Here is a 144,179-nt window from a genome sequence, read left to right on the forward strand (position 1 = left end):
AATGTAAAGAGTATATGAGGAATGTTAGCTGACGAATTGATTTCAGTAGAATCAAGTTACTAAATAACCACACAGCAAGCCCCCTGTATCATAAATAAGTCCAAGTAAAGATCTTCAGAAGATTTGTAGTGTAATCTAGCGACCATTCAATACCCTAATTGAAGGCTAATCTAAAGAACATGCAATGCAGTGATATTTAAACTTAATACTGACTATAACCAGAGTAAGACGTAGAAGTAGCAAAGCGTGCTGTAATGAAAGAGGTTGAAATTTATATATGTGCCTATGTTTATTACGATAATTTTATTTACATGCAGATTTTATTGCAAAAATGTCTCCTAAGACACTCCTCTTATGAAATCCATTTTCCTTGTGCCCGTTCCTTTTGATCCTGGTTCATTAACCCAGACCAAGGGTCGACTTGTAAAAGGCACGTGTGCTTCGAAGCAAAGCAGTGCTTATGAGAAATGAGACACGTAGCGTGATGAACTTCGCTAGCTTTGGTAATGTTTGTTATGGACCGGTTGCGTAAACCCAGTGAACTGTCGGTAATTCCATTCATGCAAAAAAAAAAAAAAAAAATAGTAGACACGCGTTACCCTATTTTTTTTTAACAGAGAACGATTGCTGAGTACATGAAGCGAAGAGGGAGACCTATTGTTATCCAGTCTGCCCTCAAATATAAAAACAAATTTGGCAAGCAAAAAAAAAAAAAAAAAGATTCAGCGTTAAATGCATACTCGTTAAGTAGTAGGGATTCTGCGTGGCAGTAGAAAATGATCTTGGGTGCACTAAAGAATAAATGCAACGAGTGTTGCGAAACCTGTAGTTTTCATAATGAGGAGATGAGCACTTAAAAGAAAGTTTGAAAGAATATTTTTAGGTTCACTAGTGAAAGTAAACCTTGAGATATAAAGAGTCCATTCATAAAGCAGTTGTTCACTGGACTTAACAAAAGGAGTGACCATTAATTGTAAATATTAGCTCGTAAGTGATCTTTTGTAAATAGTAGAATATAAGTCTTTCTGTACCAATGGAGGAAACCTGCAAAATTAATTGTTTTGTAAATGAACTCCATCGGCGAAGGAACTAAGCACGAATGCTGTGTGAAGATGCACACTAAAGTGCGACGTGCATAATAAAAATAACTGTTCACTGTATACTAGTGGTAGTGTTGTACTGCAAGTGTAAAAAAAGAAGTCAAGGCTACGACAACAGGTGCAACGCAAAGTTCAGTGTTGTTCTAAGTGCAGCGACAGCTAAAACATTCGTCGTCACTTACCTGTGAGCCTCATGGGAGGCAGTTGACAGAGAAGTATGGAGGCAGCTTCAGTGTCTGGCTCCTCCGATGGAAAACGCGCGCGAGGTGTTTGTATCGATGCACTCGTGTGATACGAAGTTCACAAAAAAAAGGAGCACTCGACGACCACCAGCTCTGTTACAGCCTGAGCGCGAACGGATACTAAGTATTGGAGCTCACGCAACACTGTGCAGCCGCTGTGAGTGGCTGACGTGTGGGTGACGAAACAATCCAAACTTTAAACTGCTAACCGCCATGACTTCCATCGTACATACTGGAGGAAAGACATTTGTAAACTTGTGTGACTACATTTTCATACGTAAATTAAGCAATTTTCTTGAGTTGAAGTTAAGATGAGTGAGAAGTAGATTGTTAGATTACTCAGGCCTTAAAGCCATTAATACCGACACTCCTGAACACTGCTAAAATGAATTATAATCCTGTCTCTTGATTGACAAAGAAAATGAATGTGCACTATAGGAAGACCCTAAACTCCAGACCAGTCCCGATCCTTAACAAATGTATCCAATAGGTTACAAGTTATACTAATAATTTTCCACTTCTTCTGTTTCATATTGTAAATAAAAACCCGGGAAGCCACTTGAATTCCTGGCACCACAGTGGAAAGGACAGATGTACTGCATGATGAACGCCGTAGACAGCTAACACAGAAAGTGAAAGCATCACGAAGTGTAGTGCTACGTTATTAAACTGTAATTGAACCACAAGGAGTCAACAGATGCTCGAACATTGTCCACTCTAGTTTAGTGAAAATAAGCACTCACTGTACTCATGTATTAGTTGTTAAGCTCAAGAGAAAGTAATTTCTGAATTCTATCCCCTGAAGAGCGAAATGAACGTTCACTTATTGTTCTAAGCAAATATGGACCAAACTTAAAAATGCACATAAATGTTAGTCTTGGTATTATGGAATGAAGTGACTGATGAACAAAGAATGAAAAACTTTATTTTGAAAAATGATAAATATCTGATATATGTTTATAAATGTGATTTCAATTTATGTACTTTGTACGCCAGTAACATTATGTAAATGTCACACCAAAAATCACGAATATCTCATGAGGGCATGAGGATCGAGGTAATCCTTCGGCATTCCCTCTCTCCTCATGGGAGGCAATGTGATATTCGCTATTTTTGACTTAATTAAAACAGCAAATACGAGTAGTTAATACTTTCAGCCAGAAGGCAAATACTTGTTTGTAAATAATGATTAATGTATAATGAGGCGTCGTATAGCGACGGTGGAATTTTCTAATGATGTAATTTGTCGTCTTTGGGCGGCAATAAAAACAGAAAAATACGGATAGATATACGATCCTTCACTATTTTGTTCGCTGGAGAACAAATGAAGCCTGGAGCGCTAAGAAGACTTTTACTGTTTTTCTCGAGTAAGACGGACGCAGATTTGTGGCGGTCTGATCTAATTATTTTTACTAAATAAATAAAAACGTGTTCCGTCTAAGTTTTGAGTGAAGTGTAGGAAGAAGAACTGTTGTAACTTACCGTGACGAAGCACGAGCGACTCAAGAGGACAATGGCTATATAAAAGAGCCCTCAATGGACATGATACGGACATAAAAAATCTACCGTCATTGTAGTATTAAGCTTAAGGTACGATATATGTTTTAGTTCTAATAAATATTTGTTCTGGGAATACTGAATCATTTAGCAGTCCTCATTTCGATTATCTCCTCAGTATTATTTTCATTTTAATTATGCATTTTGCTAATATTACAGACTCCAAGATCAGCAGTCCAATGTGCGTGTTACATTGATAAAAAGAAAACTGTTTTATCGTCTTCTTGCATCAGCTTTAATATTGAATTTCTCTTTTGTGTGATGTTACAGTTGTTTTTGTGCCCTTAAGAACTTTCTGGTCCCTTAGGAAATTGTTTTGTCATAACAATAACTTCACAACCGGATATGATCGTATCTACGATCATGAAGTAACTAGAAAGACGATAACGCAATTTCTTATTCAACAGCACGCTAGTTGTGACTGCGTCAAGCCACGCGAAACTGCAAGTAAAAACTATTCACATCTCATAATGCAATATTTTATGACAATGGTCAATCCATGATTCTTACGCCAATTGTGATTGATAAAACAGTTAGTTAAATCTCAATTTCCAACTTTCCATTGAATAGCCACATCACTTCTATTTTGTAGCATCACAGTATACAGGCGCTGGTTCCAAGATGGCGTAAGGCAATTGAAAGGGATGGAAATTAGGTGGAGAAATGAAAATATTGCTCCTAAAGAATGTATCTACACACTGTAAAACTTTCAAACATGCAGAATAAAAGATGGATTAAAAAAATAGAGTGAATTTCTTTTGGAGTGACCCTCGTATTATCTGTTGGACAGACACTTGTATTAAATTTATCAGTTTTTGTTTTCATGTCTTCATAGAAATATTGAGTCCATACATGGTAGTCTATCTCTGCATTTCTATAGGAAAGCATTGTATTTGCACCATATTTTGATTTCATAACTTCATGGTGAGAAATCATACATCAGTTCTCGAGATAAATCAAGTATACCCATACCGATTAAATTGGTTTATTAAACATAATTTACGTTTTATTCATATGAATTGCAGCAACATTTTAATTAAACATTATTCTTCCTTTGGAGTATAGAATTGCCAAAAATCGTTCACATTTATCTTCACCTGAACTAATTTTGTATCTACTCAGTTTCTATTACTTTCCATCGTTTTTCCAGATTCTGAATTATTCAACAATTTGTAGAAACCTTTGTCATCATTTCTCTAGTGGAATATTTTTTTGGACCAATCAGGTTGTTTACATTTTAAAACGACATGTATTTTTGTTGCCTTCAATTCTCTTTCTTCCATTTTTACTTATTACTTCTTGAGAATGATACGTTTCAGGAAATTTTCTCCACTTCAGGCACCAAATATAATAATTTATTAATAGATTAAAAACTTATTAATTGTTATTCATATGTATCATCATTTGATTCTACAAACAGTTCAACACACATCAGAAATTCACCTGAAACAGGTACATTGTTAATAGATTGTTTTAGGGATGCAAACATTTAGTTTTTAATTTTCGTTTCTAGTGATTTATTTTTTAGTTGAGTGGGATATGAAATGTTCAGTTATTGATACATCTTCTTATATCTACTTTAAAATCAGTGGGTAACAGGTCACCATTTGTATTAGCTCCAAAAATGAAAATCCTCTTGATTTTTACATTACATCATCAGTAACAAAATCAAATTTCTTATAATGCTTATCACATATTATGTTTTGAAGATAGCTTAATTGGTTTATGTATGGAGCGAAATCTGTCTTCGAGGAATAAGTTGTAAAAACTTTTTTGTAAAGTAATTATTTTCTAGCAGTGTCATAGCGGTATATCTACATTTTATTAGTAACTGAATCCTTACCTTTTCCAGGACCTTTTATATCTACTAATCTTCTACCTTTAAAACGAATAATCTGTTAATTAATTTAAAAATATTATGCAATTCTTTTTGAAATTATTTAATTATATTTTGTTGATAATTGTCAATCTCAGCATTGACTTTTTCCTAGTTCTCCATTGCAGCACTTCATTCATTTACCTTATTTTAAAAAGCACCTGTATATTGGATTTAAACAGCATTGAATTTATAATCATCTGACTACAGCTTTAACACAAAACAACCAAATGTGCACAAATTTTCTATTCTCTACAAACCGCAGTATAGTTCATTTTCTCCCAAACAACTGACTAGATGTAATGGTCTTTTGCCACTGGATGAATCAATAACAATTTTTGTATTATTTGTTTCATAGTAGTATACCCAGTATTTGCCAGTATGATCAGATGTTGTAAATTTACTATTCCACATTCGTTATGTTTTGGTTTGCCTGATTATTCATCAGACACAAAGATGGCACATAAGTGTTTAAGTTTTAATTGTTTAGGAAGTTTTTCTGTATCGAAATTCCTCAAAGTATTAGCATACAAGCAATTTTTTTTGGAATTTCGTTTTTACACCTCATCCCTTCTTTACAAGCTTGATTATGCAACCCTTGGTCTTCCAATTCTTTATCACTTTCCTTTTTATTTATAACTACATTTGCTAGTGCAGCTCCTGCATGAGCTAGTCAACCAGTTGTTGCCATATATGATAGTAATTTCTCAAGTAATGACAGAAATCCTCCTTCATGCTATGACAATCCTGACCCTTCTTTCCTTTTTGTTAGATACTCAGTAAGTTTTTTCACAATGGTTATGCCTATTGTTATGAGCAACTTTCTGCTAGTTTTCTTGTCTGTCTTTCTTTTTGTAGCATAAGTTAAATATTATCTATACTACACAGCTGTTCATTACTGACTTTAATTTTAATTGCTTTTGTTTAATTTTACCAATAGTTAGCAATTTGTGATCAATGCTGAAATTGTTCATTTAAGTAGAATAAAATTTTTTCAAGGATGAAGCGTTTGTAGTCCCTATCCAGTTTCATCCAAATCAATTTCAGATTTTCTTTTTCCATACGTTATCCCTCTTAAGTGCAGTTCCAGCTAACAAATAATCAGAAGCGTGCATTCTTTCTTTTGCAGCCAATTGAAGTTGTTTATATGATTTATGCCTTCTCTTCAAATTCTTATGATCTCTATAGGTAAAGTTAAGTTGTTTATGTGCTTCATCTAGAGGATTAATTTCTTGATTTTCTCTATCTACCTAATGTTTCGTTTAGCTTGGTTACTGCACCACAAAATCTATAGCCTGTTAGGTGCTTTTCGAATGGAAGTGTGTTGATTAGTGTGATTACAAACCCTCTTCCAAACTTTCACTCTTCCAAAGTGTGGTAAGTTATTCAAAAATCTAATGAAGTACAGAACTCCTTTTGGATTGTTGATGATGAAGTCGCTAAATTTATTTGATAGCACCTATGTTATACCAGCTTTTCATTTTGGTAGTTTTTAGGACCATTTTTCTTTATTAATTATTGCTAATCTGTCAATTAATTCATATACATCATTCATCCAAATACTTTCACCTAGTTTTTCAGTATATATATATATTAAGCCTTGTTCTGTTTTTGTATCTGAGTAATCCAAAGAATCTGAACTTGATTTTAATTTCCTAAATTATGGGAAGTGGATGTATACAATTTCTTATATAAAATATTTATATTTTTTCCTCTTCATGTTATTTCGTTTGTAGTAATATCAGAATGTCATATTCCTGAATGGTACAATATATCTGCATAATTTGATAAATCAATGGCATCAAATTTTGCACTCATATCATCCATACTATACTGTTTTTTTCCTTTGTCGAAAGATTCACCACTCCATCTGTAGCTTCATTTTCTTTTTCGCCAATAGTTAGTTTATCTCTATTGAATTGAACTCCGAAAGGACCAACAAATTTAAATGTACCAATAGGTTTTAATACAAAAACTTAATCTTTACTATGGTTATTGAGCTTTCACTTACCTTTAATTTTTAACATTACCCTGAGGGGCATTCTCTTCATCATCACTAACATTATTTGGTTTTCTACTGTTTTTATACAGTATTATAAACTCTTGAAATTTTGGTAGATCTACACTTTTATAGTGCACATACAAATGGCTGATTTTATTCCAGTTTAGCAATCCTAGAGTCAGAATATAATAGTTAGTCATTAATGATGTTTTGACTCATCTACTTGGGCTTGTTATTACACATAGAACAGAGTTAGACAAGATCTTGCCATGTTTATTGTTTGATTTCTTCCCAAACAGCTTTAAGTTAAATAATAATATTTTTATTAGTAGATAAGAGTTGCCAATTTCAACTGAGTGGGAAGTCACCTGTTATGGAAAAGATTGGTTGTAACTATACAAGACAACTATAGTAATATTGTAATAGAGTTATTATTGAAAGAGATGTTAAATTGTATATGGATACAAATGACAGTATTGAAATTTGAATTAATTGCCAAATTATTCTTTCGAATGAGAAGGCTGTTGCTAATGATGTTCCTAAAATTACTCCATTCAAATTAAGCAACATAAATTGTAATGTAGCTGATGGATGATTTGTTAAGCATGCTGATCACTTGCATTGAAAATTTAATATTGTTTCATCCAAGTTGAATGCTGAATTTTGTGGACTACTCATTCATAAAACACATTATCGTTTATACATGCCGGCTTTTGATACTATTCAGCATTTACAAATATCTAACGAAAATGATAGTTTAATTGACTTCAGTGGTGCTTGTGTGACAGTTTTTTTTTTTTTTTACAAATGGCTTAGTAAAATTTTATCCTTATTAAATGAAAAACATTGAAAGCTATCATTTTTACTCATTACCTGTGAATGAGAAAAGTAAATGTAACCTAAACGTATCTAACAAGGACAGTGGGGATTAAGATTCACATTGTTGATGGTTGGCTTCAACCTAACCAGCTTTAGGATTGTTTCAACTGATTGATCAGACTAGGCAGCATGTGACACAAATACAATAAAAAATCAAACGATAATTATGTGGCAAAGCTAGTTGATTTTATAGCCACTAAGCAAATAATATTTTTCTAGAATTCGAGATTCTTGTATTTCCAAATAATATTTTTCTAGGATTCGAGATTCTTGTATTTCATCACCAGTTTTGTTGTATTTGACTTATCTCTTGCTGTTAAAATAAGCATGGAAGGTCATATACTTAATAATGGAAAAATAAAGAGCAAGAAAAGTGAGGTGCTTTATCCACTTGCAATGCTTAGTGGATTTTCAAACATTGTAAAGACGCCATTTTGGAATGCGATTTTTCTGCAACTTTTTACATAGTCTTCAAATGCTGAATATGATGGAACTTCCTGGCACATTGAAACTGTGTGCCAGACCAAGAGTTTACCTCAGACTTTCATCTTTCATGGGCAAGTGCTCTATAGACTGAGCTATCTAGTCATGGCTCACAGCCCATTCTCACAGCTTTACTTCTGCCAGTACCTCATCTCACAAAATACCATCCAAACTTCACAGAAGCTCTCCTGTGAACCTTTCAAGACTAGCACTCCTGAAAGAAAGGATATCGTGGAGACATTCATTCCCAGAATGAAATTTTCATGCTGTAGTGGAGTGAAAACCATCCCCTAGGCTGTGGCTAACCCATGTCTCTGCAATATACTTTGTTCCAAGAATGCCGGTCTTGAAATGTTTGCAGGAAAGCTTCTGAATAGTTTGAAAGGTAGGAAACGAGGTTCTGGCGCAAGTAAAGCTGTGAGGATAGGTCGTGAGTAGTGTTTAGGTAGCTCAGTTGGTAGAGCACTTGCCGATGAAAGACAAAGGTGCCGAATTTGAGTCTAACTCCAGCACACAGTTTCAATCTGCCAGGAAGTTTCATGTCAACACACACACTGCTGTGGAGTGGAAGATTCATTCTAAAAACATCCCCTAGGCTGTGATTCAGTCATGCTTCCACAATATGCTTTCTTCCAGTAGTGCTGGTCTTGCATGTTCGCAGAAGGGCTTCTGTGAAATTTGGAAGGAAGGAAACGAGGTACTTGCGGAAGTAAAGTGTGAGGACGGGTCATAAGTCATGTATGGGTAGCTCAGTCGGTACAGTGCTTGCCTGCAAAAGGCAAATATCCTGAGTTCGAGTCTTGGTGTGGCACACAGTTATAATCTGCCAGGAAGTTTCATATCAGTGCACATTCCACTGCAGAGTGAATATTTCATTCTGGCTGAATGTGATTCTTAAATGGGCTGGTCGAAATGATACTGGAATTGAAGCAAAAGATACTCTTCCAAAAGATGACCGATTTGTTGTAGAATCTAAGGAAATTCGTGTACCTGCAGTTAAATAGTTATGACCTTGATCAACAAGAAGGTATTTTGAAAATCCAAAAATTCTGATAACCTTTTATGAACTGCAAACTGTAGACATTGCTGCATTGAGTGGGAAGAAGAATTTTTGAATTAAATATTACGAATTTCTGTAACTCAGCAGGATTACATATGCCTTACTTTGTATTTGTTACATTTCAGACAAACGGAAAAAAGTAATCAGTAGTTTGATTCATTAATATCTGATTATGTTAAGCAATGCACGATTTATCTGAAGAATGGAAGAAATGAAGTTTTTCCACAAGAAATGAGTAACTTAGATCCATCAAATAATTATTTAAAGGCTTATGGTTCTCTTCTAAATTTTAAACGAGTTAGACAATTGAAAGGCGATGTTGATATGAATCTATTGAATTTCATAACGAATTATCAAGTTTATGCCACAAATATAAATTTTAATAAGAATGTAACTGCAACACAAAAAATGATAAAGAAACTTTGTGCAGCTTTTAGTGATACGTTTCCTGCAAATACGCTAGCATATGTTATCATGTATGGAAAGAAAAATTCGGTATATGATGCACAGCACGTTATATTAACTGAAAATTTTTAATTATATAAATGAATAAAAATTAGAAAAAATACAGAATTGGTAACCACATTTTTACATTTCGTTTGCTAGCATTTTAAGAAAGATAAATGAAATAAAACTGAAACATTTGGTATGTCAATTAGAAGATTATGTCCGATTTTATTTATTATTTTTTCTCTGGATAGCCCTTTCCATTTAGATTATCGTAGATTTTTGAATTTTTAAATTGCACAATGTTTATCTGAGAAATAAACAAAAATCTGTCTAATCAGCTGCCACTGGGTGCTAGCAGGCAGCAGCTGTTGCATAACTTGTACCTCTAGCAGGTGGCACTGTTGATTGATGTAGCACTGCATACTGCCTCTAAATATCAGGATATCAATTTCGTATTTGCTCCTTCTTCCTTGCACACAGTGTCTGTGCTGTTTATAGAGCAGTTAATGACTTCATTCACAGATGACACTAAATTAGTCTCCATTCACAAGAACACAGGAATACACATCGTTATTCCCGTAAAATATTCTTTTTTATCTTTATCTGTGTGTTCATATTCACACTTATATATTGTTCAGAATTCCTCTCTTCTAAAAAGATGCAATAATTATTATAATCCATATAATATATGGAACCAAGAAATGTGTTGTTAAAATAAAGGAAACTTAGAAGATTATAAAGATTGTTTGTTTAATAATACTGAATAGTACAAAACTATGGATTTAATGCAAAGTTTTAGATTCGAAATTTATTCAGTTGAGGTAAATAAAAAAAGTGTTAAGTCCACACGATGGTAAAATATACACTACTGGCCATTAAAATTGCTACACCAGGAATAAATGAAGATGATAAGCGAGTATTCATTGGACAAATAGATTATACAAGAACCCACATGTGATTACATTTTCACACAATTTGGGTACATAGATCACAGACATCAGTACCCAGAACAACCACCTCTAGCCGTAATAACGGCCTTGATACGCCTGGGCATTGAGTCAAACAGAGCCTGGATGTCGTGTACAGGTGCAGCTGCCCATGCAGCTTCAATATGATACCACAGTTCATCAAGAGTAGTGACTGGCGTATTGTGACGAGCCAGTTGCTCAGCCACCATTGACCAGACGTTTTCAACTGGGGAGAGATCCCGAGAACGTCCAGGCCAGGGCAGCAGTCGAACATTTTCTGTATCCAGAAAGGCCTGTACATGACCTACAACATGCTGTCGTGCATTATCCTGCTGAAATGTAGGGTTTCGCAGGGATTGAATGAAGGGTAGAGCCACGGGTCGTAACACATCTGAAATGTAACGTCCACTGTTCAAAGTGCCGTCAATGCGAACAAGAGGTGACTGAGACGTGTAACCAATGCCACCCCATACCATCACGCCAGTATGGTGACGACGAATACATGCTACCAATGTGCGTTCACCGCGATGTCGCCAAACACGGATGCGACCGTCATCATGCTGTAAACAGCACCTGGATTCATCCGAAAAAATGACGGTTTGCCATTCGTGCACCCAGGTTCGTCGTTGAGTACCCCATCGCAGGCACTCCTGTCTGTGATTCAGTGTCAAGGGTAACCACAGTCATGGCTCCGAACGGATAGTCCATGTTGCTGAAAACGTCGTCGAACTGTTCGTGCAGATGGTTGTTGTCTTGCAAACGTCCCCATCTGTTGACTCAGGGATCGAGACGTGGCTACACGTGGCCACGCGGATAAGATGCCTGTCATCTCGACTGCTAGTGATACGAGGCCATTGGGATCCAGCACGGCGTTCCGCATTACCCTCCTGAACTCTCCGAATCCATATTCTGCTAACAGTCATTGGATCTTGACCAACGCGAGCAGCAATGTCGCGATACGATAAACCGCAATCGCGATAGGCTACAATCCGACCTTTATCAAAGTCGGAAACGTGATGGTACGTATTTCACCTCCTTACACGAGGCATCACAATAACGTTTCACCAGGCAACGCCGGTCAACTTCTGTTTGTGTATGAGAAATCGGTTGGAAACTTTCCTCATGTCAGCACGTTGCAAGTGTCGCCACAGGTGTCAACCTTTGCAGATAGGAAGGTTCAACTGGGATAAAATGGAATGTAGAAATCTAAAAATTATAGTAGTGACGTTTGTGAGCTGGAATTTTTAGTGAGAATTACATTAAAATTTTTGCCTTGCGGACCTTGTCTGAAGAGAAAAATTTGTATAGAATCTCACAAGGAGTGAGCGTCTTCCTGGAATTACTAAAAATATTATGAAATGAAATATAAAAAATATAAAAGTAAATAAATATAAAATAAAAATATGTTATCCCTAAAATTGATCATTTCCCCATTTATTTACTTATTTATTTTTCTTAGGATTAAGGCGACTGAGGTGGGTGACTGGAAAGGAAGTAGAATCCTTTTGTAGGTTCTAGGTTATATTTGTATAAAAAAGACATAAATCACGAAACTCTCACAGAATTCGAGGGATTTTGTGATTTATGGAGACTTTTTCCTTAGAGTAAAGTGAGCTAGTACCTACAAAAGGATATTAGTCTCCAAATCTATCTTCAAGCTGATGGCAGTCTTCAAATTAGAAAATGCAGTTTTGGCTTCTAGATTTCTTTGATTATTCTTTGATTGGGTTTGCCTTGTCTGAATTTGTTCAGTGGCGCAGCTAGGAGAGGGTGTGTTAAAGACTAAGTGGCGATAAAACTTCGTGACACCAAAGAACTGTTGTAGTTCCTTGATTGTTGTAGGTCATGGGAAATCAAGTATTATGTCTACCTCCTCATCTGATCACTGAATTCCTTGAGCATTAATAGTACAGCCAAGAAATTGACACTCTGCTGCCCCAAGACGCATTGGAATAGATTAATAATGAGGCGATACTCACACTGACGGGTAAAGAGTCGTTGTAGATGTAACAAGTGCACAGCTTCTGAACGGGAGATGACAAAAACACGTTCGATATATACACAGCAACAATCCAAGTCGTGTGTAGCCTCGTCCATAAATCTTTGGAAAGTCTGAGCAGCGTTACGTAGCCCGAAAGGCTTGTGAGTGAACTCAAACGACCAGTGCACACAGCTGTCGTTTAGTAATGATGATGATGTTTGGTTCTTGGGAAGCTCAACGGCGTTGTCGTCAGCTCCCATACAAAGTCCTAATTTTTTCACAGTCCAATTTTTTTCACAGTCCAATCTAGCTATTGTCACGAATTATGAGGATGATGATGAAATGATGAGTCTCGAAGCAGGGAATCGAACCTGGGACCCCGTGATCCAGAGGCAGCAATGCCAGCCACTAGACCACGAGCTGCAGACTGTCGTCTAATGATACAGATATTTGCTAAAAAGGTCTAACGAGGTCCAGCATAGAAAATATGCTCCTACCGTAGACATTGGACTTGAAATCTGTGGTTCTTTTTCAGTACCAAATGGAAGGGGGAGATCCCAGCTGCTACTTGACAGATGGTAGATCCCTTGCATGAGCGTGGGTGTGAATTCCTAATGAGCCACTTTCAGTTTCTGTAACATTAAACGACAAGTTCCAGTATAAAGGGGTGGCTCTGGTGTGATCAAAATGTAGAACACTGTGGAGTGGTGCATGAGAGATAATGTGTGGGCTTGACATGATCTCATGGAACCATTTCAAAAGTTCGATAAATGGAGAATCTCCAGTCATCTCCCAGATACCAACATCTTACACATAACATACTAGTCGTCTGCTAATGTCCAGCAGACACCAATGCCGAAGTTTGGGCACAATCTATAAAACGATAGCAGATCTGCTCCCAGTATATGATGTGTGATGTCTGCTACAACAAACTGCCACTGAAACCTGCATCGTGGCACTGGGTTTAACATCAATGTAGTAGAAACACATGTAGCTATTGTAGGGCTGCATTGAATGTGTAACCAGCACATTTAAAGGTGGCAAATGGGCGTACAGGTAGACTGATACGTCTGGACCCGGGTTTACTAAGAACTGCAATTTCATACCTTGATCTATGATAAACAATCGACGGATGTCGTTCGGAGCTCAGTGGCCGTCATCAAAAGCTCCTGTTTGTTTTCCTGCTCGCAATGTGGGCTTCACTTCCATGCCTCGGACCCAACATGATTTCGTAGGCATAGGTGAGAAGCTGCGTTTCCCGGGCGAGCGATAGCGACGACATCGGTGAATGTTGCTCTGAGTTCACAGTGCAAAGACTTGCGAGGTTGAGTTCAGTGATACGAGCTTGTAACGCAGCAATTTTGCTGTCTGCAGTTGTGGGCTAACTGCTGCAACACTCACAGATGGATACATTTCAAATATTCTACCGGCGATTTGCGCTAGTGCATCAAGTCCGCCGACACAGACATTTAAAATCTTTCGCCCGCCAGGTGGTAGGCGTGATAGCCAAATGTTTTGCAGAATGACATCGCTTATTGTGTTGCCAAAGTACGTAAACGGCCCAGCAGCTGTAATTGCATGCGGTCACCCAGATCTTCGACCCGAAGTCATTTTTCTAGTGTCATCGCCTCAGACAGCGAAAGTCGTGTGATTAGGGCGTACTTAACTGCCGGATATCGGTCCGAATTTGGCTTGACTGCGGAATATTCTACACCACCAGGGCCATTTCTTCACTGAGTGCTGCCACAACATAAATATATCCTGTATAGTCTCCAGTGACCTGGGGTAGGACAAACATAGCACAGAATTTTGCTCCCAGAACGGTGGTGGTTTTACTGCGACGCGGTTTATCAATGCACCTGCAGGTGCATCTGCAGCTAACACAGGAACTCGATCTGCCGTCGTAGTAGCACTGCAGAATCAATAGACTACAGACGCTCGGCGCAGCTGCCTTGGAGCGCGGAAGACGAGCGATGTTGTTGACACAACTGTACTCTGTGTGACGTGGGGCAGTAAGGAGTGCAGACGTGTGTTGAATTTAACGTCTGTGACCGTCGTGTATCACATCGGAGTCACCAACTGTTGCAGGTTAGCAAAACTCACTTTATTAGCTTTGAAACAACCTGTAACAGAAAATGACATTCAAGTGATAGAGTGAACAAAACAACAGCATAATATACCAGGAAGAAGAAAAGTAAATGTAGATCATAGGGGGTAACACTCATTTCACAACACTTTCTACAAAGGTGACGTCAATTTGACGTCACACGCCACATCGACGATTGCATGATTGACTATAGAGCTTCGACAATGAAGAATATGAATGTTGCTGCTCCTCAGTTCACTCACAGTAATTTAAGCTGTCCTCTTAGGTTCTTGCCTAACCGCACACTCAGATGTGACACATATTCGGAAATAAACAGCCCAGTATTTGTGAGAAGGATGAATAAGATTCTTATTGCAGCTCGTTTCAGTTGCAGCAATTTTAACTGGCCTCTTAGGTTCCTACCTAACCACACACTCGGAAATTGCTAAATATTTATTTCATCCTTCGTTCTCAAATCAGATAGAATGTCAATAACATCAAATATTGCAGAACATACATGTATTACATTCATAAGAGAATACCAGAATGCCTTACCAACGGTAACATGAAAAAAATCTGCATGGGAAGAGAGAGGCCACGACATAATCTCTTACGCTAGTCCTTTGTTGTATGATATCTGTCTCCTGCCTTGGTTATCAAGGTGACTCTTGAAGGTTTATATCGTTGATGTATTGTAAGTGACACTTAATGATAATAGTGACAAGTTTGTGATAAATTTTCAGTGCTCCTTTACCTTGAAATGGCATACTTCACATTATAATACAAACTATTTCATCCTCAATTTGTAAGTTATTGATTATAACAACTCACTCCTGAGAGAACAGTCTTCTATGATGGCATTAAATGTCGATGAATCATTATTTGAAATTTAATTAATGCAATAAATATAATAAATTATTCCAAGAATGATGTGCTTTTATAAATCTCTAATACATGTGCATGAAGTCTTGTGAGAAGCCTGTACTGAACGCTAACAAAAGCTGATAACCGATTATGAGGTCACTGATATTGTGTGTGATGCCAAAGTGATATCACATTTAAAGGAAGTGTTACAAAAGGAATGTTCCCTGATCGTAGGCTGAGCCAAAGATGATCTTGCACAGAACCTTCACTTGTACATAGCACTACACCATATACACACACTGTACACTAGCTTGTGTACACTTCAGTGGAATTCAATTCGTTTCAGCAAAAGTATTTCTTCCACAAGTCCATTGGATCACCTTTAGAAATCGGTATAGCTCATTTTGGCATGGTTTGGGTACACAACCTGTTATAGAAAAATTGAATATGACTAGCACAGATTTACTTAAGACCAATTTATTCATGATATCCAAATTACAAATTACTGAGGTCATTTATAAAAATCGAGGATATGTTTTAATATGAATAGTGTGTGGGTTACTTTCCATTTTGTGATGAAGGTCTTCAAGTGTATAAATCAAATAGATTAGAAAGTTAAAAAGAGTTCTTCAGTGTTGTGATAGGAATCTGATTTCAGTCTACACACTACTTTTAATCATTGACTAGTATTAAGGTAACACAGTATCATTTGCATTTTGCTGTAACACTGTGTATTCTCAAAGTATTGTAACTAAGACTATGATCTTGATGAGTTTCATCTTATAGCACAACTATCAATAGTAGTAAGGCATTTTGATTTTTGTATAATGATAACAATTTTTGCTGTGGTCATTTAATGTAAATGTTCCAATTAACTGGCAATAGAATATTTATTTTTCACTTCAAGGATTTAAGGCTCTACTTGACTCAAAATAAAGTCTCATGGAGACTTAATAGTGTTTTCAATGTATTGTACAATATTATATTTGTGACAGTAATGTGAGATATTTCTTTTGAATTATTTTTAATTATTTTTTCCATTTTCTCATTATTGTTGGTTACTTATTCCTGTGATGTGCAGTGCACTATACCATTTATTCAATTGACTGTCAGTGCTGTTATTTATTTTTAATTGAGCAGTGAACAACCATTCATACAAAGAGTGCATGCTCATGCACACAACAGTCAGTCATTTAAACATTCTGCCATTCCTCCAAGTATGAAATCTCCATGCAATGTGCTCATCAGTATTTAAGTATGGGTACTTCTAACCGTGTAATAAGAAGAATACATTACCAAGATCCTCACATTTAATTGATGGTCCAGTAACTCTTATATGATACAAGGTCATGGAATTGAGAAAAATGCCTTTCTTTCTGGAAAGTTGAACTGCAGCCACAGTAAAAATTTCAAGCTCAAAGCATCTCTGGCATTCACTGGTGATAAATTATTACCCTGATATCTCTCAAAAAGCAAGTAACAATTCTTCAAGGGCCAGTTGCACAATTACAGGCTATATGATGCTAACTATAGGTTAACTTGTAGTTCGCGTTGTATGGCGCCATTTTATTCCCCAGTTATTTACTCCGGGAACAGTATTCATGTCCAGTTGAGTTATCAACAACTGAAGAGCACTCTGGGGATTTTCGGATACATCATTTCATATTCACTTATGTTAGTCGCCGTCTGCGGACATAGTGTGTCAAACATGAGTGATAAGCGTTCCACATCACAGAGCTACTCGCTTGTGGGTACTTTGAGGCTCCTAGATGCTGCAAGTGGTTTCAAGAGTGTACTAGAAAACACGGAAACTGCTCCACTCTCATTCAATGAAAATATGAGTACAAAACATTTAACTAAATTGGTAGGATGTTTATAGGCATAAGAATACAAAAATCTGCCTTGATATTAATGAAAGGCTCAGGTATTTGTTGTTTGACCAGTAAGAGATTTTTGTAGATTTCCGAATGAAGTTCGGGAAAAAATGTGCAACGTTAGAAAGATGCAGAGAGCAGCTATGACAGATGTATAATTTTTTTAAAGAAAGAAACACGTAAGTATGATGCCCAGAAAATGTAACAGATGTAACAGATTGGTGGCACCCAATACATGGAATGTAAGTTCCAAATTGTGTACAATGAAATACATGATTTGATAAAACTGTCAACAGAAGGACGTCATAGACAGTTCGATTCAGATGCAACTTTTCTACACCTGATAGTATTCCATGAAATATAGCTGTATGGTAGATGGTGAATTGTAAGTGAGAAGATAATATTGAAGCGGCTGTGAAATGTTTGCTTTTTAGTTTCTCCAAGAAACTGTGACAACACAGACAACATGAAGATTGATTTGACTGAAAATTCTGAGAGGCATTACTGGTTAGCTTGTTCTTGTATTTGTCTTAGGATGATTACTTTGTTACAGCAGTAACGAGTGTTCTACAAAGCTGCCCTTGCTGGATTATTGAACACTATTTGCGCATTTTGTTTTGCAGTTCTTGGGCAAATATAAATCCTGTTTCTATAATGTGGCGATTATTAATGATATTGAGGGTGTATATGAAGACTAAGATGCTAACATTTACAATAATCAACCATTGTTTTATTACAGTCCAGAGGAATAAATGTACCAATGGTACATATCTAACTGGAGGTTATTGTTATTGTATCTCATCCAAATAGTTTGAGGAACAGTAGACCTTCACTGTGTTCTACCTTACGTTCTATAGTTGTCTCAGCATATAACGGTCAGTTTCGTTTTCAGAATAAAAATACCTGCTCCCAAATGTGAAAGAACTACCAGAATTGCAGATGGTGCTGCTTCAAAAGTTGCTTGACAAGAACCAGAGAGGGGAGGATGTGCTGTATTGTTAACAAAAGAGCATAAAGCTCAACATTAGGATCAGAAAATAAAAAATTAAAACAAATGATTTCAGAATAAAAATATATTAATCCATATATATTTGTTTATTTTATTTTCATATAATTACATCAGAGAAGTGAAATAATTAAAAAAGACTCTCTCTTGTGCATATTTTCCAGTGTCATTAACACCCTTTTAGTAATCCTGTTGGCTGTCCCCTTGCCAGTACCAATGATGTCTCCAGTCGAAAGAAGAAAATCACCAGAGGCGAAATTTGAGTGCTCATAATAGTTGGTCCATTGGTGGAATAGTGTGATCTCTGAAAGAAAGAAAAGAATGCCATGAGACAGTTCAAGAAAAATTTAAAAACTTAGGTTCCCAGCCACGCCTTCCACTGTTATGATTATGTAGATTCCGTAACCAAACATCCCTGTTAGCTAATGACAAGTACCTATGTTCTTATAACACAAAGAAAACAATTACTTTATGGTAAATATGGATGTGATCATGTGGATAATGCTAATAACTGAGAAATACAACAGCTGTCTGCTGTAGCTCTGTTAAAAATCTTATTTTCCTGTTAATTTTTCCATGTTAAACTTAGCTTGAGTAAGCACAAATAATTTACATGTTCATGAGAATAATGCTGGATGGTGGATAATTTTGTTGTTCTGAAGCAGTTACTAAAAGACAGTAAGTTGTTATCAAAGGGAGTTAAGAGTGACAAATATTTTCTGCTGTAGATGAGACTGAATGAACTCAGAACATTACCGTACTATTAAACTTTTTTTACATTAAACAATCATAATAAGCCACCAATTTCAGAAGAAATGGTACTTCATACAAGTACAATAAAGGATAGTTGAATTTAGGTTACCTTAAACTAGCTGAAATTTGACATAAAGGAGGACACTGAAAATAACTTGATATTCAACAAAGTTAAAAACTTAACATTCCAGGCACTCTTTCCTCATGCTGCAGCTATGCAGCTTCAATAACTAAATTCCTATTCTGCTCTTATAACATACACATACAGCTATTATTTTATGGCAAGTCTCAGTGGGCTTATGAGGATAATACCAATAACTGAGGAACACAATAGCTGGTGAAGCCTCACATACACATTTTTTTTTTAAAAAAAGAAAGAAACAATTTTATGTTTCATCTTAGTCTTACTGTGTTAGACTTGGCATGAGTAATCACAAATAGTTCACAGGTTTTAGTGAATAATGTTAGGTGGGAGACAATGTTGCTGCTCTGAACCATTAACGGGTCTGTGATCCTTAGATTTTCACTAAAAGGCGGAAAGTTGTTATGATCCTACTACGGTGTCTAGAAAAATGGGTATTCCCAATGGAAAACGGAGACGAACAATATTTTCTGGTACTGACATAATGGGGGTGAATTTTTTTATTTTTTTATTTGTTTATTCCTGTTACATGGATCCAGTATACAAAAGAATTGCATGGATATGGAATTAGTCACAATATAAATTAACGCAGTAGCCTACTTTTATATGCTAACAAATGTAAATTGAATTGGTGTATTGTATGTTAATAGTAGTAAACAGCATGTTAATAGTTACAGGCTTAAGCATTTTCTATCATAAAACTGAGGTATAAAACGATAAAATAATAAATTGCAATTTTCCATTCTACAAACTGTACATTAGCAGTGCCAACTGCATGAACACGAATTCCCATACTGGTGTAAGATGTATTAAGTTACAAAGTGGCAATACCAAATATTGCAAGTAAAGTATTACATCCAAGTTACAATGTTACATTAAAGAATTGATTATGAAAGTTAAACGCTTTTTCCAAAAGATATTCCTTCAATTTACTCTTCAATTTTGGCATTTCACTGGTAAGATTTTTTGTCTCAGACGGGAGTGCATTAAACACCTTTATGCTTGAGTAGTATACTCCCATTTGTATCAGACTCAAGTTTTTTCTGTCAACATGAAAGTCATGTTTTGTTCTTGTGTCATAGTCATGATAAGAAGTATTGGTTTTGTACATGTGTAGGTTCTTAGCTGAAAAGCACATAAGGGATAGGATATATTGTGAGGCCATTGTTAATATTTTGTGTGTTTTAAAAAGATTTCTACATGAATGATTCCTGTTAGCTCCACATATAATTCTAATTCCTCTTTTCTGAGTTACAAATACTTTATTTGCCATTGGTTGGTTACCCCAGAATATTAAGCCATAGGATAAAAATTAAGGGAAATAGCAAAAATAAGCAGCATTAACAGCATCACCATTATCAGCTGTTGCTACAATATGTAGAGCACAAGTTGCTGAACTACGTCTTTTTCTAAAGTCCCAAATATGGCAAGACCAATTTAATTTATGGTCAATGTGGAGATCTACAAATTTTGTTGAATAAACTTGACGTACATCTTGATCATCACAGCTTAGACTTATGTCATCCTGTACTTTGTGAGGCCCATGGAAATGTATGAACTGGGTTTTTTTTAGATTTAAACTGGTTCCCTACAGTTTTCTAAAAACGCTTGGCATCATGAAAAATCGATGTTTTGTCTAAAACAGAAAAAGCTGTTAGTACAAACAGTACACATAACAGGTGTGGTTTCTCGATTTGTTTAAATCTATTATAACGCTGTCTGCTAAATAAAACTAAACAGTCATTTCCACTGCTGCAGCGAAAATAACAGATGTCAGGTAAACAAGACAATTTTTGCACGAAACGTCATTTTAATGTGCTTGATTTACACATATAACACGATGGAATTCGCAAAGTACTGTAATTAAACTTATATTACTACAAACAAACAGTATTATTTAAGAAAACAGAGAAATAGCTCCCTTGTCCGTCATATGCTCCAGTTTCACATGTAATAGATTGAAAAGACGACCTATGGCTTCCTTTCGCAAGCGAAATTTGGATATCAATTCGGGATCGGCGTCATTCCACTTTCTTCTCCTTCCTCACTCTCGTGAACAGTTCAGCTAAAATTTCGTCATCACTGTCTGCATCTGTCACTATTCCTGCTGTCTTGATATGATTTTTTTATTTATGCCTGTTGGTTCCATATTCTACAAAGGGTGTATTCGTAATATAGGGAAAGTCAAATAATACAAGATCATGTGAGCATTATATATATCAAGCAAATACTAATTTTCTATAAACGATTGGTTGCAAACAGTATTACAACCTGCATTTTACTGGTGTAATTTCAAGTGAATATTTAAAACAGCAGAGTGAATAGAAGTACACACTTTTATCCCAGTACCACAAATAAATAAATAAAGTTACATTTTTCATTATGATTTAAATTAAAATACAAAATTTTTATTTTCATCACATAAATAAGTTCAAGTTACTTAACAGTGTAGAAAATATGGTAGTACACATTTTAACCTACGGTATAAATAAATTTCCATTTTATCATTATAATTTATGTTAAGAATTCACAATTTTGTCTTCATGATGATATAGTAAAGATTTTCTTTTAACAGTGGTTTTTTAATCTAACTGTATTCCTGTATTTTTGCTCGTGTAGTTGGCTTATTACTCTAGGAATTCGTTCATTTTATAAAAAGAACGTTTTTAGTTTCCCTTTGAATGTGTGGAAGTTATTAATTTCCTATTTTATATTGATGAGGGGCATGTTTGTTATGGGTGCAGGGCCTAGGTGGAAATTTTTCGTTTGTCTGTGTTATGCTTCTGAATGTTACAATTTTTCTCGAATAATTCCTTGTTGCTGGCTACAAACTTCATCAGTGAGTATACTTAAATTGATTTGCAATAGTAAATATCCTGCAAATCTTAAAGAGACCTCTGTGGGATATTCTGTTAGAGACCCCCACATATTAACCTGAATGATCATTTGGGTAGTCTGAAGACCACTTCAACTCCTGAAGCATTTCCCCAGAAGATAATGTCATAGGAGAGTACAGAATCCACAACAGGCTGATTTCATTTTAATCTGTCTTTGAGGGAAGCAGGTTACAAGATGTTTGAGAAATAATTCCAGGAATGAATTGAATTTCTCGTTCATTGTGTCTACCTGGTGCGCTTCTTCCCATTGTTCGTGGTGTGAACTGTTTCTAAACAAGCTAGTAGATTACATATTTATTATTCTAATATGTTTAACCTTGATATGACCACTTACTGTTTTTCTATTGGCGAATTTTAAGGTTCACAATTGATCATCGTGATCAGAGAGGCCATTTAATATGGTTTGTGTTTTTAGGTCACTGTAAATTGTGGAGTTCTTATTCCCCAGTTAAGCTCGCTAATAGGCCAGAAATCGACGGTTAAGTTATCCCGCGTTAATTCTCCAGTTAGGTGTTATTCCAGATTTTCACAACGCATTTCTCGCGCTATTCCGAGATTGGAGCTTAACTGGCTGTCATGCGGAGTTGTACAACTGGCCGTAAGTAAACTAATAAGTCTTTAGAGATATTAAAATAGGCTGAATCATTGACTGATCAGAGGTTCTTCTCAATAGTATAAAGTTTGGTTACAAAACTAAGTACTAGTACAGGGAATGCTAAATTTACAACAGTTCTGGCCCTGACCAACTCTAGGAATTAGAACAGAGCATAGCTGTTGAAATAAGAAGTTATTTCCCAAGGTACTCACAGGAAATATAAACGGTTGACTTTTGTATACAGGAAGAGATGCAGCCCAGTTGGTATTCAAACTTAGGTTCATTCAATCGAAGATGTTTTATGGATTAGATTTCTTCCCCTGCCGATTAGTCTACGATCAGTGTGTTTCAGGCTACCGAAAGATTTCTACGAGAAATTCATTTTCGCACTCAATATTTGTACGGGCGTCTTCATTTAATTAATGTTTCTGTAAGATCTAGGACTAAAATATGTAGAACAATATTTATGCCCGCACGAATTATTTCGGTTGATGCCATCTAGAAAACGATGCCAGTAGAAATACTTATTGCACACGTGGAAACTGGCTTCTGATGTCATGGCATGTGCAAGTTTTCATTGCCAGTGGTGGCCCAGTTTCACAGTATGGCGACAAATCATGTATTTTTTTGTATGTTGGTGCTACTGTCGGAACCTGACAATAATATTATTGTTTACATAGTATTGAGTGTTACGTGTTTAGAGGTATGTTTGGATTCATGTCGTTCATGTAGATCGTTAATTTCCCGCAAAATGTAAATCAGAGCATACGATGAGATATCTCTTATCGTTGACGTTGTTTGTAAGTAAACCGTTGTTCTCATATTTTTTCAAGCGTTTACAGATAAGAATCAGATTCATCTTGGAGACTGCTCTGAACTGTACATAATCAAGAATACAGAATGTTTACGCTACTGAGCAGGAGATCACTGAAATGTTTTCAACTTACCGCATTGAACAATAGAACATTTACTGAATCGTTTTCCAAATCAAGAGGAAATGTTTATGCTGTAGAAAATCTTACGCAACGTGGGCTTCTGAAGGTGCAAGGAGTTGATGTTCACAACTTTTTGCAAGGACTAATAACAAATGATATCCGTCATTTAGAAAGTATGAATTCTATTTACACGTTGTTTCTGAACGTAAAAGGACGTGTTATGTGTGATACAATAATTTATAAAACTAGAGAAGAAAATGTTCTTTTGATTGAATGTGATTCGTCTTACATTCATTTACTTCAAAAACATCTTAAGTTATACAGAGTACGCAGGAAAATCGACATAGATGTTGCTGACGATAAATTGAAAGTATGGGTTTTTTATAGACCGATTGATGAATTAGATTTCTCACAAGGGAAAGTTTCGTATGCCAAGGATATCGTATCACCTGAAACTCTTGGACTTTACAGTCATCGTGATGATGTGATCATATGTCGCGATCCAAGAGTAGCGGCACTGGGATATCGTGTTGTTGCCCCCGTAGATGAAATTGTTCGTGATACTTTTGCAAAAGAATTAGGTGGTGGTTCATTATATGATGGATTCTTGAATTACAGAGTTCACAGATACGTTTTAGGAATAGGAGAAGGCATATGTGACCTACCACCTGGAGTGTCTTTCCCTTTGGAAGCAAATAGTGATTATCTGCATGGTGTAAGCTTTCACAAAGGTTGCTATATAGGACAAGAACTTACAGCACGAACGCACCATACTGGTGTTGTTAGGAAACGCTTGATGCCAGTGTTTTTTAGGTCCAAACCAGAAATAGAAATACCATCTGATGCACCTATACAGCTACTAGACTCTTCCAAAAAATCAGTCGGTAAATTGAGGGCCGTGGAAGGTAAAGTTGGGCTGGGGCTGTTGAGAGTAACAGAAGCCATAGCAGCAAAAAATATTACTGTGATGGGCATTATAGGAGAGACTTGCAAACCACAGTGGTGGCCACAGGAAGCTCCGAAGGATCGCCTTGCTGTGAGCCGGGAAGCATGAGTGAGTTTTGAAAAATGTTGTTGTATGTATATTTTGTTATATATTTGATTTTTCCTGTTTGCTCGATTGTAACCTTCAATTTTAATGGTGTTCAGTAATGCCCTACAATGGTGTTATACAGTTTGCTGAAAACTGCTCCTTTGGAAGTAAAACATCTGTTTTATCATCTTACTGAGAAGTTGTTCTCCCCTCATTTTCTTAATATTGCAGTAAGTATTGTGAAAACTGTCAGAGAATAAAGTTTATATACTTACTGCAAGAACTGAGGCCTATTTAGAGGGTTGTTAATGGTTCAAACAACAGTTTTCAGTCAACATGCCATTGTGGATTGACACACATTGTAATACATTGATGAGTATTTGCATCTGAAACTGGCAATAGCTCAAAACCGGCTAGTTGTGCGTGTTCCAGTAAATCAAACAGCCTAATGCCAAACATAATTTTCCACAAAAATCGGCTTGATTGCTGAAAATACCAGCTTTTATATCAGAAATAATGTAATATACGAACAGGTTCCTAGCTTTTAGTGATTTAATGACCTTTGTAATCACCTTAATGGTTGTGTGTTTGTAACTAATTTCTGTTGTTGGATACACAGTGTCTGTTGAGTAATTTCATGTGCTTGCATTTAATTTTAATTTCTGTGGTTACTGCCACTTTTTAGAAGAATTAGATATTTAAATGTTTCATAATTTCTGTCACAGTTTGTAAATGTATCTTATTTAACAACACTCAAATTCATTTTTAATTTGCTCTTATATTGTTCAATACTTAGTGCATAGTGTATGACTTATACTTTCTTTAATAACAGGCTATTCTAGCAATATGTAGTTTCAACTCTCAGTTACAATCTAGCCTCTAAATTATCATTCTCTCATTATGACAAAAAATAATATAGTATCAGATGTTCCATTTTCTCATCCTGTTCCTGCCCATTTTTTTTCACAACTGTCTTAAGAAAGAGCATGATTCAGAATGACGTGGGAATGTCAATGTCTCTGGATGGTTATTCTTGCAGGACTGGTTGTTTTGTACTTTGGGCTGTCCCCTTGTAGCAGGCTTCAAAGTCCCTCTTGAACACTTTCAGCTCTGGGGAAGCAACATATTCCCAAACTATAAAGCAAAGCAAACATAAAACATCTCAAATATATTCTCACTCCTCTCCCACCTGGAATATTTCACATCGTCGTCAGTGCAACCTCATTCAATACCGTAACACAAATGGCCTCTTAGCTACCTGACTGCCTCCCAAATTTCATGCTTACCCAAAACTGCTTCACATCTGCGGATCAGAGTTACAAACATATAAGAGGTTTAGCTGCAGGAACCAGGATGGCCTCAACTTGCTCATGGATTTTGTGGAAGAGAGATTCATCAGTACCCAGAGGCTGAGCCCCCTGGTTCGGTATAGATTTATCGTTGTAATCATTTTGTGTTGGGAACTCTGGTGAAGAAACCCTTTGCTTTGTGCAGTAGTTCAGTTCCTTTTCACAATTGAAATTCAACTTGTCCTTTTCCAAACACAAAGTGACCTTCCTTAGCACCGACTGCAGAAAGACAGCTAAAACATTCTTCATAAGGATAATGCATACTACACAAGCAAAGATTACTTAGATGATTCAGAGTAGTGGTTCATCCTGCCACATTAAAATTATTGATCAAAGAAAATCATGTGCGAAGATCTATAGAACATGATAATAATATCTTGTCATTTCTCTTCTTCTTCTTCTTCTTCTTCTTCTTCTTGCATTATGGCCTCTGTAGGGCCATGGGTAGCCCCTTCGTGGACTGCATTTTCCTTTTCTTCTCCCAGAACCTCTTCATTCTTTCTCTTCTTCCGAGACCTTCAGTGTCCTTTTCTCCTGTCGACTCCACTGGTGACACTCTAATCTTTTCCTGTATTCTTCTCTGTCGTTGATCTCTGGCATATTGGTCAGTGTATATTTGTTCCTCCAATTTTCCTTTCCTTCGACCTTGATCCGCAATTCCAACCAGTCCTTCCGAAGTTCAACAAACCACTTGGTTCCTTTCTTTCCCCTTGTCCTCCCTGTTTTTTCCCACACTCTCTTTGTCATTCTGTCCATACTCATTCTAACTACATGTCCAGCAAACCTTGCCCTTTTGAGTGTGATTTCCCCAGATATTGTTCTCATGTTCCTGTACAACTCTTCCCTATGTCTTTGCATCCACCTTTTTTGGGACCTAGTATATTTCTCTCTTCTTTCTCTAGTTGTTCTGGCCATTTATTCCTAGTCTCATCATCTCAGCAGCATATAATACTGCATTCCTCACTGTTGCCTTGTAGTGGCTTACCTTTGCCTCTGTGGATATATTCTTTTTATTGTATATATCTCTCGTCATACAGGAGGCTGACCCCATCTTCTTTATCCTCTCTGTTATTCCCTCCTTGCTCCTGTTCCTTCCTTTTATAAATATCTTGTCATTTACTTACATTGGGTTGGGGGGGGGGGGGGGGAGGGTTGTCTTCAGTGTGATTACACTATTTATCCACTAGCAGTCAGAAGAAAAACTGGAATTTCTACTGAGCTAAACATGTCATTCATCATTAGGTGATGCTAACTCTGTTTTAGGCAGATCAAGAGGGGTACATGAAGACATGCACAGGTCATAGTTGCATATTTATGGGCCTGAGTCTGTTTTCTGAACAGACTATAGTTAGTGCAAGGGGCATAGCAACATGTTTGTGCTCCAGGAGTCATCAAAGGGTGGTTTTGGTGTGTGCACTGATGAAGTGAAAACATATATTTTATTATATGTTATTTGGAGCAGATTGTGTGTAAATTAAAGAACATTTAGGGACAAACCGACTGAGGCAGTGCAGTTGTTAAGAAAGTGGCATTGTATTCAGGAGGATGGAGTTTGCTCTGTACAGCCCTCCTCATTTAGGTTTCCCGTATTTTCCCTAAATCATTTCATTTAAATGTCTGGCTGGTTCCTTCACAGTGGCCTTGGCCAATCACCTGTCCTCTCCTCATAAATGTGTACCTATATATTCTGGGTGTATGCATATTTTGAGCAATTTATTTTCATTGTATAATGATGAGAAATCATATGTCTAAGTAAGATTATCCTTGATGGATAAATAAATGAAATTGAATCTCATTGGTACTTACCACTGAACTTCAGTCAGTGTAGAACCAGACAATAAGCAACACTTCTTCAAAATTGCCTGTTACCTTCCCTTCAACATCAAATACTCCCTCTACTACAACCTAGGCATTCGTGACGAATGCATTTACTCCAACGCCAAGACCCTTAATACCTATACCAGCCACCTGTTTCACATGTTTGTCTTGAGCAACTGTTTCGTGGACCCTGTGTTATCCTGCTTTCCCTCTCCAACAAGTACAGCTTCAGCTTCTAGAAGCACGCCCCCACCCCCATTCCTTTTTCACCCAGTACCACACAGACCCCAGGTGCCTCAATATATTGACCTGCGGAAGCTGTGAGTTTCTCACATGTAACCTGGAAAATAATAAATTATATCTTTCCAGTGCCATCCACTTCCACCTTCATAACATTCTTATCGAACTGTATGACATTACTATCCCTGCAATCATTTATGCTGTAAAACCTTCTTCCTGCACTCAACCACTCCAATCCCACTGTCATGAAAGGCAGAACAACATGTGATGCCTCACACCTGCTTTAACATGTATTCACTGCGTAGCTATTGATGTAGGAGTGACCATTAGTAAGCTGATTTGAGTGTGCAGAACAACAAATAGTCACAAAAGAGCTGTAAGCCTTAGAGTAGGCTCCTCCAATGCTGCCTCTTGGGGACAGATGCCTGTAGGCACCCATCAGCTCAGCCTCATAGAGGCACAGGTAATGTAGACTATCTGCAAGGTAGATCTGTTGCATGCTTTCTGCACTTGCATAAGCTACTTCACTGTCCCTGCCCTTAAGTGTTCAGCAAGGGCAGTAATATTATGTACGAGATCAAGTTTGTGAGATTAGTATGTTGTTACTGATGAAGACAATGGAGGATGTCATCGAAGGTTGAGGCTTTACTCATATTTGACCCGATGTGGATCAGTTGATACTGTATTGATACAGGATGTTGGTATCATCCCATGGCATAATTATGTTTTGGTGTACATTGTCATATTTGCAAAAACAGTGAGAAAACAGAATGTTAAATATTTACAGATTTGTTTTTCCTACTCGTCTGCATTAGCTAACATTTTTCTACACTTAGAGGTAGCAGCCATTCATCATACCAGCTAGAAACTTGGTCTAAGTTATCTTGTATCCACCTACAGTCACTCAATGATGACACCTTCCTGTTCACCACAACACTATCAGCAAACAACCACAGAATGCTACTTACTATGTCTGCCATATCATTTATGTATATAGAAGATAAAGGGTGGTCCTATCCTCCTCCTGTGGGGCACTTATGGCAATGCTCTCGCCTCTGATGAACACTCGCCATCGAAGACAACATGCTGGCTTCTGTTACTTAAGAAGTCTTCTAGCCACTCGCACATCTGGGAGGCTATTCTGTATACTCATACCTTCTTTAACTGTTCGCAGTGGGGTACCTTGTCAAAAGCTTTTCAGAAATGTAAAAATATGGGATCTGCATGCTGTCTTTCATCCATAGCTCACAGCATATCATGAGAAAAGAGCAAGCTGAGTTTCGCATAAGTGATGTTTCCTAAAACCATGATGATTCGTGGACAGAAGCTTTTCCATCTCTAGGAAATTTTTATATTCGAACAGGGAGTATGTTGACAAATTCTGCAGCAAACCAGTGTTAAGGCTATTGGTCTGTTCTTGTATCCTTCTTATATACAGGAGTCACCTGTGCTTTTTTTCCAGTTGCTTGGAACCTTGTCATGGGCGAGAGATTCATGATAAATCCAAGATAAGTAAGGGGCGAATGCTGTGGATTACTCTTTGTAAAACCGAATTTGGATTGTGTCTGTACCTGGTGACTGACTTGTTTTCAACTCTTTCATTTGCTGTTAATTTCTTGTAATAAGTTTCCACAGCATCTATAAATTTTTTAAATGAAGTCATCTTGCTTGCAGATGTCAGTATTTAATTTTACAGTTGCAATTTTGGCATTAAGCCATTTTCAGAACTAAGATATTGATGTGAATAAGTTTATATTACACAGAGATAACAATGTAATAGGCAAATGAAAGAACAACTTTGTCTGGGGTGCATATTTACATGTCCTCCATCCAGGAGTCTGAGGGACGGTCGGATGAATGTGTGTGTGTACGATTGCCCAGTGTGAACGATTCCTTAAACTTGAATTTTAAAACTTCCTCTTTCCTTTTGCTGTCTTTCACTGCCCCATCAGACTGTTCAAAAAGTGACTGAATTAGACCCACTTAGTGATTTTGTGTAGGACCAGAATTGTCTCATGTTCTTGGCAATATATTTTGCTAAGTTATGACAATGATAGTAGTTGTACACTTAACACATTAATCTTTTTACAACTGCATGACTCTCTGCTATTGCCTGTTGTCACTAGCATGTTCTCTTTTGAACCCATAGTGCAATGGGTTTGCTTCCTTAGTATTTACTGAATTTCGCTTAAAACCACGGTCGGTCTTTTCTGTCCTTAATCCACTTATTTGACACATATTTCTCCAGAGCACGATTTACAATCCATGTAAGCTTTGCCCATAATTCATGCGTGGCCATCATACTTTAACTAAATATCAATTCATTGTCTGAGTGGGATGCTAGCAACTGCTTATCTGCTCCTTCTAGCAGAAGTACTTAACTGCTTCTGTGCTAGCTACAGTTAGTCTCATCTTAAACTGCTTCTGTGCTACCTATAATTAGTCTCATCTTACCTTCATGATCCTTACAGTAGTGATATGTCTGGGGCAGCAATAACCACGCAGTTGAATGCCCCGCAAACCAAATAGCATCACCATTATCATCAGTGATATGTCTGGAGCTGAAGAATAGCTCTTCAATCCTCACTTAATATTAATTCTTCAAATTTTGTAAGTTGGCTTTTAAGGGATAATTGACATCTTATCTTCAAGCTCCTGCCGGTTCAGGTTTTTCCAACTTTCCAAGACATTCTTCAATGAGTCGGACAAACTTGTGACCATTCTTGCCACTCTTCTTTGTATATGTTCAGTAACCTCTGTTTGTGCTATTTGCTATGGGTCCCACACACTTGTGCAGTATTTTAAGACTGGGTGTAAAAGTGATTTGTAAGCCATCTCTGTGCAGCCTGCCTGCATTCTCCCAGTGTCCTCTCAATGAACTCAAGTCTGGCACTTGCCTTACCTATGACTGAACCTATGTGGTCATTCCATTTTGTATATATACAAAGTGTTACACAGCTGTGTGTATGAGTTGGCTGATCCCTTTTGTATTGTTGTCATAGGATACTACATTTTAGTGTTTTGTAAAGCACACAGTTTCAAATTTGCGATTATTAGGTCACAGCAAAACTGTGAAAAAGTTTGAGATTACTGTTAATAGTTTCTGGCAAGTCATGAATATACAGCACACCTGAAGCAACAAGTTTCATACGATACCCCATATAATCACACTTTTCAGAAGTCTAAAAGTATTGCATTCACCTGACTGACCTGATCTATTACTTTCAGGATGTCATTTGAGAAAAGTATAAGTTGGTTTTCCCATTATCAGTGTTTTCACAATCCCTGCTGTTTGACATGGAGGAGGTGATTCTGTTAGAGGTTGTGTGAATTCAAAATGTGTTCCGCACTTCAAAAACCAGTAGATGTCAATGACATTGGGTGGTACTTTTGTAGATCACTTCTGCTACCATTGTTGCAAACAAATATAACTTGTGTTTCTTCCAGTCATTAGGCACAGTTTTCCATTCAATGAATCTATGATATATTATGGTTAAAATGCATGCTAATTGAGCTGCATATTCTGTGTACAATCTGATGAGGGTTACATTGAGCCCTGGAGTCTACTTTAATTTTCGCAATTTGAACTGTATCTCAAAGCTATGAACACTACTTCTTATATCACTCATCTTTGCAGTTCCGCAGGAAGTGAATTGGGGGAGTACTTCTGTACCTCCCTTAGTAAAGGAACATTTGAAAATACTGTACAGCATTTCTACTTTTACTTTGCTATCTTCAGTTTCAGTTCCTGTGTCACACATGAATGTGAAATCTTTGGTTTCATTGACATCCTTTATGTGTGACCTCGGTATCTTTGGGTTTTGTGAGAGATCTTTTGATAAGATTCTTCCGCAGTAGTCATTGAAGACTTAACGTGTTGGTTTCTTGACATCAAAACATGTTTTATTCAACATCTCTCTAATCTAATCTTCATAGCTCTACTATGCAGTAGTCATTGCTTGGGGAATTCCATTACAGTGACTGTAAACCGTGGAGGATCCCTCCCATCATTAACTATTCTACTACTTATGTACCTGTCCAATGCACATTCTTTGAAACTTGAGCCCCAGACTTTCTACATGCGCCTGCCAAAAGGTAAATGTTTTGAGTTCCTCTTTGAGACATGACACATCTGCCTCTTTATCTAGCTTACTCAACATGTAAATCTTCTTACTTGATTTAGCTGCTCTTTATGCACAAGTAATTATTGTTGCTGCAACAGCCTCATGAGTTAGTGCAGATTGTAATATGTAATGGATTCCAATTGTGTCATGGATGGGTTAAGTATGTGCTTACACTATGCTATCATTTCTGGCAAACGGCTATTCTGTTGTCACTACCCCTGCATGCTTTCTAGAAACGTTTCCAGATCCCTTCAGCTACATGACTTTTCTAGATAATCTTCAGTATTCTTGTGCAGCACCACATTTCAGAAGCATATAGTCTCTTCATGTCTATGCAGATTTTAAATTGTAAGACATTTCCAGGGGCAGATGTGGACTCTGACCACAATCTATTGTTTATGAACTGTAGATTGAAACTGAAGAAACTGCAAAAATGTGGGAATTTAAGGAGATGGGACCTGGATAAACTGAAAGAACCAGAGGTTGTACAGAGTTTCAGGGAGAGCATAAGGGAACAATTGATAGGAATGGGGGAAAGAAATACAGTAGAAGAAGAATGGGTAACTTTGAGGAATGAAATAGTGAAGGCAGCAGAGGACCAAGTAGGTAAAAAGACGAGGGTTAGTAGAAATACTTGGGTAACAGAAGAGATACTGAATTTAATTGATGAAAGGAGAAAATACAAAAATGCAGGAAGTGAAGCAGGCGAAAATGAACACAAACATCTCAAAAATGAGATTGACAGGAAGTGCAAAATGGCTAAGCAGGGATGGCTAGAGGACAAATGTAAGGATGTAGAGGCTTATCTCATGAGGGGTAAGATAGATACTGCCTACAGGAAAATTAAAGAGACCTTTGGAGAAATGAGAACCACTTGCATGAATATCAAGAGCTCAGATGGAAACCCAGTTCTAAGCAAAGAAGGGAAAGCAGAAAGGTGGAAGGAGTATATAGAGGCTGTAGACAGGGGCGACGTTCTTGAAGACAATATTTTGGAAATGGAACAGGAGGTAGATGAAGATAAAATGGGAGATGCGATACTGCGTGAAGAGTTTGACTGAGTACTGAAAGACCTAAGTCGAAACAAGGCCCTGGGAGTAGAAAACATTCCATTAGAACTACTGACAGCCTTGGGAGAGCCAGTCCTGACAAAACTCTACCATCTGGTGAGCAAGATGTATGAGACAGGCGAAATTCCCTCAGACTTCAAGAAGAATATAATAATTCCAATCCCAAAGAAAGCAGGTGTTGACAGATGTGAAAATTACCGAACTATCAGTTTAATATGTCACGGCTGCAAAATACTAACACGCATTCTTTACACACGAATGGAAAAACTGATAGAAGTCGACCTCGGGGAAGATCAGTTTGGATTCTGTAGAAATGTTGGAACACATGAGGCAAAACTGACCCTAAAACTTATCTTAGAAGAAAGATTAAGGAAAGGCAAACCTACGTTTCTAGCATTTGTAGACTTAGAGAAAGTGTTTGACAATGTTGACTGGAATACTCTCTTTCAAATTATGAAGGTGGCAGGGGTAAAATACAGGGAGTGAAAGGCTATTTACAATTTGTACAGAAAGCAGATGGCAGTTATAAGAGTCAAGGGACATGAAAGGGAGAAGAAATAAAAACTTTGAGGTTCGCCGATGACATTGTAATTCTGCCAGAGACTGCAAAGGACTTGGAAGAGCAGTTGAACGGAATGGACAGTGTCTTGAAAGGAGGGTATAAGATGAATATCAACAAAAGCAAAACAAGGATAATGGAATGTAGTCTAAGTCGGGGAATTAAATTAGGAAATGAGACACTTAAAGTAGTAAAGGAGTTTTGCTATTTGGGGAGCAAAATAACTGATGATGGTCAAAGTAGAGAGAATATAAAATGTAGACTGGCAATGGCAAGGAAAGCATTTCTGAAGAAGAGAAATTTGTTAACATCGAGTATTGACTTAAGTGTCAGGAAGTCGTCTCTGAAAGTATTTGTATGGAGTGTAGCCGTGTATGGAAGTGAAACATGGACGATAAATAGTTTAGACAAGAAGATAATAGAAGCTTTCAAAATGTGGTACTACAGAAGAATGCTGAAGATTAGACGGGTAGATCACATAACTAATGAGGAGGTATTGAATAGAATTGGGGAGAAGAGGAGTTTGTGGCACAACTTGACTAGAAGAAGGGATTGGTTAGTAGGATATGTTCTGAGGCATCAAGGGATCACCAGTTTAGTACTGGAGGGCAGCGTGGAGGGTAAAAATCGTAGAGGGAGACCAAGAGATGAATACACTATGCAGATTCAGAAGGATGTAGGCTGCAGTAGGTACTGGGAGATGAAGAGGCTTGTACAGGATAGAGTAGCATGGAGGGCTGCATTAAACCAGTCTCAGGACTGAAGACCACAACAACAACAACACTCCACTTCCATATAAGTTTACACTCCTCCTCCATGTTTTAATAGTGTAATGACAAAGTTCTGCCTACCATATAACTCTTTCCTATTTGACCTGAATTTACACCACCAAGCAAGGAGGATCATAGGTTAAGGCGCTGGAGTCATATTTGGAGGTATGGGATGAATTACTTTTCCAGTGAATTTCAGTCTGGCGTCTGCTTTCCCTACATGTAGTTTTATGTGGTCATTTCACTTTAGGTATGCAGATTCATAGCTATTTTGCAATTAGTTGGTTGCATGTTTCATTGATCAATCACCCGGTACAGTAGCTGTTATGATGTGGAATGTGTCAAGTGCACAAGAAATGCACACATGAAAAAAGATTTTTATAATATATATATTACAATACAGAGCCAAAGATGAATATTTCTATTATTTATCCCATTCCCTTAAGTGGCACAAAATGCATATACTATATTTATGGATTTATTTATTCCTATTCATCTATGGTATAGAAGGAGTTGTCAATTAGATATGATTTCAATTTATTTTTGAAGCTATTACTGCTGTTGGGTCAGCTGAAGCATCCAATTCCACCTGTCGGCTTTGACCTGTGACGTAAGGCTGTTGTGGTGTGTGACATGGCGACAGTGCGGAGTTTATTTTGTGAGAGTGGCGTGTTTATAGGTGTCGTTCTGATGTGATCGGTAGTGCTCTCTTGTGCTGTGTTTATGTGTTGTGTGTTAGGTGATGTTTTAGGTTTAGTTTGCGTGTGTGGCGTGTTTATAGGTGGTGTATTGTTGCGGTCAGTGGTTCTCTCTGGTGGTTTATGGTTAGCATGTTATGTGGTGTATGGGATTCACTTCCATGGTAGCATTGCACGTGTGTCGTATCGGTGGTGACTGTCCCTTCAGCGGAATATTTTTCAGTGAGTTAACGATTTTGGTTTTGTTATGTCGACGTTATTGTAGTTTCTTTTTTTTTTTCCGTTCGTCATGTGTGAATTTTGCTAAATCACTTTGTTTATGTCTTTGGTAGGTATGGATATGACTGACAAGGTCAACAGTTTTCGGTTGTCGGTGATGGTGGGGGACAGTACGTTGTCTCTAATAGAATTTCTTAAGCTATTCGGCCTGTTGGCTAAAGTCATGGAGTGTTCAATGTGTTATGAAAAAAAGGGGCTTACTAAAGTTCCAGCGTCTCGGATCAGGGGCGGTTGTATGTGGAGATGACGTAAGGATAACAGGTCAAGGGAAGTGTTCGATTCCAATTTTGATTTTCTAGCGTTTTTTGTAAGATTATGGTTGGTGATGGTGAAAGTTTTGAGACTTATAGAGCGGTATTGGTAGTTGCTGTTGACCTATATAGGTCAAGGGAAGTGTTAGATTCCAATTTTGTTGGTTTGTTGTGTTTTTTGAGGTAGTGATGATTGTGGACGTGGTTGTAGTTTTGGGTTTCATGAATTGGTATCGATAGTTACTGTTGACCTATATAGCTCAAGGGGAGTGTTCGATTCCAGTGGATATTGTTTTTAGTTGATTTTTGGAAGGTTATGGTCATTTTATTTTATCATTTTTGTCGTTTGGTTTAGTGGCTTGTGTTTATTTTTAGTTTGTCCCCACCCAAAAACCACCCATTTCCCTTGCTTGTTCCATTAGTTTCATTATATTTTTAGCAGAATATGTATGTGATGGTTTTTCGATCTATTTATGTGTTTGTTGTCATGTTTACTTCATGACATCATAGTCACGATAGGGAGTTGTTGTGAATGGTCCTTTCCGCCATATTGGTGACCTCATCATTAGTTATGTGATCTATCCATCTAATCTTCAGCATTCTTCTGTAGCACCACATTTCGAAAGCTTCTATTCTCTTCTTGTCTAAGCTATTTATCGTCCATGTTTCACTTCCATACATGGCTACACTCCATACAAATACTTTCAGAAACGACTTCCTGACACTTAAATCTATACTCGATGTTAACAAATTTCTCTTCTTCAGAAACGCTTTCCTTGCCATTGCCAGTCTACATTTTATATTCTCTCTACTTCGACTATCATCAGTTATTTTGCTCCCCAAATAGCAAAACTCCTTTACTGCCTTAAGTGTCTCATTTCCTAATCTAATTCCCTGAGCATCACCTGACTTAATTCGACTACATTCCATTATCCTCGTTTTGCTTTTGTTGATATTCATTTTATACCCTCCTTTCAAGACACTGCCCATTCCGTTCAACTGCTCTTCCAAGTCCTTTACTGTCTCTGACAGAATTACAATGTCATCGGCGAACCTCAAAGTTTTTATTTCTTCTCCATGGATTTTAATACCTACTCCAAACTTTTCTTTTGTTTCCTTTACTGCTTGCTCAATATACATATTGAATAGCATCGGGGAGAGGCTACAACCCTGTCTCACTCCCTTCCCAACCACTGCTTCCCTTCCATGTCCCTCGACTCATGCTTTCTGTACAAATTGTAAATATCCTTTCTCTCCCTGTATTTTACCCTTGCCACCTTCATAATTTCAAAGAGAGTATTCCAGTCAACATTGTCAAAAGCTTTCTCTAAGTCTACAAATGCTAGAAACGTAGGTTTGCCTTTCCTTAATCTTTCTTCTAAGATAAGTTTTAGGGTCAGTTTTGCCTCATGTGTTCCAACATTTCTACAGAATCCAAACTGATCTTCCCCGAGGTCGACTTCTATCAGTTTTTCCATTCGTGTGTAAAGAATGCGTGTTAGTATTTTGCAGCCGTGACATATTAAACTGATAGTTCGGTAATTTTCACATCTGTCAACACCTGCTTTCTTTGGGATTGGAATTATTATATTCTTCTTGAAGTCTGAGGGAATTTCGCCTGTCTCATACATCTTGCTCACCTGATGGTAGAGTTTTGTCAGGACTGGCTCTCCGAAGGCTGTCAGTAGTTCTAATGGAATGGTGTCTGTTATATCCTAGCCAGTAATGCCACCCGAGCCCGCTGCCAAAAGGTTGGCAGCATCAAAGTCCGGACGCCGTCCGCATAAGCAGCGCCAGCGATACAGGAAATCGCCGCAAGTCTGCGCGCGCCACCGCTGGCTTCTGGTGTCTTAAGCGCTGGAGTCGCGAGCGCTAGGACAGTTCTGTATTCGCCGCTCAGTTGTATACTCGCCACCGAATTGTGTACTTGCTAGTCAGTTGTGTGTTCATCGCAGCAGAGTTGTTGTTTGTCGTCAGCTGACGCTGACCTAGCCGCTCCGACTCGAACTACACAGAGCTCTGTAGACACGGAGTTCACTACTGTTTCTGTATCTTCGTTAATAAAGATAAGTACCGACTTTTATTTAATCAGAGTGTTTGGGTTTTCATCTTTCTGTTCACTGTTCCAGCGGACCGGTCAGCCCGCTATTAAAAGTGTGGCGGTGACTTCGTAAGTTGTTTCTACAGCGAATTGCTTGTCGCTACGAACGCCGCCACAAAAGTGTCTACTCCCGGGCCTTGTTTAGACTTAGGTCTTTCAGTGCTCTGTCAAATTCTTCACGCAGTATCATATCTCCCATTTCATCTTCATCTACATTCTCTTCCATTTCCATAATATTGTCTTCAAGAACATCGCCCCTATATAGACCCTCTATATACTCCTTCAACCTTTCTGCTTTCCCTTCTTTGCTTAGAACTGGGTTTCCATCTGAGCTCTTGATATTCATGCAAGTGGTTCTCATTCCTACAAAGGTCTCTTTAATTTTCCTGTAGGCAGTATCTTTCTTACCCCTCGTGAGATAAGCCTCTACATCGTTACATTTTTTTTCTTGCCATCCCTGCTTAGCCATTTTGCACTTCCTGTCAATCTCATTTTTGAGACATTTGTATTCATTTTTGCCTGCTTCACTTCCTGCATTTTTGTATTTTCTCCTTTCATCAAGTAAATTCAGTATCTCTTCTGTTACCCAAGGATTTCTACTAGCCCTCATCTTTTTACCTACTTGATCCTCTGCTGCCTTCACTATTTCATTCCTCAAAGCTACCCATTCTTCTTCTACTGTATTTCTTTCCCCCATTCCTGTCAATTGTTCCCTTATGCTCTCCATGAAATTCTGCACAACCTCTGGTTCTTTCTGTTTATCCAGGTCCCATCTCCTTAAATTCCCACCTTTTGGCAGTTTCTTCAGTTTTAATCTACAGTTCATAACCAATAGATTGTGGTCAGAGTCCACATCTGCCCTGGAAATGTCTTACAATTTAAAATCTGGTTCCTAAATATCTGTCTTACCATTATATAATCTATCTGAAACCTTTTAGTATCTCCAGGGTTCTTCCATGTATACAAACTTCTTCCATGATTCTTGAACCAAGTGTTAGCTATGGTTAAGTTATGTTCTGTGCAAAATTCTACCAGGTGGCTTCCTCTTTCATTTCTTAGCCCCAATCCATATTCACCTACTACGTTTCCCTCTCTTCCTTTTCCTACACTCGAATTCCAGTCATCCATGACTATTAAATTTTTGTCTCCCTTCACTACCTGAATAATTTCTTTTATCTCATCATACATTTCTTCAATTTCTTCATCATCTGTAGAGCTAGTTGGCATATAAACTTGTACTACTGTAGTAGGCGTAGGGCTTTGTGTCTATCTTGGCCACAATAATGCGTTCACTATGCTGTTTGTAGTAGCTTACCCGCACTCCTATTTTTTTATTCATTATTAAACCGACTCCTCCATTACCCCTATTTGATTTTGTATTTATAACCCTGTATTCACCTGACCAAAAGTCTTGTTCCTTCTGCCACCAAAATTCACTAATTCCCACTATATCTAACTTTAACCGATCCATTTCCCTTTTTAAATTTTCTAACCTACCTGCCCGATTAAGGGATCTGACATTCCACGCTCCAACCCGTAGAACGCCAGTTTTTTTTCTCCTCATAACGACATCCTCTTGAGTAGTCCCTGCCTGGAGATCCGAATGGGGGACTATTTTATCTCCGGAATATTTTACCCAAGAGGACGCCATCATCATTTAATCATACAGTAAAGCTGCATGCTATTTTGCTAATAACCAGGTAAAAACCAAAATGTCAGTTAGCCACAGCAACAGTGCTGATTTTGTTTTTTTGTTTTTCAATAAACTTTTTTTAAAAAAGGAGCAATTTTTATTCATAAAGTTTGCATTGATTTGAAATATTGTGGTGTTATAGAATATGGGAAAAGTGATCAGTGCTATTTAAGTAACAGTGCCAACAGAAACAAGTGTCAAACATGTGGCATAAGAACTGGTACAGCGTCATTGAGACAATAATGTTCTTGTTGCCATGTGTCGTGGCTTAACGTATGCGTGTAGGTGCAGTGTGCAAGAGTTGCTCTCACCATTTCTATATGGTAGTTTTTTTGCTGTCATCACCAGACATCCATAGAATTGCTTGATGGCATCAACCCTATTCTGGAAATATAAGGGGCATTCAAATGAAACCCGGTCACTAATGTAAAGTAACGGCAATGATTTTTTTAACTCAAAAAAGGAGCTATATGCAGTACACATACTCAAAAATAGTCACCAAAACTATTGGCGCATTTATCCCATTGCGAGACTGGCTGGTCGATTCTATCCTTGAAGAAGCTAGTAGGCTGCTGTCAGATCCAGGCCTCGACTGAGTCCCACATTTCAACGTCCGTTGTGAATCAATGTCCATGAATAGCTTGTTTTAGAGGTCCAAACACATGAAAGTCACATGGTGAAAGATTGGAACTGTACAGTGGATATTCCAGCAGTTTCCCACCGAAACTGCTGTGATGTTCTCTTCACCTTATTGGCCATGCGTTGCATTGATGGTGGTTCCCCGTTCCAGAACTCGACAGGCAGTGGCCCCTTGTGGTCAAAAAAGGAGGACATCATGACCTTACCAGAACTGGTGTGCACAGCCTTTGATTTCTATGGAGGTGTTGAAGTCGCATGTTTCCAGTGCTTGCTCTGACGATTGCTTTCCGGTTCAAAATGGTGACACCATGTTTCGTCACCTGTGACATTACGTGACAGAAAGCCATATTGTTGGCAGAGGGAGTTGGAGGTGCAGATGACTCAAAGACAGTGCCATACAAGTATTGCGCTGTTCGGCGGTCAGTTGGTGGGGAACCCACTGTGCACAGATTTTTCAAAAGTTCAAGTGTTGATGCACTACGGTGTGGACAGTGCCCCACGCTAATACCCAGTAACTGATGGTACCCGTCCACGGTGATTCTGCAGTTTTCCAAGACTAAAGCATTCACTTCCGCAACCATTTCCAGTGTGATGACATGATGAGCCTTTCCAGGACGAGCATCGTCTTCCATTTACTCGTGCCCCTCAAGGAATCATTTGCACCATTCCGCTACACTTGAACAACTCAGGCTGTACTCACCCTACACACTGAGCGAGGTGGCGCAGTGGTTAGACACTGGACTCGCATTCGGAAGTACGACGGTTCAATCCCGCGTCCGGCCATCCTGATTTAGGTTTTCCGTGGTTTCCCTAAATCACTCCAGGCAAATGCCGGGATGGTTCCTCTGAAAGGGCATGGCCGACTTCCTTCCCCATCCTTCCCTAATCCGATGAGACTGATGACCACGCTGTCTGGTCTTCCCCAAACCAACCAACCAATCACCCTACACAACTTTCATCCTTCAATACATTTCACAGCCTCCAACTCCCTCTGCCACCAAAAATCAAATCACTTCTCATTGTTCCTGCTTACTTGCCTGCATGTTCGGTAGTGGATGATAACTTGTGTGACCAGTTTCTCTTCGGTGTGAAACCACACTGGCACTATGCAACATCAAAGAGCGCGCACGCATCACTCTCGCTACCAATAGACGGCGCCACCATACCTGCAGTTACGTGGTGCCACCTTATGTGTAAGGCAAAGGTAGACGCACTGACCAGATTGCATTTGAATTAACCTCATAATTTTAGGTAGTGACCTAGCAATGAAGTACAATGCTTCATTTGCTTTAAAATATTAAAGATTTGCCTGCTGTTTCCATGACATAATAGAAGAGGAGGGAAATTATTGTAATAGTAACACATTAAAAACTTAACAGTAATTCATTCAATGTGTACAATAAAAATAGAAAGTAGCTGATATGCTGCCTGTGTGCACATAATATGCCTTTATCTTCTTGTAGCCCTAGAAAAAAAGACACATTAAGATGAGAAAACAGTTTTTCAACCTCAGTTTTCACCCTTTATCACTGTCTGTTTGTAACGCCCAAATAGTGGTATGATCCCCAATCACAAAATGATTTTTGAGCAGAGTTTAAGTAAAAAAAATTAGATTCAATAGGTGAAACTGGTCATTGTTTTTGGTATTCAACAACTTATTACTTTTTGACAAAAGCAGTGAACGGTGAATAGACTAAGCTTTTGATTCTTGATGCTCTGTATCTTGAAACAGTGTCAAATTTTTCAGTTTTTTTGTTTTTTGTTTTTTTTTTTGTTTTTTGTTTTGTTTTTTTTAATTTCTACATTTGTTAGAAGAAATAATATGAATAAAAAACTGAAAACTGGTCATATCAGAAAATGGTTATTTTGAACATTTTTAAATGTCACGTTAAACTGATGTGGAAGAAAGCTGATATAACCAAAACCTGGTTGTTTCAGCAATAACTGCCATCCCTGAACCCCACAATACACTTACAATCAATACTGGCCTCTTAATAGCAGCTTCAAGTTCAAAAGATTTGTTTCTCAGACTATGGATATTACAGCTTAAAATATGAAAACCACTAGATTAGAGACTGGTGACAGTTGTATTTGGTCAACTTGTTTGTGAATTTTCGACCAGAAGGTATCATGGTTTTGTTCATATTCTGGAGTAATTCCTGCCAGTTTCATGTCAGTTTTGACCTTGCCAACTCATTTCATCGTGTCTATTTTGGCCGTACACTTGTTTTAAATTGACTATTTGTTTTGTAAATCTGTCTAGATTCATTCCTTTAATGTGCTCTTAGAATCTTAGCCATCATTTTCTAATGTCAGTGTGAATATTTGTATATTGTTTGATTTCCTGATTGCTTCTGAATTGGTATGATCTGTCTACAAATTTTGTCATCATCGTTCAGCAGTTCCAGTTTCTCAGGTACTGGTAATGAGCCTCTTCCACTTCGTCCTGTCCAAATACACCTGTTCACGGAGAATATCATCCACTGTCCATCCTCTGATCACTAGATTTGCCTTAATCTAGTCCACCCATCGAGTTTGAGGTATTCCTTGAGGTCTTTTCTTATCCACCTGTCTTTCCAAATTTATTTTGGCTGTTCTAGTTGGCTCCATTCTTATCACATGCCCATACCATCGAAGTTTAGATGTGCCAATTCAATCTAATCGGAATGTCTTTACTCTGTCTTCTTTCCTCATCTCCTCATTCCTTAACTTGTCCATCTTGGTCTTCTGGATGGTGGATCTAAGAAATTTCATGTCTGATGCTTGCAGGCTTGATGATTCTCTTGTTTGTGAGGGTACATGTTTCGATACCATAGGTCAATATTGGTATGAAATAGCTATTAAACATCAACAGTTTGGCTGGTTTTGGAATCAAGTCATCCCATAAAAGTGATCTTACTTGTTGAATAGTAGTGGGGACAGTACACTTCCTTGCTGAACTCCACTCTTGGTCTCAAGCCATGATGATCATCTTTTCCCAATTTGTAAACAGCTAGTACAATCGTTGTACAACATCTGAATTTTTCTTATTAGTCCTTCAGGCACATTCTTTTTCCTCAGGCATTCACAGATCTTCTCTCTTATAACACTATCATAGGCTTTTTCTATATCCAGGAATACAATGACCAGGTTCTTGCCTTTCTCCCAATACTTTTCCATCAACATGTTGGTGCTAAAAATTAGATCTATTGTTGCTCTGTTACTTCTGAAGCCATATTGTTCCTCCTCCAGCTGTGGTTCTACGATAGTTCTGTCTGTTTTCTATGATCTTCTCAAGTATTTTCAGTCCATGAGACAATATGGCTATTCCTCTATAGTTGGTGGGTTTCCGTCTGCTACCTTTCTTAAACAGGGGAATTATTACACCCTTGCTCCAATCTGCAGGTATTTTGTTATGTATCCTTATGGCATTGAGTACTCATTGCAGCCATTGTATGCCTTGAATACCTGCTGGCTTTATCATGTCTGCGTTCACTTCATCTGCACCTGAAGATTTGTCTTTAGGCATAGATTTTAAGACTGCCTCTGTTTCTGTTCATGTGATGGGAGTTTCTGCATTGTTAGTGTGTATTTCCAGTTCTGTATTTGGTTCTTCAACTGATCTTTTCGACTCTGTAAATGCAGAACAGGGTATCAGTGACCATAAGGCCGTTGCAGCATCCCTGAATATGGAAGTAAATAGGAATATAAAAAAAAGGGAGGAAGGTTTATCCGTTTAGCAAGAGTAATAGGAGGCAGATTTCAGACTACCTAACAGATCAAAACGAAAATTTCTGTTCTGACATTGAGAATGTTGAGTGTTGATGGAAAAAGTTCAAGGCAATCATAATATGCGTTTTAGACAGGTACGTGCCGAGTAAAACTGTCAGGGACAGGAAAAACCCACTGTGGTTCAACAACAAAGTTAGGAAACTGCTGCGAAAGCAAAGAGAGCTTCACTGCAAATTTAAATGCAGCCAAAACCTCTCAGACAAACAGAAGCTAAAAAACGTAAAAGTTAGCATAAGGAGGGCTATGTGTGAAGCGTTCAGTGAATTCGAAAGTAAAACTCTATGTAACGACTTGACAGAAAATCCTAGGAAGTTCTGGTCTTACGTTAAATCAGTAAGTGGATCGAAACAGCATATCCAGACACTCTGGGATGATAAAGGCATTGAAACAGGATGACACATGTAAAGCTGAAATACTAAACACCTTTTTCCGAAGCTGTTTCACAGAGGAAGACTGCACTGCAGTTCCTTCTCTAAATCCTCGCACGAACAAAAAAAATGGGTGACATTGAAATAAATGTCCAAGGAATAGAATAAAAATTGAAATCACTCAACAGAGGAAAGTCCACTGGACCTGATGGGATACCAATTTGATTATACACAGACTACGCGAAAGAACTTGCCGCCCTTCTAACAGACGTGTACCGCAAGTCTCTAGAGGAATGGAAGATTCCAAGTGATTGGAAAAGAGCACAGGTGGTTCCAGTTTTCAAGAAGGGTCGTCGAGCAGATGCGCAAAACTATAGGCCTATATCTCTGATGTCAATCTTTTGTAGAATTTTAGAACATGTTTGTTGCTCACGTATCATGTCATTTCTGGAAACCCACAATCTATTCTGTAGGAATCAACATGGATTCCGGAAACAGCGATCATGTGAGACCCAACTCACTTTATTTGTTCCTGAGACCCAGAAAATATTAGATACAGGCTCCCAGGTAGATGCCATTTTCCTTGACTTCTGGAAGGCTTTATATACAGTTTTGCACTGTCGCCTGATAAACAAAGTAAGGGTCTACTGGGACCATTGCTTTTCACAATATATATAAATGACCCAGTAGATAGTGTCGGAAGTTCGATGTGGCTTTTCGTGGATGATGCTGTAGCATACAGAGAAGTTGCAGCATTAGAAAATTGCAGCGAAATGCAGGAAGATCTGCAGCGGATAGGCACTTGGTGCAGGGAGTGGCAACTGACCCTTAACATAGACAAATGTAATGTATTGTGAATACATAGAAAGAAGGATCCTTTATTGTATGATAGCGGAACAAACACTGGTAGCAGTTACTTCTGTAAAATATATGGTAGTATGCGTGCGGAACAATTTGAAATGGAATGATCATATAAAATTTATTGTTGGTGAGGCAGGTGCCAGGTTGAGATTCATTGGGAGAGTCCTTAGAAAATGTAGTCCATCAACAAAGGAGGTGGCTTAAAAAACACTCGTTCGACCTATACTTGAGTATTGCTCATCAGTGTGGGATCCGTACCAGGTCGGGTTGACAGAGGAGATAGAGAAGATCCATAGAAGAGCGGCACGTTTCGTCACAGGGCTATTTGGTAAATGTGATAGCACTACGGAGATGTTTAGCAAACTCAAGTGGCAGACTCTGCAAGAGAGGCGCTCTGCATCGCGGTGTAGCTTGCTGTCCAGGTTTCGAGAGGGTGCGTTTCTGGATGAGGTATCGAATATATTGCTTCCCTCTGCTTATACCTCCCGAGGAGATCACGAATGTAAAATTAGAGAGATTCGAGCATGCACGGAGGCTTTCCGGCAGTCGTTCTTCCCGCGAACCATATGCGACTGGAACAGGAAAGGGAAGTAATGACGGTGGCATGTGGGGTGCCCTCCGCCACACACCTTTGGGTGGCTTGCGGAGTATGAATGTAGATGTAGATCTATTTAAAAGGGGATGGAAATGGTTTTTCAGGACTTCTCTCATGTCACTTTCTGTCCTAACCAGATTTCCATTTTTGTCTTCAAGTGCTTCTGTGGTTTTCATTGGTTTCTGTTTACCTCTGATAACCCTATACAACAGTTTCTTATTGCCTCTACTGTCCTCCTCCAATTTCTGAGTGAATATCTTCCATGCCTTGGTCTTTTCTTCTGCAACTGTTCTTATAACTTCCAGTTTCTTGATTCGGTGCATTTGTTTGAGGTTTCTGATCTTTGCCTCATCTCTAATAAGTTTGGGTTTATTTTTCTCTCAATCCCTCTCTTTCCTGAAGAGATTTCTTTCCATGGTTACTGCTCTCACACTTTCATTCCACCAAGGTGTTTCCTTCTCTCTTGTCATCATACTTGTCTTCCCACAAACTTCAGTGGCTTCCTTTACCAATGTGTACCTTAATGTGGTCCATTCTGCCTCTCCATTTTTCCTTTCATATCTTGGTAATAGGGATTTTATCTGATTCTGATATTCAGCTCTCTTCTGTTTTCTGGAGTTCCCATGCTTTGATTTTTGGCATTTTCTTGTTCTGTACTTTTGGCACATGGAAGTTTCTCAGGTCTGCTACTAATAGACGGTGGTCACTGTCAAGGCTCTCACTAGGGATTACTCTGACATCAGTGATCTATGACGACATAATCAACTGCAGTCTTTTGTAATCCATCCCAACTGTATTGTGTAATCTTATGGATCTCTCTCTTCTCAAACCAACTGTTTTTCACCGCCAACCCATTCCTCATACAGAAGTCTAGGTGATGCTCACCTTCTACATTTCTTCTACCATATCCATGCGGTCCCATTACATTTTCATATCCTGTTCTATCTGTCCCAATCTGTGCATTTAGGTCTCCTATAATGATCACTCTATCTTTACTAATCACTATTTCCAAATCTTCAAGAAACTGGTCTTATCCTCTTGACATCCAGTTTGAGTTGCATACACCTGTACGAAAGTTAGCTTTTCTTTCCCTAAATGTACAGTCATCTTTATTATTGTCTCCCTAATGTATTAAATGTCAGTGACTCCTTCTAGATCTTTATTCGTGATAGAACCAACACCATTCTTCATCTCTTTGTTATTTCCATGCCAATGCAGTGTGTACTGTTTCCTTAATTTCTTCATACCTTTCCCTTTCCACTTTGTTTCACTCGTCCCCCAGCATCATTAATTTTCTCCTTTCCATAAGGTCCACTATTTCTTCACATTTTCCTGTGTGGCTGAGTTGTGGCTGAGTAAGTTGATGGTCCCAATTCGTGTAAGTCTTCTCCATGATCTTTGCATTTTGCAAGACCCTGGCTATTATCAGGCCTTAAACCATCATCCCTGACATGAGTCTGCTCATGCTGGTATCTTGAGTTGATTGCGTTCTGAGGCTCTTATGTGTCTTGAAAGCAACTACAAATAATCTCCTTTACTGGCTTCCCAGGCCTAACTTAATTGAGGATTTTCTTTCAGGGTTAACTCACCTCAGACTTTGATAAGCCAGTATCATACTACAAGGCAGCAACTGCTGGTCTTGGTCCACCTTGGGTATTTTATTTCCCTGGTACCCACCATATCTGGTGAGCATTCCCCTATCTGCCACAAGGGGAGGTGCTCAATGGGAGACCAGCAAACTCCACGTGGGCCTACAATTTATACACAATAAATATGACACGAAATGTATCTACAGACACACAAAACTAAGACATTACAATACAATAATTAAACCAGAATGCCTCTATGCACCAGTGATGCTAATTTGGAAGACAAAAGTAGACATTGAAAACACTTAGGGGAAGGAATGCAAAACTATAAGAAAAATTGTAGGTAGAAAACTTGTAAACAAAACTCTACAAGTTTTGTACCTAGAATTTCTCTTATGACCTTCTCTGAATCCTGTCTTATATCCAGATATTCTCCAATTTTTTATTCAAGTTGTCCCTGTGCTCTATCAAGAAGACACTGGGATAGAATTTTGTATGCAATTAATATTTGTGAGTTCACTGTAGGTATTTACATCTGTTCTGTCTCCCTTCTTCTGTAACGTATGAACTAATGCATTTTTACAGTTGTCTATAATTTGTTCTGTTTTCCAAATGTCTCGCATGATTTTTGTGATTTCTTATGGCATTCGAGTCTGCTGATTTGAGGATTTCTACTATGATTCCCTCTTCCCTTCCCCAGTGCTATGATTGTTTTTGAGTCTTTTGTTCTGACTGACAGTTTCTACTTCATCTGATGGTAATGAATTTGGATTAGTGTCCTCAGGTTCTTTTGGTGGGTCTCTTTGGGTTGGCTCTGGGCAGTTAATTAGCTCTTTGAACTATCAGGTGAGTTCATTGCAATGTTCTTGATTGTTAGAGCAGATTGCCCATTGTCTTTCTGGAATCAGAGACTTTGTGGTTAAAACTCTGTGGGCTTAGTTTTGAAGTTCCTATAGCAATTTCATGTGTTGTTTCCCTCAGAATATTTCTCAGTATCAACTAGCTGATCCTTTTCATATTTCCTTTCAGTCTCTCTGTTTTGTTTCACACTGTCTGGAATGTTTTGTACTTGAAATGTAAAGGAGGACAGCAGTCAATCACAGAATCTGTAATTTATTGCAGATCTATATTTCGATTATAACATTGTCACCATTAGTCCGTTACCAAAAGAGTCGTGTAGGTATAACCGTGTCAGAGCATAACTGTTTGACAATTGATGCTAGCATTTACATGGCAGAAACATACCCCTCATTAATGAATCTGTAATTCACAATCCTCAATTTCTAGTTTTTATGAATCATTATGGCTACAACAGCTTTTGCATTACCTTTATTTTATGCCAATATAAATAATATTATTTAGTCTGTGAGTTCATTCACTCAGGAATGAAGGACTTTTAAGTTTCATTCATGTGTCTGTAATTACTACTGTTGTTTGTTTCATTTTATTAGAGCCAAGTTTTCTCACACTTCAGATGGCAGATTATATGCAATCTGTTTCATTTACATTAAGTCTCAACCTGTTTGCATCGAATCAGTTTCACTTGAGCAGTATTTGTATACCAAAATTCTGTTGTGCTGCTTACTGTTACACTGTCATCATCAATGAACAATGAGAATTTCCAGAACTGTCCTGAGACCAGTACACCATTTATGTACAAGGAACGCATAGGATCTGAAACATCACTGCATAGCTCTACTGTATCAAATGCTTTTCATTTTATGATAATAATGAACTGATGTGATTTTTACAACCTTTGTTCAGTATTGGAAATATGATTTGAACCACATTTCTCCCCTCCTATGAATTCCTAAACCTCCTAATTTGCCTGAAATAATTTTGTCATTTAATTGAAGCATAAACTACCAACAGTTTAGTGCTTTTGTGGATAGTGATATCAGTGTTGGAATTTCAAATCTCTGGGAAAGCACTTATTTGTTGTTGATGACTTCCTTCACATTATATGAAGCATTTATTTTTGATCACACTGATGCTTCATGTGCACCTGCTGAAATTTTGGTTTTTAGGCCCATAATGAGATACATTTACAGAAAATAATTTGTACAATTTTGCAATTTTATTCCCAGTCTTAGTTTTTTTTTTATTTTTATTTTATTTTTTTATTATTTAATGCATTGAATTTTCACATGGAGATAAAATTACGAAATGGCTTGAGTTACATAAAGCACACATGTAATTTAAACCTTAAATGAAAGGAATATCCTAAAGTGTATGAAGTTTTACACAGAAGTAATATGTGTCTTGTTCAAGATTGACAGTAATTCAAATTGTCTGTGGGGCTCTTTTCTAAGAATTGTAATTTCAGTAAACTATGAGACCCCTGCTACTCTGCCGATGCATTCAGTCTTTGAGTCTGTGTGTGTTTAAAATTATTATATGTATCCCAACAAGAGTAATTTGTGTGATGCTGATTATGTTAACAAATTGTATATGATTTTCGTCTTTTATTCTACAGATGCTGTTGCAGGAGGATAAACAAGTAGATTTCTCCTGTTGTCATCAAGAAATAATAGGAAACTAATGTAATAGTGTTTGTTTCCATGGGTATGTTGAATTTTTTGTTCACATTGAGATGTACTTTGCTAAAATGGATATCTTGACATTCTCAGTTCAATTTCATTTGTGTGTGTGTGTGTGTGTGTGTGTGTGTGTGTGTGTGTGTGTGTGTGTGAGAGAGAGAGAGAGAGAGAGAGAGAGAGAGAGAGAGAGAGAGAGAGAATGGGGGTGGGGTGGCGGTGGGGGGGGGGGGGGCTAGAAGGGGGGGGTGAAAGTTCTGGGTGGGTGATTGGGCAGGGGTTTGAGAATCAGGGATAATAAAACTAAAAAGTAATATACAGTGAGATTGTAAAAAAGAAAAGAATACAAATTGTGGTATCACCGCCAGACACCACACTTGCTAGGTGGTAGCCTTTAAATCGGCCGCAGTCCATTAGTATACGCCGGACCCGCATGTCGCCACTGTCAGTGATTGCAGACCGAGCGCCACCACACGGCAGGTCTACTGAGACGTCCTAGCACTCGCCCCAGTTGTACAGCAGACTTTGTTAGTGATGCTACACTGACAAATACGTTCTCATTTGCCGAGACGATAGTTAGCATAGCCTTCAGCTACGTCATTTGCTACGACCTAGCAAGGCGCCATTGCCAGTTTATATTGAGATTGTAATAATGTCTAAACAAGAGTGATGTTCTCCAATTGTGGATTAAAGTTAAGTATTCCAAGAACTACGGTCTTTTCTTTATAGGATAATTACTTTACCTGGTTCCAGACCTCACGCCAATCTGCGTGAGATTAAAAGCGTGCATTTCGGCCTCCTCTAGCAACATGGTGTTGGCTCTTCTGCCAACACTTCACAAATTAACAATAAACTAATAGGTTACAGATTGAGTTTTTGTATTTGGAGCTGCTGAGGAAGACAGTTGGATGTATAGAGGAAGACATAAATGTATGAGTAAAAAGTAGCCTGGAGTGGTTTTAGTAAACTAAATAGGTTTTTATAATGAAGGCTTCATTGTGTCTGAAAAGGAAAGTTTGCAATCAGTATCATTGTTTTTTCTCCTGGCAAAAGGCCTTGGACTTTTAAGTGTGAAAACTATACCAAACCTGAAGGTAATTGAGAGTTGCATGTCAGAAATTACAAGTAGACACAAAAAAATGAACAAAAGGACAAAGGAACAAAGAGCAGTGGAAGATATAATCATATTTAATTAATAAAACAATGGAAAGTCCAGTTTGGAATATCAGTACTTCTGAAAAGGATAGATTGCTACTCAGTGTAAAGATGATATGATATTGCAGTCCCTGTTTTATTCTGATTACGATGCAGAGTTCCTCGGGTCTGGCATGCAGGCGTTGCGGTGACTACAGCCGCTATGAAATACATTAAATGTATTTGCACTTGCGAATAAGGGCAACTATCAGTTGTAGAATGGAATGACAACAGCGAAAATTTGTGCCCATCCAGGAATCAAACCGGGATTTCCCACAAGCGGTTGCCTTACCATTTGGCTATCTGTGCTCAACTCATGGCCCGGTTGACAATGTATGGAAGAGTGGGTCAGGCTGCGAGTCATGCCCAGATAGACAAATTGTAAGTCACCTTGCTTGCGATAAGTGCGAAGTCTGGGTTCGGGTCATGATCTGGCACAAATTTTCGTTGTCGTCATGCCATTCTACAGCTGTTGGTTGTCCCTATTTGCAAGTGCGAATATATTTAATGTAATATGTCTAAAAACAAAGAAGCTGTAATTTACCAAGCGAAAGGGTTGGTATGTTGGTAGAGACAATAAAAACAATAAAAAACACACAAACACACACACAAATTTCAGGCTTTTGCAACCCACGGTTGCTTCATCAGGAAAGAGGGAAGGAGAGGGAAAGACGAAAGGATGTGGGTTTTAAGAGAGACGGTAAGGAGTCATTCCAATCCCGGGAGTGGAAAGACTTACCTTAAGGGGAAAAAGGGACAGGTATACACTCGCGCGCACACACACACATATCCATCCGCACATCTGTATGTAAGTTTTTTCGAACTGAACCTGGGGAATTTTTGATGTAAATAAATCAATGCAGGGCCATTTAAATTTAAAAAAAAAACCTTCGTAAATCACAGTCTTATGTGTAGTGCCAGAACAAAATATTTGCTTGGATACATTGATAGTCCACGCACAACATTTTAAGGAGTTAAAACCTCTTTCTGTGGCTGACTTTTCTGCAAGTAATGTCTGTCACAAGCACAGTGGTTTCCTCTTGCACAGGAAACAACTGTGCTAGGTGCATCAGGCGTACGGACCTAGTAATATGGCAATAGCTTTGAAACCCCCACACATTTTCCTCTTGTATCTAGCACAGTCCTACCCAAATATGATAAATAGCCTGACTGGAGTAATTTCTTTTGTGTTGGTACTGTTGTGTAAAAGTACGGCTTTAACCCTTTAACTGCTCTGGACGTGTTAACGTGCGTGTCTTTGTACCTGTTCGTGTATGCTCTGAACTTGTTTACGCGCACCTTCTACCTGGTACTCTGAATGTGTCTACTCATAGACATGTTCAGAGTACCATGTAGAAGGACTGGTGGTGCGCATAAACACGTTCAGAGCACACAGGGACAGGCACAAAGGTGTGCATGTTAACACATCCATAGCAGTTACAGGGTTAAGACTTATCTTCAAAGCATCAGTGAAGGATCTCCACAGATCAGGACTGTACATCTATATCTTTGCAGTATGAGAGGTCATTCAGTTTTAAAGAACTTCTCCAAATCCTTAGTTCTGTTTCAAAATGTAGTCACTTCGGCAGAGTCATATAGATAATTTCACTGTTTCAAATGTAATACCAAAAGTTTTTCCTTATTTGTAAAATGTTCTAGACTCCCAGTGAAATCATTGAACTTACCATGCGTCATCATATGTATCCAGGATTACATGCTTTAAGAGAGAGGTTTACATTTCTTGGACTGAAAGGATTTTCACCTTCAGTTAAACATTCGTTACAGTTCACTTCTTGGTTCAGAAAGATGGTGTACCTTGTCATAAGGTACGGGGGAAGTTGCGGAAGTATTTTTGTTCAGGGAGACTCATTTTTTTAAAATGGGAATTACACAGAAATAAGTCATCAGTGATGATTGGTGATCGCCCTCCAAACCGTTTTGGGGTTTGATGAACGTGTAGTGCACCCCATGTCCTGGTCTCCTGTCTTATAGTCAAAATACGGTAAATATGCCTTTCTTTAAATAGGTGATGTAATTGATCACTGCTATGAAGCAAATGTAATTGCACCACAAATAAAGTAGAACTTATCTGCATTATTAACACACTGACAATGTAGTGTTCTGTGTGTTTGTTAACAGTAGTTTGCCAGCTGGAAGTATATAAAAACACACTTCTTGTGAAAGCCCATTGAGAGGCATCAAAATGCTATGACTGATTTATAACAGTTCTTAGGATCTATAGACCTTTTTATACATCTACACCCATATGCTGCAAACCACTGTGCAGCGGATATCAGAGGGTACATCCGATTACACCGGTTATTAAGGCATCTTCCCATTCTGTTCTGGGTGTGAAACCTGGGAAGAATCAGAGTTTAAATGCATCTGCACACACTGTAATTAATCTAGTCTTGTCCTTACACTTCTTGCAGGAGAGTATGTACAGGGTTGTAGAATATTTATAGATTCATCATTTAAAGGTGAGTCTTGAAACATTGCAAGTTAGTTTTCCTAGGATACTTTGTATCTATCTTCTAGTGTCTGCCAATTCAGTTTGTGCAGCATCTCCATGACACTGTCCCATGGGTGAGACAAAACAGTGACCATTTGTTCTGCCCTTCTCTATATACATTAAATATCTGCTGTCAATGCTATGTGGTATGGCTTCCGCACACTTGAGCAGTATTCTAGAATGGGTCACACCAGTATTTTGTAAGCAATCCCCTTTGTAGGCTTATTGTATTTTACTGGAAATCCACCAGTGAACCCAAGTCTGCCATCTGCTTTGCCTATGACTGAGCCTATGTGATCATTCCATTTCATATTTCTACAGTTTTTACACCCAGGTATTTACCTTTCTGAGTCTTTGAAGCACCACTTTCAAAAAAGCTGCAGATCTTGATAAGATTTCATACAGTGCTACGTCATAGCTGCCAACTAGTATGGATTGTCTGTAATTATTATGGATTTATCACCTTCATTAGGGAGTTACGGAGACATACTAAAAATTATGGAAATGGACATAATCGATTTCATGTTTAAAAAAAAGAAAAAAGAAATGGAAAAGATACTGTTTGCTTTCCGCCAGTCATATGCTGCTAAATGTTGTACAGATTGTAATGATTTCTTTGTAAAGTATGTAGTTAACCTGTCTATGAATGATTTCAATGTACAAGTTTAATGTAACAGCCATCTAGCAGTGGAACTAAGAAAATCGATAGACACATCATCCATGTGTGCAAGTTGTAACCACCTGTAAATCTGTGCATACATACTAGGTGGTGATAAAGTGTACATACATCCAGAATGTAGTTCCCTGATTTTTCATAAGAGAGCAAAAATTATGTAATGAATAATAATAATAAACAAATACTTAATAAATAGGAACCGTGAACTCTTTGAAATATTTAAATTCAGATGAGTGACTTGTGCATGGAAACACAGCAGGACTGTACCACATGAATTGTGTATAGACTGATGGTATTTTTGGTAATAGTTACATTGTGTTTGGTGGTAATATTCGTCCATTTGGCATTCGAATACACTGTGTTAGCTGCTAAGGAAAGTTTTAATTGTTTGTTAAAAATGCAAGGAATTAAGAATTTTTTGTTTCTTCAGCAATTTTTAATAGTGTCTGTAAGGAAAGCATAACAAAACTGATGATGTGAAATTAAACTGTGTGAAAGATATCCTGACTGCAAGTGAGAAAAACACTGTACCAAATTCAGACAGTAATATTGTGGAACACCAAAGTGTTAGTACAGTGGATGGCAGTGTGACGAAAAATGTAAAACTGGACAGAAATTTCAGGAACAGTATAGTAAAGAATGATCATGTTTGGTAGAATCAAATAAATCAGGCCAAAATGTTTTTTGTGTAGTGTGCCCAGTAGATATTTCTATAAAGCATGCCGGTCGTGATGACTGCTGTCATCATGTTCTGTCTGAAGTATTTGTAGAGCTAGCAAACCTTCAGTCTTCAAATGCATCATTGTCATCATTTGGAATAAAATCTGGTGAGGAAGACTCTGTCCCCAATGCTTTTTGGTTCATTTATTGTTGAACACAGCTCGCCACTTTCTTATGCAGATTATATTTCACTGCTGTTCAAAAAAATGTATTCTGATTCTCACATTGCTAAAAATAAAGTTGTGGAAGAACTAAAACAACCGAATTTATAAATTCTTTGTCATCTGGAACACAGAGTGATGTACTATAATACTTACAAGAAAACCCCTTTTGTCTTGCAACTGATGGTAGCTCAGATGTTAAAGATGTGAAAGTATATCCAGCTCCCATAACTTACTTTAATGTTAAACAGGGAAGGAACAAACTCATTGACCAAATTTATCCAAACATTGTTCACAACTGTACCAATCTGGACTGGCTATATGAAATGACAATTTTACCAACTGAAAATGCACTGGGCAGTCGCATGACACTGTGTAATCAGTAACAGTCCAGCAGCAGTTTGACACAGTTGTTCAGTACGACATAGCCACAAAGCACTCACAGTTCATCCCAAGCCAACTGTTTTGTCAGTAGATCAGATGTGATTATTATAATTTAAAGCACTGTTTTTTTGTATTGTGGTAAAAGGAGACTAGAATAACCAGCCAGTAACATGGAGTGGGAAGCAGTAAGAATTATTAATAACTAACTGGGATATCCGGCTTCAGTCAGGAAGTTGATATGAGATTGTATGGTAGTTCGAATAAAAGCATAAACTTTAAAGTATAAGAGGTAAAAGAAAATTATTGAAAACATATTCTAACTATTTACAATACTTGTTTATAAACAACATTTTCCATTTTGTTATCCAGGATATATATGTAGAAATTTTTGAAATTCCTGCTCAAGAGCAAGCTACATATAGTTGAAAATGAGAGAAGCAGAAGTCTTTGAGGTTGATACAACAGTTTTTTAAATTTGTCCTTGCATATTGTTAATTGTAAAACTAGGCTAATTTGATTGGAAATTGTAGTCTTTTAAATTGGAATGGCATTTCAGTAGAGATCAGAGGTATTCCAGGAATAAATAGTGTGTGTCCTTTGTAGTTTCCAGTCATAAGTTCAGCTTCAGTGATGTTATTTGATAGCTGTTTGATGATCATTCTTGTTCCATTACACAGTTTTGGTGAGTTGAAATTTCTGAGTCATATGATTGGAGAGCGAATATTAAGTCAAAGGCAGTGTAATGGTATTACTGGTACTTGCAAATAGTTTAGAAATTCTGTGAGGGAGTTCACACTTTCTTCAGTGTTTACCATTGTGTCAATTGATTTGTATATTTTCTCTTCACTGGGAATGTTGTTTTGAATATTCAAATTGATATCATTGATAAAATTATTTTTAGTTGCCACACTCATACTTAAAATATTGAGTGTTCGAGACGGTGGAAGACCGAGTGTCTCTAGAATTCACCCCAAAATTCTCGAGGCACTATATATCCCTCCCCTTAGCTCGAACACGCGATTGTTTTGATAAATTTGGTTGATGAGTTTGTTTTAAGCAGTTGCCATTTAGTAGGAATCACTGTTGAGTTTAATGAGGCCGGTCATCTAGTTAGTAGGATATGTGCCTTCACCCATTTGTAAAATTTATTGAGCAAAATGTTGTGGTGTTTTATCTTTTGATAAGTCAACTCTAGATGATTAATGGAAAATCTCATATAAAGATGTGAAACAAATACTAACAGAGAGATAGAGGGGCTGGCCAGTACTTACCTCAGCTCAGTACAGTTGATAGATACACATAAAACAGAACCGAAAATTTACGTTCCTAGCTTTCGGAACAAATGTTCCTTCATCGGGGAGGAGAGAGGGGAAAGAAAGGGAAGAAGGGAAAGGAGATTCAGTTACTCATAACCTGGGTTGTGAGTAACTGAATCTCCTTTCCCTTCCTCCCTTTCTTTCCCCTCTCTCCTCCCCGATGAAAGAACATTTGTTCCGAAAGCTAGGAACGTAAATTTTCGGTTCTGTTTTATGTTTATCTATCGGCTGTACTGAGCTGAGATAAGTCAACTCTCTTATTTTTTGTTAGTTGCAGCATTTATATGTGTGGCCAGAGATGCGATTTTTTTAAAGCATGTATTGATCTCATCTGCTGGGTGTGTTTGTTGAAAATATCCTGAGAGTATGAGTATAGCTCCTCCCACCATTTCAGAGTTTCGTCACAAGTACTGTAATGTTCTGTCCATGGCTTTGAGTTATGTTTTATGTGCTATCATGCATTCATCCCAGAAGATAATTTTAGCTTGCTTTAGAAGTTCACCCTGTTCAGAAGCTGTTGAGATTTTGCGTACCAGGAATTGTTCATTGGCTATATTCAATGGCAGTTGGGGCGGACTGGGCAGTTAGTCCTCCTGTCATGAGTGTGGCTGCAATGGTGACGATTTTCCTATGGTACAGGTCAGTCCCCTTCTTGGTGGCCCTGTCCGCACAGTATAGGTCAGCCTTTCTTAGATCTACATACCTGCTCTTTTATATCCAATACATGCTGGGTGCACCCTCCTTATCCCTCCTGAGTAGGCACCATGGTTCATTACCCTAGTATACATCTTTATGTACACTATAATTAAATATTGTCTGGAAACTAAATCTGTTTCACACTTAACACTCACTTCTTAATACTTCATTTAGTCCCCTAGAGTCCTCCGTTACACTTCCACTCCTATGCTTCCAATATACACCACAAATATATTATTCAATATATCATACATTTACTTATGCTATACTTGTCCCACTATCCTACAAATCGTCAAAACAAATGCTTGACTAACATTCCTGAATAATTATCACAATTAGTTCCTCCCTGGCCTATGCTGATTAGTTCATCCTTGGCTTATGCTCATTAGTTCCTCCTTCGCTTATATTCTCCTTAACTACTCACACTTCCTTCTTATGTATTTGCATTGTATTACATTGTCTGTTAACTGGGGGCCTAGAAACGATGGAGAGGCTCCATCCTCACTGCAGCCGCAGTGGTCCACAACCCCACGACGACTACCGCAGTCCACTTCACCCCTCTGCCACCCCACACCGAACCACCCTTTCAGGGTCATTGTGTGGTTCTGCCCCCAGTTCCCTCCCCCCTCCCCCCCTCCCCCCACCCACCCCCTCTCCCCCCAGGGAACGTCTCACACCAGATGATTGTAACCCCTATGGTTGCGTGGTAGAGTAATGGTGATGTACGCGTATGTGAAGAACTTGTTTGCGCAGGTTGCCGACATAGTGTAGCTGAGGTGGAATAAGGGGAACCAGCCCACATTTGCCGAGGCAAATGAAAAACTGCCTAAAAACCATCCACAGACTAGTTGGCTCACTGGACCTCACCACAAGTCCGCCAGGCGGATTCGTGCTGGGCACCAGGCGCTCCTTCCCACCTGGAAAGCTGTGCATTGGACCGCACGGCTAACCAATCGGGCTCTTACGTATTTACTCACACTTCCCTCTTATGTATCCCTGATGTGGAATTATCATAGGTTTTATATCCTTATGTACATTTGCGATATAGAATAGTCATTGTTCTTATACATATATTTCCTATGTATATGTATATGTATTAATAAATATCTACTTGATAGTTTTCTCAAGTAACTAGGCGATGTAGAACCATCACAATAAACAGCCATGTGTGCATATTTCTCTACGTGCACATTCTTTGCCCCCCTACAACACTTGATGGTTCTTACATCATTTTTATCTGTACTTCGATTGTTTGCATCTTCGTGTTTCGTTGTGTGTACACATAAGTGTGTCTGTGTATCCTGATTCTTCGGCCTACTTATATGAAATAAGTTGAAGGGTATTGGAAACCATGGAAAATAAGAAGGACTTCAGTGATAGAAGTATATGAATATGTAAAGAGGGAAAGATAGACCGGTACTCAGATGAGAAGTAAGAAAGGAAAAAGTAGAAATGGTTGTTAAGATTGAAGAAGAGAAATAAGATAGTCCTAAAGACAGGAAACCCTTCTCACCCCATTCCCCAGGATCCCTACTTCGCCAGTACTTGAGGGAGAAGCTGGAGGAGGTATGGTGTTAAACGTCTCCTACAGAACGGACATTCTCACCTTAGCAACCCCTATGGAATGGCAGATGGTGAAGAATCAGTCACAAACATTTGCGAGAGTCGTTTGAAAGGTGTGGTGTGTGTTCTGTGTTAGCCTTGATTTATTTGTTAGTGTAAATCATGCCTTGATCTATAATACCCACCCCTTCCAAAACCAATACAAACCCTCCCCTTTACATCACATCTCGTGAAAGGTATAAAATGTTCTATAAAAATAGAAAATTATACACTACAATCAAATAGTTGTTTAGTTAATCACTTTACACTATATTTTACACGTACAGATAAAACACTCTGTTCAGTTTATGTCACCTAGACATCACTCAGTTTAAATAGTATCATCATATTATACCTTTCACCCAAATAATATTTTATTCATTTCATTTCATGTTTAGAGATCACTGTTCATTTGTGGTTCTCTTAAGTTTTCTACTTTACCATCATATCCGATTTTCTTCGTACTAAACTTATAGGATAGCTTAAGAATTCAAGAATAGGTTACAGTATAGTTCAATATTTGAAGGGAATTTGGTGCAGGAAAATATAGCACAGAAGAAACACCGAAAACAACTAGGGATCCAAAGGTCGTCACTCTGCCTGTTAACACAGAACGTTAACATCCCTGGGAAATATACAACTTTATGTCTTTTATATTGTATTTTCCTTCGCCTGATCCTTTAATAGGATCTACTAAAAGTAAGGCTTTGGGATGTATTACCGATTGTACTTGGTAAGGTCCTTCATACTTTTGGAAAAATGTATGTCTCCTTCTTCAGGGCAGAGCTCTGAAGATGCTGTTTTACGAGAACTAGGTCATCGACCTTGTACTGAGGTTCAATAGCCTTCTCATTATGTTTACTCACTCGTTCTTGTGCTTTGTCAACTAGATTTTTAGAGACTATTTCCTGTTTAACTTGGTAATCGTCAGTAGGTTGTTCAGGCCAAATGAAACATTTAATAAGAGGTTCTCCTGCAAAGGGTTTACCTATTACTTCTAAAGGTGTTAATCCTGTTGATAAATGTGGTAGTTCATTTAAAATAAGTTCAAAGTCTTTGCTCTTCGTTGCCCATAACGTATGTTTTTCATGGCAGAAGGTGCGACATAACTTCCCAATCTCTTTCATTACTCGTTCACATGGATTTGATGATGGGTTATAGTTGGATATTAGTTCTTGATAAACATCTTCCCACCCTAAAAATTCTTTAAATTCATTACTGACAAATTGTGACCATTGTCTGTTAGAAATCGTTTTGGTTTGCCTACCTCGAGAAATTATTGTTGCAGACAGTGAATCATGGTTTGTGTATTTACTTTCTTAATAGGATATAATTTAACATACTTTGAGCAACACTCTATGAGGTCAAAAATGTATGATACTCCTCCCTTCCCTTTCGGAATTGGTCCGAAAAAATCTACTGCTGTGAGATCATGTAACACCTTAGGAATGATTGGATACATTTTGTATTTAACATGTGTGTTACTCTCTTTTACATTCTGACAGATTTCACAAGTCCTCATTAAAGATGCTACCTTCTGTCCTATCTTCTTAAAATAATAGAACTTATTCATATGAGCTATACATTTCTTTATTCCGAAGTGTCCGTGTCTCATATGAACAGGCCACACAATTTGATCCTCCATTCACTTTGGAATACATATGCACCAACGTTGAGATGTTATACTGTCCCTCCAAAGTAAATTATGTGCTATAATTTGCCACCTCCCTATTTGATTAAGAGGTAAGGAATTCTTGTTACACATAGCATATATATCTGTGAAGTAGGTATAAGATGAATGTTTTCGGTTATTCTTCAAGCCTTATCTTGTACCCCATTATGTGGATATTCTACTGTCAAAAAATTAATCACAGAAATTACGCCGGGCCCTTCCATATGTTTTAATTCTTTCATGTCTACAGGTAACCTAGACAAAGCATCAGGTACAATATTTTCAGAACCTAATATATACTGTATTTTAATGTCATATTCCTGTAGGAACAAATCCACCACATTAATTTACTATCTAGTAATCAATACCCATTAAAAATGATAGAGCTTGGTGATCCCCATACTAGTGTTTGGAATTTTTGGATACCCTATACTATTGCTAATAGTTCCTTTTCTTTGGTTGTACAGTTTAATTCGTGTTTGTCGAAACTCTAGCTAGCAAAAGCTATAGAACTGTGATTTGTACTTTCCAGACCTGACTCTCCTTGGAAAAGTTCTGCTGCTATACCATAGTTGGATGCATCTGTTGAAATTTTAAATGGCTCACCCTGCTGTTTTTTCATTTTCAAATGCATCATTGGCCTCCTGGTCCAAAACCCACAGTATTCCCTTCCTTAAAAAAAAGTAAAAGTCTTGGGCCATTCAGCTCTTGACTTCGTGTATATTGTCTATAGTACCCGGCCATTCCAATAAATCTCTTCAACTGTCTTATGTTTCTAGTGGGTGGACACTCCTTAATGACCTATATACATTCCGGGTCTGGTCTAATTCCTTGCACTCCTACGATTTGCCCTAAAACTTAAGCTCTTGCCTCCCATAGTGCGGTTTAGACAATTTTATTGCAATACCTTTTTCTTTAAAACTTTTTAGAGTTTTACTCAAGGTAGATGAAATTATATCATCTACATATATTGTTAAATCTGTTAACAATTCCCTTCCTAATGCCTCATCCAGTGCACGTATAAACATGGATATTTAGCCCAAATGGTAACACATTAAAATGATATGATTTCCCATCAAATAGAAGCACTGTATATTTCTTTGATTCAGGATGTAACCAAATTTGCCAATTTCCAGCAGTCAGGTGCATCATGCTAAAATACTTTGTTTTCTGAATTGGTCTGTCTCATTCCATCTCTATATGCTTATTCAAAGTACATGCGCCTAGCACTAATCACACACCTCCTGTAGCCTTTCTTACTACTGCTACCAAGGGATTATTCATGATGCTAGAGCTACGTTCTATTATGTTACTGTCAATCATCTCGTCAATTTCTTCCATAACCGCTTCTTTTAGACTTAGTGGTATGAGATATGGCTTACAGAAAAATGGAGTACTATCTTTGATTTTAAATTTACATATGTAATCACTAATACTAGCGGGGCGATTGGAGAATACTTCTTCATATTCCATTAGAATTTTATATAAATCTAGTTTTTGTTCACTGGTTAATATTGGTGATTCATTTACTTTGCCCTGTATGTCAACTCAATGTGTCACGTGACTTGCCTTTTCAATCTCTGGTGACAATTGTGCTGTCGCTGTTAATCGTAAACATTGACTCTCGGTTGTTTGTTTACCAATATAGCTGTCCGTTGCAAATGGTACACAATATTTGTAGCCACCTTTACCATAATAAAGAAGATTCTCCTCAAAATTCAATATGATGTTAAATTCTGACAGCCAATCTTGGCCATACAACACATCCCTATTGATATTTTCTACTGCTAACAGTGTCTGATGAAATGGGATATTCCCAATGTTTCAGTTCACCTGGGTCTTGTGTTTTAAGACTTTGCTTTTCGTTCCAGTAATACTGACTACATAGACCCCCGTTACTGGCAATAACGGTAAGTGATGTTTAGTTCGTAATGTACTAAAGAAAGCGCTAGAAATAAGTGACACTTCACTCCCGGAATCTATAAATATGTTAACTTCAAAAGCCTATTATTATTGGTTGTGGATTAATGGTGGTTAAGCTCGGTTCTTCCAGTAACAACTATTCTTTGGTTGGTATTTTATGCATGAAATTAACATACTTATTATGGACTAGCCCCCCTGATGTATTTCTACGACCTGGGTCCCGGCCCTGGATCGAGATCGCACTACATTTTCCTCATTATTGATAATCACTGGTTGGTTACTGAATTGGGTTATTACATTACCGCTTTGTATTTTATTACTGAGTGGTACAAATTCTTGCAATGCCACTGGGCCTATATTCAAAGTTGGATGTTTCTTTTGGTAATTTTCGCTACTCTTGTTCTGGTTACACTGGTGTACTCTAGCTGAGTTGGTCTCATGTCTCTTAAAATTACTATTACAACTACCTCTTCTGCAATTCAGTTTTTCACTTTGATGTACGTTTTCGTTGCGGTCTTTGTTTAAGGCATCAAGTGCATCTACAAAAGACAACAGTTCTCCTACTGTTTTCCACCCACTACACAGTATATCTTTGCTGGCATAAATGGGTAGACGTCTTATTAAAATTCGCACCAACCCTTTTTCCACCATGGGCTTATCTAAGTACTTCGCACGTGTTAAATGCCAGTCGAAATACTTTCTCATCGTACCCCACATACTGTTATAATACTTAGGGTCCCACAAATGAGATATTAATTTTTTCTGGGCACTAGTTGACCAATACTTCTCCTTAAAGTACTGCTGGAAGTCTGCCCAAGACAAAAAGTTCTAGATGTTCCCTGTGCCCCACTACAAAGCTTCTCCTAAAAGGTACCCTACTCCAAATTCGATATTTTTTTTAATCTTTCCAGTTTTTTGGCAAGGCTTTGTTAAACCAATTCAGAAAATGAGTAGGATGTACTTACCCATCCAGCTTAAACTTAGGGAACTGTCTAGATAACCCTGAATTTGCTCCCCATTGTAACTCTGTCATGACTTCACTAGTTGATACTACATTGGGGGGAAGTCACTCTATTATCTACTTTGCCCTGCATAAGTTTGAACTCCTTCCACAGTTCATCTACATCCTGCTTGGTATTACTAAATTCAGAAAATAAGATTGGAGATACATTGTTGGAGGTTACTCTCGCATCAGCTTTTCTGTCTATCATCTCTTCTACCTGTTCCTCATGATTACTGATACTTATTATATCTGAAGAGGCTAGTTTCTCTTTAAAATTTCTTTCCACGTTATCAACTAGTGTGTTAACGCCTGCAATTTGCAATTGGACTACAGGAATTACTTTATCCTGCTTTTCAATACTTTCCTTTAAAGTGTGTAATCTTTGTTTCACAGCATCAAATGTAACATTGCATATGCTTTGAAATGATACTAATTTTTCACTAAATTCAGATCCTACATTATTACATTTATGTTCAATATCAAATTCTAGTTGAGCATTTACAGCTGCTGACTCTGCCTGCTGGGCTTTAATTAAATTCATTATTTCAGACCAGTCTGGCATTTCCCTAGTCACTTTAACAGCTGTTGCTGGTTCTGCTAGGCATAGAGTCTTACCCTGCATTGGTGAGCAGGTGTTGAATTGGCGCTGGTGAACAGCATGGGCGCCGGCAACGTCGAAGGCTAGTTTCAGTGGCAGTGTTGGTTAACAGATTTGTAGTCAGCACCGGTGAGCAGCAGTTGGCGCCAGCGCCGGTGAGCAGCAGTTGGCGCCGTTGGCATTGGTTGCTGGTTACTGCGTCCACGCCCCCGCGATTTGTATGAGGGCTGCTTACTCTCCACACTGGAACCTCATCACATAGATCCCGTCATAACTCTTCTTAGTTTAAACTGTTGAGATTTTCCTTACTTCTTCTTTTGTCTGGTATTCATCAACTTTCATCCTTTTTGCCATTTATGCAGAATCCAACTCTGCAAAACAATTTCTCTGTCTTGTTACTATTCGTTGCTATGGCAACTCACAATATCTTCTTACCTTGATTTCGTTTTAAAAAGTCCTCTTTCTTCGAGTTCTGATCACATCGGTGACCACGTTCTGACAGTTTGGTGACAAGAAAAGTGGTGCAAAACTGCATTGCATACTCTCCTTTTCTCTTATTACAATTGGCTTACTTGAAACGTTCAGCCGATCCTCTTCTCTGGATACACGGCTGCGTCAATCTCCACAACTTCTTCTCCAAAGAAATAATGCTGGTTAGAGGGATTAAAAGAAAAACTCCCCTCTCCCATCTCCACAAGTCTCACATAAGTATACAAATTCTTGCAAGTCAATTGTGTCTTTAACCGTCAGATACAATTAAGTATATTTACAATGTGGTGAGTTTAATAACCACCAGAAATTCAAAGACAGTTCTCGCTTCTAGAAAATCTAACACCCGAATTAAGAGTCTCTGGTCAAATCATATTTCATTTGTTCATAACAATTACAATCATTACACCATCAAAGAATAACGCATGCTTGCTCCGTTTACGTCACATACAGCTTCTATGGCGTGAGCGGCAAACACTTGGCTGCGCAGATTGACGTGTATTCTCCTGATACACGTCCATCCTGCACACACAAAAACCGGTGGTGTGGTAGACGCATCTCCACTCTCCCACACTCATACTTAAAATATTGAGTGTTCGAGACGGTGGAAGACCGAGTGTCTCTAGAATTTACGCTGAAATTCTCAAGGCACTACAATGTTCCTCCCACTCTCTCACCCTATATGCCCTTGGGTATGGTTATGCTGTCTTCCTCAGGATGGCAAGTATACTTTTCGTGCCTTGAAAAAAGACAACATGTGGTTTAATGTTTGTTTTTCCGTGGAACATATTATGAAAAAGTTGTTTTATCTACACAGAATTTGCAGAGTTTTGTGTGCTTAAGTTTTTATGCTTGTAAGTGGTCATAAGTGATGGAGATTTTTGGTCTCCTATTGTTTTAATAGCAATATTGCTGTTCATTTTTAGAGATTTTTTTTCATGCTACATTGCATACAACTTTGTGATACACACCGTAAGTGGTGCTGTTTTGTTTTACTGCCCAGTGGTTTTGAATAGTTAACTGTTTTTGGTAATGGATTTAAAAAGTAATAATTTTGTTGTTGACTTGCATGGTTTCACATTTAATGATTTTTATGTGCCAACATCGCATACAATTTTGTAATACACACCTCATATGATGCTGCTCTTTTTGGTAAAGATTTTAAAAAGTTTGGTGAAGATTTTAAAAAGCTATTCAAGCAGGCTGGAGGGTCATTTAGTAATGTTTTTGTGAATGGATCCGTTTGGCACAGTTGGTAAAAAGCTGTTAATGTTGTGTTCTAAGTTGATTTGCTCACAACTTTTCTGGTAATATCTTTTATAAAGTAAACTCTCTATCCATTCTCCAAATGTACTGCTAAATGTTGCACGGTTGGTTTGTGTTCGTGTATGGGAAAACTGAAAAAATGCCATGCTGCTTTGTTATGTATCTTCCCATTTCGTGCATGACATCCTTGTTGTTTGTTTTGTTGTTTACAGTCTTTGGCTATTTTAAATTCTGCCATGTTACTGCCATTGTTCACATACTTACAGACATATTTTGTGGATTTCTTTGAATTGCAGTATTCTACGTTTATGTGTGCTTGGAACATTTTGGAAAATAATGTGTTGTGTGATACTACCCATTGAGTACCTATTTTCAGTTCGTTGCTGCCTGATATTCATATTTTTACAGTGAAGCCGCCATTTTTGGGTGATCATCTTCTGTATTTGGGATAACTATCAACTCTGGTTTGTGCGTTGTCCAAGTATGGCTCTGTTTTCTGTTTTTTTTTTTTGTTTTTTTTTCCCCCTCCATCACTCATACATGACGAATTGGGCTTTAAATGCCAGCGTGGTCTGTGAATAATGTTTTTCACTACTATGTAGTACAGTTGCGGGTCGTCTTGTGGATTGGGAAATTCAGATTGGATAATTTTGTCGATATCTATGGGATGAATTCTGTCATGTAGACATGTGAGATTGTGTGAGTGAGGCTGTCCTCATTTTTGCCACTCAATTGTGGTCATCCAGGATCTGACGGTTTCCAAGATGTGGTATTTTATGATGACTTCAATAAATCTCATTTCTTTTTTGTTGGAAGACTTGTGCTATTATGTCGTGGTGATACATAGGGGCTATTCAAATCTTAGTTGTTCTTTGCTTTCTGGCCACGATGAGTTGCTTGTGAATGTTATGAAGAGGTCAGGTCATCAATATTTTCTTATGTAGGTCATGGCATCTTGAGTGTCTTTGTGCTTGTGTCTCGGACTTCTTATGTGTGAATAGGGTAAGATTACCACTGTTCCAATGCCGTCAATGTTTCCGTCATTTATGATTGCGTCTTGAAGATGGATGTGTTCTTCTGTGTGTAGTTTTTTTCTGATTCAGTCTTATGTAAAGCATCTGTTCTGCTTTTATTTTTGCAGACATATCTACCAGGAATTGTTGGTATAAATGGTGGGTGTTGAGAATGTGATCATATATTTCATCGTCTCTGATCATTAGCGGTAAGCATACAACTTGTTGGAAGTGACTTTTTTGTTTGTTTTTTTGTTGTATTTCAGGTTGGATTTGTTTCACATAGTATGATATCCTTCCTCTCCATACAGAAATATTGGAGGCCATCCTATCAAAGTTGTCTCTGCAATGCGCTGTAGTACTTCTTTCTTCATTGTACAATTACATGACGGCTTGTGTTTTCATCATCCACAGTTGTGATGGTGACTTTGTCTACCTGAGGTGCATTAAATCAACATTCATATTCTCCAGGTGGTCTTTTATTGGCTTCAATTATAACTTTATAGTCATCAGAAATCATTCAGTCTAGTGCCGTTGTGAATATTGAATCAGCCGTTTGTATTTGTGTAATATCCTCTGTACATCTTGGAATACTTCTCCTTTCAACCCAATGATATTTGTGCGTTGTTGATCAATTTCTTTTCCCTCATTTTTGACGTAATATACTTGCAGAAATTTATGGTCTTCATTGGGTAGTGGTAATAATGGTTCTGCATTTTGATAGACTTGTCCTTGGATGGAAAAAAAAAAAAAAAAAAACACAATTGATTTCATCTCTGTTAGTATTGTTCAAAGTGACACCAAAAGAAGTAATTTGGAAGCAGTTGTTGTAAGCTTTTATATTTTGAAGGAAGTGTTTTGATTCTGGAGTTTCCCCAATCATTTAATATAAAAATTTCTGTGGAGGTGCTTCTAGTTGTGGTAATCCAAGCAGCAGAATCCTGGTTTTCTCTACTGAACATCTTTGCATTGCAGATTTGGCAGACATTATCCATTTTTCCAATTACGACGTGTTTATGTTCATTATATTCTTTCATCACTTACTGGAATGCTTCATTTGTTAGGTTGTACTGTTTACTTTCCTCATCTTGTTGAGTGATATATTCATGGCTAGCTTGAGTTTGCCATCTTTTATTATAAAATTGTGTTACAATTCTTGATTCTTCAATCTGTTAATTTCATTGATCTTTGGTTGCCGTTCATTGGGAACTTACACATTCTTTGTGTTCTTCTTTTTGTTTTCTCCATTTGCTTCAGAACTGGCAATATGTTGTCCTCTTTTTCATTTGGGCATCGTTCAAAACATAAATGAAATCAACTTTTTAGTAACAGGTACACTGAGTACACTTTGCACAGTTTTCATGCCTTGTTTTCAATTTACATTCAGTCACTGTATCACTTTGACTACTCACACTTCACAATTTTTTTTATTCAGTCACTGCACTATTTTTTTTTGTTCATCCTTTTGTCTCTGATATGAAACTGATGTTTGAACCTATGACTGGTTTTGCTGTATACACCCCTACCAATGGGTAGCCCCACCAGTGGTGAATTCCAGAACATACCAAAAAGACTTTGAATGGTCCACTATGTTCCAGAACATTCCACAATATTCGAGAGTGTTCTGGAATCTTCCACAATGATTTGGGATGTTCCTTTACATTCTCGAATCTTCTTGAATCTTCCAGATTATTCCCAAACATTCAAAAACATCCCAGATCATTGTTGAATGATGTGGAATGCTCTCTAATACTCACAGATGTTATGGAATGTTCTCGAATACGCTTGAATGTTCTGGAAATTTCTAGAGGGTGAAACTTCCCAGCCCTTCCCTTATATCTTCAAAAGCATGCCCTTCAGGTAAAAATGAGAAACTCCTTCATGGATGGGGGCAGAGGGCTATCACACCATATAACTCCCTTGATCGTTCTGAGATTCGTTTCTGAGTTTTAGTGGCACACACATTGTACACTTACTTTTATGGTATACATTGATTAACAGTATGATAATACACTGAAGTACTGAAGAAACTGATATAGGCATGCATATTCAAATACAGAGATATGTAAATAGTAACAATATCATTTTTTGAGATATGCAAACAGGCAGAATATGGTGCTGCAGTTGACAACAACTATATAATACAACAAGGGTCTGGCACACTTGTTAAATTTGTTACTGCTGCTACAATGGCAGGTTATCAAGATTTAAGTGACTTTGAACAAGGTGTTATAGTCAGTGCAGGAGAGATTGGACACATCATCTCCGAGATGGCAATAAAGTGGGGATTTTCCCGTTTGACCATTTCATGAGTGTAATGTGAATATCAGGAATTTGGTAACATAAAATCTCCGATATCGCTGTCGCTGTGGCTGGAAAAAGATCCTGCAAGAATGGGACCAGTGATGACTGAAGAGAGTCATTCAGTGTGACAGAAGTGCAACTCTTCCACAAACTGCTGCTGATTTCAGTGCTAGGCCATCAACAAGTGTCAGTGTGTGAACCATTCAACGAAACATCATTGATATGGGCTTTCAGAGCCAAAGGCTGACTCGTGTACCCTTGATGACTGCACGACACAAGGCTTTACACTTTGCCTGGGCCCATCAACACCGTAATTGGACTTGATGACTGGAAACATGTTGGCTGGTTGGACGAGTCTCATTTCAAACTATATCAAGTGGATGGACGTGTAGAGGTATGGAAACAACCTCATGAATCGATGGACCCCGTGTGTCAGCAAGGGACTGTTCAAGCTGGTGGAGGCTCTGTAACGGTGTGGGGTTTGTGCAGTTGGAGTGATACGGGACCCCAAATAGGTCTAGATATGACACTTGACAGGTGAGACATACGCAAGCATCGTGCCTGATCACCTGCATCCATTCATATCCATGTGCATTCCTTCAGACTTGAGCAATTTCAGCAGGACAATGCGACACCACACACATCAAGAATTGCTACAGAGTGGCACCAGGAATAAGTTTAAACATTCTGCTGGCCACCAAACTCCCCAGAAATGAACATTATTGAGCATATCTGGGATGTCATGCATCATACTGTTCACAAGACATCTCCACCCCCTCATACTATTACGGATTTATGGACAGCCCTGCAGGATTCATGGTGTCAATTCCCTCCAGCACTACTTCAGACATTAGTCAAGTCCATGTCATGTCGTATTGTGGCCCTTCTGTGTGCTCGTGGGAACATTACGTGATATTAGTCTGTTTTTCCAGTTTCTTTGGCTCTTCAGTCTAGCATATGCCTATGTGGACTAGGAAAATGGCCATGAAAGCACAAGGAACATATATGATGACTTTATTTGTGAAATTGTCAGAGATGTTTAACAACTAAGAGGATAGTATTAATAAGAAAATACACTAAAGAGCCAAAGAAACTGGTACATGTGCTTAATATCGTGTTGGGCCCGCCCGAGCATGCAGGAGTGCCGCAACATGATGTGGCATGGACTCAACTGATTCTGAAGTAGTGCTAGAGTGAATTGACACCATGAATCCTGCAGGGCTATCCATAAATCTGTAAGAGTTTGAGGGGGTGGAGGTCTCTCCTGAACAGCACATTGCAAGGCATCCCAGATATGCTCAATATTGTCAATTTCTCGGGAGTTTGGTGGTCATAAGAAGTGTTTAAACTTAGAAGAGTGTTCCTGGAGCCAGTTTGTAGGAATTATGGATGTGTAGGGTGTCACATTGTCCTGCTGGAATTGCCCAAGTCTGTCAGAATGCACAATGGACATGAATGGATGCAGGTGATCAGACAGGATGTTTACAAACGTGTCACCAGTCAGAGTTGTATCTAGACGTATCAGGGGTTCCATATCACTCCCAATTGCACATGTCCCACACCATTACAGAGCTTCCAAAAGTATGAAAAATCCGCTGCTGACATGCAGGATCCATGGATTCATGAGGTTGTCTCCATACCCGTACTCATCCATCCGCCCAAATACACTTTGAGTAGAGACGTGTGTGTGTGTGTGTGTGTGTGTGTGTGTGTGTGTGTGTGTGTGTGAAATCTTATGGGACTTAACTGCTAAGGTCATCAGTCCCTAAGCTTACACACTACTTAACCTAAATTATCCTAAGGACGCACACACACACACACACACACACACACACACACACACACACACACAAACACACTTGCCCGAGGGAGGACTCAAACCTCCGCCGGGACTAGCCGCACAGTCCGTGACTGCAGCGCCTTAGACCGCTCAGCTAATCCCGCACGGCTTTGAGTAGACACATGTTTCAACCATCAACAGTCCAACATCAGTGTTGATTGGACTAGGCGAGGCATAAAGCTTTGTGTCATGCAGTCATCAAGGATATACGAGTAGGCCTTCAGCTCCAAAAGCCCATATCGATGATGTTTTGTTGAATGATTTGCATGCTGACACTTGTTGATGGCCTAGCATTGAAATCTGCTGCAATTTGTGGAAGGGTTGCACTTTTGTCATATTGAACGATTCTCTTCAGTTGTTGTTGGTCCCGTTCATGCATAATCTTTTTCCAGCCACAGCAATGTTGGAGATCTGATGTTTTACTGGATTCCTGATATTCACGGTACACTCGTGAAATGGTTGTATGGGAAAATCCCCACTTAATCGCTGCCTGGGAGATGCTGTGTCCCATCGCTTGTGCACCGACTGTGACACCACATTCAAACTCAGTTAAATCTTTATAACCTACCATTGTAGCAGCAGTAACCAATGTAACAACTGCGCCAGACACTTGTTGCATTATAAAGGTGTTGCCAACTGCGGCACTGTATTCTGCCTGTTTACATACTTCTGTATTTGAATACACATGTTTATACCAGTTTTTTGGCCACTTCAGTGTAAAAGATAGTAGTAATAAGATTAGTAATGAACTCTCACTACCACGAGACAGTAATGGTAAGATTAGTAATGAGCTATCACAAATGCGGGCAGTACAGGGTGCAAGCAATCGAGGAGATGTTCAAAAACTAAGAGGATAGTATTAATAAGAAAATAAGATGATGATGATGAGAGGTTCCATATGCCGAGGAGTGTAGGGAACGATGTGGGAGACCCGCACTGCCGACTAGGCAAGGTCCTAGCAGAGGTGGTTTACCATTGCCTTCCTAAGGCAAGGTCCTAGCAGAGGTGGTTTACCATTGCCTTCCTATGACCATAATGGGGATTCATGATGATGATGAAGATGACACAACAACACCCAGTCATATCAAGGCAGGGAAAATCCTTGGCCCTGCCGGAATTGACCCCGGGACCCCGTGCGCGGAACACAAGAATGCTACCGCAAGACCAAGAGCTGCGGACATAAGAAAATAAAAGATAGCAATAATAAGATTAGTAACAAACTCTCACTAGTATGAGATAGTAATGGTAAGATTACCAATGAGCTATCACAAAGGTGGGACAGTACAGGGTGAGTCAAAATTTGGATACACTGCTATAAAACTTGAGCAGCGTAAGGAATCATATGGCATCTGGTATGGGGTGTCCTTAGGTGGAGGCACAACTTGTAGAAGCTGTGGTGACAGTGGAGACCATTTTGAAATTCGCTATCTTGGATGTGAGTTACATGTTTCAGATGAGGAGGAGGTCATGTGGCACATCATTTTGAACTACCTCTTTCACAGGAAAACACGTGTGAAATCTGTTTAATTATTATTATTCACATATGGGCCCAGTAGGACCGCACGAGGTACAATCCATCAATGTCATGTTTGATGGTTGGCCTTTCGTTGTGCCCAAATTTGTTTCATCCTTTCAGAATGAAGTCTCTTTCTTTCATCAGATCATGGTGTTCCAGTCCATTTTCTAATTTCCCTCTGACCAACTTTCCAGTCAAATATCTTTTGTCTGAATGTTTTCCTATCTGTAAGGTCTGTCTGAGTTATACCGGCTGCTTTAAGATCCTCCTTAATTGCAGCAATCCATTTCATTGGCTCAGTTTTGGCCTTACTTCAGTTTTTGTAGAATTCTACTATTTGTTTTGTCAACCTAGTGGGTGCCATTCTTTAAGTCTTCATTTTCTCATGTCACCATATATTTCTGTGTGTTCTTCTATTTCCTTATTGCTTCTCAGCCTGTAAGTTTCTCCATCAGTAATTTTCGGGCCTAATATTTTCCTAACAATCTTTCTTTCTTTCTTTCGAATTTCGCCAATATCCCTCTTCCTATTAAATTAAATTAAATTTAAGTTTATGCTCCATAAAGACATTCATGTTTGATTACAGTGCTGTAATGTCTAAGTTTAGTGGATTTAGAAAGTGATTTTTTATTATAAATGTTTTGTGTTAATCTGAATGCAGTTGCCATCTTTTGACAGCAGACTACATTTGCAGCTTTTTCCAGACTGTTTTCTTGCAGGATTTCCCCCAAGTATTTAAACTGAGACATCCTTTATATTTTTCCATATTTTGTATTCAAAAACTTTGGTGCTTGTTTGTTGCATGTCATGTATTTTGTTTTTTTGAATGATATTTGTAGTCCTACTTCTTTAAGAATTTCAATTTGTTTTTGGGATGTGGTAACATACCTAGTTAAAATTGCCAGATCATCTGCAAAGGCAAGGCAATCTACTCTAATATAACTTCTGCCTAACTTGATTGATTGGTCTATATTTCGAATTGACTTTTGTTCTCGCCATTCTGTAATTACCTTTTCCAAAACACAGTTAAACAATAATGGAGAGAGTCCATCTCCCTAACACCAGTCTTTATTTGAAATGGTTCAGAAATCTCTCCCATGAATTTAACTTTAGGTATACTGTCGGTTAACGTTTCCTTAATCAGTGTTAGAGTTTTATTATCTAGCCTTGTTCCTTTAAAATTTGGAAAAGAGACTCATGATCAACTGAGTCATAAGTCTTTTTAAAATCCACAAATGTACATACAATATTGTTACTAGAAATCCTTTGGTGTCTGAGGATTAGTTTTAAAGCAAGAATTTGTTCAGGGAAGGATCTGTTTGGTCTAAAGCCTGCTTGGTATTCACCAATTTTAGGTTCTAGCTGTTCTTGGGCTTGATCAAGTAAACACTGTGAGAGAATTTTGTATGTCACTGGGAGGAGAGAGATTCCTCGGTAATTATTAACATTGGTCCTATCCCCTTTTTTATGCAATAGATGAATTAGGGCAGTTTTCCAGTCCTCTGGTATTTTCTCAGTTTGCCAGGCATGTCCTATTAGTTGAGGGATCTCTTTTAAGTTGTTTAGTTATTTCAATTTCGTCAGGTGCTTTAAAGTTAGGGTTGGTGTTATTAATTTGCTGTGGGTGGAATTTATTCGCTGGTTCTGGACGTTCAATAGTTTTTCAAAATAATTAGCAAGTACCTTACATTTTTCCTGGTTCTTAAGAGCCAAGCTGCCGTTTTCATTTTTGAAGCAAAGAATTTGAGGTTGGTAACCAGTTAGTTTTGTTTTGAATGTTTTATAAAAGTTTCTTGTATTGTTCTTTTGGAAGTCTCTTTTGATTTCCAAAAGTTGCGCATTTTCGTAGTTTCTTTTAGTCTGTTGGATTAATTTAGATGTTTTTTTTTTTTCTCACAGTTAGAAAGGTGGTGTGTTTTTTGTTGAAGCGGAACTAAATTTTGTGCTGTTTTGATGAACTTTTCTTTTAGGCTTTGCCAGTTGTTACTTTGTTTTTTGTTAAGTTCACTTTTTAGACATGGGGTTATTTTGGGATAACATTTTTTGTTTTGAAGAGTTTCTGAGACTGAAGTTTTATTTTTATTTGTGTTAAATAATGATCAGAATCAATATTAGCCCCTTTCTTAACTTGAACATTTAAAATTTTTTTGTAGTTGGGGTATGAAATTGCTGCATGATCGATTTGAAATTCCCCAGTAAATATATTGGTTGCCCAGCGGGTTTTTTGTTTGGACGGGTTCTTTTTAAAATATGTTGACATGGTTTTAAGGTTAAAATATTAGCATGCTTCAACAAGTCTTTGGCCATCTTGGTTTGTCCATATTTGTGGAACTCCACCCACCATTTTCTTATAATTTTTCTCTTTACTTAATTGAGCATTAAAATCACCTGTTAAAATTTAGCACGGTTTGAGGGAATTTTTGAGATGATGCTTTCTAATGTTTCCCAAGCTTCATTAACTTCTACAGGTTTTTTTGCTTATTCTCATTGACTGGCATATGGGCATTAATTAAAGTGTATGCTTTATTTGTGCATTTAAGAGAAATTGTCATTAGTCTATTATTAATGGGTTTTACCTCCTTTATTGATTTTAAAATATTTTTGGAGACTGAAAAAGCAACTCCAAGATGTGGCACATTATTAAGTATTCTTTTACCAGTTTTACTTTTAAAAAGACGATAATTGCTGAAATCCATGGTGTAATTGTCCGTCATTCGTGTTTCTGGAAGTGCCAAAATTCGAATCTTCTGTTCTTTTAATGTATCTCCCAACTTCTGAAGTTTACTTGGTTGCAAAAGTTCTTGTATGTTAAGTGTTGCAAAAAAGTAGTTGTTTTGCTTTTAAGTTGGCCGGGAGGCTCCGACTTCCTCTGCTGAATCACATTGCATTTTAACCTGGCCGCCCAGAATCTGAAAGACCAGTTGTGCCACTAATACCAGCGGTGGATTGACCACCTGGGGTAATATTGTGATTATCAAAATGCTCCATGCTGATTGTACCTGGAATCAGGTGGGGTTAAGGAAGACTCATTGAGTGAACCCAGAATGTTAAGACTGGAAGGGATAGTTTCAGAATATGGATTTCAGCCGCACCACTGGTGAACAGACACTGACCACTGCGCTGCTTGCTACAAGACAGAGGCAAAGTGGTTTTTGTTTTGTTTTCTCCATTAGGTTCTTCTGCTCTCTCTGCCATTGGGAGTTAGGATTCCTCTTCTGCCTTTGAGACCGTTGACCGAGCTTCACCTTTAACCCTAGGCAGGGGCCCGCACAGGGTACTACCATCCGGAGCCAGATGGACCCAGGTTTTTTTATGAGGTTTTACTCCTCCTCCTTCTCCTTCCTCATCACTTGCGAGATGAGCCCCCAGGCTTGGGACCAGAAGTGGCGGAGTTGAAATCTGTTTTAACATATCTTTATTTGTGTAGGAGTTATGACTGTTTAAGTTTAAGACACTTGCCAGAGTTGGCATGACAGCATCTGCTCAATATGACCTCCATTGTGCTGGACACACAATCAGAGTCTTTCTTGCCAGTGCTGCTGCACACATGGTAGGATGTTGGGTAAATAGAGGAATACATCTCCGCAATACGCTGGCACAGTTAAGCTACATTGTTGATTTTTACCTCATACTCAGTTGATTTCAGATGTCTCCTCAGTTACAGGAAGAGATGTAATATCAGGGGACTGTGGTGGTCATTTGGTAGGACCCCTCATACCAATCCAGTGACCTCTTCATTCAGAAACTGCCCGACCTCAGTAGCATAGTGGGGAGATGCACCATCAAGTTGGAAGTAAGTTGGGAAATCACCCTGCAGATTCAACAGCATCGGAAGCACATACTCACAGAACATGTTAAGACACTTCTTCCCATTTAATGTTCTGTCAATAAACATTGATAATACAATTCTTGTGTCCCAAATCTCACACTAAACCGTCACTTTTTCACCACCAGCACCTTTACAAGGATCAATCCATGAGAGGTTTGCATGTCACTAGTAATGATGATTCTGTTTGTTTACTTTTCCTTGCACAAAAAAATTCACTTTGTCACTGAAAAATACCTAACATATGAAGTTTGGATGCCTGTTATGCTGCTCCACAGCCCATTTTGCAAACTGCATCTGCTGATCAGGGTCATCCTCAGAGAGATGATGTTGCAACTGTAACTTGTACAGGTGCCATTGGTGTGCTGGATTGAATGCTGACTGTCACTGGATGCTGTTGATAACTGTCGCATACTGCGATGTGGACTTTTCACAGACAGTACCACAATTGCTGTTGCAGTCTCCTCATTGGTGGCTGTTCTTGGACGTCCACTGTGTGGTTTGTCCATCACAGAACCTGTTGCACAAAATTTGTCCAATAACTGGGGTACTGTCATATGTGAAATGTCATTGCCCTCAGGCCGCTGGGCATTGAAGTCGGCAGCAGTCACTCTGGTACCTCGTCCACCACTCATTAACACAATTTCAACATGCTCCTGCTGTGTAAGTGGCATTGTGGGTTATTTGCAACAGTTAACAGAACTGATCACCTCCTTGCAATTTCAAACTTTAACATGTCACAACTCCAACACAAATAATTATATCCTAAAACATATGTCACATGTGTATTCCTGAGAAAGAGGGAGTAGAAAATGATGTACCACATGACTACTTTCCCATATGAAACATCTAACCCAAACCCAAGATAGTGGACTTCAAGATGGCAGCCGCTGTCGCCATAGCTCCTATAAGTTGTGCCCCCACTTACAGACACCCCTTACCAGACGCTGTTGTGATTCCTCACACCATACGACATTTGTAGGGGTGTACCCAGACTTTTTCTTCACCCTGTATAATCACCTTACAAAGAAATAACAATGAATTAAGAGATGAGTTAAAACTTAATATTCGGGAAGCTCATGAGGTTCTGCACTCAGATCTTGAAAATATGGTAGGTAGTAAAGTAACTGCTTTGAAAGAAGAGATACATGCAGGAAGTGTGACTTAGGAAATAATGAGATACATGAACATATTAAAGAACTGCATACAAACATAGATAGTGGTTGTGAGTGTATGGAAAACGAATTAAAATTCTGAAGGATTGTATCATGGAAGTAATGAGGCATATCAAATTATTAGAACAGAGAAGTGAAAGTGGCAATACTAAGTGATCACAGGAGATGATTACTTGTTTGGAGGTTACAAGCATAGGTAGGTAAAAAATTTCAAGAGAAGGCAGAAAATCTGAGTAGTGTCAAACATTTTGATAAAGGGGCTAATTATGAGAACAATGAGTTTGAACGGTTATGGGATGAACTTAGACAAACATCACACAAGACAATATAGTGTCACTAGTAAATTGTTGGAAGAATTGCAATTTGGGAATGGCAATTTATTAAAGCATTTTCCAAAATCAACACCTAATGGTGATGTATGCCCTACTTACTTCTTTTTGAGAGTTTTACCACCTAAGTGGGAAGATTCGAAAAAGACAGACTTTGCTTTAAGTTATTGGGTAGGTGACGCTGCGGAGTGGGGAAATGCTCACTCAGGAGAATTTGTGTCTTGGAACAACTTCCAAGAAAAGTTTAAATGGAAGACTTTGTCTCAATGTATATAGGAAGAACTAACATTAGAACTGCTTGACCCTAAATATTATAATAGTTCATGGGGGAGCTTTAAGAAGTATATCTAGCAAAAGTGTTAGTCAGAAGACTACCCTAGTATGTAAAGAGATTTTATGTAGAGGATGGACAACAGTAAAAGAGTTGTTATCCTGTGTAGAAAGTTTAGATACGATGAATAGTGAGAGAGGCAATAATAATCACGATGATATAAATAGTAACTGAATAAATAGTAAATCCCAGAAAAGGAGAGAAGCAAACTTTTGTCAAGTTACAAGGTTTGTCTATGGCAACAATAAACAATGTAGCAGTAGGTGAAGAATAACAACCCTCAGATGTTTGTTCACATGGCAACGCATAACACAACTCCAAGCATTTGTACCACCAAAAACTGTGGTAGCTCATAGCATTTATACCAACCCTACTTACGAAGGAATGGTTATTAGATAAAGAAGAGCAGGATGAGAGTCATGTGAATAATAAACTTATAGTAACAGGAGCTGAAAGCAAGGGGAAACTACAGCCGTAATTTTTCCCAAGGGCTTGCAGCTTTACTGTATGGTTAAATGATGATGGCGTCCTCTTGGGTAAAATATTCCAGAGGTAAAATAGTCCCCCATTCGTACTTCTGGGTGGGGGTACTCAGGAGAACATCGTTATCACGAGAAAGAAAACTGGCATTCTACAGATCGGAGCTTGGAATGTCGGATCCCTTAATCGGGCACGCAGGTTAGAAAATTTAAATAGGGAAATAGATAGGTTAAAGTTAGATATAGTGGGAATTAGTGAAGTTTGGTAGCAGGAGGAACAAGACTTCTGGTCAGTTGAATACAGGGTTATAAATACAAAATCAAATAAGTGTAATGCAGGGGTAGGTTTAATAATTAATAAAAAATAGGAGTGTGGTAAGCTACTACAAACAGAATAGTGAATGCATTATTGTGGCCAAGATAGACACAAAGCCCACGCCTACCACACTAGTACAAGTTTATATGTCAACTAGCTCTGCAGATGACGAAGAGATTGATGAAATTTATGATGAGATAAAAGAAATTATTCAGATAGTGAAGGGAGACGAAAATTTAATAGTCATGGGTGACTGGAATTCGATAGCAGGAAAAGGAAGAGAAGGAAGCGTAGTAGGTGTATATGCAATGGGGGTAAGAAATGAAAGAGGAAGCCGCCTGGTAGAATTTTGCACAGAGCATAACTTAATCATAACTTACACTTGGTTCAAGAATCATGAAAGTAGATTGTGTACGTGGAAGAGGCCTGGAGACATTGGAAGGTTTCAGATAGATGGTAAGACAGAGATTTAGGAACCAGGTTTTAAATTGTAAGACATTTCCAGGGGCAGATATGGACTCTTACCACAATCTATTGGATATGAACTGTAGATTAAAACTGGAGAAACTGCAAAAACGTGGGAATTTAAGGAGATGTGACCTGGATAAACTTCAAGAACCAGAGGTAGTAGAGTGTTTCAGGGATAGCATTGGGGAACAATTGACAGGAATGAGGGAAAGAAATATAGTGGAAGAAAAATGGATAGCTTTGAGGGATGAAATAGTGAAAGCAGCAGAGGATCAAGTAGGTTAAAAGAGGAGGGCTAGTAGAAATCCTTGGGGAACAGAAGATATATTGAATTTAATTGATGAAAGGAGAAAATATAAAAATGCAGTAAATGAAACAGGCAAAAAGGAATACAAACCTCTCAAAAATGAGATCGACAGGAAGTGCAAAATGGCTAAGCAGGGCAGCTTGAGAACAAATGTAAGGATTTAGAGGCATATCTCACTAGGGGAAAGATAGATACTGCCGACAGGATAATTAAAGAGACCTTTGGAGAAAAGAGGACCACTTGTATGAATATTAAGAGCTCAGATGGAAACCCAGTTCTGAGCATGGAAGGGAAAGCAGAAGGGTAAGAAGGAGTACATAGAGGGTCTATACAAGGGCTTTTCACTTGAGGACAATATTATGGAAATGGAAGAGGATGTAGATGAAGTTGAAATGGGAGATATAATACTGCGTGAAGTGTTTGACAAAGCACTGAAAGACCTAAGTCGAAACAAGGCCCCGGGAGTAGACAACATTCCATTAGAACTACTGACAGCCTTGATAGAGCAAGTCCTGACAAAACTCTACCATCTGCTGAGAAAGATGTATGAGGCAGACGAAATACCCTCAGACTTCAAGAAGAATATAATAATTCCAGTCCCAAAGGAAGCAGGTGCTGACAGATGTGAAAATTACTGAACTGTCAGTTTAGTAAGTCATGGTTGCAAAATACTAAAACAAATTCTTTACAGACGAATGGAAAAACTGATAGAAGCTGACCTTGGGGAAGATCAGTTTGGATTCTGTAGTAATGTTGGAACACATGAGGCAATGCCAACCCTACGACTTATCTTAGAAGATAGATTAAGGAAAGGCAAACCTACATTTCTAGCATTTGTAGATTTAGAGAAAGATTTGACAATGCTGACTGGAACATGCTCTTTCAAATCCTGAAGGTGGCAGGGGTTAAATACAGGGAGTGAAAGGGTACTTACAATTTGTACAGAAACCATATGGTAGTTATAAGAGTCAAGGGGCATGAAACGGGAAGCAGTGGTTGGGAAGGGAGTGAGACAGGGTTGTAGCCTGTCCCCAATGTTATTCAATCTGTATATTGAGCAAGCAGTAAAGGAAACAAAAGAAAAATTCGGAGTAAGAATTAAAATCCATGGAGAAGAAGTAAAAACTTTGAGGTTCACTGATGATATTGTAATTCTGTCAGAGACAGCAATGGACATGGAAGAGCTCTTGAACAGAGTGGACAGTGTCTTGAGAGGAGGATATGAGGTGAACATCAACAAAAACAAAACAAGGACAATGGAATGTAGCTGAATTAAATCAGATGATGCTGAGGGAATTAAATTAGGAAATGAGACACCCAAAGTAGTAGATGAGATTTGCTATTTGGGGAGCAAAATAACTGATGATGGTCGAAGTAGAGAGGATATAAAATGTAGACTGGCAATGGCAAGTAAAGAGTTTCTGAAGAAGAGAAATTTGTTAACATCGAATATAGATTTGAGTGTCAGGAACTCATTTCTGAAAGTATTTGTATGGAGTGTAGCCATGTATGGCAGTGTAACATGGATGATGAATGTAATTTACCATAATCGTATCATTAAGCATTCATTTCATGTACTCACTTTTTTTGCTTCCTCAAACTGAGAGCAAATAAAAGCAACTCTTGGTTGTTGCCAGAACTGCTACTCATGTTTGACACGCAGCAGCTCATTCACTCGCAATGAGCAGCATTCGATATATCGGTTGCTGCATCATGCCCACACTCTGTTTGACCCCAGCTGACTGTGGCAGGCAACAGGATGGCCTGACTGCATGGTCAACCCGCTGTCTGTCTGATTGAGCCTTAAGTGTGGGAAGAGACTGACGCATAAAAATGATGGAAAGTGACTGAGTTCCGGGATTGATTGCAGATATTCTCAGTGATACAGGGTGGCGCAGGGAAACTGGAAATTTCGAAATAACGACATTTCCATGAATAAATTCATAAAACTAATAATTTATTAATGAAAGTGAATGTATTCAGTATACCATTATTCAGTATGTCTTCCCAAAAGTGTCTCTTTACTTTTTAAAGATGACATCGGAATGATGTGCTCCCATTCGGCGTTCACACTCTAACAGCCTGTTATGAAAACTCTGGAGTGCGTGGTGTAGCAAATCCTGGAGAATGGCAGTCATTTCGTTTTCAATGTTCTCCTTCAGTTCATGGATTGTTGCAGGACGTGAACGGTACACCTTGCCTTTAAGATATCCCCACAGGAAGAAGTCGCACACACTAAGATCAGGGGATCTCGCAGGCCATGCAATGTCACTGTTACGTGAAATAATGGGTCTTCCAAACAATTGACGAACTGCTGCCATCAATTGTCAAGCAGTGTGTGACGTGGCTCCATCCTGCTGAAACCACATGTTTTCGACGTTAAGATTAAGCTCGTACAGTCTCGGTGTAAAGAATGTTTGAAGCATTTCAAGATATCGAGCGGATGTTAATGTCACTGCACTACCATCCTCACGTTCAAAAAAATAAGGGCCGATAACACCATGACATGATATAGCACACCATATTGTGACCTTGACGCTATGTAGTGGTCGCTGGCGAAACTCACAAGGATTGTCCTGTGCCCAATAACGAAAATTCTGTTTGTTCACGAATCCGTTCAGATGGAAATGGGCTTCATCTGATATCCATAAGTTACCAAGGAAATTTGCGTCCTCGTTGATTTTAGCCAATATCTGGCTACTAAACTCCATACGTGACGCTGGGTCTCGTTCATGTAAGTGTTGCAGAATCTGTAACTTATGGGGATGGAAGTGTAATTCGTGTAGTATTCTTTGTAAGCTTCATCGCTTAATCCCTAGCGAAGATGCATGCTGTCGAACGGAGCGGCGAGGACTTCTCTCGATTGCAGCTCTAGCAGCTGCAATGTTCTCTGGGGTACGTACCGTTGGAATGCCACCTGGAGGTTTCTTTTTCAAGGCAGATCCTGTTTCTTCAAAATTACGCACCCACGTTGTAATCGCATGCGCAGATGGGACACGTCCAAGCTGGTAATGCTGTCGAAATGTTCTCTGCGCGGCAGTCGCACTATCACCATTTTTGTAAAACGCTCTCACAGGTACTGTACGTTCCGCACCAGTCCAATTCTCCATGATTACTAAATGGCAATGCGTTCACATCAATTGTGCAAAGTTTCGAACATCTGCCGGCGCTACAGTGGTGCCAACTGTAACGTTCAAAATTTCCCGTTCCCCTGCGCCACCCTGTATTTCCAAGTTTACTCCAGTAGAACAAACAGATCTCCTTAGAGCCTTTCAAAAGGGATGAAATACACATGATATCATTTTGATATTCCTTTATGAGAAATTGGCACAAATACACAAATAAATAACTGGAGAACATATTGTAATCAGCTAGTAAATAGATAAAACGTTTGTTTTGTTGGGTTCCTCACAGAGAACAACTCTGCAAATATCCCCTTCAAGGTTATAAAACAGGCATTTAATAAAATACTAATTAGAACATTTTGCAAGAAATATTCTTTGTTTTAGGTGGTAAAATGGAAATTGTATCAGTGGTGAGATGACTATAATGTTGTACATGACATTGCTATTTTTATTTGAGATTATTTTTTTTACTTTTCATATTAAACATTTGGTTGATATTTTCGTGATTCCAGTTATCACATGTTGTAAGAAGGATATAACAATAGTCCCACCTCTGCTGCACAATATTGTCTTTATTGTGCTTACTTCAGAACCAATTTTAGCTACTATTCATTTTCAAGCAGTACCTAAATAAAAACCAATGTTATGTAATTTACAGGGATGTTTTGTAAGTATCAAAATTACCTATAATCGAAAAGTAACTATTGTGAGATTCCATCACATAACCGAATAAGGTGGTGCAGTGGTTGGCACACTGGACTAACCTTCGGGAGGATTATGTTTCTGATACCCTTCTGGCTCTTCAGGTTTAAGTTTTCAGTGATTACCCTAAATTACTCCAGGAAAATGCCAGGATGGTTCCTTTGTAAAGGCCACCCTCGATTTCCTTCCCCATCCTAGTGTAATCTGAGGTTGTGCTCTGTCTCTAATGACTTCGTTTTCTTTCTGCCAACAAGGCTTTTGACAATTTGTCGAACGAACACACACACACACACACACACACACACACACACACACACACACACACACACCCACCCACAAATGCACATCATACAAACATGACATGCTATTTTCAGTGACACACACACACACACACACACACACACACACACACACACACACACAACTCATACAAGCATGACATGCTATTTTCAGTGAAGTATAATTTTGCCACTTACATATTATCAGTGTACACTTTGTAACATTGGCTTTTATGCCAGTGCTATTTGCAACCCACACACACCAATGTGTGACCAGTCTCTGGCTGCTGTTGTCATGTTTGTATGAGCTGCATTTGTGTGTGTGTGAGTGTGTATGTGTGTGTGTATATGTGTGTTCGTTCGACAAATTGTCGAAGGCCTTGTTGGCAGAAAGCTCTCTTTCTGACAGTCTTTTTGTTGTGCCTATCTGGGACTCAGCATCTCTGCTATATTCATAATATTGTTACATCCTTTCCTGTATTTTCCATTGTTTGATGATTCTTCCTCTAAGTATTCTTTTTTCCTTGTATTTCAGATTCACTATGATGGCAGAAACAGATGGACAGAATAGACAAAATGAAGGAAATATAGTGGAAGCTCCTGTTGCAGATAAGCCAGATGAAAGTGGCGTATTCTGTTGTTATATATGTGGTCTGGAAGAGCACTATGACTATTTTGGACAGAAACCACCATTTTTGAAAAAGATATTGTTTACTGAAGACAGTTACATTATGAGGAACCCATTTACACCACCTAGACAAAATGATTTTCTGTTATTAGGTTCAAAGTGTTCCAGTTGTCACCAGCCTGTATGCCAATTTCAGAAATGCAGTATTTTTTATTGTAGGAGATACTGTACTACATGTGCTAAAGAACACATTGACAGTTTTCCTGGAGCTATTCAGAACAAGATAAAAATGCATGATTTAGCAGTAAATAGTGTCATCAAATGTGCAAAATAAAAGTAACTGGAAGTTTTCATGATTCTGTACTTCATCAGTGTGAAAGATAAAATTTCAGGATGTGATCTTGCCAAAAGATTTCTGACTGTGCTATTGTAAATATTTTATGATATCAATAAAAGAAATTGGGAGAAAAAGATTATAAAAACTGAGAGTGACAGACTGTGTCCAGAACCCCCACCCTTTACTCGCATCCCTCCCTCCCTCACTCTCTCTATCTGTGTGTGTTGCCCATTCAGGACTTCTCATTATCAGAATTCACAGAATATTAGTGGAAGAAAGAGGGAGAGACAAGAAATCAAGAGATATGTGAATAAGTAAAACCATAAAGTGAAAGGTTCTTATACTTCTCCAGACACAATAAAAGGAGTGTTTAGTTCTACTGGGAACACATTGAAAATAGAAATTGTAAAATAGTGCACATTCATCACTCTAAGAAAGCAGTTTCTCAGTGCTAATTGTTTCCCTGTTTAGTGTACTACTGTGTGAATCTGTTAGTGTGTTTTTTGAAAGAGTTTTTGCTATTATTAACCATAAATCTCATGCAGGAGTATGTCTGCAGAGATGGCAGCTTTAGGGTTCTGAAATATTGATTATTGGTCTATGCCGAGTTCATAAATGCACTGAAAAGTGTACAGGTGTGTTGCTGCTGCTGCTGCTGCTGATGATGATGATGATGGTGATGATGATGGTGATTGTTTCAAACAATGTGGCCCCATGGTATATGATCTTGTCTTTTAAAGAGTAACGAAAAATTGAAATGAGGAGCATAAAAAATCATGCTTCTGAAATAAACCTGAAAATTATTTTGCCCATAGTGCTTTCAGAAAGCACTGATTGCATGTACTGAGTTTTACTTGTGCTTTCCTTACAGTTTTCTTGTGTATGTTTTTCTTGAACATTATAATTGTGTCATTAGTTGCCATTAAGTAACCACTGCTATACTGTTAGTTTGTACATCATGACTTGCACCTTTTTCACTGTCCACTGCAGTGGGTGTAGATGTGAAAGCTTCTGTTTTTAAAAACAACAGAGAAAGGAAAAGAAAGTGAGTGTGTTAGAAAATAAGTTACAGTATTTGGTCACTGTTAGAAAGGTGAGAGTGTACTCTTCACATCCACTGTGGTGTGGGCCCTGGTGAGTTCATTACAAGAATTGTGTGTGTTGATACTGAACCTGTTCACAAAACTGCTCATGTTCAAAGAAACGAAGAAAATGTTTTGGGTTGTGTAAATGTCACCAACTATGGCAGTCTCCGAGGGAAGCGCTGGAGGGCTAGTGAGAATTTTCACTGGTTTCAGAGTGGTGTGTTGTTGCAGTCTAGATCTACATCTACATCTAAGTCTGTTATACATGCACCGCCTTACGGTACTTACGGCACCACTACGATCGTCAGTCCTTCATCCACAGAATGTTCAGCTGACAGTATTGCAGAGAACAAGTTTAAAGGGCAAAATCTTGGAGCAACTTCAGTGAGTCAACGTTTTTGATGCGCTAAGCGAGTAAGGGAAATGTGGATCTGTTTAGGAGTGTCAGGGCGAGGCAGGAGCTGACAGGCTGAGCCAGAGAGGTGTGAGGAGGGGCAGCACTGCCTCTGTGCCCAGCTAAACCAAACATTACAGAATGGAAACAGTGTCTGGTGGTGGTGGATAAAAACAGTGTTGCACATTAATAGTGTTGGGAGAGTTTGTTGAGTTTTTTATGAAATGCATGATACACAGCTGTCTGTATGCCCTTTATTATCACTACCGGCTATGGTCAATAACGATTGTCTTAGTACCTATATTCAACAAAAAAGCTTGAAACAACCATAAATGTAGACAGTACAATGAATTACACATGGTGTTGTATAACCTAAGACTTACAAAATATTCATATGAGCACTTCATGTCATATTAATGTGGCAGTGTTATTAATGAGACCCCAGCATAACTGCTGAACATCACAGCACAAATAAGTATCTGCACACAAGATGCGATGTGTCAGATGTGGAAGCACAGTTTTAAACGCTCATCGGCTAATTTTAAACAAATTGAAGAATAATCATCCTTAGATGTGTGTCTTGAAAAACAAACCAAAGCAGAGATGTAGTCAGAACTGCTATATGCATTCAGCGTTGAAAGTTACTACAGAGTTGTACAGAAAATTAGCCCTAAGGATAGGACCACAAGATATATATTCTTTTTTTGTCGTACATATGTTCCTATTCCATTCGACTGAAATGAAATTTTGATGATCTATTGTGCATGTGTTCTCAAAGTTTCTGAATTACCAACTGTAGGTGTGGGAACGGGAGGCCATGACGCTTAAAAATATTCTATGACAGCTGATATTAGTATCGAATCCGTGGGTTTCGGGGCTGCTTGGCTCGTGGGTGTCAGTCCCAATTATGTTTCACTCTCGGGCTCGGAGGGGTAGCATTGCAAATAGAGTGACTCGTTGGCAGTGTATCTCTGTAACATTTGAAGCAATTTCTACCAAACATGGCACATGTATCACTTGCTGTCTGGAAAAATTACAATGGAAGTCAGACACTCCCAGCACCACTATGGCTGAGGGTCACTTCAAAACAGGGTGACATAAAACTATAACTCTGGAATAATTTCATCCAAATTTGGTATCTATGTGACTCATTATTTGTGTCAAAATACTGTGTGAGTAAGGTATCCCTACCACACCTAGAGCTAGGGGTGAGGATGGGAAGGTGTTGGGCTGTACCTGTTGGTGCACTCTGTTTTACGTGTCTTAAGTTCAAAATCTTCGCATTCTGGAATAACATGCTGAAAACTGATTCTCTAAATGATAATGCCAAATGATGTAGTACACACAAAGGTAAGTTTTAAGGTTGTTTCACTTCTTTATTGGCACTGTAACATTGTTGTCTGCATTCTCAGTTTAATAGATCACAGTTACACAGATAATGAGATGCACATCTCTTCCTTCATCAATATTTTTGGAAGAGAAATAATCTGGGCACAAATTAACAACAAAATATTTCTTGAATTTCCCTGTGACATAATTTGCAATGACAGAAATATGAAACCACAGTGCATACAATACAACCTGCAGTACAACCACAAAACTTAATTACAAGTCCAATAAATAGTATTTGTGGAACATTAGCACTTCAAGTTTACATGCACATGAAATTTTACAATCGTTTCACCATGCACAAGTGCTGCATAACTCTAAAAATATCAGTAACTGAATGTAGCATTATGCAGCACTTACGGTCGCCAAAATACTTGGAAGTTGATGGCTCACCTTGGAAGATCAGGAGGAAGAATTTTTACTGTTTGATGATGGTGTCCTAACCTGGAAGTTTTAATTAATGACTTGCTTCTAAAGTCATTAAAATCACCTGAGAGCATTAGAGAACAAAGAGAAATTTCTTTGCTCAAAAAAAAAAAAAAAAAAGTCATGAAAGGAGTGCTCCTTTGTGGCTGAACAGTGGATATGTAGGGGTGGTAGATGACTGGAAAGATAAAGGCAGGGGATATCTCTTTGTCGACGAGGTTGGGAGGGTGATTTCACTATGTGTAGACCTCAGTGAGAGCTTTAGCATATTTGGAGAGGGACTGCTCATCATTGCAGTTTTGGAATATGACCGGCTTCTTTCCGGGACGGCCTGTGAATTTTTTCGTCTCGGAGAAAACTGGGAATAACCTGGCAATTTTTCGGAATTCCGGGAATTTTTCATTGTTTTAGCTATCAGTTAATTTTTTTATTTTTTAATTTTGACTGGTAAGAATTGACTTTCTAGCAAAGAATGTTACTGGAGAATGGTACTGCAGCAATAAAATGTAAATGAGAAGAAAAAAAATAAACTTTAGTGGCAAAGGAAATGCGCAATTTACAACAACAAAACACCTTGCACACACAAGTGTCTGCAAATATCAAAAATATGTTAAAGGCCGTAGGGCAAACACTGTAATTCTTCATAACAACAAACTGCTTGCTATGAGCATGACATCACAACTGTTCACATTAGGTTCATTTGACCAGTTGCCAGCAGGCTGATGAGCATGCACAGTTGACTCGCTTATAAGCAGTACCTTCTCCCGTTTCCTGTCACTTGAAGTGTGGCTGTTAGCTGTATCGGCAGTAGCAGCAAGTAGCCAGATGCAAACGAGAAAGAATGTTAGCTCCCTTAATCGAGTAGGTAGGTAACAGAATTTAGAAAGGGAAATGTTTTAGTTGAAGTTACATACGGGAGGAGTTTGTGAAGTGCAATGGCCGGCCGGGGTGGCCGAGCGGTTCTCAGTGATAGCAGACCGAGCGCCACCACACGGCAGGTCTAGAGAGACGTACTAGCACTCGCCCCAGTTGTACAGCCGACTTTGCTAGCGACACCACACTGACAAATACGCTCTCATTTGCCGAGACGATAGTTAGCATAGCCTTCAGCTAAGTCAATTGCTACGACGTAGCAAGGCGCCATCACCAAGTTATATTGAGATGATAATACTGTATCAACAAGACCAATGTTCACCAATTGTGGATTAAAGTTAAGTATTCCAGCAGCTACGTACTTTTCTTTATAGCATTCATTACGTATCCTGTTTCAGACCTCACGCCAGCCTGCGTAAGTTTAAGCGCGTGCCTTTCAGCTTCCTCTCATTGTGTCTAGGCTGTCTTGTCTAGACACAACAGTTCCAGCGCTACAGTATGGAACTGCGCGACAGCTACAGTCGCAGGTTCGAATCCTTACTCAGGCATGGATGTGTGTGATGTCCTTAGGTTAGTTAGGTTTAAGTAGTTCTAAGTTCTAGAGGACTGATGACCTCGGATGTTAAATCCCATAGTGCTCAGAGCCATTTGAACCATTTTTGAACCAAACGAGAAAAATTTTTCTCACGTGCCGTAGCTGCCAGATTCGCGCAGGCGCACAGTTGTCTGAGTTGTAGTGGGGAGGGGGTTAGTCTCCACGTGACCTGTGTTTATGTTGAGTGATTTTGCTGCTTCTCTTCGTTTACAGTTTCCACGTCAAATGAAAACAAAATGGATTTCTATGGCCGGGAGCTATTAAGTGAATTAAAATACATTCATATAATTACGGCGGGCAAAAATATATTATTAGTTTCAGTTTTCTGATTTGATTTGATTTCTAACTTATTAGCAGTCAAGCATTTATCACCTTGCAGAACAATGAAGTTATTTTTGCAAGTTTGCTAAAGAAATTTGGCTCTATTAATCTTTCCGCTGAGACAATAATTTCATTTGAAACGAAGTGTTTCATTCCACAGTATTGACTAGTTCCAACTGTTCGCTGAATTTCAAGTGCACGTTATCATCTTCTGCTATGTATGGCATTATGCCACAATAAAGAACCAAAAATGAGATTATAGAGTACTGGTACTCCAAGAAAATTTTCACGCCAAAAACCACAATGAAAAGCTTAATGTCGGATGGGATCTACTTCATTGTGAATCTGGAAAAAACCAATGTGCACTTCAAGCTGAATTATGCGTTTTAGTATGGTTTACAAAATTCCGATGCTCCTGAGAGTATCCTCTGATGCCCTGTTTCTTTTATGATGTAATGTAAGCTCCCTTAGTGCTTTATACATACAAACATGCGGGCTTCCTACACCACTGCAGCTGCATGCGCAATAATGTGTTTTCTGGTGCTCTCTGGCAATTGGTAAATCGAACCTATTTCTAACAGTCTCCGAATAGTATTGCGAACGGTGGTTCGAAAAGTGCTACATTCAAAGTAAATTTCTTTTTACGCAAGATGAATTATGTTACGTGTGAGAAAGTGCGATCGATTTCTAAATCAAAGAGTTTTTAAAATTAAGCAGTTTGAGGACCAGCCACTTACAAGAATTCCGAGCCCAGACATTTATGTCATAATTTTAAATTTACTGGCACATTTGTGTGATATATTTTAAAGCATAACACATGCAAAAAAAGATCAATATTACATGTGAAAGCTTAGCTTCTGTTGTAGCGTGTTAATCTTAGAGACCAATATTATATGTGAAAGCTTAGCTTTTCTTGTAGCTATACTATATACATTAATGTAAACCGTTAACTTTTCCACTTGTGTGATCACGCTACATAACCAGTGATCTTGCTATTGGCTGACTATAACACGTGTCCTATGCTCTGAATTTCTGCTGTCATCAGCTGGCGAGATCACGTGGCATGGGATATGATTGGCTTGCAAAATGACATCGCAATGCACCGGAAACTAACGCTCTGTGTTTGGTGCATTTGGAATTCATACTTTTGTAATATGAAAATATGCAGTGTATATGTTGCAGCGAATCAAAGGTCTTTCCAAAACTTCTTTCTTTTTTTCATTAAAAGTCTTTCCAAATCTTCTCCCCCTGTCTTTTTTTACACACGAGTGTATAAAATGTTAACCATTCAAAGGATTGATAAGTTTTACAGTTCTGAGGGAAAATCTATGGAAAATGTACTGTCACTTAGTACGTAAAAAGTGTATTTTCGCCCAGGAAAAAGCATATTTTTTAAATGGGATGTCCAGGAATTTTTTTCCTTGTCCCCGTATACACCCTGTCCTAATGTCAGCCTCGTACTGCTGTATAAGGGCTCCTGCCAAGGGGAGGCCATATAAAATTGTGGCTGAATGTGGTGTGAGCATTGGGTAATCTGCACAGTGGATCATAAGAAAGTCCTCCATGCATCAGTGGTTCTATCAGTCAATGCCAATTTGTTGGAAGTAGTTGTGTTTGTACCATTCCACACCACACACATTGAAGATTAGGTGACTTGTTCGTGACTGTACATTGGCAGCACTTGTGACTATTTTGCGATAGCTCCTTGTTGTTTAGCTCTCTCCTGTTGCTCCCACCCCTGTGATCTCATCCATTTTGTGGGATGAAGACAATATTCCATTGAGCTCGCGTCTAATATTCAGGCTTGGCGTGCTGTGATCTGCCCAGTGCATGGTGCTGCCATCGTGTGGATATTTCTGAAACTATTTTGGCATTGTTAAGGACAATCTTCAGTTGTTCAAAACCATTGTACTGTTGCGTGGTGCCTTAGTTTTCGTGTATTTCTTGTTGCACGTGCAGTGCGTTTTGCAATAAATATGTCAAAGTTTTTGACTAATACTGAGATTGAGAAGCTTTTGAACGAGACATTTGAAGATTCCGGTTCCAAAGGGGACGTTTCTGAAAGTGAATACAGTGATTTTGCTTCTGAAGCAGATTTCGGGTACAAAAGCAACATAATTTTTCCTTTCCATTGTTATACATTGTTTTGTGTAATAAGTCTGCTATTTAGGTTACGTGCCTGTTGCATTTTCAGGCAAAATTTCACCTCCGTTGGTATATAATGTACTGCCTAATACTGAAGTATGTAGTGCCATCTACAGAACCATCACGCAAGAGAAGGCATTCTAGTGTTCCAAAATCTTCAGATGCGGAATTAGGGTGGACTACAATAGACATGCAACCTTCATTGCCTGAATTCAAAGAGGAAAGTGGATTGTGGCGGAAGTGGATGACAGCAGCAGTCCTTTCGATATTTTTTCAATTTTTATCCCTGAATCAATGGTAAAACACATCAAGGCAGAAACAGGTATGTGAAATCTATTGCAGATAAAATGAGATCAGGCAAAATGAAACCTAATAGCATGCGGAGCTCATGGACTGGGTTCAAAAATGGTTTAAATGGCTCTGAGCACTATGGGACTTAACTTTTGAGGTCATCAGTCCCCTAGAACTTAGAACTACTTAAACCTAACTAACCTAAGGACATCACACACATCCAAGCCCAAGGCAGGATTCGAACCTGCGACCGTAGCGGTCGCGCGGTTCCAGACTCTAGCGCCTAGAACCGCTTGGCCACTCCAGCCGGCGTCATGGACTAGCGATACAGCTTCATGCAACGTATTTGTTCATTGCTGTCATATTCCACATGTGCCTGGTGAAGAAGAATAAGCTGCATGATTACTGGTCTACAAACAGCTTTGTTTCCACACCTTTTTCCGGGTTCAGTTCTAGCTAGAAATAGATTTTTTGCTATTCTCTCTTGCCTACATGTAAACAACAATGCCTCGTACATTCCAAGAAACGAACCGGTCCATGATCCCATGCACAAAATCAGACCATTCCTGAATCATTTACTCACACAGTTTCCAGCATCGTTGTCACCTGAAGAAAACCTCAGTATAGATGAAGGTGGAAGGTGGATTCAGGGGAAGAGTTATTTTTCGTGTCTATATAAAAAGTGAACCTGACAAGTATGGTATCAAACTGTTTACCTTGTGTGATGTAAAGACAGGATATGTTTTATGCTCTGAAGTTTACACAGAAAAAGGGCAGGAAGACAATTCAGTCACTGCCCTTTTTCAGATACTACTGTCTGGCTACCTCAAAAAGGGACATACTGTTTATATGGACAGACATTACACTGCACCTGCTGTTTTTGATTTCCTATCTGTGGGGATGTGCATGCCTAATCTTAGAGGACTTCCTAAGCTAGGTGTAGTCAGCAATAACTGAAGTGGAGGGATAGAAGAGATGTTCTCTGTTTGTCAAGTCTTCCTAAGATGACCAAAACAGAAGTAGAAGTACGTAGCAAAATGGGGCTTACAGAGAAAATGAAACCTGATGCCATTCTAGACTACAACCTCAACAAGACAGGTGTAGACAGAAATGATCAACTTATATCTTACTACCCTTTCAAGAGAAGGCAAATGAAATGGTGGAAGAAACTGTTTTTCCATATTTTTATAATGGCAGCAGTGAATGCTTTCATCTTGTACCGTAAAACAAGAAACAATCAGAACAAAGGCTGCCATTTGGCAAATTTTCTTCTGCAATTAGGTGAAGAATTTTCAAAGAAAGGTGCTGTACATTAACATACTGCTACTCCCCAAAATGTGTGTAGCAGCAGACTTCTAGGAATGCATTTTGCAGACAGGATTCTTTCCACTGAAAAGAAGGTGCATCCCACAAGAGTGTGCAAAGTTTGTGCAGAAAAACCAAAACTGTCCAATGGAAAGTCTTCAAGAAAAGAAACAGTATGGTGGTGCCCTGACTGTAAAATTCCACTGTGCATGCCATAGTGTTTCAAATTGTACCATACAAGGCCAAATTATTATTAAATGTACAGATAAGAATCTGCGCAGAATTTTTTTCACTAAATCTATACTGAAATGTAAATAAAATTTGTGTCCTAAATTTGTATTTATTTTATTTTATTTATTTATTTATTTATATCCCATAAATCCAATACTGCGAGGCATTCGCATGGATGTAGGACGTGTCAGAATTATTACAAATAATACAAAAGGAATACATAAAATTACCTCTTGGAAGAGGATTTCTGGTATAAGACAAAATACACATTAATAGGTATAGAAAAAATTACATTAGAAAATATGGTAGATCTTAATAACTAAATGAAAGACGCAGTAATGTTAACAGTGGTTGTGAGTATCATAATGCACAATAGCACATCAAATTAGTAAATGAAAAAATCAATTACAGTTAACTCTTCTGAAATATTCTACTACTGAATAGAAGGAATTTTCTAATAAATACTGATTGAGCTGTTGTTTAAATTTGGGAAGCTCATGGATAAGTAATTTCAGTGATGGTGGGAGAGCGTTGAACACCTTGCAGCTCATGTAATGGACTCCTTTTTGTACAATAGTAAGGTTTTTTGATTCATAATGGAGGTCCATCTTCCTCCTGACTCCTGGTATTGTGGGTATGGCATGAATCATTGGTTTTGTATGATTGTCCATTTTTACCAATGAAACATAACAGGGAGTCGATATATTGGCATGCAGTTGTCAGTATCCCTAATTTTCTGAAATGTCTAGGCTGAACTCCATTCATTATCCTAATAACACTCTTTTGGGCAATGAATATTTTTTTGGATAGTGGCTGATTACCTCAGAAAACTATGCCATACAGCAATAATGCATGGAAATAAGTAAAATAATCTTTTTTTGTGGTGTCTCGGTCACATACAGTGGAAATAATACGAACAGTGAATGTTGCTGAGCTGAGTTTTTGGTGGAGGTGCAAAATATGTTCAGACCATTTTAGACTGTTGTCAATGTGTACACCCAGAAACTTCGTTGACTCAACTTGTAGTAACTCAGTCCCATTCAATGTAATACTTCATTGATCCTCAACTTTTTTTCTTACTTGGAAATGCACAAACTGGGTCTTATTAACATTTAGTGATAACCCATTATTTACAAACCAGTTAGATACTTCACTAAAGACAATATTGGCCGATTCCTCAAGATTAAGGTTGGGAGTTTTGTTGATGAGGATAGAGGTGCCATCAGCAAAAACAGTAAAGTGAGTTTTAAAGCTAGTATGCAAGCGAAGGTCATTGACAAAGACGAGGAAGAGAAGGGGGCCAAGTACAGAGCCCTGAGGAACACCACAACCAATAGAGCCCCAGCTAGATGACACAGAGTACCTCTCAGAGTCGTTCAACATGACCTTCTACTTTCTTCCAACTAGGTAGGATTTAATCCATGAGCCAACTGAGCCACTTGTACCATAATATTCAGTCTTTGCTGAGAGGATTTCATGATTAACACTATCAAAGGCCTTAGAAAGGTCACAGAAGATACCAACGGGAGATAATTTATTATTAAAAGACTCTAAGATTTGATGAGTGAAGGAAAAAATGTTCTGTTGATACTCCCTGTTGAAATCCGAACTGGCTACTGTTTAAGGGAGATAGGCCGATAGTTGGTAACGTCAGCTTTATCGCCTTTTTTAAAGAGAGGTTTGACAATAGCATACTTAAGTCTCTCAGGAACAATTCTGTGCTGGATGGATTCATTGAATATGTGGCACAGTATTTTCATTATCAGCTTATAGCACTCCTTCAGTAATCTTGAAGAGAGACCATCTATGCCAACAGAATTCTTGCTCTTCATCTCTCTAATTTTATTCTCAATTTCATGTACTGTGACAGGAGACACTTTAATCTGCTTGGTTTTTTTTTATTAATAGCGTTTTGAAGGGATAACATGGCTTCATTAGCAGAACATGTTTTTCCAGTTTGTACGGCTGATGCCAGAAAGTGGTTGTTAAAAATGTCAGTGATTATTTAAACATTGTTATGAATGGTATCATTTGTTTTAATTTCTATTGTGTTTTCTGCAGCAGGGATTTTTTATTCTGCTCCATATGGTTTTAATTTTGTTATTAGAGAAATCAATTTCTGATTTTATAGAAATACTCTTTGCCCTTCTTAGAACTTTTTAAAGGATAGAGCAGTATAGTTTGTAATGTTTTTCCTTTTCTACACTATAACTGGATTTGAGTGAGGCATACAGATTCCTTTTCCTTCTGCAAGACGTTTTAATGCCCAGAGTTAGCCAGTTTCTGTTAGAGTACGTCTCGCGTTTGGATTTGACAGTCCTTTTAGGAAAAGCCGATTCGAATAGGCAGATAAATTCATTTAGAAAAGCACTGTACTTCTCATTAACATTGTCAAAGAGCTCAATCTGGTCCCAGTCTACTTCTTGTAGGGAATTACAGAAGCTATTGATAGGCTGTGTGTTAATTACTCTGAAAGTTTTACTGCAGGAATTGTCCTTACAAAGAGGACTAACATTATCAATTGAAAGTAGTTGACTATCATGGTGTGGGAGGCCCATCCAATATACATTTTACAGTTATGTTTAGAATTCTACTGCTGTCTAAGAAGATGTCAATTCGACTTGTAGAACTAGCTGTGACTTTAGTGGGAAAGTCCACCAGTGCAGTTAAGTTAAAAGAGTTCATTAAATTGTGCTTTATTTTACAAATGGATCAAATAGGAACCTTTCCCTTTAAAAAAAATGGTTTCATATCTTTACATAAGATTATAAGAATGAAGTGGTAGTTAATTAAAGAGATGCCAAAAATGCCTGGGATTCTGTTACATTCATGATCCAAAGGGTTCAGGACTCAAAGTATTATGAGAATATGTGTTGTTTAATCATTCCATGAGAGAACTATTTAAATAGTTGAAACTTTTGCCCTCCAGGTACTAGAGCAGCATGTACAACACCACCTCAAAAAAATTCTACAATCTGTTCACCTCCTACTCCCACCTTGGACTACCACTTCTGCCACCTTTACTAGAGCCTACAAACCTACATTTACAACATCATGTGAAACTCCATTCCACATCATGCAAAAACTAGAAGCTAACAGACCTGAAATACAGGCATGAACCTCTCCTCTACAAGCCTTAGTCCTGCAGAAGTAACAGTTTTTCTAAGGGCCTTACCTTTTACCCCACTCTCAAATTCAATCATGCTCAACTTGTTAAAGGCCTTCTCTTTTTATACTGGTCCCTACAATGGAAGCACTTTTTTGCCATCAACCCTACCAATCATACTCAACTCAAAACCAGTATTGAACCCTGCCTGAGTCTGTTCATTCCTCCATATAACTGTGAAACACCCCCACTGTCTCCAAATCCATCCCTGTTAACATTCCAGAATTTCTTAACCTCAGACCATGCCTCACCATCATTCATCAACAGGGACACCAGCCTTACCTTACATCAGTAGAAAGAACTGTAATCCACCACTCTAACTGCCAACAAAAGCTGCAGTTCTGAACCATAGGCATTACCTAGTAAATCCAAGAGGATGTCCAGTCCCTCCTCAAGTCATTAGGCCCAGCCCAGAACCTGTCCCCTGAGTCTATCTCCTCACCACTACCACTACCCACACTCCTACCTTCTACATGCTTCCTCAAGTCCATTAACCCAACCACCCCGGACACCCCACTGTGGATGATTACTGTGCCCCCACAGAGAGAACCTCTGCTCTCATAGACCAACACCTTCAGGCTATTATCTGAAACCTACCATCCTATGTAAAAGATTTCCTTCGCTGACTCTCCACAGTTCCTGTTCTTTTACCGCATGGTGCCCTGCTCATCACTACTGATCCCACCTTACATCCATAATGCCTATGGCCTTACTACGATTGAGCACTGCCTTTCCCAATGCCTGACAGATTCCAGGCCAACAAACTTCCTAGTCATCATGACCAACTATATCCTCACCCATAATTACCTCTCCTTTGAAGGCATGACCTACAAACAAATCGAACGTGTGGCTGTGGGCACCTGCATAGCACCATCCTATGTTAACCTCCCCGTGGGCCATCGAGAGGAGTCCTTCTGAAACACGCAGAATCTCAAACCCATAACCTGGTTCAGATTCATCGACGACATCTTTGTGATCTGTATCGAGGGTGAGACACCAGATCCACATTCCTCCAGTACCTCAATGCCTTCTCCCCCTTTCACTTCTCTTGGTCCTACTCAACCACCTTCCTCAGTGTTGACCTCCACCTCAAAGAGGGTTGTATCAGTACCTCTGTCCATATCAAACCTACTAAGCACCAGCAATACCTCCACTTCAACAGCTGCTACCCCATTCTGTACCAAGAAGTTCCTTCCATACAGCCTAGCCACCCATAGCCATCACATCTGTAGTGGTGAGTGGTCCCTTTCGAAATGAACTTAGAGTGTTTTACTGGGGCCTTCATAGACTGTAATTGCCCTCCCAACCTTGTACAAAACCAGATCTCCCATGTTTTATCAGCCACCACCTCCCAAAGTCCCACCATCTGCCCATAATGGAGCATTCCCCTTGTGACTCATTACCATCCAGGACTGGAGAAACTGAATCACATTCACCACCATTTGACCACCTCTCATCATTCCTTGAAATGAGGAAATTCCTGCCCACTATCCTTCCCACCCATCCCACAGTGGTATTCCACTGCCTGCCAAATCTGCACAACAATCTCGTCCATCCCTACACAACCCCTGCCCCCGATCCCTTGTCTCATGGCTCATATTCCTGTAATAGACCTAAATGCCTCCCGCCACTATCTACTTCAGCATTGTCAGAAACAACATCCCATAAAAAGCAGGACTGCCTGTGAAACTGGTCATGTGATTTACAAGCTAAGCTGCAACCACTGTATGGCATTCTATGTGAGCATGACAACCAACAAGCTTTCTGTCCACATGAATGGACACTAACAAACTGTGGCCAAGAAACAACTGGACCATCCCATTGCTGAGCATGGTGCCCAACACCACGGTCTTCAATTCAATGACTGCTTCACAGCCTGTGCTAGATGGTTCCTTCCCACCAACACCAGCCTTTCTGAATTGTGCATTTGGGAACTCACCCTGCAGTATATCCTACGTTCCCATAACCCTCCTGCCTGAACCTTCATTAGTCATTGTCCTTACCCATCAAGCCTCTTCCCTGTTCCCATTCCAGCACTACACACTGCTCTTTTCCACCAATGCACCCTCAGTCTTTTTACTTCCTCCTTTTCTACTAGCCCCTGCCCTCTATCTAACATCCCAACTGCACCTAGCTGCTGTATCCTCTCTCCATCTCTTCCGAGTACACTCCCACAACCAGCACTTCATTTTCCCACACCCCTACCCTGCTATTCCTCCTCTTCGCCAGCCTTCTCCTTACCCTCACCACCTGGTTGCATTGTCCATCATGCACTGATGCTTGCTGTCTGCCTTCAGAGGCCAGAGACTGTTGTCATGTTTATGTGAGTTGCATTTGCGTGAGTCTGTATGTTTATGTTGTCTATTTTCAATGAAGACCTGGTCGGTCAAAAGCTCCTTTCTGACAGTCTTTTTGTTGTGCCTATCGGTGACTCAGCATCTCCGTTATATGGTGAGTTGAAACTATCCTTTCCTTGATATTGGTATATAGTATATAGATTTTTATACACCATAAATATTAAAATATGTAGTCTATGTCCATCAAAATGTTTATTAGAGCTGTTGTTGTAGTGGTCTTCAGTCCTGAGACTGGTTTGATGCAGCTCTCCATGCTACTCTATCCTGTGCAAGCTTTTTCATCTCCCAGTACCTACTGCAACCTACATCCTTCTGAATCTGCTTAGTGTATTCATCTCTTGGTCTCCCTCTACGATTTTTACCCTCCATGCTGCCCTCCAATACTAAATTGGTGATCCCTTAATGCCTCAGAACATGTCCTACCAACCGATCCCTTCTTCTGGTCAAGTTGTGCCACAAACTTCTCTTCTCCCCAATCCTATTCAATACTTCCTCATTAGTTATGTGATCTACCCATCTAATCTTCAGCATTCTTCTGTAGCACCACATTTCGAAAGCTTCTATTCTCTTCTTGTCCAAACTATTTATCGTCCATGTTTCACTTCCATACATGGCTACCCTCCATACAAATACTTTCAGAAATGACTTCCTGACACTTAAATCTATACTCGATGTTAACAAATTTCTCTTCTTCAGAAACGCTTTCCTTGCCATTGCCAGTCTACATTTTATGTCCTCTCTACTTCGACCATTATCAGTTATTTTGCTCCCCAAATAGCAAAACTCCTTTACTACTTTAAGTGTCTCATTTCCTAATCTAATTCCCTCAGCATCACCCGACTTAATTAGACTACATTCCATTATCCTGGTTTTGCTTTTGTTGATGTTCATCTTATATCCTCCTTTCAAGACACTGTCCATTCCATTCAACTGCTCTTCCAAGTCCTTTGCTGTTTCTGACAGAATTACAATGACATCGGCGAACCTCAAAGTTTTTATTTCTTCTCCATGAATTTTAATACCAACTCCGAATTTTTCTTTTGTTTCCTTTACTGCTTGCTCAATATACAGATTGAACAACATCGGGGAGAGGCTACAACCCTGTCTTACTCCCTTCCCAACCACTGCTTCCCTTTCATGTCCCTCGACTCTTATAACTGCCATCTGGTTTCTGTACAAATTGTAAATAGCCTTTTGCTCCCTGTATTTTACCCCTGCCACCTTTAGAATTTGAAAGAGAGTATTCCAGTCAACATTGTCAAAAGCTTTCTCTAAGTCTACAAATGCTAGAAACGTAGGTTTGCCTTTCTTTAATCTTTCTTCTAAGATAAGTCGTAAGGTCAGTATTGCCTCACGTGTTCCAGTGTTTCTATGGAATCCAAACTGATCTTCCCCGAGGTTGGCTTCTACTAGTTTTTCCATTCGTCTGTAAAGAATTCATGTTAGTATTTTGTGACTTATTAAACTGATAGTTCGGTAACTTTCACATCTGTCAACACCTGCTTTCTTTGGGATTGGAATTATTATATTCTTCTTGAAATCTGAGGGTATTTCGCCTGTTTCATACATCTTGCTCACCAGATGGTAGAGTTTTGTCAGGACTGGCTCTCCCGAGGCCGTCAGTAGTTCCAATGGAATGTTGTCTACTCCGGGGGGCCTTGTTTCGACTCAGGTCTTTCATCTTCATCTTCATCTACAACCTCTTCCATTTCCATAATATTGTTCTCAAGTACATCGCCCTTGTATAGACTCTCTATATACTCCTTCCACCTTTCTGCTTTCCCTTCTTTGCTTAGAACTGGGTTTCCATCTGAGCTCTTGATATTCATACAAGTCATTCTCTTATCTCCAAAGGTCTCTTTAATTTTCCTGTAGGCAGTATCTGTCTTACCCCTAGTGAGATAAGCCTCTACATCCTTACATTTGTCCCCTAGCCATCCCTCCTTAGCCATTTTGCACTTCCTGTCGGTCTCATTTTTGAGACGTTTGTTTTCCTTTTTGCCTGCTTCATTTACTGCATTTTCATATTTTCTCCTTTCATCAATTAAATTCAATATTTCTTCTGTTACCCAAGGATTTCTATTAGCCCTCGTCTTTTTACCTACTTGATCCTCTGCTGCCTTCGCTGCTTCATCCCTCAAAGCTATCCATTCTTCTTCTACTGTATTTCTTTCCCCCATTCCTGTCAATTGTTCCCTTATGCTCTCCCTGAAACTCTGTACAACCTCTGGTTCTTTCAGTTTATCGAGGTCCCATCTCCTTAAATTCCCACCATTTTGCAGTTTCTTCGGTTTTAATCTACAGGTCATAACCAATAGATTGTGGTCAGAGTCCACATCTGCCCCTGGAAATGTCTTACAATTTAAAACCTGGTTCCTAAATCTCTGTCTTAGCATTATATAATCTATCTGATACCTTTTAGTATCTCCAGGGTTCTTCCATGTATACAACCATCTTTCATGACTCTTAAACCAACTGTTAGCTATGATTATGTTGTGCTCTGTGCTAAATTCTACCAGGCGGCTTCCTCTTTCATTTCTTAGCCCCAATCCATATTCACCTACTATGTTTCCTTCTCTCCCTTTTCCTACACTCGAATTCCAGTCACCCATGACTATTAAATTATCGTCTCCCTTCACAATCTGAATAATTTCTTTTATTTCATCATACATTTCTTCAATTTCTTCATCATCTGCAGAGCTAGTTGGCATATAAACTTGTACTACTGTAGTAGGTGTGGGCTTCGTATCTATCTTGGCCACGATAATGCGTTCACTATGATGTTTGTAGTAGCTTATCCGCATTCCTATTTTCCTATTCATTATTAAACCTACTCCTGCATTACCCCTATTTGATTTTGTGTTTATAACCCTGTAGTCACCTGACCAGAAGTCTTGTTCCTCCTGCCACCGAACTTCACTAATTCCCACTATATCTAACTCCAACCTATCCATTTCCCTTTTTAAATTTTCTAACCTACCTGCCCGATTAAGGGATCTGACATTCCACTCTCCGATCCGTAGAACGCCAGTTTTCTTTCTCCTGATAATGACATCCTCTTGAGTAGTCCCCGCCCGGAGATCCGAATGGGGGACTATTTTACCTCCGGAATATTTTACCCAAGAGGATGCCATCATCATTTAATCATACAGTAAAGCTGCATGCCCTCGGTAAAAATTACGGCTGTAGTTTCCCCTTGCTTTCAGCCGTTCGCAGTACCAGCACAGCAAGGCCGTTTTGGTTATTGTTACAAGGCCAGATCAGTCAATCATCCAGACCGTTGCCCTTGCAACTACTGAAAAGGCTGCTGCCTCTCTTCAGGAACCACACGTTTGTCTGGCCTCTCAACAGATACCCCTCCGTTGTGGTTGCACCTACGGTACGGCTATCTGTATCGCTGAGGCACACAAGCCGCCCCACCAACGGCAAGGTCCATGGTTCATGGGGGGGAAAATTGTCTTACTGAAAGAAAAATACACGTCTAAATTGCAAGACTTGTACAATCTGGAAGAAACTGTGCAATAAAAAAGACTGGCTTCACTGATACTGGTTGCAGTGCAGTTGAACAAGCTATATCTGCTGAAAGAGATTCATTTGTGACAGTGGTTGCAATAATTAGTGCTGTGCCCTCATTGCTTGTGTTTAAGGCACACTTTATAGATTACATACTGCACAGTGCCCCTTCTGGCACTGAGGGTGGAGCCGTAGTGTCAGCTTGTATGAAGAGTAGATTATCTTCAACAGTTCTACAGGGCATTGTCAAACTTGAAAGGGCCACAAAATAACACACTAAACCCATGATTCTGGACACTTAATAAAGCCACACGAGCATTGCACCAGTATTATATGTGAAAGGCAGTGGTAGGTCTTTGCTTAGTGAGACATCTCACACAAGCCATAAGCTACGTCCTCTTGATTTGGGAGTTTTGGTTTTTTCAAGAAATTCCAAAATCCAGTATATTGAGATCTGATGGCAAGAACAGAGATATCCATCAAAGCTGTGATGTTGATGAGCTAGTGGGCAGAGCATTCCCCTTGCCATCACATACGTGTGGCTTAAAGCATGTGGTAATGAACCACAGGATATAGATATTTTCAGACCTGAGAGCTGTCAGCCATCTTATTTGACTAATCGACATTTGCAGAATGAAATTTTCACCCTGCATTAGCGTGTGCACTGATATGAAACTTCCTGGCAGATTAAAACTGCGTGCCGGACTGACACTCAAACTCGGGACCTTTGCCTTTCGTGGGCGAGCGCTCTACCATCTGATCTACCCAAGCATGACTCACGACCCCTCATCACAGCTTCACTTCTGCCACTACCACATCTCCTACCTTCCAAACTTCACAGAAGCTCTTCTGCAAACCTTGCAGAACTAGCACTCCTGGAAGAAAGGATATTGTGGAGACGTGGCTTAGCCACAGCATGAGGGATGTCTCCAGAATGAGATTTTCACCCTGCAGTGGAGTGTGTGCTGATATGAAACTTACTGGCAGATTAAAATTGTGTGCCAGACTGAGACATGAACTCGGGACCTTTGCAGAGACATGGCTTAGGCACAGCCTGAGACATGTTTCCAGAAAAAGATTTGCACTTTCGGTGCTAGTTCTACAAGGTTCGCAGAAGAGCTTTTGTGAAGTTTGGAAGGTAGGAGACAAGGTACTGGCGGAATTGAAGGTGTGACAATGGGTTGTGTGTCATGCTTTGGTAGCTCAGATGGTTGAGCAATTTCCCATGAAAGGCAAAGTTCCTGAGTTTGAGTCTCGATCCGGCACACAGTTTTAATCTGTGAGGAAGTTTCATACCAGTGCACACTCCGCTGTACAGTGAAAATCACATTCTGGAAACATCCCCCAGGCTGTGGCTAAGCCACGTCTCCGCAATATCCTTTCTTCCAGGAGCGCTAGTTCTGCAAGGTTCGCAGAAGAGCTTCTGTGAAGTTTGGATGGTAGGATAGGAGGCACTGGCATAACTGAAGCTGCGACAATGGGTCATAAGCCGTGCTTGGGTAGCTCAGATGATAGAGCACTTGCCCGTGAATGGCAAAGGTCCCGAATTTGACTCTCGGTCTGGCACACAGTTTTAATCAGCCAGGAAGTAATCAATGTTCGCCAACCGAATCTACTCAAAGAATTGACATCTACTTCTAGTGTTCCTGACAACAAGATCATAACTGCAGATTTTAACACTTGCCAGCCTTCTGAAGAAGGTCAGTGGCAAAAGAAGTGAGGAAATGTCTCCAGAAGACGTTTGACCTCATCTCAAACTCACTCTTCCAAGAAAAAACAAGCTAAGAAAACTAAGTTAGTAATTCTGACATGCACTCCCATCAAAAACAGTTTTGAAGAAGAAGTTAGATTGACAGAAGGAAAGAAAACGAAGAAAGCTATTAGGCCTATAGGAAAATCATCTATAAATGAAAGAAATAATATCTGGTAGTGGAAGGTATTTAATTTGGAAAAATCCACAGGTTGTGAAGGATATATTACCTATGGTGACTCATCTTCAAGCAGTGAGTCCTTATGCAGATGAAGGAAGCATGGTGTGTTCTATAGGACATCTTATGACTCTGAAAGTCTATGGCAAAGTCTACAAATTTCAGACATTGTGTTACTAATGTTTTGATAGTCCCAAAAGATAAGACTCATGTGTCATTTTACATATGTGTGACTGGAAAATGGAATTTATGTGAACACACAAAAGAAGTTTTCTACAAGAGACAGATGTTATATTGAAATTACCTAACATATTTCATGAAGATTAGCTACCTAAGTTTGCAAATATGTTTCATTTTAGCTGTGATTTGGGTGACTTCTAGTTTTATTGGTAATTTATTAGCCTTTTCTATTATTAGTTTGTATATCAAAATACTGTATTCTGAAGGGTGCAATGATTGGCTGCTTTGATGTGTATTTTGTTTCTGAATGTATACCATTTAATGACAGTGGCTGAGTGGCTCAGCCACTGCATGGCTCTATTAGCCTCCTGTAAGAGCTTATATGGACCACTGCAACTCTGTGACATTTGGGTTTCTGCTTTTTTTAATATTTAGATTAGACTTTTAATATTTTTTCTAACATTCATTAGATAGGAACCAAAACAGTAATGTCTTAAAAAATTACTTGTTGTGAAAAATACAAATACAGAAAATCAAAATCTAAAAACAGATACAGTTTTCCTAACTTTACCCTACACCAGAGAGCCAGTAGTTGATGTTATTAGTTGCACAGTATACCAGAGAATCAATAGTGGTGCTATTAGTTTTTTTTTTTTTTTTACCTCAGTGACAGGAGTATTTTTGAAGGTCTATGTCAGAATTAAGCACCCCAGTCTTATCTTTAAGAATACAAAGCGACATCAAATTTAGTTGGCTAGGATACACAGATTTATTGATTTTGCTTTGTGCACTACAAACATAATGAATTTGCTTTGTTTTTCCTTCTATTTTTATTTTTTTCAATCAATCTTATTTATATTTCACTTTTTGGCTAGGTAAAACAAATTTATTGACAAACTGATCCTGTAAGGGTTTCGTTTCTACTGATTGATGCACAGAACCCTAAAAAATGATGGTATGTGAAGGCCCTTCTTCAACTTCCATTGCAAAGCATGGGCATATAGCTAGTAGCAGTAGTAGTAGTAGTAATAATAATAATAATAATAATAATAATAATAATGATGATGATGATGATGATGATGATGTCACATGGATGAATGGCCTGGTGCAAGCTTTTCAGGTGGAGGCCACTTTGGTTATTTGATGTCCCTGGGGCACACCTGAAGTTACTTTTACATCTGTAGATGGCTGCCCAGAACAACATGCTGCATACTCAGTACCAAGAAATCCTCAACCCAGTCATAAATTTCATTTGATACCCACATATGACTGTACAGTTGGTGGACAAAAATTCAGGAACACCAAAAACACAACACATTACCAAACCTAATACACTATAGGAAACCCGTTGGCATTCAAAACAGCTTCCAGTCATCTTGGAATGGATAAACAAAGGTCCTGCTTGGCTTTCAATGGAATGTTGTATCATTATTCCTGTAAGAGAGTGACAAGTTTGATCACATACCTTTCTCTCCACAGTAGGCCACAAAATGTAAATAACATTGAAATCTGGTAACTGTGGGAGTCAGGAGAGATGGAACAATCCATCCTTGTGTTCACAAAGCTGGTCCTTGATTGTGTGAAGTGCCTGAACAGGAGCTCTCTCAACTTGGAACACAGCATTACCATTAAATAACATATATTGTACCATGGGATGGGTCAGATCAGATAAAATGATCATATAATCCTTGGCAGTAATATGACATTGCATTGAGGTCCATGGAATAGCATGACATGACTGCCAAAATGATCACTGAACCACCGCCATATTTCATTCTTGGAATGTAAACTCAACCAGAAGTTGGAAGCAATGTGCCACAAGACTCATCTGACCAAATGACTTTCTTCCATGGCTTCAGTAGCACATTTTCGTGTTATGGACATTTGAATCACTGATGAGTGGTTTTGGAATTCCAGCTCACCCTGCAATTTGCTGCTTGTGGTGCTCGTTTTGTGCTGTTTTGATGCTGACAAGGTTTATGAGTGTGACATTCAGTTCTGAAGTGACTCTTTCTGCTGTCATCCTCTTTTATCACAATGCTCTTGAACGTCCATCTGTCATGACCAATCAACACTGACTTTTGTCGACATCGTGGCTTAGAGGATGATGTTTTTCCACTGTATGCTGTATAAATGGTGCCTCATCAGACGCCAAACACTTCAGCTCCGTTGGTTGCAGAAGCTCCCATTGTACAAGTGTCAGCAATTTGTCTATGTTTAAATAACTTAACTCCAACATAATGTACTCATAATTGCACAGAACACCATTCTGACCGTGACTGACACTTGTGACATATTGAAGGCATTCCACAGGGGCCACAACGCAGCCTGCAGGCTTGGCAGGCATCTGCATTGATGTTGAAGCGTTCACTTTCTGCTGGTGTTCTCATGTTTTTGACCAGCTCCTTTACTTTCATTAATAATCATTAGTGTGGTGCTGAGTACTTTAAGAAAGTTAAGAAACACTTTGCCCATCTTATTGCTTCTGTCTGTGACTTCCAACGTGTCATGCGAGAAGAGTTCAAGTTGGGTTTCACCATCACTTTACCATTCTTTCCAATGGCTTGCAAGCCATTAGATCAGGTAGACTGGTCCATAGCTGTCCAGAAGAAGCCAGTCCTTTTCAGATTTGACTAGATGGAGAACAGTACTTTTTTGCATTGCTGTATATTGGTAAATATTTCAAGGATGTGTATTTTGCTTTCCTTGTTGAGATGTTTGACAACTGATTGTGAATTTTGTCTGGTTATGGCGATAGATTAGATTAGATTAGATTAGTTTTTCATTCCGTAGATCCGTGCTGAGGAGATCCTCATGGATGTGGAACATGTCAATTTTTTTAAAGCTAAGGTAACAATACTAATAGTATGAATATATACAATACATCATTTGTTTCTATTAAAAAAATCATCAATGGAGTAGAAGGAGTTGGCCACTAGTAAGTCTTTCAGGCTCCTTTTAAACTGATCTTTATTTGTCACTGAATTTTTTATGTTTGCTGGCAAATTATTGAAGATGAGTGTTCCTGAGTAGTAGACCCCTTTTTGAACTAAAGTAAGTGCTTTTAAGTCCTTGTGCAGATCATTTTTGTTCCCGGTATTGTATGTATGAACTGAGCTGTTTGTTGGAAAAGGGATATATTATTTAGGACGAATTTCATTAAGGAGTTAATATCCTGAGAGGCAGTAGTTAGTATACCCAGTTCTTTGAAGAGGTTTCTACAGGACGTCCGTGGATTTACTCCACAAATAATACGAATTACACATTACCATAGCACTCTACCATAAATGTGCCAGTGACCTGCATAGCATAACAACTAAACACTGACAAAGACTTTTGTATGACAATGTTTGTTGTTGTTGTTGTGGTCTTCAGTCCTGAGACTGGTTTGATGCAGCTCTCCATGCAACTCTATCCTGTGCAAGCTTCTTCATCTCCCAGTACTTACTGCAACCTACATCCTTCTGAATCTGCTTAGTGTATTTCATCTCTTGGTCTCCCTCTACGATTTTTACTCTCCACACTGCCCTCCAATGCTAAATTTGTGATCCCTTGATGCCTCAGAGCATGTCCTACCAACTGGTCCCTTCTTCTTGTCACGTTGTGCCACAAACTCCTCTCCAATTCTAATCAATACCTCCTCATTAGTTATGTGATCTACCCATCTAATCTTCAGCATTCCTCTGTAGCACCACATTTCAAAAGCTTCTATTCCCTTCTTGTCCAAACTATTTATCATCTATGTTTCACTTCCATACATGGCTACACTCCATACAAATACTTTTAGAAACGACTTCCTGACACTTAAATCTATACTTGATGTTAACAAATTTCTCTTCTTCAGAAACGCTTTCCTTGCCATTGCCAGTCTACATTTTATATCCTCTCTACTTCGACCATCATCAGTTATTTTGCTCCCCAAACAGCAAAACTCCTTTACTACTTTAAGTGTCTCACTTCCTTATCTAATTCCCTCAGTATCACCCGACTTAATTCAACTACATTACATTACAAATGTATCCTGTGACAAAATGTATTCACAGGGTAATGTGTGTGAATAAACCACTGGCCACTTTAATTGTGGTGCTTCCTTTTTTGCATGATAACATGAAGAATCTATGTCCTCTCATTCACTTCCTTTTTTGCGTGAAAACATGAAGAATCTATGTCCTCTCATTCGTTTGTAACAACTTACTTGTTCTGGCATCCATCAAAACCATCCCTATGGCAGGAAAGTGTTTTCAGAAATTCTTGTTAGCCTTGACATCCAGTTCTTTGCAATGAAAGCTGTTAAGTTTTTGTAAAGTTGATGTTTCTTTAAGTTGATTGTAATTTTGAAACAGTTGTTGCCTAATAGCACATTTATCCATACTGTCAACAGGATATTTATTCATATTGGAGTTTTTATTTTTACTGTGAGCGTTTTGCTGCTGCTTCTTTTTCTTCCACATACATACTCAAATACCAACCCAGTTGTCATTGTCTCCATAGTGCCATAGTTTGCAGACTATCAGCTTAAACAACTTTCAAAATTTAGCTCACACATCCTGTCCCATTTTCCTTCAGCACTGTCAGTTATTTTTCTTTCTCATCAACAATATATTTAATGATGTCAGTTGCTAAGAGTCACATTGCAGCTGTCAGCAAAGGCGTTTTGCGTGAACAGTGACAATGACACTCAAGCTCCACATTTGCAGGTATGGGTGCCATTAGTTGTAGTTCCCATCTGTGTGCCGGATCAGTGACGGTGTCATGCTTGATGCAGATTTCTCATATTTTCATGAAAAGCTTGTAATCTCAAATCTGATGGGGCTATCCCTGGTATCCAAGAGGTTGGTATATGTGTGCATTCATAGATGACATGTATCATTCCTAGCACATATTTTTAAACTGCTACAAAAATGTTTTAAAATCACCTGCATATCTGTGAATATGTGTCAGTTTAGATTTAAGCAAGCAGGGAATGAGATTAATTCATTCATTTTGCTGTGCAGATCCCATCATGAATGAGGTCTTTCAGGGTTATGGGATGAGTCAACTTATACAACAACAAACAGAAGAACCCACTGCAGACTACATCTGTAAAGTAGACTATTTTTAATATGCTGGTTCTGAATTTTGACCTACTCCCTGGGTACAATAACAGTTTGTGTAACATCCGTTATACCAAATTTTTAACTGATTACACATGTATTCTGCTCAATAAAATGACTCTCTCCACATGTGTAATGTTAATGGATCAGTAAATTACAATTATGTTTCTTATGGTAATATGTTATTGTGTGGGTATATTATAACTAAATTAGAAATACCCTGTATTACAAAGCTATGTCAAAGTAATTAGTTTATGCTCGGTTAGACAAGTATTCAGGAAGGTGCTGTGCAGTTACAAAATATGTTGGAAGTGATGTCTACAGATTGTTATACAAGTCTGAACCTGCTTAATTTATCTGAGGATTTCAAGCACATTGCCGCCTTTTGTACTGATTGGAATCTATACAAATTCAACAGGGTACCCTTTGGTTTGTCAATGGGATCTACCATCTTGTCCCATCTTATAGATTGTGTTTTGGTTGATCTTAAGTTCAAGAGTGTCTATAATTATTTGGATGGTGTGTTCATTTACAGCACAACCTTTTCAGAACATCTGAAACATGTGGAAACAGTTCTGCTCAGCCTTAGAGAGGCAGGTCTGATCGTGAAGCCATCTAAAATCATGTTAGCACGCCATCTGATTTCCTTTTTGGGGCATCTAGTCTGTGCCAACGGCATTAAGAATGACCAGGAGTGGACTAGTGATCTGTGAAAATTCCCTACACCTAATAATAAGAAAAATAAGAAACATGTTGCCAGATTCATTGGCATGGCCAATTTTTTTCATAAATTTGTACTGAATTTTGTACAGTTAGCCGGTCCTCTCGATGGTATATGGAAGAAGGGTGTCATGTTTAGGTGGTACGAAAGTCATCAGGAATCTTTTGAAGCCAATGAGACTGCCCTTAGCAATCCACCTATTTCGGCTATTCCCAAGTTTGAGATCTGTTTGTGGTCCAAAAGTATGGGTGTGATTGCCCAACACTCTGTGACAGGTAGGCACTTGGGGATTTATAAAACTTTATAAAGATATTTGGGGAGTGCAAAATATGTAAGAGCACTAAGCCTCACGCTAATTCCTGTAAGGGGTTTTTGCAGTCAACTAAGGAGGAGCATCCTATAGGTAAATTTTTTTTGTCAATTACATTTGGACACTTCCTGGGAATAGGTGCATCTTGGTGGTTGTGGATGACTTTTCCCATATTCGTGGCTGGTTCTGAGCCGAGGAGGACGGCTCCTTTATGTATTCATCGTCTGTCTTGGAATTTTTCCATCTTTGGGCCATCCAGAATGGATGGAACATGCCCGCCTTTATTTCCAAGGTATGTGAAAGGTTCTGCTTTGAGAATCCCATCCAGCATGTCACCACTACACCTTAGGGGGTCCTCTCGATATCAAGGGGAGGGACTGATGACCCAGTAGTTTAGTCCTTTTAGACACATAATCATCATAATAATCATCAATACCATGGTTCAACTTTGCATTCAATACTGTGCAACATGAGTCTCTTAAGGCCTCCCCAGCGTCTGTTATTTTGGTTTATCTGATTAATTCCCCCCTTGCTAATCTTTGGTCTATTAACGATCTCCTCCTGGAGCAAGTTACTCCAAAACAGAATTGGAGGAGGAGTAGACAGAACGTCTAACTTGCACATAGGCGGTTGGCCCGCCATTACAATCAAGGCCAACAGCAGTGTGAGGCTATGGCTGGGGACTGGGTGTTCATGTTCAATACCAGCAGTGCATGAAAGGGGAATTGGGTTTCACTAGTAAGTTATCCCTCGTTTCCTGAGACTGTATCAAATTGTGAGGGTTCTGAGTCCAGGGAATCTTCTTGGGCATCATTTGTTTACAAGCAAATCATCGTGAGTTCATGTTAGTCAGGTCAAGGAGAGCCAGTAGCTGCAACCCTGGAAGGGAGCTTCAAGTGGCTCCGAGCACTATGGGACTTAACATCTGAGGTCATCAGTCTTCTAGAACTTAGAACTACTTAAACCTAACTAACCTAAGGACATCACACACATCCATGCCCGAGGCAGAATTCGAACCTGCGACCATAGCGGTCGCGCGGTTCCAGGCTGAAGCGCCTAGAACCGCTCGGCCGTAGCGGCCGACCTGGAAGGGGGGCAGCTATATAATTTTGGTAAGAGATATTGAGCCGTGGCAGTTCCTTCGATTTCTTGCTATAGAGAGCGCTTACCAACTAGCGGGTGCAGCTGTGCCATCGCTAGTGGCCATGCAGTGGCCGTCAGCGGCGATGTGGTATCCAGCATCATGTCAGACTCAGCTCAGCTGATGTGCTGCGTGGGGCCCAGGTTTGTTCACGTTGGCTGTTAGTATTTGGTATGAGGCCTGTTGACGTGGCAGTTCTCTGATGTTATTCTCTAGTACGTATTACTGTAAGTGATCTTGACCCCGTGTTTTTCTTGAATCCCAAAAGACAAGCTGAGTCAGGAGGAGGTAATATCAGTGATGTCTGGGGTTGTTTCCTGTTCCAGTATCTTGTCTCACGATGCTGGCCAGAATCAAGGAGCTGTAATGCCTGAGATGTGGTTCTAGTAATTCTATTATTGGTTAGTAAGTTCAGCAGTAGATCTGACAGGGTAAATATGTTTAAAATTGTATAAGTGGTTGGTGACTTCATGTGTGGAGAACTGTTGGCTTTTGCAGAGGTGCTGCCTGCTAAGGGAATTCTTTCATGTACTGAACCCCCGATTACAGGAGATTACAAAAGGTGCTAGTGGTGCTGGAACTTAGATGTTCTCTTAGTTTGTTGCAGTCTTGTGGTTGTTGAGTCACACACAGAGGACACCGAACTTGTTGGTCTAGTAGCTCTCTTTTGGACCAGCCGCCTGCGCGCATCAACTGCTGACATCATCTTTTTCGAGCCTGCTGCCTCCTGCACCACTTTATGCCACAGATGTTTCTCTTTCTCCAAAGGTTGCTTTATTATTACTGTATTCAGAATTTATAAGTTCCTTTTCCGCAGTCATGCATGCTTTTATAGCTTTGTATTTCTCCTCTGTCCATTTTCGCTTTGCCATTTCTTGCAATTTGTCAATCTGACATTTTAGGTATCTGTATTCCCTATTGCTTGCTCCATTTACTGCATTTTTACGTTTTCTCCTTTCATCAATTAATATATAATGTGTGTCATCAGAGGATTTCTACTGGGCCTTGGCTTTGAGCCCATTTGGTCCCCTGCTGCCTTCCCTACATTTCTCCCAAAACTACACAACTGCCTTCTGGTTCATTTTAATTTATCACAGTCCCATCTATTCAATTTCCTTCCCCTCTGCAATTTCATTAGCTTTAATCTGCATTTTGTAAGCAATAAATTATGATGAGAGCCACATCGGTCCATAGAAATGTTTTGTAGTTTAAACTATGGTTTCAAAACGTCTCTTTTACCATTATATAACCTACCTGAAACCTTCCAACATCTCCAGGTATCTGCCATACACAGGACATTCTTTCACAGTTATGAAGCCATGTAGTAGAATTTTTCACAGAGCACTTTCCATATACTATGTCTCTTATTCCATACATTTTAGCCAGTCCACATTCTCTTGCCATTTTCCCTTCTCTAGCTTTTTTAGCCGTCCAGTTACTACTATCAGCTGTCTGCCAACTTGTTGTCAGTGGAACAATGTACGGTCTCTGGTTAGCTGAGACTCTTACATAAGTGTAACATTGTGGCTGAATTGGATTTTGGCAGCATAAGATAAATTTCTCTCCGATATGGCAGTATTTGCACAAAACAAGACTCTGATCTGCTGATGGTGAATGGTTAAATTGTGGGTAGAACGACAAAGTTTGATAGCGTATGTTCACCAATAATGTGATATTATTGAGCTAAGTTTGGGAACACGTTACTTGTTAATGTTAAAACCAATCAAATTCTCAATTAATTTCATCACTAGTAATGCCATAAGCAAGGTGATGAAACATTTCAAAGTCTCGAGTATCTTCCAAAATCCAAGTCTAGAACAGTACAGTGATGTTAATGTCTCAGAGAGAACATCCAGAAATATTTTAAAGCCTAGAAATGATAGAATGTGGAATTAGATTTTGTCGTAGTTCAACCTGCTGACGTATTTTATGTATCTTTTGGCAGTTTGTTCCATACAGCTCTCCTCAGGTGGAATAGACTCATTTGTCCTCTGTGAAGATGTAACTCACCGTGTGAGACTGGGGGAAAACTGCAGGAAAAGAAGTCACGTGAAATTCATGAAGAAATTAGCGACTACCGGAGACAGTGGTGAGCCCATTGCTGTGCCATCCGTTATTTCATAATATTGATTGCGGTACAAGAAGTACATCGAAGTTAGAACATGAAGGAACAATTTGACGATTCCAGGTGGAAACTGTTGAGATTGGAGATCCAGCGTGTCTTGTACTGGCCATTTTCATTATATTGAGTGTTTCAACAATTTTTTGCGCGTTTACAACATAGTGTTCACAATATACCAGTTTTGGGGCTAACAATCCTGCAAGATGTTTTGCGAGTCTGTAGTTGTGCGAAATGGCTGCTGTAACAATGGGCTTAAAAGAGACATTTTCCTTATGCCCCTTCGGCAGTCCATAGAGCCTGAGAGGTCTGGCGGCATGAGGCATTAATTTCTTCACCACTTCGTCTCGTAAACCAGAGTCCTTTAATAACTTCCCTGTCTTCCCGACGACGGCCTAGATCAAATCGCGGCATCTTCTAATAAATAAATGTAGCACCTTCAGCTGGAATTCTTCAGTGTTCAGAACCACAGTGGCATTTCCTTCGTCAGCTGGTAACACAACCAAGCCCTCATTCTGATGCAGTAAGCATAAGCCACGTCATTCCTCCTGGCTAATATCAGATTTCAGTAGCTTAGCTTTCGCAAGTACATGTCTGGTGGTTGGTCCGACACCCTCAGCTGTGTCGTGCGAGAGATGCCGAATGCGCTGCTCCATTCTACTAATAATCTCCAAAATCGGCAGACATTGCGGGCCTGGTGAAAAATTAAGATCTTTGCTCAGCGCTGCCACAGAGCTGTCGTCCAGTTGTCGGTCGGAGAGATTGACGACTGCCTACGGGTCTTGTCATTCTCCGCATCAGTTCTCCTGTGAGTGAAGCGGCCAGGCCTAGAGGTCGCCTTGCACGCATTTGTGCTGCCGTGGCTACACCACCCACTCCCAAGCGAATGGCGACAACGTTGACGACCAAAATTGCTGACGATGGCATAGGTTTCTGGCATTAAGATAAATCTCATACCTTGTGTGCAGTATCTGGTGTGACTTGTGCTCCTCAAAACTGTGTCCGCTGCCGCAGTTCGGTTGTGGTGCTTCACTACAGCAAAGCAACGAGTTGCTTCCTTGTCCCAGCAGCGTTGCAAAAACGGTGAATAACTCGGCGTATGTGATCGCTGCAAACTGGAAAACAGAATTCCTGATTGGTTGGTCAGTGTACAGGAAACCAGCACACAATGGTCGATAGTTGAACGCCGATAGTTTTCACTACTATGTACGCAAGAAAGTGGCCCTGACCACGTTAGGCCTAATACGCAGAGCAAAAGTTATTTCTGATGACGACCATGTACAGTCTGAATTGCAGGACGTGAGGCACGTTCAGAGAGAATGGTTATAACAAGAGAGGCATCGCAAATACTTGCAGGTGCCACGGGAGAAGGACGGCTGCTTTCCTGACATACTGTGGGGCAACAAGCAGCGAGTTAGGACGAGAGCTGCAGAGACACGGGTTGGGGGTTGTTTGGGGGAGGAGACCAGACAGCGAGGTCATCGGTCTCTTCGGATTAGGGAAGGACGGGGAAGGAAGTCGGCCGTGCCCTTTCAAAGGAACCATCCCGGCATTTGCCTGGAGCGAGAGACACGGACTAAGGCCAGTGTCCCGGCCCGCACCCAAGATACGAGACAAGCTGCTCCCTAGTAAGAATGACCCAGCTCTTCGTGAGCACGGCGCGTATGTTGTCCCTTGTGAGTGCAGCAACATCTGTACAGGTCAGACAATTCGCACAGTTGCAGAGCGTTGTAGCGAGCACAAGCGACATATTAAACAAAGGCAGCTTGACAACTCGGCCATAGCCCGGAAAACAGACACAAAATAATGTTTGAAAACGCTAGAGTGTTGGCTCATATGTCAACATACTGGGCGGCTGAGATTAGGGTGAACAGCAACCATTTTAACAGAGGCTGGGGGTACACACGCAACAGGGCGCGAGGGCGGGCTTTGGATGTCGAAACGAAGCCACGGCGAATGCTTGACAGTTACAGGCAGGCGCGAGTGTCAACTTCGAATATGTTGCCAGCCCCTTGCGCCACCTGATGGCATTCGCTCCCATGGCGGGACCAACGAGATACAACGGTCTTGTGACTTCACACTGATTGGCTTCGGGGCCGACGAGATATACGACGAACTTGTGACGTCACACAAGTCGGCTTGCCTGCCGCACTTCCCGAACGCTCGACTCTGTGCAAGGGCCACCGGAGTTCAATATTTAATTGAAAAGGTGTCCACTAAAGGTCTTAACTTCGTTGTGGGCTGCTGAAAGCTACCATGTATTTAAAAACGCAGTCAAAAATTAATTAACTTTTCTGAAATACACTACTGGCCATTAAATTTGCTACACCACGAAGATTACGTGCTACAGAAGCGAAATTTAACCGACAGGAAGAGGATGCTGTGATATGCAAATGATTAGCATTTCAGAGCATTCACACAAGGTTCGCGCCGGTGGCGACACCTACAACGCCTGACATGAGGAAAGTTTCCAACCGATTTCTCATACACAAACAGCAGTTGACCGGCGTTGCCTGGTGAAACGTTGTTGTGATGCCTCGTGTAAGGAGGAGAAATGCGTACCATCACGTTTCCGACTTTGATAAAGGTCGGATTGTAGCCTATTGCGATTGCGGTTTATCGTACCGCGACATTGCTGCTCGCGTTGGTAGAGATCGAATAACTGTTAGCAGAATATGGAATCAGTGGGTTCAGGAGGGTAATACGGAACGCCGTGCTGGATCCTAACGGCCTCGTATCACTAGCAGTCGAGAAGACGCATCTTATCCGCATGGCGGTAACGGATCGTGGAGCCACGTCTCGATCCCTGAGTCAACGGATGGGGACGTTTGCAAGACAACAACCATCTCCACGAACAATTCGACGACGTTTGCAGCAGCATGGACTATCAGCTCGGAGACTATGGCTGCGGCTACACTTGACGCTGCGTCACAGACAGGAGAGCCTGCGATGGTGTACTCAACGACGAACCTGGATGCACGAATGACAAAAGTCATTTTTTCGGATTGTAATGGTACTGGAATTACGTAACCATTGCGGCACCTCGCCTCAACCTCTCGATAACAGCAATATTCTACTGTGTTTCTGTAAAATATTTAACATATTTCTGTGACAACATTCAGATTTGATTTCATTAATGTAGAGGTACTTCGATACGTCGATATGTATATATTGCAATGGTATTATTCTTATGTGTATCCTTTCTTTTGTCACTATGATCTTTGATGTACTTGTAACTCTGATTTTTGGGCGCGTAAGCGGTTATAAGAGAGTCAAGTCTTGGTAGTCTTGTTGAAAAGACGGAAATTGTAGTCAGTTTATGAAGTGTGAACTTTAACAGTGAGGAAGATATTTTCAAGTATGTTTCATATTGTGAAGTGATGTTGCAACAAAAGTAATGAAAAAGAAGTGTAACTTAAATTCGGAGTGCTGATTACTTTTTTACATCACCATTGTTCTAACTTGCAAAAGTTTAATCTTCAAGAATGGTTTATGAAACATATCTATAAAACTTTTGAATATCGCAGAATATCACCTAGGCCTCTTTGCACCCGAGCTTGGAATCATCACTACCTAGATTTTCGTCGATTGAGCCATGAGTTCAGAACGAGACCATCGTGGGAAACACGAAAAGATGAGTGCCTAGTTAACCCATTATTTCATGAAATGACGTTATTGACTGCGCTCTAATGACACCTGCCACATAATATAACTTTGTTGTTCCCTGAAAATGCAATGTCTAGCAGCGTGAGCAACACTACAATCATAATTAATGTTTGAGCTTTGTTGTGGTAGGGTTGTTAGTGGATGAATCCAGGTTCTGTTTACAGCATCATGATGGTCGCATCCGTGTTTGGAAGTGTGTATTCGTCAGCGCCATACTGGCGTGATGGTATGGAATGCCATTGGTTACATGTCACGGACACCTCTTGTTCACATTGACGGCACTTTGAACAGTGGACGTTACATTTCAGATGTGTTACGACCCATGGCTCTACCCTTCATTCGCTCCCTGTGAAACCCTACATTTCAGCAGGATAATGCACGACCGCATGTTGCAGGTCCTGTACAGGCCTTTCTGGACACAGAAAATGTTCGCCCGCTGCCCTGTCCAGCACATTCTCCAGTTCTCTCACCAATTGAAAACGTCTGGTCAATGGTGGCCGAGCAACAACTCGCCATAATACGCCAGTCACTACACTTGATGAACTGTGGTATCCTGATGAAGCTGCATGGGCAGCTGTAGCTGTACATGCCATGCAAGCTCTGTTTGACTCAATGCCCAGGCGTATCAAGGCCATTATTACGGCCAGAGGTGGTTGTTCTGGGTACTGATTTCTCAGGATCTATGCACGCAAATTGCGTGAAAATGTAATCACATGTGAGTTCTAGTATAATATATTTGTCCAATGAATACCCTTTTATCATCTGCACTTCTTCTTGGTGTAGCAATTTTAATGGCCAGTAGTGTAGTTACTCGCTTCCCGCCGGAGCCGGCTGCTAGACACACGCGCCACAGCCTGTGTTTCTCACGGGCCTCGGCCCTGTGGTTGGCCTGAGCTGCTACGAGCCACCCAATCAGCTTGTGCGCACGTGTCGTTTCGGTCTTTTCTGATTGGTCCCAGAGGAAGTAACCGTGGCTATATAAGCAGAAAACCGTGCCAGCCCTAGTTCCCGCCCCACGTGTCTCGTGCCTCTTCGTGAACCCGCGGTTTTAGTTGTCGTGTCACTCTGCTGAAGAGCAGCGGACTGTGCCGCTGACAGCCCTCCCCTGCCAATATGGGGCAGGGGAATGAAATCACAATAAAGAAAAAAAAAAAAACCAGCCCTAGTAGTCAGTCGTTTTACTCCTGATGGCGATGGCAGAGGTGCTCACCGGTAGCACGAAAATTTTATTCAACTTGACGTGGCTTGAACACCAAGAAGATTTTTATAAATAGACCAATTCATTTTGAGTTAGTCCTACATATTCAGTTTTACTGTTGTAAATTTAACGCAGCCACTGTCAGTATTCATATCATAGTAGGACGAAGTAAATGGTGAAACGTACTTTACATTTAATTTTTGTTAAGCAGCTGTAACCTATGTCGCATGGTGAAGTAATAAAGTGTTAGTATCGTTCTAAACTGAACCAGTTTCATCTCGGTGGTATTAGGTACGTTGCTTTGTTTCTCCTATTTCATGCTCGCTATGACGACTCACTTTATGCTTGTTGGAAGAGAGCAAACATTTAATGGTACTGGATTAGCTGTACCTACACTTTTAATGTTCTGCTGTTCATACTATCATTTTGACAGTTTTAACCGATAAAAAATTTTCGTTTCTTTCGAAATGTCTACAAAACTTCACTTTATCTTGTCTTTGTCAAGGCACGAGCGGATCGTCCAATCCTGTTTTTTTGATGGGCAGGGGTACCCAAATAAAATATTTTCGCTAACATGGCCGAGAAGAAGATCCCAGACTGAACCTATTATGAGGGTTACATTTCTTTCGACGATTAACGCAGAAGGCTGTATGTTGCAGCTATCCTATAAGGAAAGATTAAATGAAAGTTGGATTTCGGTAAGAGTTTTGACTTTGGGCAACCGCGGAAACGCCAGGGAGTACCGCAAAGCGTTTTGAACTTTCCTGGCAGTGAACAGGTAAATGCAAATGTACGCTGCTTCAATAATCAGTAATCAGCAAATCGTTAGATATTAATTTTAATATCGTATAAAAACGAGAAAAAAACGTTAACTGAAACCGGAGAGCCACTACACTGTTTTTATTCCTCCATACAATTTTTAATCTGACCTTTTCAACACAGGAATTATGCTAAAATTGTTCGTCAGTGTGAGGAACATTCTAGTAGGCTTTGATCACAAAGGTTCAGTTCTACATTTACAAAAAGCTTTATTTCAATATCTCTCTAGAAGTATGCTAACACATAATCTGCTTAAAAATAGATAATTTCAAGATTACTTGGTTTCCTCTACTATACAGCACTTTCGAGTTACTAGGGTGTTTGCCATTGATTCATTCATTACATCACTAAAAACTTATTTTTCCTGTGATCAAAAGTCGTCCACCTACGAAACAATAACCTCTGCTTGAGGAGAGATTAGTTGCTTCAAATATTAGACACAGAGTTTACCGGATCCACCATCAGGAACTACGATCAATCTTTTTCGAAAGTTTTCAGAATTTTTCCCTTCTGTGCTCACTTATAGATACAGACAGTTTTTGCATCTGTGTAAGCATCACCTTCTGACAACTTTATTGCTCAGTTACAAATAATTTTACTTAGTAGCGCTCGGAAATCTAATTTTGAATGTATTTGTTCATTTACAGTTGCATCGTACAGTTTTAAAACATTAATGTCCTGGCAATAAGCTTCACATACTCTAACTATGAACGTGCTTACCGATAATCGAAAAGGTCATGTACGTAAGGTTCCCTTCCAAGGAGGAGAGTGTTAGGGATGTGTGAGGGGGAAAAGTGCGACTCAGAAAAACAGGTAGGGGCAAGGAAGTGCACCCACCGTCTCCGTTACAGTTCATAGCAGTGATTGAGATAATGACGAAAGTGGTAAGGGAGATAGGCTACAGGAGGACAGGAATCGTGAGTGCTGACGATTTGATGATATAAGGGAAGATTGACGAAAAATATCAAAACAGTTGTTTGGGAAGAAGTTATGAACAGTATGGCCTAATATTTAAGGCAAATAAGTGTGAAATGGTGGCCACAACCAGTAGACGTAATAAACTTGTAGTGAAATAATAAGCTGGGTTGGAAGCAGCTGAAAATGGTGGAAAGATTCAAGAACCAGAGGAGTGCAATACAAGAAACTCAAAATAATGACAAAGACATAAGTGGACGAAATAGAAAGTGTGAGATGCACGATATGGAACAAAGAAGTTCCCCCCAGAAAAGTAATAAGGTGCTGTAGCAAACGTATCATACACTAGTTTCATTGTTCGCTACAGAAGACTGTGACGTGAAAGGAAGGGAAGAAAGTAAAGTGCGAGAACGTGAGATCAAATTCTTCAGAAGTTAAGTCGGTATATCGAGAATGATAGTATTAGAGAAATAAAATGAGAGAAGACTGAGCAAAAAATATTGAAATGGTATGCACAGGAGAAGAGACTGGATGAGACAAGGATACTAAGGTAGATCTGAAGATGAAGATGGAAGAGAACAGACCAAGCGGAAGGACAAAAGAAGAGTGGACAAAATGAGTGAAGGAAACATTCAGAAATCTTAGCCAGCTTATTAACAAGAAGGTGGTGAGAGGCCGGACAAAATCGGAGTGTTTATGTTCCAAATACTCGCTGACAGTGTTTGGAAAATGTTTAGTGTGGTGAAGTAGATGATGATAATTACGGTGTTGAATTTTCCACTGTCATGGAAAAATGGATGTAATTAAGCACCGACGTTCGTTTTTACAGAGTACGTAACAAGTCACTCAATGTGTGCCATTTTTTTTTTACAAATCCATAGCTGTTAATGACCGAGGAAACAAAACACGCAACTTTCAGGACAGATTCGACGTGAGACTTGTAAATGCGCCTTTCCGCCCAGATAAAAATGGTTGTTAAAATAAACACGACAAAAGGACATATCGTGTTTCGATGTGCATCGTGAATAAAGTTGCCCGAATTGTTGGTGTGTCTATGCGAACCGTGTGTAACACGGCTTAGGAGCAGTGACCGTAAAAGAAGCTAACTCACGGGAGGCAAAGACCATTGTTGCGAAATGAAACGACAATCGAAGTCAAGCAGATGGAAGCTGCTGCCATTAATTCGGGCCAATCTCAACAAATTCCCAACCCAATACTGCAAAGAAAATAGCGTAGAATGCACATCTGTAGATCCATGCCTCGCCAGAGTCCATTTCACGGTGGCAGATATGGCTGCACATTTTTGGTGGGCCAAATAACACAGCGGCTAGGCGGCAGCTGAAAGGAAGCGTTTAGTGCGGACTGAGGGGCCACAGCTCACGGGTTTGCGTCTTTCCAAATGATATCAGGCGTCGAGTGCAGTGACGAACCAGTAAGTCGTTTAACACGCAGTGTGCGGAGCATTTAGTTAAGCCAGAGACTGTCCTGTCATGTTGTGGGAGCATATTTCCAGCTAGTCTTATGCCCTCATTCAGATTATAACGAACTGAACCGGGACGCTTGTTTCAGCACTCACGGTGTCCGTGTTTTGGCCTCTCTTCTTTATTTTCGTGCCGAGATCTCTGTGAAGACTTGTGTATTTTCAGATGATAACAGCCGTGTTCCCAGGGCTGAACCCGTACGCAGATGGTTTTACGAAAGCCGAGGCATTCTGTCGCACCACTACTGGCTAACTCAAACTCTCCATCTTAACTTCTTAACTCTACAGAAAATATTTGGGACTATAATGAACAGTGCGTGAATTGTTGCAGTCAACATTCCCGCAATTTGGTAGTTACGTGGGTTATAATTATCGATTATCTGCTTAAACTGGACATGTCATACGGGAGAGACGTGTAGATTGTCTTCCTTCGTATATTGAACCTCTGTTTGAGGACAAATGCGGTCTTACACGGTATTGGCGTAAAATCGCATGGAGGTGACTAAATTTTATGTTCGGTGTGGTCATGTCTAGTATTTATCTGAAGATACGAAAGTGACAGAATCTTGAGACTGTCAGTTAGCCCCCTGCCCTTAACTAGATTTCCGTCTCAGGCAGAAACGTCTAATCGCGCAGCGTTCTCTTGCGATGGGGAAGTGCACTTTCCAGTGCATTAGTCCCTACCACCAGCAAAACCTGTAACAATAGTCGAGGCGTTATGTAGCAACAGCCTGAGGCAAATATTGAATGAATTTGAGTGCCTACTACGAAAGCACTTTTGTCTTGCCGGTGAAGATTGCTTCTGTGTTTGCAAACTAGGCACTTACTGACCATTTCATTTTCCGTTTGTTTATGGGCTGGGGTGACGCACAGTCGTAATTTCATGGGAAATCATTTCACATCTCGATAATTCAAACGACGTACCAAATTTTGAAAAAACCGGTTTAATCTGCAAACTGAAAATTTATTCAATTCAGGATAACGTAATGTGTAATTTTAGTAGTTTCTAACATGCTGATTAAATATTTTCCCAAGGTCACGATAAGCTCGCAGTCTCGCATCCGTGGCATTTAGCATCAAACCTATCATCTAGCGTATTCTCCTTCAGGATTGCTTTAAGATGTATCAGTCAACTGAAGGGACTCGCGATAAATCTCTGTCGAGGTACTGCTAGCACCTCGGTCGGAAAAGGATATATGCTCTCAGAAAAAAAGAAAAAAGAAATCGATAGATGTGATTTACGTGTACAGACAAATAAATAATTACAATTTCACATAAATTGGATGATTTAGTCAAGAGAAGGAACTTCACAAACTGGGCAAGTCAGTAACTCGTCGGTCCATCTCTTGTCCTTACGCAAGTAGTTATTCGACTTACCATCGATTGATAGAGTTGTTGGATTTCCTGTCGAGGGAATTCGTGCCAAATTCTGCCCGACTGACACGTTAGATCGTCAAAGTCTCGAGCTGGTTGGAAGGTTCTGCCAATGATGGTCCAAAGGTTCTCAATTGAGGAGAGATCCGGCGACCTTAGTGGACAAGGTAGGGTTTGGAAAGCACGAGTAAAAACTCTCGTCGTGTGTGGGCGGTCATCATCCTGCTGAAATGTAAGCCCAGGATGGCTCACCATGAAAGGCAACAATACGGGATGCAGAATGTTGTCGACGTACCGCTGTGCCGTAAGGGTGTCGCGAATGACAGCCAGAGGGGTCCTCCTATGAAAAGAAATGGGAAACCGGACCATAACTCCCGGTTGTCAGGCCATATGGTAGGCGACAGTCAGTTTGGTATCCAAGCTCTGTCTGGTGAGTCACCAGACACGTCTTCGTCCCGGAATCTCATTGACTGGAGTAGAACTGCCTTCAGCGACGAGACTCGCCTAGAACTGAGTCCCTAGAACCAGCGAGGACGTTTCTGGAGGCGTCCCAGGCAGCGGTGGGATACCAGCCTGACTAAATTGTCTTTGCGCTTGCCAAACCCTAGCTTAGTTGTCAACAACGTTGTATGATCTCTCCCCAATCGAGAACATTCGTAGCAGTATGAGCAGGAACCTCAAACCAGCTCGGGGTTTTGACGAGCCAACACGCTGGTTGGACGTAATTTGGCAGGATATCCCTGACGATGTCATCCAAAAACTCTTGTAATCAATGCTAAGCCGAATAACTGTTTGTGTAAGGGATAGAGGTCGACCAACGAGTTGCCCAGTTTGTGAAGCTCTTCTCTTGAATAAATTATCTATCTTTTCTGAAACTGTTAACATATGTTTGCCTGTATATGGACCTCAAGATAATTCCGTTGTGACACGTCATGTTTTTGTTTTTTTTCCCTTCAAGTGCATGTACACATCTTGGTAACAGATGCAGTGCGCGCTTTGTAGCACTGTGTTTAAATGTTTTGTATAAATGCAATTTTTAAGGTGAGGCATTCGGTTTGGGAGCTTGCCATCTGTTTTTAATAAACTATTTTGTGCCTATTCAGTGTCTCCTGAAGTTTTTATAAAATTGAGATTCGATGTTTTTGTTTGACTTGCGACTCATTATGGCGGGGAACAGTTCTGTCCATTAGCTTACATCTTTATTGGACACGTACAGCATCTGGAAGCTGCGGACAGGCCAGGACGTTGAATGTGAACGTAAAATTATAAATTTTCGCTAGTGTATTTTTTCCTTTGCATATATATTGCCCTTCCGACATATCTTGTGTTTCTTCCGGCATTTTGTTTCATGCATTTCGTATGGTGGGGAATATTCTCATTTATTTGAGTTATACATAAAAATTTAACTCTCCTATTTTAAATATAACGTAACTACTGGAAATAGTTTGCTCAGAAATCTGACTTCCATTGAATTATGAAAATTTCATGAAAAATCTTGTTTTGCGCTAATATTAGCGTTTGTCGGGTGATCTGAGTACGGTGTCCCTGGCCTACAGTATGTGCAGTACCTATGAAATACAATGTATAGGATGTATTACTAGTCAGGGTAAATTTTTAAAGATGAATTGAATGGTGAAACGCACTTTACATTTAATTTACTGTAAGCGTGAGAAACCTGTGGTGCATAGTGATGAAATGCGCCATTACTATCGTTCAATAGACATTTCATAACAGAACCAGTTTTATCTAGAATGTTTCTGGTACGTTTCTTTGATTCTCGATTTTTATTACTATTACATACGTGGTCTGACGATCTGATGACTCCTTCTCTGGCAGCGCTGAGCGCTCAGCGATAAAGGGCAGTTTCCGCACGTAGCCAAAGGGGTTTTAACCCAATGGCCACGGAGGGGTGGCAGCAGCTAGCCTGCTCTGGAATAAGTGACTCTCGACACTGGGGAGAATTTAAGACCGACAAGGGCGGACATTTTTAATTACGTCTATTATCTGTACTTATTCAACAAAAAAGGATAGAGTACGTCTAAGCATATCAAAATTATCTCTGCAGTACGATGCATCTAATAAAATATTAACCACAATTCAATCAATAAAAACATAGGAGTTAGAAATTACAGCAAAACTATTAACATTTCAGTTATTAAATGGTGTATATTGTGTATAGTATCTTTGAAAACGCTATCAGGTAAGCCTTGTTTTAAAATATTTGTGTGGTTTGTACGGTTGGTATCCAGTAACTGAAAGAGTTATTCTTCTCACTTGCAAACTACAGCTACTTCTCAAAAAGATTCATTGTTTTATGAAGTTAAATAACATCAAGGGCATGCTTTTTGTTTCGATTTAGCCTCAATACTCTTTAAAAACATACCAAAGGCGTAATTTAACCAGGGCTGTCTTAACGATAATGGGCGCTAGGGTGCGAAAATTCAGCCTCTGCCCCCCACCCTTTGCCAACAAAGGAAAAAGACCAACAAAATTTAATTTTTATGTTCCATTATTTATTTAGTTCTTACTCTAAAATAAAGGCAGCTACATTTTCAGACATCGAGTTCAGTTTTTCTGCCTTTTAAGTTGGCACACTTTTTAATGACATCATCTGCTTTGAAATCTACTCTCGATTCGATACTTACAATGCCTATATTTGTCATTTATCTTGGGTCATGGTTGATCGTAAATAGTTTTTTATTATTTTCAATTTTGGAAATGACCTTTTTTCCTTCTGCTACTGGACAGAAAGTGTTAAATATATGCGTAAATGTTACTTATAATCCGTCTTGATTGAAAAAAATGTTTATTCACATGACCAGTTTCGGTTCCTCTAGAACTATCTTCAGATCTGCAATTTCGGTTACAGGAGTAATCCGCCCACACACAGCAACCGTCACATGGTGTGTCACATTAGAATGTGAAGGTTACTGTGTGTGTGGACGGATTACACCTGTAACCGAAATTGCAGAGCTGAAGATGGTTCTAGAGGAACTGAAACCGGTCATGTGAATAAACATTCTTGCAATCAAGACGGATTACAAGTAACATTGTATAACCAGTGATTGCGGTATCCCATGCGTAAATGTATTGAAACATTTGGAAAAACAGACGTTAGATTATTGGAATAAATATGATTTAACACATCGAGAAGTGTTGTGCTTTTCATTGCAAAAAAAAAAAGAAGTAATTCTAAATCATTAAACAGAGCTTCCCCATCAGTGTCCGATCTACTTTCGTGTGTTAACTTTTGTTCTAGGTTGAGACATTGTGTTTTTCTTCGGTTTCCCTCCACTTATCTGCAGCTTTCAATATTTTACAAAAATGAAAACCTGTTGTTTTGTTGTGTTAACGGATCGAATCTTTCATTTAACAGTAAGATCGCTTTGTAAAGTAAAAAAATTAAAATTTACTTTAAATTTATTTTTTGGGTCTAATATGGACTCATCTGTAGCTCTGTAAGCAAAGTGTCGTCTTCGAGGACTTGAACGAGCAGTTAGGGTGAGTTCAGATTGACATTCTAATTCCTCAGCAATTAATTTTAAATCAACTAGGAATTGTTCAAATGCAATATATGCGCAGACGCCTACATTTTTTTTTTGACCAGATCGATAATTTTGACCGCCTCTGAAAGAAAAACGTCTGACCTTTGCAAAGTTTTGCTTACAGTATTAATTTTTGATAAAATGTTGTTCCATACCACAATTGAACATTTGAACCTGTAAGTTGTTAGTTTTGATATTAATGAACTCGCCATGTTTCTCGTGTCACTGTCATACTTGTCACTGAGAAAAGTAGGGTACAATGCATCATCAATTTTATCCATTTTAAACTAAAGAGTTCTTACTGTATCAGGTACCATTGGGTATTTAAAAGAGGCTTTAGAAGGTAATGCAAAAAAAAAGAAAAAAAACATATTTCCTGAACAACAGAAAAAAAGTTTTAGATTTCCAGCGCACTTCTAGCAGGCATCATTTTCTACCTACCTGAGTGTATGTGTCACACTCGAAACGTAAAAAGCACAAGGATTCATGTCCAATTTTATTGATTGATTTATTTATAAATTTTTTGAGACCTATAGTTCTTCCTCTCATGCTTGACCCATTATCATATCGTTGGCCTCGTAAATCTTCTAGTTCAATATTGCATGATTTTAAGAAATCTGGAAAATAAGTTGCCGACCTTCGTCCAGTGGTATCATTTTCAGGTAAAAAAAACCTAAAAATGTTCTCTTGATGGACGAAAATAAATGAACCTTATAACAACAGTAAGCTGTTCTCTATGTGACATTTCAGTTGTGCAATCCAGAATTACAGAATAGAATTTAGATTGTTTTAAAAGAACAACTATAGAGTTTTAATTGTTCAGAAATTAAATTAATTAGTTTGTTTTGACTATTATAGCCAAGATAATGGAGCATGCCATTCTGAGCACTTTGATTTCCTGAAATTTGTTCTGATGGTATGTTATCAAAGTTAGAAATACATTCCACTAGCTTTAAAAATTTTTCGTTACTTGATTCGAAGAATTTTTCAGTGCATCCTCTAAAAGCTAAATTTTGACGAGCTAAAAACTGTATAATATTGTTTATCCTGTCCAAAACTGCCGTTCACCTCTTTTTCTCGAGGTCTATTTGAGTTTGATGTACAGAATCTATTGTTTGACCATTTAGGAACTCATTTTTTAGATCTTAATATTTTTTAAAGAAAATATGTGACCCTAACTATTTCCATGCCTTTCTAAATGTCTCGGTAAATGTATCCAGTCATTTGAAACCAATCTGACCATTAAACCCAGTGAGATTTACGTCAAAAATCTTACAGTGAATAAAAAATAGCGAATCTGTAAATGTTGAATAAACTAGCCAAACACGAAGAATAATTTCGTTATTTTGTAAATTATTACTATAATACGTATCGTTGAACGACCTAATTTTGCTATCAATAGGATATGTCCATATTTTGATGTGAAATGGTCAATTTTCTGTTAAAGATAGTCTTATTTTATCGGGTATTACGAGGGCTGGAACTTAAACAGTGGCAACTATTTATTCACAACCGATACAAAAGAGTTACATGTTTGCACCTGTTACTGTCCTTCAAAGTAGTCACCAGCGTTGTGTAGAACCAGTAGCACCAGTTGCCAGCGATGTGGAAGATGTAGTATACCGTTAGCAGAGCCTGTTCTGTTGATGGTGCGAATGGAGCGGTCTACTGCCTGTCGAATCTCTGGAACAGTTCCGAAGCGAATGCCACGAAGTGGTTCCTTAATCTTCGGAATCAAATCAAAGTCACAAGGACTTAAATCCGCGGAGTGTGGTGGGTGGTACAGTACTTCCCAGTCCCGACCGAACAGAGCTGCCACAGCTTGCGCAGTATGCGTCCGAGCATTGTCGTGCAAAATGATGGGTGAGTTGCGCAGAAAGGGTCGCCGCCTCTTTCGCGAAGCTGGTCGCAGGTGATGCTACAAAAACGAACAGTAATACTGCGCATTGACGGTCTGCTGTGGAGGAACGTAAAGCGTTAGGATAGCACCATCACATTTGTACACGAGAATCACCATAACTTTCACCATACTGGGGCTCTGACTGAGTTACGGTGATTCTGGTGTACGACTGTGATGGTGTTACCTTAACGCTTTACGTTCCTCCACGGCAGACCGTCAGTGTACAATATTACTGTCCGTTCTTGAAGCATCACCTGCGATTAGCTTTGCGAAAGAAGCGGCGACATTTCTGCGCAACCCACCCATCATTTTGCACGACAATACGAAGGCGCATACAGCGCAAGCTCTGGTTGCTCTGTTCGGTCGATGGGACTGGGAAGTACTGTACCATCCACCACACTCCCCGGACTTAATTCCGACTTGATTCCGAAGATGAAGGAACCACTTCGTGGTATTCGCTTCGGAACTGTTCCAGAGATTCGGCAGGCAGTAGACCGCTCCATTCGCACCATCAACAGAACAGGCTCTGCTAACGGTATACTACACCTTCCACATCGCTGGCAACTGGTTCTACACAACGCTGGTGACTACTTTGAAGGACAGCAACAGGTGCAAACATGTAACTCTTTTGTATCGGTCGTGAATAAATAGTTGCGATTGTTTAAGTTCCAACCCTCGTATTTGTAGTCAGCGAGCAGGGTCATTCGCGGTATTTTCAGAAAATCGTCCATCCAATGGAAATTCAGAGTCATGATTGATTCATATGGAGCAGGCGAGGTACCATTAGCGAGAGTATTCCTTTCTCTTGAAGTAAGTGTCTCTTTTGAAGTAGGTGCATCTTCTGATTGACAAAGATGTCCCTGAAATGCAACATACCATAAGTCAACAATTTAGGCAGGTAGCCAAATGTCGTACCTGAAAGGTTTCCACTGCTAAAAACCGAGGCAATACAGAAATATAATGGGGTATTTTGTACTTGGATATTTTCAGGAAATCATTTTAACAGTTAATTGCGTTATTTTATGTCAATAATAAGTTTTTTCCCTGGTAATTGTACGTATTTACAAAAAAATCGAAATGAAACTAAAATAATTTGAAAACCTGCAAAAATGTTTCCCTCGCGTCATGCGATGCCTGTGGCGTAATTTTTTATGAGCCTTTATCTTTATTGTACTCGCAACGCCTATGCACTATAGTGCCCTGTTCTGGAATCTGCGCCATAAAAAGTGAGTTACACTTTGTGTCTGGTTCCACACTGTAGAAGTACATACATAAAAATTTCGTAAATTTGTTTTTAAAATGGCAAAGAATGGGAATACACGTAAAATATGTTTGCAGTTCGTTCGTAGAGATCCAAATGATGTAGCCAACGTATCAAATGTTTATGTTTGTGAGGATAGTTTCGATATGAAAGTAAACACTTGTGAAAATTATAAATCTGTTTAATTCTCAGTTAAGTACCAAGCCGTGTTACTGCAGAAGCATAATATATTATCACGCACAGACTTTCGTGGTTTTGTTTACATTCGCATGCAGCGCCAACGATTTATATGTGAGAGGTGGCTTTTTCCACAGCTCATGATCATATATGGATAACGGTGACACGGACCTCCGCCGTGCTTCGTCTTGAAGCCGGTGCTGCCCTATTATGTACTCCACAACATTAGCAGACTATGTCCTTCACGATATCTTCTTCTTTACTGTTGTGTGCAGGTAGCAATTGCTTCAAAAAGTAATGTTATGTTGCTTACGCGAATACCACTGTGTCAAGAATGCATTTTCTGACTTTAAATGTGTTCCCTGAGCCTCGGAATCAATCTTTATTGAATGGAAAAAAAATTCGCACGTGCTCGTAAGCGTCTGTTTACATATCAGAATTAACACTCTGCGCATTAAAAAGCGTTATTACAACGTATGTTTTATTAGAATAAGTTTTTTTATGGAAAAAGCATGATATCGCCCAAGAGAATGGAAAACTTAACGCGTGCTGCGTGACAATCGATACCTCGCAGCACGATAGTCACGCGATAGAGATGTAGCGTTTGCCAAGCATACTACCAAATTACCAAGGCGTAATATTATATGAAATAATTAACTGGTTAATTAACTAATTTGGTAATTTATTTGAGGAAATAAACATGGCGTTGGCGCATGTGCTGCTTTTAATATTATGGTTAGCTCCACTGTCTGTGCTTGTCTTACACTAAAAAGTGTTATTGTTACATTATTACTTATTAATATCAAACAGGCGCAGACGGAGGCGCTAATCGCAATAACAATAAGGCGCATATGCGCCATATTTATCTCCCCGAACTGCAAAATTACCTGCCGGGTGGAGTGTCCGAGCGGTTCTAGGCGCTACAGTCTGGAGCTGCGCGACCGCTACGGTCGCAGGTTCGAATCCTGCTTCGGGCATGGATGTGTGTGATGTCCTTAGGTTAGTTACGTATAAGTAGTTCTAAGTTCTAGGGGACTGATGACCTCAAAAGTTAAGTCGCATAGTGCTTACAGCCTTTTTTTTTTTTTTTTGCAAAATTACCTAAAACTTTTTTCTACCTATCCAACCATCATAGGTAGCCTATGAAAAACAAATCTATCCAAATCCAACATACACCATGTGATCAAAAGTATCCAGACACCCCTAAAAACATACGGTTTTCATACTTGGTGCATTGTGCTGCCACCTACTGCCAGGTACTCCATATCAGCGACTTCAGTAGTCATTAGACATCGTGGGAGAGTAGAATGGGGCGCTCCGCGGAACCCACGGACATCGAACGTGGTCCGGTGATTGTCTCTACGCGAGATTTCCACTCTCCTCAACATCCCTAGGTCCACTATTTTCGATGTGATAGTGAAATGGAAATGTAAAGGGACACGTACATCACAAAAGCGTACAGGCCGACCTCGTCCGTTGACTGACAGAGACAGCCGACTGTTGAAGACGGTCGTAAAGTGTAATAGGCAGACATCAATCCAAACCATCACACAGGAATTCCAAACTGCGTCCGGATCCACTGCAAGTACTATAATAGCTAGGCGGAAGGTGAGAACACTTGGATTTCATGGTCGAGCGGCTGCTCATAAGCCACACATCACGCCGGTAAATGCCAAACGGCGCCTCTCTTAGTGTAACGAGCGTATACATTGGACGATTGAACAGTGGAAAAGCGTTGTGTGGAGTGGCGAATCACAGTACGCGATGTGACGATCCGATGGCAGGGTGCGTGTATGGCGAATGCCCGGTGAACGTCATCCGCCAGCGTGTGTAGTGCCAGCAGTAGAATTCGGAGGCCGTGGTGTTACGGCGTGGTCGTGTTTTTCATGGAGGGGCTTGCACCCCTTGTTCTTTTGCGTGGCAGTGTCACAGCACAGGGCTACATTGATGTTTTAAGCGTCTTCTTGCTTCCCACTGTTGAAGAGTATTTCGGGGATGGCGATTGCATCGTTCAACACGGTCGACCACCTGTTCATAATGCACGGCCTGTGGCACAGAGTACACGACAATAACATCCCTGTAACGGACTGGCCTGCACAAAGTCCTGACCTGAATCCTATAGAACACCTTTGGGATGTTTTGGAACGCCGAATTCGTGGCAGGCCTCACCGACCGACATCGATACCTCTCCTCAGTGCAGCACTCCGTAAAGAATGGGCTGCCATTCCCCAAGAAACCTCCCAGCACCTGATTTGACGTACGCCTGCGAGAGTGGAAGCTGTCATCAAGGCTAAGGGTGGGCCAACACCATACCGATGGAGGGCGCCACGAATTTGTAAGTCATTTTCAGCCAGGTGTCCGGATACTTTTGTCCACATAGTGTACATAGCGAAGAGTTTGTTTTTAACTTAACTAAAATGTACTTATCAGACAGAGAAAGACTGTGAGCTATAGCAGACTGCTTATTAATTCTTTCTTTTTCCTCAAGTTTTCTTTTTTTTTTTATTAGTGTTGTTGTTACTGTCTGGTTTAGTTTCCCGCGTTTTTGCGGTATGAAGTATCGTGTTAAAATGTCTGGCTGATGTAACAGGAAATCTGTCGCACAGTAGAAAGGCTAAAAGTACGGATGTAATCTATCATTCTTTCCCGAATGACATTCAACGGCAGAAATCCTGGATTGCGAAGTGCCAACGAAAAGTCCGTTTCAACGTCACATCAACTGTATGTTCGGTACAATTTACACCCAATGAATACGTCTTCGACTGGCAAGCAGAACTACTTGCTTTTAGATTGTTTCCAACGGCATCGGGCTAGAAGTTATACCAACATTATTGCATGGGTAATCTAAGCATTGGTTGGGAACGCCGTGTGTGTATTACGTTAACATTTCCTGTCGCACGTCTCCACTATCTGCAACGGCAGTCGGGTTATTCCATTCACTCCGCCACCCGCCTGCGCTAGCCGTCTTCTTCTCCTGTGTCACTTATACTTGCCCGTCGCATGTCGCAACTGTGCCTAAAGCTCCAAGAGGCGGATTTGTAAAAAAAATGTTGGTGCCTGTATTTTTACAAGTGTAATGAATGTCTGTTCAGTAATTTTCTAAAGTGGCAGATTGCATACGGTATAAGGCTTCCGCCTTGCGATACCTAGGTACCTGCACCGGGGTACCTCGAACCACTTGTACACCCTGGTAAAGACGGCCACGCATTTAACAGATCGTTTTGAACTTGGCGGTTTACATTTAGTTTTCATTGCTTGACTTATATTTCTAGAAGATGATTCTCGACCTGTTTATCTTACCGTGGCATATTCCTTTACGAAATTGTGCTGTGGAGTTTTAGAAATTCTTGAAGTTATTATTCTATCTTGTATTTTCAAGAGTGCTGTCCATTTTCCAAATCTGTACCAGGAATCGGTGCGACTCGTATATCTGCCTATTCTTTCATAACCATGGTCTAGTAAACGACAAGCGCATCTGGTAAGCCAAAAACACTGTATCGTCGAGTAAAGAGACTTGTCTAGGAGTAATGTTGCAAAGTGGAACGAAATAGAACGCACTCTTAACGTTGATTGTAAGGGAGGCGAATGGTGAGCTTGGGTTTAATGGCAGAATTTTAGGAAAGTGTAGCTCATCTACAAACGAAACTGCGTATAGAACATTAGGGCGACCCGTTCTTCAGTACTGCTAGTATGTATGGGAGCCTCACCAGATCAGATTACAGGGAGACACGGATAAAACTGAGAGGTCTGCTGGTAGATTTATTACCGGTAGGTTCGATCAACACGGGGACTGCGAAAATGCTCCGTGAACTCAAACGGGTATCCACAGAGAGGAGATGTTCTTTCCGCAAAACACTGTTGCGAACGCTCAGAGAACCGGCATTGGCGACAGTCTACGGGACGCTTCTACTCACACCGAGGTACGTCTCGCGTAAAGGTTGCGAAGACAAGATGAGAGAAATCAAGGCTCGTGCGGACGCATGTAGACAATCACTCTTCCGTCGCTCCATTTGCATGTGGGACAGGAAAGGGAATGCCTCGCAGTGGTACATGCACGTACGGCGGTTTTTGGGGTGTGTATGTAGGTATAGAAGTAGATATCGTGTTGGAAACTTAAGTTTATCACTAATAAACTTGGTGTGTATGGGTAAGCGTGTCTGGTAGTCAGATCGTTTCCATAAACGACGACTAGTGCGCTTGCGATTGTTTGTTATACATATCGGAACTCCGAGCTACCATTGAAATCTGTAAAGATTTATCCCCTTAACGATCGGTAGAGAATATTTTACACCTTTCAGTTTATGCAATATTGGTAATACAGGGTCTTTCAAAACTAATATACAGATTTTAAGGCTTTCTAACACACATTACATTCACCTTGCAATTATAAATAATACAACAAATGAAACAGAAACGCAAACAGTTTTTCTTACAATTATTCATTGTGAACACCGATCACACATAGAGTCGATAGACGAGTTGTTCTGACACAGTGATCAATGAGTCAGGAGTAACTGTTGGAGTACCACTGTTTCTCAAGTCGGATAGATCAGCTGGTATCGGAGGCACAAACACGTGATCGCGTCAGATCGTGTGTGAACGTGGAGGTCATGCATAAAGTGCTGTGTCAAACGGCCCCTTGCTCTCAAGCCACCGGTGGGATACAACTTCGTTTAACCAGTCGCATGCTGAGTTATGTCAGTGAGTCGGCGCACCATATTGCTCCCAAATAAAGATGTATTGTTCAGCTTCTTCCCATTGAGGCAGGGGCCATAGCTGTAGCACACGCCGGCACGGTAGCTCAGCGTGTTCGGTCACAGGGTTAGCTGCCCTCTGCAATAAAAAACTGAGTCAACGGCTCAACACTGAACTTGAAAGGGTGTCATGGGACATCCGCACAGAACAAATGCAACGAACAATATCGCACAATATGATAACAAAGAAAAAAAAGCGGTCAGCGCGACAGAATGTCAATTTTAAGGGCCCGGGTTCGATTCCCGGTTGGGTCGGAGATTCTCTCTGCTCAGGGAGTGGGTGTTGTGTTGTCATAATCATCTTAATTTCATCCCCATCAACGCCCAAGTCGCCGAAGTGGCGTCTAATCGAAAGACTTGCACGCGGCGAACGGAATACCCGACGAAAGGCCCTAGTCACACGACATTTACATTTTTATTTTTGTCATTCCATAATCTTCCCACTGTGAACAGGTATACAAACAAAACAATTGCAAGTTAAACGTAATAAATGCTACAACGCCTTAAAACCGGTATGTTCATTTTGATACACCCTGTACATGAAACTAAATTTGCTTTTGGTCAGAAGGTAGTAATGTTGAAATTATTTCTTCTCTAAAATTACGCTTCGTAGTTTGTCGAGCTACACTATCATGTTGTTGTTGTTGCGGTCTTCAGTCCAGAGAGTGGTTTGATGCAGCTCTCCATGCTACTCTATCCTGTGCAAGCTTCTTCATCTCCCAGTACCTACTGCAACCTACATCCTTCTGAATCTATTTAGTTTATTCATCTATTGGTCTCCCTCTACGAATTTTACCCTCACGCTGCCCTCCAATACTAAATTGGTGATCCCTTGAAGCCTCAGAACAAGTCCAGCCAACCGATCCCTTCTTCCAGTCAAGTTGTGGCACAAATTCCTCTTTTCCCCAATTCTATTCAATACCTCCTCATTAGTTATGTGATCTACCCATCTAATCTTCAGCATGCATCTGTAGCACCACATTTCAAAAGCTTCTATTCTCTTCTTGTCTAAACTATTTATCGTCCACGTCTCACTTCCATACATGGCTGCACTCCACACAAATCCTTTCAGAAACGACTTCCTGACTTTTAAATCTACACTCGATGTTAACAAATTTCTCTTCTTCAGAAAGGCTTTCCTTGCCATTGCCAGACTACATTTTATATCCTCTCTACTTCGACCATCATCAGTTATTTTGCTCCTCAAATAGCAAAACTCTTCTACTACTTAATGTGTCTCATTTACTAATCTAAGTCCCTCAACATCACCCGATTTCATTCGACTGCATTCCATTGTCCTCTTTTGCTTTTGTTGATGTTCATCTTACATCCTCCTTTCAAGACACTCTCCATTTTGTTCAACTACTCTTTCAGGTCCTTCGCTGTCTCTGACAGAATTACAATGTCATCGGCGAACCTCAAAGTTTTTATTTGTTCTCCATGGATTTTAATTCCTATTCCGAATTTTTCTTTTGTTTCCTTTACTGCTTGATCAATATACAGACTGAACAACATCGGGGGTAGGCTACCCCCTGTCTCACTCCCTTCCGAACCACTGCTTTCCGTTTCATGCCCCTCGACTCATATAACTGACATCTTGTTTCTGTACAAATTGTAAATAGCCTTTCGCTCCCTGTATTTTACCCTTGCCACCTTCAGAATTTGAAAGAGCGTATTCCAGTCAACATTTTCAAAAGCTTTCTCTAAGTCTACAAATGCTAGAAACGTAGATTTGCTTTTCCTTAATCTATCTTCTAAGGTATTCGTAGGGTCAGTACTGCCTCACGTGTTCTAACATTTCTACGGAATCCAAACTGATCTTCCCCGAGGTCGGCTTCTACCAGTTGTTCCATTCGTCTGTAAAGAATTCGTGTTAGTATTTTGCAGCTGTGACTTATTAAACTGATAGTTCGATAATTTTCACATCTGTCAGCATCTGCTTTCTTTGGGATTCGAATTATTGTATTCTTTTTGAACTATGGGGATATTTCGCCTGTTTCATACATCTTGCTCACCAAATGCTAGAAGTTTGTCAGGGCTGACTCTCCCAAGGCTATCAGTAGTTCTAATGGAATGTTGTCTACTCTCGGGGCCTTGTTTCGAGTTAGGTGTTTCAGTGCTTTGTCAAACTCTTCACGCAGTATCATATCTCCCATTACATCTTCATCTACATCCTCTTCCTTTTCCATAATATTGTCCTCAAGAACATCGCCCTTGTGTAGATCCTGTATATATTCCTTCCACCTTTCTGCTTTCACTTCTTTGCTTAGAACTGTGTTTCCATGTGAGCTCTTTATATTCAAACAAGTGGTACTCTTTTCTCGAAAGGTCTCTTTAATTTTCCTGTAGGCAGTATCTATCTTACTCCTAATGATATATGCCTCTACATACTTACATTTGTCCTCTATCCATCCATGTTTAGCCATTTTGCACTTACTTCAATCTCATTTTTGAGATGTTTGTATTCCTTTTCGCCTGCTTCATTTACACCATTTTTATATTTTCTCCTTTCATCAATTAAATTCAATATTTCTTCTGTTACCCAAGGATTTTTACTAGCCCTCGTCTTTTTACCTACTTGATCCTCTGCTGCCTTCGCTATTTCATTTCTCAAAGCTACCCATTCTTCTTCTACTGTATTTCTTTCTCCCATTCTAGTCAATTGTTCGCTAATGCTCTTCCTGAAACTCTGTAAAACCTCTGGTTTAGTCAGTTTATCTAGGTCTCGTCTCCTCAAATTGCCACGTCTTTGCAGTTTCTTCAGTTTTAATCTACAGGTCATAACCAATAGATTGTGGTGAGAGTCCACATCTGCCCCTGGAAATGTCTTACAATTTAAAACCTGGTTCCTGAATCACTGTCTTACCATTGTATAATGTATCTGAAACCTTCCAGTATTTTCAGGCCTCTCCCTTGTATACAACTTTCTTTCATGATTCTTGAACCAAGTGTTAGCTATGATTAAGTTATACTCTGTGCAAAATTCTACCAGGCGACTTAATTCCTTACCCCCATTCGATATTCACCTACGTTTCCTTGTCTTGCTTTTCCTACTATTCCAGTCACCTATGACCATACAGTAAAGCTGCATGCCCTTGCTTTCAGCCGTTCGCAGTACCAGCACAACAAGGCCGTTTTGGTTAGTGTTACAAGGTCAGATCAGTGAATCATCCAGGCTGTTGCCCCTGCAACTACTGAAAAGGCTCCTGCCCCTCTTCAGGAACCACACGTTTGTCTGGCCTCTCAACAGATACCTCTCCATTGTGGCTGCACGGTTGCACCTACGGTACGGCTATCTGTATCGCTGAGGTGCGCAAGGTCCATGGTTCATGAGTGGGGGAGGGGGGGGGGTAATGCTACATTTGTACCTTGGGTACATATTAAGACCAGAAAAAATATTATATAACTATATTAACCGCTGCTCATTTATGTTTCTGTTGGTATTCGACTCTTGCGATGCGCGTCTCTAGTAAGTAACGCTAGCAATCTTTTGATAACGGCTGAAGTTCTAAACCAGATATGTTGTGAAATGAGGTCGCCGCTAATAACGACGCGATAAAGCAATTTGACCAACTCGGTTCAATGTCCTGATAACTCTCAATTCTTCGGGAATAGACTGAAAATGTGTAGTTTTCTCTCCCTTAACCCAGTAATGATAGCAAGAAATGTACGCTCTCCAATTTAACCACATAAACGAGGATGCCTTCATCAAGTCATCACCGTAACCACATCTCTTTTCAGCTTACTGTTATGTAAAATGACGTGGAATTTATAGATTCCGCGAAACATACTCTGGGCCGAAAACTCCATTACTACTGGCAAGGAGTCGCTGGGGACGACTTTCTTGTCAAACGCTATCCGTATTCTTACCGGGTTATGTTTGGATAACAAATCAAGGTTAGGGAGACGTCTACGGATTCATTGCAGGGGTACAGACAGACTGTCTTGCGAACATCTTTTGAACACGCTTTCGGAAATGTATCTTTATCAGCTAGGTCGACAACCCACAGCAACAGAAATATTTTAGACCACGCAGATACAAGAGGCCTAACCTAGTTGACGGCGTTAGTATAGAGACGGGGATTAATGACCATTATGTCATCAGAGCAACATTGGTTACTAAAATAATCAAACAAAAAGGTTAGGAGAGTTTTTCTGCAAGAAGGATCTCGTGCGTAGCTCAGCTTGCCCTTTTCTCGCAGGAAATCCTGCGAACCACGTATGGAGGGCAACGAGTGGGTTATCTATTCATTGCAGGGGTACAGACAGACTGTCTTGCGAACATCTTATGAACACGCTATCCGAAATGTATCTTTATCAGCTACGTCGACAACCCACAGCAACAGAAATATTTTAGACCACGCAGATACAAGAGGCCTAACCTAGTTGACGGCGTTAGTATAGAGACGGGGATTAATGACCATTATGTCATCAGAGCAACATTGGTTACTAAAATAATCAAACAAAAAGGTTAGGAGAGTTTTTCTGCAAGAAGGATCTCGTGCGTAGCTCAGCTTGCCCTTTTCTCGCAGGAAATCCTGCGAACCACGTATGGAGGGCAACGGGTGGGTTATCTATTCATTGCAGGGGTACAGACAGACTGTCTTGCGAACATCTTATGAACACGCTATCCGAAATGTATCTTTATCAGCTACGTCGACAACCCACAGCAACAGAAATATTTTAGACCACGCAGATACAAGAGGCCTAACCTAGTTGACGGCGTTAGTATAGAGACGGGGATTAATGACCATTATGTCATCAGAGCAACATTGGTTACTAAAATAATCAAACAAAAAGGTTAGGAGAGTTTTTCTGCAAGAAGGATCTCGTGCGTAGCTCAGCTTGCCCTTTTCTCGCAGGAAATCCTGCGAACCACGTATGGAGGGCAACGGGTGGGTTATCTATTCATTGCAGGGGTACAGACAGACTGTCTTGCGAACATCTTATGAACACGCTATCCGAAATGTATCTTTATCAGCTACGTCGACAACCCACAGCAACAGAAATATTTTAGACCACGCAGATACAAGAGGCCTAACCTAGTTGACGGCGTTAGTATAGAGACGGGGATTAATGACCATTATGTCATCAGAGCAACATTGGTTACTAAAATAATCAAACAAAAAGGTTAGGAGAGTTTTTCTGCAAGAAGGATCTCGTGCGTAGCTCAGCTTGCCCTTTTCTCGCAGGAAATCCTGCGAACCACGTATGGAGGGCAACGGGTGGGTTATCTATTCATTGCAGGGGTACAGACAGACTGTCTTGCGAACATCTTATGAACACGCTATCCGAAATGTATCTTTATCAGCTACGTCGACAACCCACAGCAACAGAAATATTTTAGACCACGCAGATACAAGAGGCCTAACCTAGTTGACGGCGTTAGTATAGAGACGGGGATTAATGACCATTATGTCATCAGAGCAACATTGGTTACTAAAATAATCAAACAAAAAGGTTAGGAGAGTTTTTCTGCAAGAAGGATCTCGTGCGTAGCTCAGCTTGCCCTTTTCTCGCAGGAAATCCTGCGAACCACGTATGGAGGGCAACGGGTGGGTTATCTATTCATTGCAGGGGTACAGACAGACTGTCTTGCGAACATCTTATGAACACGCTATCCGAAATGTATCTTTATCAGCTACGTCGACAACCCACAGCAACAGAAATATTTTAGACCACGCAGATACAAGAGGCCTAACCTAGTTGACGGCGTTAGTATAGAGACGGGGATTAATGACCATTATGTCATCAGAGCAACATTGGTTACTAAAATAATCAAACAAAAAGGTTAGGAGAGTTTTTCTGCAAGAAGGATCTCGTGCGTAGCTCAGCTTGCCCTTTTCTCGCAGGAAATCCTGCGAACCACGTATGGAGGGCAACGGGTGGGTTATCTATTCATTGCAGGGGTACAGACAGACTGTCTTGCGAACATCTTATGAACACGCTATCCGAAATGTATCTTTATCAGCTACGTCGACAACCCACAGCAACAGAAATATTTTAGACCACGCAGATACAAGAGGCCTAACCTAGTTGACGGCGTTAGTATAGAGACGGGGATTAATGACCATTATGTCATCAGAGCAACATTGGTTACTAAAATAATCAAACAAAAAGGTTAGGAGAGTTTTTCTGCAAGAAGGATCTCGTGCGTAGCTCAGCTTGCCCTTTTCTCGCAGGAAATCCTGCGAACCACGTATGGAGGGCAACGGGTGGGTTATCTATTCATTGCAGGGGTACAGACAGACTGTCTTGCGAACATCTTATGAACACGCTATCCGAAATGTATCTTTATCAGCTACGTCGACAACCCACAGCAACAGAAATATTTTAGACCACGCAGATACAAGAGGCCTAACCTAGTTGACGGCGTTAGTATAGAGACGGGGATTAATGACCATTATGTCATCAGAGCAACATTGGTTACTAAAATAATCAAACAAAAAGGTTAGGAGAGTTTTTCTGCAAGAAGGATCTCGTGCGTAGCTCAGCTTGCCCTTTTCTCGCAGGAAATCCTGCGAACCACGTATGGAGGGCAACGGGTGGGTTATCTATTCATTGCAGGGGTACAGACAGACTGTCTTGCGAACATCTTATGAACACGCTATCCGAAATGTATCTTTATCAGCTACGTCGACAACCCACAGCAACAGAAATATTTTAGACCACGCAGATACAAGAGGCCTAACCTAGTTGACGGCGTTAGTATAGAGACGGGGATTAATGACCATTATGTCATCAGAGCAACATTGGTTACTAAAATAATCAAACAAAAAGGTTAGGAGAGTTTTTCTGCAAGAAGGATCTCGTGCGTAGCTCAGCTTGCCCTTTTCTCGCAGGAAATCCTGCGAACCACGTATGGAGGGCAACGGGTGGGTTATCTATTCATTGCAGGGGTACAGACAGACTGTCTTGCGAACATCTTATGAACACGCTATCCGAAATGTATCTTTATCAGCTACGTCGACAACCCACAGCAACAGAAATATTTTAGACCACGCAGATACAAGAGGCCTAACCTAGTTGACGGCGTTAGTATAGAGACGGGGATTAATGACCATTATGTCATCAGAGCAACATTGGTTACTAAAATAATCAAACAAAAAGGTTAGGAGAGTTTTTCTGCAAGAAGGATCTCGTGCGTAGCTCAGCTTGCCCTTTTCTCGCAGGAAATCCTGCGAACCACGTATGGAGGGCAACGAGTGGGTTATCTATTCATTGCAGGGGTACAGACAGACTGTCTTGCGAACATCTTATGAACACGCTATCCGAAATGTATCTTTATCAGCTACGTCGACAACCCACAGCAACAGAAATATTTTAGACCACGCAGATACAAGAGGCCTAACCTAGTTGACGGCGTTAGTATAGAGACGGGGATTAATGACCATTATGTCATCAGAGCAACATTGGTTACTAAAATAATCAAACAAAAAGGTTAGGAGAGTTTTTCTGCAAGAAGGATCTCGTGCGTAGCTCAGCTTGCCCTTTTCTCGCAGGAAATCCTGCGAACCACGTATGGAGGGCAACGGGTGGGTTATCTATTCATTGCAGGGGTACAGACAGACTGTCTTGCGAACATCTTATGAACACGCTATCCGAAATGTATCTTTATCAGCTACGTCGACAACCCACAGCAACAGAAATATTTTAGACCACGCAGATACAAGAGGCCTAACCTAGTTGACGGCGTTAGTATAGAGACGGGGATTAATGACCATTATGTCATCAGAGCAACATTGGTTACTAAAATAATCAAACAAAAAGGTTAGGAGAGTTTTTCTGCAAGAAGGATCTCGTGCGTAGCTCAGCTTGCCCTTTTCTCGCAGGAAATCCTGCGAACCACGTATGGAGGGCAACGGGTGGGTTATCTATTCATTGCAGGGGTACAGACAGACTGTCTTGCGAACATCTTATGAACACGCTATCCGAAATGTATCTTTATCAGCTACGTCGACAACCCACAGCAACAGAAATATTTTAGACCACGCAGATACAAGAGGCCTAACCTAGTTGACGGCGTTAGTATAGAGACGGGGATTAATGACCATTATGTCATCAGAGCAACATTGGTTACTAAAATAATCAAACAAAAAGGTTAGGAGAGTTTTTCTGCAAGAAGGATCTCGTGCGTAGCTCAGCTTGCCCTTTTCTCGCAGGAAATCCTGCGAACCACGTATGGAGGGCAACGGGTGGGTTATCTATTCATTGCAGGGGTACAGA

At 39.5% G+C, this 144,179-nt stretch overlaps 1 protein-coding gene across 7 annotated transcripts; it reads left to right on the top strand.

Annotated features, from left to right (window-relative positions):
- Positions 1-23,405: 23,405 nt before the first annotated feature.
- Positions 23,406-85,404, top strand: LOC124795153 (putative transferase CAF17 homolog, mitochondrial). Of its 7 annotated transcripts, none has more exons than XR_007016651.1 (4): positions 23,406-23,518; positions 23,649-24,804; positions 50,035-50,123; positions 84,852-85,404. XR_007016651.1 is itself a non-coding variant. In XM_047259041.1 (2 exons), the coding sequence occupies exon 1, from the start codon at positions 23,716-23,718 to the stop codon at positions 24,802-24,804; it is 1,089 nt and encodes a 362-aa protein (XP_047114997.1). In that variant the 5' UTR covers positions 23,476-23,715; the 3' UTR covers positions 84,852-85,404. The 7 variants fall into 7 exon arrangements, 1 of the variants encoding a protein (XP_047114997.1); XR_007016655.1 differs by lacking the exon at positions 23,649-24,804 and adding an exon at positions 62,900-62,938 and having other exon boundaries at positions 23,467-23,615; XR_007016652.1 differs by adding an exon at positions 62,900-62,938 and having other exon boundaries at positions 23,476-24,804.
- The last annotated feature ends 58,775 nt before the right edge of the window (positions 85,405-144,179 follow it).

This window comes from Schistocerca piceifrons, chromosome 4 (assembly GCF_021461385.2).
Source record: "Schistocerca piceifrons isolate TAMUIC-IGC-003096 chromosome 4, iqSchPice1.1, whole genome shotgun sequence".
In the NCBI taxonomy this organism is placed as follows: Eukaryota; Metazoa; Arthropoda; class Insecta; order Orthoptera; family Acrididae; genus Schistocerca; species Schistocerca piceifrons.

Bases quoted from the DNA above. Each gene is read 5' to 3' on its own strand.
- LOC124795153 (XM_047259041.1), top strand. From the start codon at position 23,716: ATGTTTACGCTACTGAGCAGGAGATCACTGAAATGTTTTCAACTTACC.